Genomic DNA, 143,524 nt, shown 5'->3' with positions numbered 1-143,524 from the left:
CCCTAGGTTGAGAGAGTTCCATGATTTGTCTCGGTCCCCATGGACTGTCCATGAGGTAGATGCTATCATTACCCCCACTGTATAGATGAGGAAACAGGCTCACAAAGGTTCAAATTCACACACCTAGTAAGGGTTGGAGGAGTCAAACCTGAACAGTCTCTGGAGTGCTCATCCTTAACCATTGCCTCTAGTGCCTAGCCAGTGTCTTCACAAAATTGTTACTCAATAAATGTTAATAAAATTAAACTGAAGATTGCGAGTTTGGGAGCCAGGAGAGAAAAAAGCAGTGTCAGGCTGGTTGTGTACATAGCTGGTGTTGGCAGGCAGTGTTTGTCTTTGGGACAACAGCCTGTGATACTGGAATGAAATGATCTGAGCAAGACAGAGTACACTCCACAGCCCTCAGAAAATTTCATTTGGCTCAAGAGTTGCTGACCCAAATAAAAGGGCATTAAATTGAGTTTTGTAGAGGAAAATGGGGGTGCAGGGAGAGGCCAAAACTCAGCTACATAGTTAGATCATATGACAACGAAGGGAGTGACAGGAAAACAATGCAACCACCACACCACACACAATAAATGCTAGAAAACACAGCCAAGAAGCTAGTAAGATACAGTACTTGGAGTTTGGATCATTAGCTCATTCATTCCTTCAGTAAACACGTATTGAGCACGTGATCTGTTCTCTGCCTGGCTGCGCCCTCTCCTGTTTCAGGCCATGCAGCCAGCTCTTCCTCTTGCTCACTTGCTTGTTTCAGCACGATGGCTGCTTTCTGCTCCTCATTCTTGCAGTTTTTCAGAAGCTCTTGCTTCCGCCTGCCATGCTACCTCCAGATATCCCCTTTGCCAGCTCCTTCCCTCCATTCCAGGCTCAGCTCAGAGCTCACCTCTCAGAAGCACCTTCCCTACCTGAAGTAGTCTCTTCCTCAGACATCACCCTTCACATTTTCTTTATAGCACTTGCCATGGTTGAAAAGTACCCTGTTCATTTATTTACTTGTTTATTATTTTCCCACTAGAACTTAAGTTCCATGAGAGCAAGGATCTTGTTTGTCTTATTTATCACTGTATCCTCCACTCTGAAAACAGCCCTTGCCTTATAGCAGATAGTCAGTAAATTTTAGTTGAATCATGCCACAACTAGATGGACCCACAACTAAAATATACAGCTATGTACTGGGGGGATTTGGAGAGAAAAAGCAGAAAAACAAAAACGATTGCAACAGTTGTTAGATCAGGTGCCAATCTTTAAAAAAAAAAGAAATTTTAGTTGAATCAATGAATGGACTACCATAAAAGTTTATAGAGGGGCTGGCCCGTGGTTGAGTGGTTAAGTTTGCACGCTCCGCTTTGGCAGCCCAGGGTTTCACTGTTTTGGATCCTGGGTGCGGACATGGCACCGCTCATCAGGTCATGCTGAGGCGCCATCCCACATAGCATGACCAGAGACACTCACAACTAGAATATACAACTATGTACTGGGGGGCTTTGGGGAGAAGAAGAAGAAAAAAAAGCGATGGGCAACAGATGTTAGCTCAGGTGCCAATCTTTAAAGAAAAAAAAAGTTTACAGGATATAAGAAATGAGTGAACTCAATATGTTAATGTAAGTTGATAAATACCCATGAAAATTAGTGGGATGGAATTCATGCCAGTAATGGAACGGTATGCTTTGCTCAGGAGAAACAAAAAAGATGGACAAGGAGAAAAAGCAATATTTACAAATATCCAGAGAAGCTCAGAAAGGAAGCTCAGAGCAAAATTGCTTGGGTTAAAAAAGGAGAGAAAGATGCGATTTCATTATGGAAGGGGTTTTATAGGCTGCCAAGCTCTATTATTCTCTATCCTAGCACTTTGCCACAATCTGTAATTAAATATTTTGCTTGCTTACTTGTTTATCATCTGTCTTCCCCACCTTAATATAGGCTCCTTAAGAGCAGGGCCCATGAGTGGTGTATCCTTAGCACCTGGCACAGAGTAGACCCTCAATAATACAATGGGTTATGCACAGAATGCATAAATAAAAACTGTGTACCCAGTGTTGCCCCAGAGGAGTGTACAGTGTAGAGGGGAGAGGATTCATATGCAAAGAGACTAAAGGTTAACCCATTCAACAGTCTTGGAGTGAGGGCCCACTGGGGGCCAGACACTCTGCTCGGTGCTAGACAGAGATGAATGACCCAGTCCCTGCCAGAATGAGCTCACTGTCTCCTGGGGGTGATGGACAAGCAAGCACGGGACAAAAAAGTGAGCATGGACAAGAGCTGTATGGGACGAGAAGTGCCTTGTTAGAGAGAAGCATGTGGTACTGTGTGAACCCAGACTGGGGGATCAGGAAAGGCTTCTGAGGAGTCAGCCAGATGGAGGGCACTGGGAGGGGCCTTTCTGACAAAGGAACCAGAGCTGGGACCTGGTAAGGGCAATGAAGGTTGCAGGATGAAGGGAAGACTCGGGGGAGAATATGGAAGGCCGATGCCAGAGAGGGCCAGCCTGGCCGAGAGCAGGATTTGGCTAAGGGGATGGGGGAGGGAGAGGGCTAACACTTTTAGAGCGATGGACATGTTCATCATCTTGATGGGGGGAAGCTTTCACAGGTGCATACCTATGTCAAAACTCATCACTTTAAATGTGTGCAGTTTACTGTTTGTCAATTATACCTCCATAAAGTTGTAAAAACAGAAACACTAAAAAAATAATAAAACTGTATGAGTGAGCTTGGCAACAGGTTGCAGATGGCTTTGATTGCCTAGCTATGGAGGGTGTGGTTAGAAAGGTGTCAGGCTTTTTCAAAGCACCTCTAACACCTCCCTTGGAGCAGGGAGGAAAGCAGTAACCTCAGACACCCTTCCTTGAGGGCTGGACGCGAACTTCATCTGGCTGCCTCTTGCCTCACAGAAGGTCTGTATTTCTGGGAAAAGGCAGAAACTCTGAAGACAACCAGTCTTCCCACCTTTAATGGTCAAAGATGATATTTTGGTGTTCCAGAGCAGAGCACCTTCGAGGGGTAGACAGAGAAATCAAGAGGGAAATCAAGACTGGGAAGGGCGTGAAGGACTGCAATTTCTGAGTATAATGAGAAGCGTCCTGTACCCTGGCAGCCACCCCAGGGCTGCGGAGTAATGTACCAGGAGTGGCTAGACTCTGGGCTCAGGGGCCCCCAGCCAAGGCCCAGGCAAAGATCCCAGTGCTCTGCCTGCTACAGTGGCTGCAAATCCTGCAGACTACACATGTATGTCTACTTGGCTTCCCGTCACCTCCCAGAGCACAGTCCCTCCTGAGCCACCGGCAGACCACCAGAACCTGCAGCTCTCTCAAATGGCGACTGGTCTGACTCTGGCCCAATAGAGTCTCTTGGTCAATAACCTGGAATTGGGACACACAGTAATGTTAGTCATTCTTTTCTGCGTACTTGAATTGCCCAGGTTTCAGAGGCCATGTTTGGGATGTGTACAAGCAGGGCAGAGAAAGCCATTCTGCAGAGACACACAGAGGAAGGAATGAAAGTCCCCAAGGCTCCAGAATATGAGGCAGGCAGAGCCAGCCAGTGGCAGATTCAGTTCTGTCTTCGTGAAACCCTGCCATCTTGTTTTTGGAGGAGAGCTGATAACACAGATTTTGATGCCAGATAAAGTTGACTTTGAATCTGGCCTTTTCTCCTCACGACCTGGGATCCTGCACAAATTACCTCTCAGATCTTTGTTCCTCATCTGTAAAAATGGGAATAATAATGTCTAACTCAGGGAGAGAGAGATTGTGAGAATTAATGAAAGTTAATAGGGTGCCCATAGCACAACCTAGTACATAATAACAGATGCTCGATAAATGTAGGTTCCTCCCCTCCCTCACTCCTAGATGGGACGTGAACAAGTGACTTAGAACTAAGAAGTACTCCTGTCTGTTCCTTCTGCCATCTCCTGTCCATTCAACAGGCATTGACTGAGCTGCTCTGGGGTCAAGACCTAGGGGTCTAGTCTAGGGACTGAGTCTATGAGAGTAAAAAAGACACCATCTCTACTCTCCAACAGTCCACAGTGTGATAAAGGCCACAATGGATAGAAGCATGGTGGAATTACAGGAAAAAGAAAGGAGGGCTGCCTGGAGGAGGTGATGCTACCTTGCCATGGGGAACTCAGTTACACCCCTTAATCAAAAATCAGATTTGTACAGAAAATCTAAAGAAATCTATTTTTATCACCACTCATACAATTTTAGATACTTGCAGCATACCCATTTACTCCCTAACATAACCTAACACCAGGCATTTCCTAAGTGTACAAGGTATATTTTCCTAAGTGGATAAGAGTGCCCTTCTCTCTCTTTTATTGGTTTACTCTCCTCTTTTAACGGTATTATCCCGGGGCCTCTCTATCAATTGAAGCAGTGGTTTACAACTTGAGATCGCAGACCCCAGGTCCTCAGTAGCGACAGGGGTCTTTCAGCTGTTGTCATTATTGCCAGAGGCCCCACATGAATCACATTTCACCCCTCCTAAGCCTGCCCAAGGTCGGCAGCAGCTACTTCTTTGCTTTCTGCTAGAATCCTAACACGCAGCGAGGCAATGCTGGTAGGCTCAGGCTGGGAGAAGCTTGGATTGGCTGTTAGATAGGACTTAGATTCAATTTTATTTTTAAGGAAAATGAAGAAATTTTTAGTTAACAAATACAGCTTTATTGTGTACATCAATCCTCCACAACTCTGTGGAAAAATAACTGACAGCGTTCTTAGTAGTAAAAAGGCTGGAAACCCGAGCTCAGGAATCCTGAGTTCAAAGGGCAGAGAACTCTCTTTTACCCATAAACTGCCCTTCCCTGACTTCCAACCCATTTCAGCAGAATATCCAACCAGCTCAGTTAGTTGTTGGGCCAGGAGGAGGCTAGACCTGGGAGGCCTCAGAACAGGAGAGGATGGAAGTTCTAAAACCAAACAGCCTTCAAAAAGAAAAACCTGAAAACACTCTCCCTGCCTGCCTTTGCTTTGCTCTTACTTTGGCCCTGGCATGGGAATTTTGAATGAACATGCATTACTCACTTGCCGTCCGGCAGACACTTTACACACATTATTTTACTCAGTGCCCACTTCACAAATCAGGTCACGTGGCTAGTGAATACCTGAACCAGGATCATGAACCCAGACAAATCCGGTGCTTGATGCCCTTTGACACTGCTGTATTGACTTTTCTGTTAGGACAGGGCATTTTAGGATTAGGGCAAATCTCTCTACCTTCTTTAGACTCTATTCCTTCTGGGTGATGATATTATGGATATATATATATATTTTTAATTTTTCTATAATTTCTAAATTTTTCCTGATAAGGACATTTACATCTCTGATGGGAGAACAAGCTTTTTTTTTTTTTTAATGGTCCTTCCCTGGATGAACTCATCAGTAGCTAGTGCCTGGAGGCTGTCCTGGTGGAGCCTTCCACTCAGGCCTGTTGGATCTATGGGCTGGTTCTGGACTGGGGGAGTCATCAGCAGAGAGCCGGATTGCGACACCTTGGGAAGTGGATTACGTTTCATAGGGTGAGTTTGTGGAACAGAAAACTGGGTTGAGGAAAGAACCTTGGAAGACAAATGGTGGATGAAGAACTGGTGCGTCAGGAGAAATAAGAGGAAAACCAGGGAAACCCTCCACGTGGATCACCTGCTGTGTAGCAGGGCACAGTAATATTGTGCTGTGCAATATTGGCCGGTATTTTGTCAACAATTTCTACTATTCAGTCTCAAAGAATATTTTGAAAGTATAAGAATTCTAGTATGCTAGCCTTAGAATCCTGGGATTTGGGGTTTTTCTCCAGGTAGAATGAATGGTCCTTGATGGGGCCCTGCAGTGAATCTCAGGTCCTCTGCTTTCTAACCGCGTCAATTACTCTCACCTTTCTTATAGGTGGTGGTGTCTCTTCTCTGAAGAAACGGGAAATACGGACTCATTTCTTTATTTCCCAGCTCTTAGCCACGTAATAATCGATCCTGAGCGAGCTACTTAACCTCCCTAAGCGCCAGTATCTTCATGTGCAAAATAGTAATCACTGTGCCTTTCATAACTTGTTAGGAGAGGATATATAATGCAAAAAAAGTGCTTAATACAGTGCCAGGAATATCGTCAGTGGCGAAAAAATGGTACCTACCAGTTTTAAACAGCTACCCTGGGGTCAGCGATTTTGATGCGTGCACGTAAGAATCGCTCTGTCCATCTCCTCAAACAGAGAAGTCAAACACGGGTTCACAAGTTTGTGAGTCAGATAAAAATCGCAGCTCAATAACGGCTGCACGCCTGCAGCCCCGGTTAGGCCCCTCCAAAAACTACAAGTCCCAGCATGCCGCGCTCTGGGCCCTGGCGGACCCGCCTCTTCCGTGTCGGCCCGCACGTGGGCGCCGCTCTGGGCACCGCCTCTTCTCGATGCTCCGGCCGTGGGCGCGATGGAGAGCGGGTGCTGGTGGCCCGGCGGCGAGTTCGAGGACTCGGTGTTCGAAGAGAGGCGGGAGCGGCGGCTCGGACCGCCCGCGCCCTACCGCGCCAAGTGCTGCGAGCCGCAGGTGAGAGGGCCGGGCTCGCCCCATGGCTCCCGGCCGGGCGCTTGGGACGCCCCACGCACATGTCGCCTCCCGCTGAACCCAGACCCTCCCGCCCCCCGCCTCCCCGGGCTGACCCTCTGCGCCCCCAGCCTCCCCGTCGTCCCTTCGCCCACGCGGAACGGGCGTCTCCCGAGCCCCACCGGGTGATGAGCGCGCACCTGGCGTCTGGCCGGTCTCCTCACGGCAGCTGGTCTCACACCCTGCTCTGAGATGCTCGAAGATCCGCAGTAACTCCCCTCTGCCTTCTCCGACTCTGCAGCCCGGACCCCCAGAAATCCGGCCACCGCCCACTTGTCAAACCTTGGAGTTGTCTGCTCCCCAAACGGTGACGTCCCACCCACGGGCCTGCCCTTGTCCTGTGAATTCCGCCTGCCCGCCTTAATCCTCCTCTGACGGTCAAAATCGTTCAATTGTATCCATTTCTCAGGGCGCATCGTAAATGTTGCCTCCTCCAAGAAGCCTTCTCTGGTTCCCTCTTCCAATCAAATGTTTTTGTCTTTGACTCCTTTCTCCCCTTTGAGCTTCTATTAAAGTACTTGTCTGTATCTGAGTGCTAAATGATCCTATGGGAACGGGTGCTTAACTTTATGTTCTTGGCAGTGCCTAGCAGTTTTTGTTCATAATAGGAACTCCGTGAGTATTTTTAATTAGTAGAGTGTTACTTTGTATTATTCTATGTGTGTAAATTTTATCTCGCCAATAATAGCTACTATTTATCAAAAAGTTACCTGTTCCAGGCGTTGTACTGGGTTCCTTTATGTTTATTGTTTGGTGTTTTTTTACAACCATTGTACTTAACAGATGTCAGGTGCTCAATAATTTCTGCATTGTATTTTTACTTTATTTCACTTACATTTCCTCCTTACCACATGCAGTCTTCCAAAGTTATGTTTAGTACTTGATCATATAGACAAAAAACAGGGAATGGGGGGGGGGAAGTTATGTGGTACAGCTACGGTTATCAGGCAGGACCCTTGAATTTCACCACTGGCTTTACCTCTTGCCTTTCAAGGTGTCAGTTCCTTATTTGTCATTTGGGAAAAAGAATATTTGCTGGCTCACAGGGTTATTGTAACAATGAAATGAGATACTTTGTCAGGTGTGATGTGCTGTATACTTGAAAAGTAAAATCCAAGAATCATTTGTCTTTAGAATTTTTTTGGTATTTGATACTGTTGATAAACTCAAAGAGGCGTCATTCAAGTAATGTTGGTTTCCCTAAGTGTCAAACCAGGAGTCTGGGTTAGAAGATTTCTGTTGTCCCTTCCTGCCCGGATTCTGTGTGGGACCAGATGTTGGCCTTATCCAGCACTTCACCCCTTAGTCCCATCCCCGATCACAGCTGCTCCCTCCTTCCTCTTATCAGAAAGGGGTCTTTGAAGCCATCCCCTGTCTGAACTCTTGTGCGCCTGCAGGTTATATGGGATAAGAAAAAGAATCTTTTGAAAGCCAGTCTTGCTTGATCATTTCCCAGTAGGATAAGGAAAAGTGGACGGAGGTTTGCGATTATGCAGTTATGGTTCAAGAAGTTGGGACTGGCTAATAATCCCATAGAGTGTGTGACTAGAGCGCAGCAGAGTGCAAAGGAAAGTTATGGGTTCCGCATGTAGACTGCTGTTGAGTTACACGGTGCTTGAGGGAGAACAGAAAAACAACAGTGACTAGCTCTCTCCACTGTGATGGGTTAGGCTCAGGAGAGAAACTGTTGTACTAAGGTGACGGGGGCAGTGGCACCCAGGCGACTCTTAGAAACAGAACCAAGCAATTTCAGCGTGATGCTGGAACCATCATAAATGCATTTACGTTTGAGTTGATAGCATTTAACTGAGGATAGATTTCCTTCAGCCTCAGTGTGTTTTACTCTAATGAGATCCTTCTTTGGAGCTGGGAAACCTGGGACACAGAGTGCTTTTGGTCGCACCTGTTTTCTCATCTTATTCTTTACTCAATAGCCAAGAAAGCTCAGTCTCGGTTTCCTTTCTATCCATAGGGTTTAAGTCAGTAGAAAAGCGCATAAAATATTCCAGATGGGCACATCTTCAGCCTTTTCTCCTGCAGGTCTTTGGCATTAGGCTGCGGAGCCTCCCCATCAGCCTTAATTTCTGTCTCATCTTTGCTTAGATTCCAGTTTTGGCTTATACAACATTTTCATAATAGCACCGTAATGGTAATTCTTTCCTGTGTCCTTTTTGTAAAGACTTGTCAACCCCTGTTCCATCCACTCTGAACATCTCCACAAGAACACCTATCTCAGTCTAAAATACCAGTGTGAACTGTGCTAGTTAAATGCAGGTTCCCGGGCACCACCACCCCATATTGAAAACACTATAGATGAAACCATGGACTTTTCTGCTTCTTTATTTGAGAGGTTTCATACTACTGTGTGTTTATTACTTGTGATAATTTTAGTCAAAACTGGGCTATCAAAATTGTCATTCTTCTTTGTCAGATGTTTTCCTCTGAGTCTCATCCTGAAGAAGTATGGTTTGTTTTTATTGAGCTTGAATCACTTATATATGAGAAGTTGCTTGTGAGGGTGAGGTGGGAAAGCCTAGCTTCATTCTCTGTAATATGCTGTTTTCACAATTTCTAGTGGTTTTACGAAGAAACGGGGAGCAGTGATGATGTTGAAGCTCTAACTGTCCAGAAGTTCAGAGGGGACCTGGCCTACAGACGGCAAGAGTACCAGGTAGAATTCAGCGTTTCCCAGGCTGCGCTACTCGCTATGGGCGCCTGTTCTGTCAGTTACAGCACGTTTAAATAACAGTATGCTAGGCGAGGAGGGTGTTGTCTTGGAAGATAAGTTTAATCTTTTGTGGTAAGTGTTTGTAATCTTAGAATCCCTAGCTTCTGTCCCTTTCTATGTGGCTCGATAGAATGTTTTGTTTCCTGTAACTCCAAATGGGGATCTTTTTGGGATCCGCGTAGGTCTGTTTCCCCACGTTCTGCATCTCCTCATTATGTGGGAGCCTCTAGCACAGCTATCTCCTGGTGTCACAGGAGCAAAGCACCCCAAAATGTAAGAAAAGGGAAAAACTAATAGCTGGGTGCCAGCTTGCTTTCCATCTAGATCTCATTTCATCTTCACGAGAGTCCTCTTGTTATTTTGCTGATGAAAAGGTTACACAGCAAGTTAGTAGCAAAACCAGGATTCAAGCAAGCCCTGGTCTGTTTGGCTCCAGAATGCTCTTTCTCCTAGAGTGTGATGTTTCCCATGATAGTCGTGGTTATATTCTCCAGCCATTTCATCTCTCCCTTTTAGAGAAATAGTGCTGACTGAGATACTCGTCTTCCTTAAGTTCATCGTAGGGTCTATTATAACATTACCGTCGGCCTGGGGAAAAAAATCATCCCTGTAACTGAATCCTTTTCTCTTCTGTGTGACCCACCTTTCTTTACTTCCCTTCTCTTTATTTCCTTTATTTAACAAATAATTGCCAGAAGGCACTGCAGGAGTATTCCAGTATCTCTGAAAAGTTGCCATCCACGAATTTTGCCGTGAAAAGGGATGTCCAGGAAGGCCAGGCTCGGTGTCTGGTTCACCTGGGAAGGCACGTGGAAGCGCTGGAGATCGCTGCGGACTTGGTGAGTGGCTTCCTTACCTATTTTCATTTGCTTTCCTAGGATGGTCGAATAGTTCATTTTCTAAAAAACAAAACGAAAAACAACTTCCTGCAGGCAGCACACTCGGTGGGTTTGGGTGAGCAGAAGAGGATTGTCAGCGGTGTGAGAACTTCATTAGGATGCAGTTTGGGGCTCGAGACGTGGTCATTTTCTTGTAATATTTTTTCCTGTGTGATGCTCAGAATTCTTCACTGCCTGAAAATCTCATTTGCAAAGGTTTTTCTCTTGTTAGGTGTAAATACTCAGAGTGGAAAGATTATCAGTGATCTGTTTTCTTTACATTTTTTTATTTTCCAAAATTTCTACAATGAACAAATATTACTTTTGTAAACAGGAAAAAAAGTTACCAAAAAATGACTAAATATCATTCTAACCCAAGCTTCATAGTCCTTTTTATTTTTAAATAGCATTTAAAGATTTCTTTTTAAAGGATAAAGAAAAGCAGTTCTTTGCAATTCTGGATTCTACTGGTCTTTGTTTTCAGGTTAAGGCATTGATGGTTTTCTTCTGTGGTTGTCTGTGTAAATTTTATATGAGGATTGGTCAAAGTTGACCAGTTCTCATTTATAGATGTCCAGTTTTCTCCCTCAGAAGGAATTAATGAGGCGCCAAGGCCTGACCTCGAACCCCGTGGGTCTGGTCAACCAGAGGTCAGCCTAAAGGATGCTTGCGGTTGAGGCTCCTCCCCCCCGGCGCCTGATCTAAGAGAAATCCCGAAATTTGCTTGCCCAGGGGTTCATTGCGTAGGACCTCATGCTCTTGCAGTGAGAGGAAACCTTGGCGGTAATTGTCTTCAGAACACGGAAAACAGCTGTGTCTTGTTCTTTCTTCTCCCCTCTACCAACTGTGGGTTAATTCTTAAACTGGAAGATACAATTACCTTGTTAAGGGAGCACATGGCGTGAACAGTGAACTCGGTGCAATTTAACAGTGTTCCTTCTCAGTCTCCCTGGTCTGCAAACAGCAACTTGGGCCCTTTTGGCACCTTTTTCTAGACATCCGTTCCGTCCTTCGTTACTGTTCTGCTCTCTCTGTGGTTCCTTCTCGCTTGCTAAGTGTCTCTTTCAGTGGCTCAGAGAAAGAGTTGTTGCCGGTCGGCAGACGCCAGGTCTCCAGAGCCGGGGATGGGCTCCAGGTGGGGGGAGGGACCAGTCAGAAGACCTTCCACTCGCTTGTCGGGACTTTGAGAACTGTGCGTTGGGCTTCTGGGCACCCCGTCGGGGAGACAGGAAGGAAACGAACAGTGTGGGTCAGTGGGCCTCACCCCTTTCTGTGGGTCTCTGCACGTGGTCTCAGTGGACCCTGCCTGTTTGCGTGGTTTTCTCATTTCCTCGTACCTGGGTTTTGGGTTCCAGGTAACATTTTTGTTTTGTTTTTTAAATTTCTCCCCTACTTGCAGACCCTCCTCTCCTGTTATTAGCTCTGGCTCATTTCTGTTTTTTGTCCCAGTGGTTATTGTCCCCTCACGTTCTGTAGGGTGACAGGTCAGTATACAGCATTGAACGAAACAGCTGGTTCTGGAGTGGCCGTCAGGATACGAACATGTTATGCTCACAACTTCTGTTGAAATTTATTCACCCCTCTTCTTAGTGAATTTTGGGTAAAATTTGTAATAGAACTTATTTCTTAAATAATTTAAACATCTTATAGCGACTCCTATGCTCATGTGATAAACTGTGATAAGGAAACTGCTTTCTGAGAGTAAAGGACTCGTTTTCATTCACGCACTCGACAGACATTTATTTCAGTCCTGCCGTGTGCCTGGTTCTGGATTCAGTGCTGAGGAGACGGCTAAGCCATATCCATCCCCTGCACATGCATTGCTCGTCTCGTGTCTAGTGGGAGAATCCTAAGGCAGCCACCGTGCGTCAGCGCATCTGAAGTACGCCTTATTCTGTGACTTCTGGTGTGACTGACTGTAGCTGTGCTGCTTGCTAGCTGTGTGACGTCAGGCCAGTTAGATAACTTCTCTGTTGTGTCTCAGTTACCCCATCTATAAAATGGGGATAATAATAGAATCTATTTTTAAGATTCGTCATGAGGGTTAAATGAGTAAAGCACTTAGAATAGTACTTGGCACATGGTAAGCACTCAGTAAATGTTAATTGTTGTCACCATCATCACAACACAGAAGGAGGTGCGATATTCTGGAAAAAATCACGCAAACTCATTTAAACAGAATTTAATTTCCGGAGAGTTATTTACTGTTTATGCCATTGAAACCCTCGCCTCCAAATCATGGTTTGGATGTGACGACCTCAGCCTCAGCACACGCTTGCTTTCTCACCGTGGACGTGGTTTTCAGCAGTCTGAAGCACTGCAGACTCGTGTCGAAGAAAGGGAGCATTTGTGACAGGTCGTCTGTACCTGTTGCTCTCCTTATTGTAAATAAAGGCGCGAAGACGTGTCACTCAGCAGTTGTTAAAAAAAAAAAGTCTGTTGTGTCCGAGGTGCTGTGCTCTGTAAAGGGAATCAGCGTTCAGCAGAAGCTGTTGGAGCTTAAGGCTCTGTTGGGGAGGACAGAAAACTAAACACTAGTAATAATAAGACCGGATAAGCTCTGTCGCTGGGAAGGGACAGGATGACCAAGTAATTACGTGGGGCTTTATTCTCTCAATATATGAATATTTAGGATCCTCCCCAAACTTCCACTCGCCGGTCTGCCAGTTTCTTCGGGCTGCATCCTGGGTGGTTTTGCTTGTGTTTCTTGCTCCGTCTCGTTCTGTGTGGGAGCTTGGTCTGGAAACTGGTAGGCCAGGTTTTCCTTAGACTTCAAATCAACTGAAAGGTAATTTTAGTCTGCCATCTGCTCTCCGCAGACTTTAACTTAGCAAAAGAGGGCTTGTTTTCCCCAGCCCACAGGGCTGTCGCCATACGGCAAGTTAGGCAAGAGGCGGTGGCTTTGGTTAAAGGGACTTGAAAAGGATTTTCTCATCAGAAGGAAACCAAGTGGCCCCCTCTGGTCAAAAGTAATTGGCCTGATAGTTACCAGGGAAGGCATTTGGATTCAATTATGATGCATCGTGAAACACGGAGAGCTTCAGGGCTATCCTGTGTAAGATGTCTAAGCCAAGTACAATTTGGAAATAGAGTCTTTTGAATCCTCAAGGAAATTACCAATTGGAATTTTAGAAAGCCTGGAATATTAAAATGGAACCATTAGACCAGGGTATAAAAAAGTTGGCCATGGGTCTTTTAGATATCTGACTCAAGACAATAAAGATTGTAATAAAAATGGAAAATCACTGACATAGTATTTTTGTAAGGCCACTGTCACATGAATTATGTTATTGTTATGACGCTGGGATGTTTGGGGATGACTGGTGATTATTTTGCTAAGTTGTATATATTTCTCTAGGTTTCTGGCTGCAAACTGAGATCTGTTGAAAAATATTTAGTTCACTCCTGTAGCTACTGAAAGATACTTTTAATTTATAACATATACAACTTGGGTTTTTAGGCATCTCTATTTTTGTGTGGAAAACATTCTGCAGTTTAAAGTTTTCATTGTTCTTTTTTTCTCCTCAGGAAAATAAAGCAACTAACACAGACCATTTAACCACCGTGCTCTACCTCCAGTTTGCTATTTGTTCAAGTTTGCAGAACTTGGAGAAAACAATTTTCTGCCTACAGAAACTGATTTCTTTGCATCCTTTTAATCCTTGGAACTGGGGCAAATTGGCAGAGGCTTACCTGAATCTGGGGCCAGCTCTTTCAGCTTCGTGTGCGTCATCTCAGAAGCAGAACAGTTTTACCTCAAGTGATAAAACTATCAAATCCTCCTTTCCACACTGGGGAAAACACCGTCTTTTGTGTTTCCCTGACACGTTGCCTGAGAACTCTTTGTTTCCCATGGAAGCAAGCAGCTGTGATAACCAGAAGAAGGAGAAAGCTCTTAAAAATGTTCAAATCTGTACGGCAGAAAAGAGAGAAGCAGTGTTGCTAGAGAATCAGATGAAAGCATGTGCTTCTTTTATACGAACCAGGTAAATGAAGAAGGGATCAAAAAACATGTGGTCCTAAGCTTGGAGTAAAGGTTTTATTGTTCTAATTTTAAGCTTTAAAAAGTTCTAGGCTAAGGGCCACCCTGGTGGTATAGTGGCTAAGTTCATGCACTCCACTTCAGCAACTTGGGGTTGGCGGGTTCGGATCCTGGGCTCGGACCTATGCACCACTCATCAGCCATGCTGTGGTGGCGACCCACATACTAAATAGAGGAAGATTGGCACAGATGTTAGGTCAGGGCCAATCTTCCTCACAAAACAAAACAAAAACAGTTCTAGGCTGGATACGTGGTTTACGTTTTTCAGAGTTTTCCTATGCTCTAGAGCAAATCCTTTGAATGTGTCCTTTTCGTATGTAAGATTTAGAAACAAAACTATATTTGCTCAAGAATGCAACTTGTATCATGACTCAAGATAAAATGTTAAAATGGGAAAACATTAAAATTAGGAAAAGAAAATTAAATGTATAGAATGCTGACAAAAGAGGAAGAGGTATTTTAAACAAGGAATTTTTCGCTTGTGTGTTCCGCAGAAATCTACTGAATAAGAAACTGCTCTTGTGTTTGAATCACTATTAATAATGTGAACAATCGATGTTTAATGCATTCTACAGAGAATTCCCATGGTTTAGGGACTCCACATACTTTGAATCCGTAGAGTATGAGAGTTGAAAGGAAAGGGGAGAGTACACTGGACCAATTCTGTAATTTGTGAGAGGAACAGACTCCGTTAGGTCTCTAACAATACCAAAAAACATAGAGTTGAGGGGTTTTTTTTTTTGACTCTGGAGAATTCAAGAAATATTGATTAACAGTAAGGCTTACTGAGAAGTGGTATCTAACAGTAAGGCTTACTGAGAAGTAGTATCTATTTGGCGGATTTTAAACTTGATTCCGCAGATGTTTATTTAGTGTTGACAATGTCAATTTAATTCAGAAGTACATTGAATGGCAACAGTGTGTCAGGTGCCTGCTGGGTGCTGGGATCATAAAGATCCTTAAAGAAAGAGTCTCTTTCCTTATACTACACACTGTATTGAGGAAAATACGCGTATATTCAGTGACTGGCCGCACGGGTGCTAAACAGCATCAGTAGCGTGTGCGGAACTCTGTGGGGACCAGCACGTGGGAGCTGTTCAGTGTGGCAGGAAGAAGGAAGCCGTTAGAGACGGGGTGGTGCTTCTGCTGGATGTTCTGGAACCTTCGTCACTGTGTGGATAAATGTGTGCTCGAGGCTTGGTGTACGCTGTTTCCTTTCAATCCTCACCGCCCTCGGGGGTAGATGTTGGGATCCCACTGTATAGACCGGGAAACTGATTTACAGCCGTGCCCAAAGCGATGCAGCTACGCAGTGCTGCCAGGAGCTGGACACGAGTCTTTGCCTCCGGAGCCTGTGTTCTTTCCAGGATACCGTGCTGACTGCATGCAATGGAGCTCCTGAGCTGAGGGGAGGCATGGCAGGTAAAGAAAAGCACAGCGCAAAGGGTGGAAGGGCCGGTGTAGCACAGTGTTGTCACGTAGTCTGGTGTGATGAGAGCAGCATTGGTGCGGGGAGCTCGAGAGGGAGGCGGTGGACGACCAGGAGGCTGGGCCCGCACAGTTAGCGGGAGGCAGGACTTTGGAGTCAGATCCCGTTTTAAGGAACCTAGTAAATTGTTGTTATTGAGTGAATGAGTCTGAACTCCTCCCCTTGCCAGCTGTCTGACCTGTGCCCATTACCACTTAAATTCTCTGATCTCCAGTTTCCTCATCTTGACAAGCTGGAGAAATGGGGAGAATGTCTGCTTCGTGGGGTCGTGAGAATTAAAGTGTCTGACGCACTTACCGTAGTGTGCAGTCTACAGTAAGCATTTGGTGAACGTCGTACTTCCATGGGTTTTGTTTTTATTGGTACAAGACGTTAAGTGGAAGGCCTGAAGAGTGTTGGTAGGTTGTAAATGTTGAAATGATGTGACGAGACCCGTGATTCCAGAGGGCGATCTGGTGGCTGGGAGGAGGTGGCAGAAGGAGAGTGGAGGCAGGGCCACCAGTGAAGGGGCTGTGGAGTATTGGGGGATGGTGCTGAGGACCTGACCCAGGACAGTGCAGTGGTAATAAAAGAGGAAGGGATGTCACTGAGGATGGAATAGACAGGACTTGGTGAACCAGCTGAGTGTGTGGGAAGGACGGGGTGGGAGGGGAGGACAGACGAGTCAGGGACTCTGGAAGAGTCTACCGTGGGTGTGGAGGTGGGTGGTGGTGGCTTTCCCTGAGACAGGACAAGATTTAGGTGGAAGTAATGACTTTAGGTTTTTAGGTGTGCTGAGATTCAGGCACCTGGAAATCCAGGACGTCCAGCTGGAGCTTTTCACTGGGAAATGGGAGTTGAGCTCAGTAGAAGGGGGCTAGAGAGGAAGGAGATTCAGGAAAGAGCTCAGCAGTCAGGTGGTGGTGAGAAGTCAGGATCGACCCTGAGAAGAGGATTTGAGAGCTGGGAGGTCATTTGTGACCTGTGAGAGGCAGTTTCAGTAGTGACAGGGTGACAGGCAGATGGCAGAGCGTTGAGGAGTGAATGAACATGAAGTGCCAGGAGCTGGTATAAGCTGTATTCTCAAGTAATTTCAGGAGCAGGAGGGGGCAAGCAGGTACCTAGAAGGAGTCATGTGTGTGCACCTGGCTTCCTGAGGCCGGGTGGGCCATGGAGACAGAGCCCGTGTCAATCAGGTCGTATCTCCAGCACCCTCTCCAGTGGCTTCCCACTGCACTGACGTAACCTGCCCGTTTCTTTCCGTGGCCTGCAGGGCTGATGTGAGTTGGCCCTGCCTCTCTCTCTCTCCTCATTCACTCCAATTTTTCCTCCCTGGCCAAGTTCCAGCCACAGTGACCTTTTTGTGATTTTCAGACACTTCAAGCTAGTTCTTGTGTCGGGGCCCCCTTCCCCCCTGGGGAACCCTCTCCCCCACATATTCCTGTGGCTGGCTCCTCCTCAGTTAGGTCTTGGCTTGAGTGGTCTCAGAAAAGCCTGCCTTCCTTGCCCCATCTGAGGTAGACACTTCATCTGCCTTGTCTTGGGTTTTTTTCCTAGCATTCATCACCACCTGAAATTACTTATTTGCCACCTCTCTCCTTGGATTCCTTGAAGCAGGGACCTGTCAGTTTTGCTCACCAATATCTCCAAGGTCTAGAGTAGTGTGTGGGACATTCCCCAAGACACGAGGTGAGTGAGCAGGAGAGCTGAGTGCTTCTGGGCACAGCAATAGGGACCAGCGAGGCCTGAGGGAAATTGGAAAAATCTACATGTTCAATATTTTAAAAAGCAAGAGAAGGAGCCATGTGAGGAGGACAGAAGGGAGGAGGAAAGAGGAGACCAGGTTATGATCAGGATGGTGGGAAAGTTAGCAGTAAGGCGATTGCCAAGTGGTCATCGGAGGGTCGGCAAAGATCTGGGCCTGTTTGGGTGGCTGTGGTGTGCCAGAGAGTCTGATTGGTCCTTGAGCTCAGTTTGCTGTGGGTTCAGGGAGATGGAAGGTTCGTAGAACACTGGCTTCAAAGGAGCACTTCCGGGGTCGGAGCCTTCGATGGGGAGGCTGGTTCTTTTCACTCCATATTACTTGCCCTTTCGATCACTTGACCATGCAGGAAGCCCTTCTGAGGTTTGGCTCTAAAGGTTTCTTTGAGAAGCTTTGGTCTGTGCATTTTAGGAAAGATGACTCTCCAACGTAGAGTTGCGCAGCTTGTTCATGAGAAGCTTTAGGATCCAAACGAGGGTGAGCCCCTCCTCTTAGCCTCGAGGGCCCCCGTCCAGCTGGATGCCTGCGCTGCATGGGGGGGCGTGTCCCCACCGCTGCCCCGGATGGGCACCTGCACACAGGGACTTCCTGTCTTCCAGGCTCCTGCTGCAGCTCGCCCAGGCTCAGCAAGCCTCGTTTGCTTTGGAGAGGAACTTGAGGACTCAGCAGGAAATTGAAGATAAAGTGAAAGGGTTCAGCTTCAAAGAAGACGCTTTGCTGCTGATAGCTGAGGTGAGTTGACGTGAAACGGGGCATCAAGAGATATTTTTCCTGGCTCCGATACCACGTTTTATAAAACAGGGCCAAATCTCATCTAGTAAGTTAGGACGTCTGTCTCCCTCCTTCACGTGCCTTTTGACCACTTAATCCCCGAAAGCAGCCTCTTCAGCATCTTTCTCGGGCTGCACGCTGGAAGGCGGGGCTGTGCTTCACTTACTTGTGGATGCTGGTTGGTCCCCGCCGGCTTGCGTAGCGTAATGCCCAGTAATTGTCTTTTGAGTGTCAAATAGAGGAATGAATGAATGTTGGCGTTTGGGCAGCACTGCTGTCTGTCTTGTCCTCCGTGCATCCTCCTAGCGGCCCGTGGGATGGGTAGAGCTGGGAGGGAGGCTCTGACAGGTCGTGACTTGCCTGAGGTCAGATTTTGAGTGGCAGAGCTAGACTGGACCCTATCCAGCTACAGTCCATTGACTTTCTGCTCCACCCTGTTACTACTTCGATGATTGCAGGGAAATGCAAATGTCAATTTCTTTTTTTAACCTTTATTACCTTTATGAAAAATAGGCTGTCAAAATTCTTAAGATGGCATTTGGAGATTAGGTGTTGAAATTATTCACGCCAGTTCCTTTTAGTAACTACAGGTGAAACTTGACAGTTCAGGTACTTTTCCCATGAGAACAACTCTCTATCCATGAACATCCTACCGTCATTCTTCCAAGAAATACCTACTGCGTGTCTCTGATTGCCAGTCTCCTTTATTCCTTCCCCAAGCCAAGCCCTCATTTGGACTCTTCCCTGTGCCGGGACCACGCTGTCCTCTCTTATCCTCTGAGCCTTTTTCGGCCTTTCCCCTTCTGGGGGCTCTTTCCTGAGCCCAGGTACCCTGTCTGTCTCTCCTGACTTCCCGGAGCCTCCTTAGTCATTGATTACCCTCCAGTCTGTGTCTCTAGTCCCGCCTCTGGCACACTGGTGTCACATCTCAGATTAATTACCTACTGAGTGATTAATTTGAGATGATTGTTGATTATTCTGCTGTCACTGCAAGTACAAAATGTCTAAAATGGAACTACTCAAAACACTTCTCGTCAGTCAGTCTTTCGTCAGTGCCTCACGTAGTGTGGAACCTTTCGTGGCCGGCAGTGAGGACGTGTTGAGAGGAGGAAGAGAGGAGCTGGAGAGAACCATCTCTTTGTTGCTTCCATTGGCCCTCTCTGTCATTCTTCTTTTATCCACACCCAGAACCTCTCTGGCTGTGGGCTTCTCCCTCTCCGGTCTCACCTCCAGCCAGGCACCAAGCCCACCCTTCCTTCAGGTCCACCCTTCATTTCTCTCCCACTGCCAGCACCCGACTCCTTCACCCTGTGTTTGACTCTCGCAGGGACCTCCTGGCTTGTCTCTCCTTGCTTCCTCCCCTCAGATCTACCTTGAACATTGCTACTCGGTTCATCTTAAAACATTGCTTTGACCATCTTACCCACTTGCTTAAAGACTAAAATGTGTCCCCATTACCTCTGAGGTCAGGTCTAGTATACGTGCCTCGATAGGATGTGTAAGGCCTTCCAGATGGTGACTCCAAACTTATGACCTGGTAATTCCTTACACAAATCTTTTGCTTCCGCTAGACAAATCTGCCTGTGTCTAACAAACTTGTCATGGGTTTTCCCATCTCCACCTACTGACTATTTCCATCCTCAGAGACCCAGCTGAAGTCCCACACCCTCTGGGGAGCTTTCCTGAATGTCCTGGTCTGCAGCAATTTTTCTCTCCTCTGAGCTCAGATAGAGTGATTGCTCGACTAGATAACTCTTGGGGCCCTAAAAAAAAAAATACAGGAATATGTCATATCTTTTCAACCAGATTTAGGTTCCTTATAAGTGAGAGTATCCTTATGAGTAAGACGTCCTTAAAGGTGTCTTAAACATCTTCATACCCTTCAAGATGCTCAGTACCTCTGGACTGACTGGAGTGATACTTCTCCACCTGGACAATGCATGTGAAATACCTGTGAGCTTTTTGAAGAAGGCAAACATCTGGGCCCTCATTAGGATTCTAATGTACGTTTCATTTTGTGCTCTGTTAATTTTACTTAACGTTGTGACGTGAGCATGACCCTATATCCTTCAACATTCTTTGATTGCAGACTTTTTTTTTCTTTTCATAGTTATTTGAATTAGGATCCATGTAAGGTCCACATACTGTTTGGTTCGTTTATCTCTCACATCTCTTTTATTCTCTAACAGTTCCCCTTCCCCTGCTTTCTTTTGTGATAAAAAATATATAAAACATAAAATTTGCCATCTTAATCAGTTTATTGTGCAGTTCAGTGACTTTAATTATATTCACTATGTTGTGCAACCGTCACCACTGTCTATTCCAAAATTTTTTCATCACCCCAAACAGAAACTCTGTAACCTATTAAGCAATAATTTCCATTCCCGCCTCCTCCCAACCCCTGGTAACCTCTAATGTACTTTCTGTGTCTATGAATTTGCCTATTTTAGATGTTTCAAGTAGTGGAATCATACAATATTTGTCCTTTTATGTCTGGCTTATTTCACTTAGCGTGTTTTCAAGGTCCATCCATATTGTAGCATGTATCAGAACTTCATTCCTTTGTGTGGCTGAATAATATGCCATTGTATATACATATATATACACCACGTTTTGTTTATCCATCCATCTGTTGACGGACACTTGCGTTGTTTCCACCTTTTAGCTGTTGTGCATAATGCCGCTGCAGACACTGGCACAGAAGTGTCTGTCTGAGCTCCTGATTTCAGTTCTCTTGGGTATATTCCTAGGAAGGGAATTGCTGGATTATGTGGTAATTCTGTGTTTAACCTTCTGAGGAACTGCCAAACCGTACATTCCGTTTTCTACTTTTTATTTTTACCTAATGTGGTGACATGATTGTGACCCTATATTCTTAAATATTATTTGAGTACCTAATTTTTAATGTCTGGATAGTAGTCCAATTATAGCTTTGGATGAGTTACTGTTTATTTACTTAAGTCCTTTGTATTAAACATTTAACAAACATTCAGTACTATTTTAATAGATCTGCCAAAAAAAAACAATCAATGTGTGTATTTGTCCCTTTTAGAATAGATTACTAGAAATAGAATCACTGGGTTAAAGTATATGAACATTTTAAAGACGTGGAGCACATTTCCAAATTGTCATTCAGAAAGGTTGGTTCAATTTCCATATCCTCCAGCAGTGCATGAGAATGCTGACTTTTTGAAACCCAGTCCTAGGTGTTAGGTTGAACCATGTGAAATTGTCAATATTCAGTCATTTTGACCTATAAAAACAATTTTATATTGATCTAGTTAATTTTATTACTTTTTGAAACCTGCAATTTGATTAGTAAAAATAGCACTTTTTAGTATTAATATTTATTTGATTACTATTAAGATGAACATTTTTTTCATACATTTATTGGCCATTTATATATTGTAAAATACCTAGTCATGCTTTTTCTTCTTTATTCTATTTGTATGTTTCTGTTTTTCTTATTAATTTTTTTTTTTAAAGATTTTCCTTTTTCCTTTTTCTCCCCAAAGCCCCCTGGTACATAGTTGTATATTCTTTGTTGTGGGTCCTTCTAGTTGTGGCATGTGGGATGCCGCCTCAGCGTGGTTTGAGTGCCGTGTCCGCGCCCAGGATTCGAACCAACGAAACACTGGGCCGCCTGCAGTGGAGCACGCAACTTAACCACTCGGCCACGGGGCCAGCCCCTTTCTTATTAATTTTTACGAGTGCTCTCTCTTTATATGAGGCTTCCTAACCTTTTTATATGTTGCAGTATTTTTTGAAGTTCATATTTTTTGGTATATAGAAGTTTACAATTTTTATATGGCCAAATATTTTTGCAGATTTTTTGACACCTGTGAATGATGTACTTGCTGATCCCTCTTTTTGGAATATTGCATTGTTTGGATATTACTATTATTCAGTTCTCTCTTTTTTTAATTAAAAAAAAACCACTTTTAGTGTTATATCCCAGATTTTAAAATACTACATTTTATTGAGTCCAAGAAGTCATCCCTGGTAAGACACATCATTGTTTGATATACCACTAAGAGAAAAATAAGATGCCATTTATACTATGACATGCCAGTGGTTATAAGATACATCTTGGTTTCAGAAATGTTAAAATACGAAAACAAAAATTGTCTTAGAATTGATGAAAATACCCTGCTTTAATAAATGCTGACGGTTGCCTGGTTAAGCTATGACGTCGTCCGCTCTCACCTCAAACAATACATAGTCTTTGAAGACGTGAAGCCGGTGGGGACTGTTCTTTGGGAGTGCAGCTCACCCGTGATAACTGGAGTGCTTGGGAACACAGTGGCTCTCAGGTTTGCAGGAAACTTAGAGATCATTTTGTCCAAATCTAAGTGACTTATATTCCCTGTACAACGTCTCTGCCAGATGGCTCCCTAGCCTTCCGTGCCACACAGTAGGCAGTGTTTGGGGACTTAATTTTAGGTCACTGTCCTTAGCCAAGGTGGGCTGATGACTTAGCCTGCTCAGGTGCAAACTTTCTGCGACTTACCTGTGTGTGTGTCTCATCAAAGAGAGACTGACACAGAGTCTGGGCTGCTTCTGGCCAGTAGGGAGCAGTATTGTGCCTTCGGAGGGCAAGCTGCCCGTAAGGCCCTGAGCGTGCTGTGGTGACGTTTCTAGAGGGATTGTCTCTCTGGGTCCGGAGGGGGGCCCCCTGCTACTTGCTCCTGGACCGTTCGCTGCCTTTGACAGTTCTCCAGAAGCCTTTGGAGAACTTTTAAGGGAGAGGATCTGCGCCCCTCCCCCAGCAGCAGTTGTCCTCTGTGCAAGCTCTGCTTTGCAGTCATCTTACAAGGGGGCGGAATCACTTGCAGTTGCGCTCGGCCAACGGAGGATCTCTTTGACCTCGGGAGGCGGACTCGGCCCTCCCTGGAGGCAGAGGGTCCTGCTGCCCCCTGAGAACTGCAGTGACTGCTCCCTCAGGGAGAGATGCGAGCAGAAATGCAGGACGTTTTCCCTATGTGGTCCCTGGATCGCTTCCTCGGAACAGACATCTTTTCAATACGTTGGCATTGTCGGAGTTGTCCCCTGGCTGCTGAAGCATTTCTGCTTTTGTGTGAAATCCTTTATTTCCACTTGATGCATAGCATAGCCTTCTGTTCCACGTCTGCTGCCCCTTTTATTGGGACCGGTGTTTTTTTTCCTCCTACTGCAGGTTATGGGAGAAGATATTATCCCAGAAAAACTAAAAGACGAGGTTTGCACCGAGGTGAAGTGCGTTGGCCCAGCAGCCCTGAGTGGCTTGGTGATCGCATCTTCGGAAGAATTTGAAGACAAGTGGTTCAGGAAGATAAGAGAGCACTTGCATGCCTTTGAAAATCAGTTCCATACAGAGATACACATCTTGGCTTAGTGGGCTCTTTAAAAACAACACAAGACATCTTGCACTCTATTAATTGTCCTTGTTTACTTCAGACAGAATCCACTGCTAATCATGGAACATAGTGAATTAAAAGTGACTATTTATGTTTTATAAAAATGGCTTCTCTCCCAGATTATTTCTACTGTGTTCAGTTTCTTGATTTTTTTGTTTTCTCTTAAGATTTTTGTCATTCGTTTATCTTGTGCCTACTACCCCTTTAGAAGATATGTTGGGAAAGTGTATAAAAGAGGCTTTTAGATTCTGTAGTCTTTTAAAAACAGTTACTGTATTGTAGGCAGCAATGTAAGTATCCGCGTTGTTTAGGTAGATTCATCAGGAATGAGCAAGAATGTCAAAATGTAACAGTAAAGCATTTCTAGGAAGGGTGTGTCAAGGTCTGAGAAGGCGCTGAGGTTTTACCCTGTCAGCACGGTAGCCTGCCCGTCCGTGGATACTGCAGGGGCCTTCAGTACTCATGGCCCAGCAAGCCCGTTTCTCATCCCACCAGCTACACCATGAGCCTGTTTGTATCACTTCTTCCTTCCAGGTCCCAAGCGGGTAACGCACACGGGCTCAAACCGCTGAGTCACACATGCTGGTTGCCTCGTAGGAGAGGAAGCCTGAGCTCAGGGAACTCAGTCTTCTGTAGTGGGCGCTAAGTGTGTTCACCCTCAGCTCCAGAGGAGGACGCTGTCTCTTTTTGAAGGCTGTTTGCTATGCAAACATCATCGGAAAGATCGTCTGGAGTGAAGGGCAGCTAGCGCGTTGCTCACAAGATGTACAAAAACACAAGAGACCTGTGGAGCACTGTCTCCCAGGGTGACTTTCCCATCCTTTCAGCCACACAAGTTATAATCACAGTCTGTAACCGCATCTTCAAAGACGAAGGGCCATCACCTTACTTGAATTATCTGGGATGGGAGAGCTCCCTTTGAGAGACGGAAGTCAATAATAAACCAAAAACTTCATCCAGTGTTGCCCCACGCAGCTTTCTATTTTTCTCAGCGCAAGGAGAATTCCAGCCCCGGGCAAGAAGGCTCAGTCACCAGGATTTCCCTTCTGCTCCGCCTGCTCGCTGCAGCCTTCCCAGGCCATCCCCACGCAGACAAAGGTCTGATTTTGTTTGTATTTTGACTCCTCTTTTAGTATGAGTGAGTGCATGACGAGCAATCACAAGTTTAGTCATTTATCTCTAATGGGAACCAGAAGACTTGGTATGATTAATAGTTCAATTTTTAGGAACCATTGAAAAGCATGGAAACGCCACAACAGCTTCCCATTGCCCTCCTTCAGTTCACTGAGTCGTGAACCATCGCTTAGGGAGCTCCTGTTCTGTGATGAGTGCTGTGCGGTTGCCGTGGAGACACGGGTTATCATGGAGTTTATGGTCTGGTGTGGATGGCCCTCAGCGTAGAGCCCAAACTGGAACGGGGTTTGCCAAGCCCTTCACGGTGGAGCCATTGGCTCCGCATGACTTCGTCTTTCCCTGCTCCCTGCCTTTAAATGTGCTGGAACTCACCATCAGGCTTCCGCACAGGCAGCTGAGTCTGGAACCTCCCCCGACCCCATCGCACAGCTAATTCACTTTCAGCTTTCAGGTCTGGACTTTGTGTTCGCTTCCCAGGAGTCTCCATTCCCCACGTGGTGGAAAGTTTCCCTCTTGGGCCCCTTCACCTCTCTCACTCCCATATTGGCCCTTAATGCTCAGTATCGTAATCGCCTGTTTGTTTTCCATGATAGACTTTAAACGTTGTAAAATCGGGGACTAGGACTGTCTGGTTAATGTTTGTATCCCCAGGGCAGAATACCTGGCATCTCACTAAATATTTGTTGAAAAGAATTGCTGAATTAGGCCCAGCCAGGTGTGTAGTGGTTAAGTTCATGCACTCTGCTTCCTTGGCCTGGGGTTTGTGGGTCTGGATCCCCGGCCAGGACCTAGCACTGCTCATCAAGCCATGCTGTGGCGGCACCCCACATAGAAGAAGTAGAAGGACGTACAGCTAGGATATACAACTATGTACTGGAGCTTTGGGGAGGGAAAAAAAAAAGGAAGATTGGCAACAGATGTTAGCTCAGGGGCATCTTCCTCACCAAAAAGAAAGAATTGCTGAATTAATTGGCTAGCATCTTATTTCGTTTTCGCAAAAGGTGAATACCCTGAAGTTCTGACCGAGCACGCTGCCTGTTTTTCTTTCTGTACCTAAAACCCCCTCCTTCCGTTGGTCTAGCCTCCCTGAAATGCCCTTTTCTCCTCTAGCTTCTCTTGGCTTCCCGTCTCCATCCTAGCCCCCTGTAACTTCGCCCATGCTTTGACCTTTTAGCCCTCTGGCTTTCCTCCCAGACTCACCGTCTACACAATCCTGAACTGGCTGAGTGTTCTTCTGGAACCTGCTCTCCCATCACTCGGCCCAGCCTCGCCTTCCTGGCAGCGGCGTGTCTGTACCTGTGAGGACCCCGCCTCCAGCACTCTGATGCCTCGGCTGTAATGCAGGGCGGGAGAGGGCGCCCGGGAAGACTGGGCCCCTCTGGGTTGCATCACACAAAAGTCATCTCCATCATCCAGCACAGATGGCGAAGCTTATTAACTGAGCGGTGATTATGCTGAGGAAAAATCTCAGGCCTGCCTCCTTAGCCACCCCACCCTCCTGTCAGTGAATGAATCATGCAGGAGGTGAGCTGATGTGACCCGCAGAGGTGACTGTCCACACTGTAGGAGTGTGAGATGGGACCCAAGGGCAGTTCCGGCCTCTTGTGACTCAAAAGGCCTGTCCTCAACGTTTTCTGCCGAGGCGGAATCCACGTCCGCTATTTGAGCTGGTGGGGACCCTTTGTCCTTCTCACGCCTACATCCCCACAATCTTCGGACTATAGCCAAAGAGATCTTATAAAAATAAAGATAGTTCTCAGATCCCTTCAGAGGTTTCCCAAATCCACGAGGCCTCTGAGGCCCTGTGTGGTCTGGCTGGGCCCCCTCTACCCCAGCTCACTCTGGTTTTTTCTCAAGTCCTTTGGCCATTCCAGCATCTTCCTGCCCAAGCCTGTTGCCCATCGGGTTACCTCTACTTGGAACATTCTCCCCTGCATTCTCCCAACCCTGCCACAAACGTCCCCTTCCTGCAGCTCTAAGCTCAAACGTCACTCTCAGACCAGATGTTCCTGATCCCACGCTTGCTCAGGTCCCCCTTTAAATGTTTTCATAGTGCCTGTACTTTTTTTTCAAAGTGCTTAACGTAGGGCCCGGCCTGGTGGTGCAGTGGTTAAGTTTGAACGTTCCACTTCAGCGGCCTGGAGTTCGCCGGTTCAGATCCTGGGTGCAGACCTATGCACCGCTTGGCAAGCCATGCTGTGGCAGGCGTCCCACATATAAAGTAGAGGAACATGGGTACCAATCTTAGCTCAGGGCCAGTCTTCCTCAGCAAAAAGAGGAGGATTGGCGGCAGATGTTAGCTCAGGGTTACTCTCCCTCAAAAAAAAAAAAAAAAAGAAACAAAGTGCTTAATGGAAATATAACTGAATATTCATAGTATGAATCCTCCTTGCTCCATGGTAAGTTCTAGGACTCTGTCTGTGCTTTGCCCCTTGATGGCAGAGCTCGGCTTCCTGGACTTGCCATGACCTCTGCTCCTTGCTGGCTTCCTGGGGCCCCCAGGCCCTTGCAGAGGCAGCCCTGGAGTCTGGTGAGCTAGCAGCCTGTGGGCCCGTCCCTACAGAGCTCCATGCCAGCGCCAAAGTGCCCCTGCTCACCTGTGCAGACTGCATTTCCACAAAGATGTGCTTCCTTTTAGCAAAACCTTAGGTAGACATCTCTATGGAACAAGTCCAAGTCCACTGTTTACAAAAAAGATTGTTTTAAATAGTCGCTTTCTAGTGCTTTTGAAATTTCATCTATGAAGGTAGTTAATACACTACTTTCCAAGATCTTAATCATAAAAGCAAAAAGCACAGAAAAACCAGAGCAGCTTACACAAAAGAATCCAAAGCTTTCGAAACTTCGGTCCTTGTGAGGGGCAGCGCAGGCCTGGCTCCCGTCCTGTCTGCCACTCGGAGTGTGTCCCCTGGGAGCCTTCACTGCAGAGGTCAGGAGAAAGAGGGCACAGGCGTTTGTCTACCTGGGGCTGCCCCTTCCTGGTTCTTTTCTCCCTCCCCAGCACAGAGTGGCTTTGTCACCTAAAGCTTCCGTGTTGTTGTTGTGTCTGCTCAGCCCTTGAACTAATGACCACCCCACCCCGCCCCCATCTCTGGGAACTGCCCTGTCACCCACAGGGGTGGGACCTGGCAGCCATATTTGTTCTCAGTGATCCAAATTGATTGGAAGGAGAGTTTACTTGACCTAAGCTGAACCACTCAGAATCTCCCCTGGAGATTTAGAAATGAAAGATTCTTCTCAGGCGTCTGAAACTAACACGGTGAAAACATGCGGTGCGCTGTGTTCTGCCAAGTGGACTGAGGAGCAGAGAGCAGAGGTCTGCAGAGAGAGAGAGCAAAGGAAAGAGATGCCCAGAAAGGCACAGAGGGACAGGTCTCTGCTACCTCCTGACTCCAGGCTCTTCTTGTCATCTGGGCCCAGCTACATTGTTGGCTGAAACCTCCACCAAACTCCTGGAAGGAGGGAGGCAGAAGAATGGCCGTCAGGTGTCCCCGTCCTAGCCCCCAGAACCTGTGAATGTGTTAGGTTACACAGCCAAGGGGAATGCAGTCTGCTAATCAGCTGGGCTTAAACTAGGGGAGTAGCCCTGCTTATCCAGGTGGGCCCAGTGTACGCCCTGGGCTCTTCGCAAAGCCAAGATGGAGTGTATTAGTCAGGGCTCCCCAGAGGGCCATCTGCAACCAGGACAAGGGCCGGTGTCAGAACCTGACGACACTGACACCCTGACCTTGGACTTCCAGCCTCCAGAACTGTGAGAAATAAAATCCTGTCGTTTATAAGCCACCCAGGCTGTGGCATTTCGTGACAGCAGCCCGAACGAACAAGGACACCTTTCTCCTTCCTCTGCTTCTCTCCGTTCCTGAAGTCAGGGGAGAGGCCTGGCTTGTGTTCTTCTGGGGAGATGGGGAACAGGGGGCGCAGAGCCTGGGGAACTTCACTAGCAACCATTTCAGTGGGAGGGTCTAGAAATCTGTTCTCAAAGACCAGCCACCAGGCATCTCTGTGTGAATTTGCCTGACGTGGTGAGCGGCAGCGGCCTTGGCGAGCTCAGCTACAGGCTGGATTCCAGCCTGCCCTTGCCCTTGGCCTTGTGCACCCTTTGAGCCTCTCTGTCGGCTCGGCGTGGCATCATGCAGACACCCTCACCCACCGCACCCTCCAGAGGAATGAAGCATGGAGCGCCTTGGGAGGCAGTGTGTCTGTCTCAACCAAAATACAGTGAACGAGAAAAAGGAGGTCGTGTTGGTGCTTCCTACGTGCGTGTCTGCAATATTTACATTCTCTGATAACAGTTTTTCTGACACACATCCACTCTTCAGGAGGAAGCTGAGAATGTGAGTGACAGTTTCTCTGTGTCTAACAGCTTCTTGGACCAAGTTCAGGAAATGAAGCATTTGAAGATAGGGCTCTGGCGCTTCCATGATGGGCGGGCGGGTGGAGGCGGGGAGCCCAGGTCAAGGTGGGGGCAGGACAGAGGGGGAGGAAAGGTCATCCTGGGGCATCTGAATGTTTGTGCCTCTTGCAAGAGCAAAGCTCCTTGACCAATCGGTTGTCAGTCTGCCCTGGGGACGTCCAAGCCACTGTGGTTAGGGTTCCTCAGGGCCTACAAAGATATCCGTGGCCTCTGGCCTCTTACAATGCAGACAGGGGGATAACAGTTGGTATCTGGTGAGGACCCAGTGAAAGCTACAGATAGAGAGAGTTTGGGGGGCAGGGTTGGTCATTAGCAATCAGTTCTCTGGTCAGTCCTGGCTGCAATCCTGCAGGTGGATAATGTGATCCCCAGTCCCTGACTGGGGTACGCATTTGGCCTTAAGTGAAGCACCCCTTCACCATGTCCCCTGGACAAGACTATCATCGTGTTTCTTTCATTCTCTCGTATTCTTCATGGGGGTTGTTCCGGCGGGTGTGGCCCCCGCTGACTTTGGAGTTCTCCAGGACAGAAGCGAGTCTGGGTCTCTGCCTGTCGCTGAACCCGTGCCAGGCACATGTGGGCGCCCCTTCGCTGTTGTTGAATTTCACCCTGTAGGAGAGACTGCAGATGTTCAGGACCGCCCCGTGCAAGTAGGCCGGCCAAGGCAGGCGCAGGTGTGCCTCCAGCCCGGAGCAGAAATAAAGATGGGCGTGCTAGGTTTGGGAGGATTGCAAACTTGGATAAGGACTTGCTTCGCAGGTATGTAAAACTCTCCTAGACGCCTGGTGGATATGGTGTCTTGCAACAAGAGCCCAAGGCTGAGGGCCCTTGGGAATCCAGTCCCACAAAGGGATGGCCCAGCCTGGCATCTGTGGGTCCCAAGGTTGTATCAGTCAGACCGGGCTGGATCACAGTGCAGTAAGAAACAACTCCAAATCTCGGCGGCTTAAACAACCAAGGTTTATCTCTTGCCCTTATTACTTATCCACTGCTGGTCGGTCGGGTAGGAGGGGAGGGCCTGCTCAGCACAGTCTCTGAGGAGCCCGTGCTGGCAGAGGGGCTCCATCCTGAGGCATGCTCCTATGTGGCCGGCTGCTCCCAGGCTCTTCAAGCTTCCGCCTGGAAGTGGTCCTCACATTCCACGGGCCAAAGCAGACCCCTCCTAATGCCCCAGCAGGCAGGGATCACACACGACAAGGTGCCTGGAAGAGGAAACGCAGTACTTGTGAACGCCTAAGACGACCACAAAGGGGAAGCTGGCTGGCAGCGAGTGAGTGGGAGCAGCGGGGTTCCTTCTGGCGGCTAGGTCTCCTCTCCCCTGACACCGAGGCCGGGCCGGACGTGGGCGGGGGCCAGAGCAGCCCCTTGAGCTCCTGGCCCTTCGGAAGCTTTACCTTCCTGAAGCTCTCTCGGTAGACCGTGAAATCCAATTTAGAGCACCCCGTGGCACCCAGTCATTGAACCTCCTCATGGCCGCTAGGAGGAAGACAGCAGCATCAGGACCAGGGTTTGAAAAACCCTTAGGAAACAAAGGGTTCTGAGCTGGAAATGGCAACAGGGAAGACATCTGCTGAGATGAGTTGCAGGTGGCGGGGGCGTAAGGGGGACACAGAGAAAGGCAGATGGATGCGGGTTTTGCACCTGTTTCTCTCGGGCTGGAGCAGCCGGGATCACACCCACCCCCAGCTATGACACCCTTGTTCTTTAGGTCTCCGTGAACTGTCACTTCTCTGGGAAGTGTTCCCCAGCCTCCCCGAGCTGGGCTGGCCGACCTCCTCTGTGCTCCCTACGCACCCTGTATTTCTTCCTTATCCCCTGGCTAGGCGGTGCCCTTAGGATCTAGTACCAGCCCGGGAACAAAGTGCACACTGTGAATCTGAGAAGCAGCGAATGATGGGGCTCGTGAGGGCTCCACATTCGCGCTTCAGGTTGTCAACAAGCCACAGAGGCACCTGGATCTGGAGACAGCTGGCTGTGCCTGGGCTGCAAGGTCAACGCAGGAGCCTCCCTGGTTGCTCAAGGCTGCCCTGGGCACTGCTGCAGGGCCACCCCCAGATCCTGACAACTCAAGGCCCTGGGACTCAGTCCAGACTCAGGGACCTCCAGGCCGACCCAAGGCTCTTGGAAGTGAGAACCTGAGCTGATAAACTGCCCTGTCCAGCTCCATCACCTAGACGCCTCAGCCTGCCTCATCCCCAGTGGCTACACTTTCACTGGGGCCTCATCCCTAATTCATCAGGCCCAGGGATGAATTACACCTTTCCAGGGACGAGTTTTCCCACCTCTCCCAGAAACATCCAGAATGTTCCCATCCTTTCTCCTGAATCTCTGGGGAGTGGACTGTTCCTGGGCACTGGGAAACAAGAGTACCTTAATCACACCCACCCTCTGCCTCTCAGTGCCTCAGTTTACCCATATGTAAGGCTTGGGCTGCATCTGCCCCTTCTCACAGAGATTCCAGGAACATTTATATTAAGGCGCTGGCTGCTCTTTGGGAGAAAGGGGCTCTATTTCCATGATTTTGTCCTCTGGCTCCCCATCCCCCACCTCCCTGGAACCTTCCGGGATGTGCTGCGTAGGCCATGCTGGAGGGAAACCCAGGGAGTTGGGGGGTCAGCAAGTGCATGGTCTCAGGCCTGGGAACATTCAAACACAGGCAACGATTTCGTCTAAGTGCCTTTAGTTCAAAGGGAAGCAGGTTAAAGCTGCTAGTCGTCGAGGCGGGGTCCTTGGGCCAGAAAATCCAGGAATGCCCAGCCCTGGGCCAGGGAGGGCGGCTGGGGGCAGGGACCCTTCAGAAATGAGGTGAGGCCTGTAGAAAGGGCCTCCAGGTGTGGGCCACCCTGGGCACCAGGCCGAACTGCTCGAGCTGCAGCCGCGTGGGCCTGTAGGCGTTGAGGTTGCTGTAGAGAGCAGGCGGGCCATCCAGGGGCCTTGGGGACAAGTGGGCCTGTGGGATCAGGGCCCCCCAGGGACCGTGGTGGGACTGAAACCTGGGGGGCGGAGGTGGGTTTGGGGCCAGGGGACTGCCGGGCCCCGAGGACAAGGACAGGCTCTGGTTCTGGGGGTTGCTGCCCGTCGACGGGCTGCTGAAGGGGTTGGAGGATGTGCGGTCACTGGCAGAGCAGCTGCTGCCACTGAGGCGGGCGGGCGGTGGGCTGGGGCCTGCCCTGGGCTGGAGGGGTGAGGCCAGCCTGGGGGACTTCAGGCCCATCACGGGCTTGGAGGAGGCGTAGAGGTGGCGGAACTCCTCGTCGAACAGCTCCACTGCCTGGCCTGTGAACTTGGAGAGGATGTTCCGGTGGACGTGTCCGCAGAGCCAGGTGAAGCTGGAGGGGAAGAGGAGAGAGAGTGAGGGGTGGAACTGGGGAGGCGGCGCAGGGGGTCTCCGTGACACTGCCCTGGGAGCAGTGGGGGCTGATGGCAGGGCTGGTAGGAAGGGATTAACATACGCCCACCACTCCTGGAAGGAGGACCCCTGGAGGGGGAGGCCCTGGAGGGAGACATGGGTGTGCTCCTGTCACAAATGACAAAACTGAGGCTCAGACGCCAGCGACTGTCTGCAGGTGAAAAATTAAGAAGCCAGAGTGAAGCCCTGGCCTCAGGTCCGGGTGCCATCCTGGTGCTCAGATTACGGCCCCTTCAAAGATCCCTGGGGAGGCACAGAGGGGCTGCGTGCCAGCTGAGTCCCGGTGTCCTGACTCTGTGCTCCTCGGAGTCACCTAGCCACTGCGGCTCCACCTGTGAATGTGAGGCCACCTGCTCCTTCTAACCCAACAGGGGGCCGGTCAAGGCTGCTCCCTAGAAGGCAGGGGCTGTGTTGTCACGAAAATCTAAAGGCGATGGCTCCATTTTGGGCACATAAACCTGTAGGGGGTGGGAGGGCGAGGGAGAATCCCATGCTCTCTGGGGGCGGAAGAGAGAGCACAGGGGCGAGCCCACAGGAACCGGAAGGATGAACAGAAGTGCAGTTTGCCCGGCCACCCACCAGAGCTCCCCGTCAAGCAGAGGCCTGGGCCCTCCATTTACAGGTTTTAAATGAAAACAAAATGCTCAAGGCATTTATGCATTATTTTTATGATTCCCTGATTTAACCAAATTCCTTTCTATCTTTGATGGAAAACTCTCCTCATCACACCCCCCACCCCCCCAAACCCTTGAAATGCCTGATGACAGCACAGAAGACCCGCCAAGAGCATCAGGTTAGAGATTCCTGGGTCCCTAGTTATGTGAACCCAGGCGTGGGGAGCAATGGGGCAGGATGGTCACAGGGGGACAAGGTTACCATGGGCTACAGAAACGACCCCCACCAAGGGTCTCAGCCCCCAGCCCCCAGCCAGCCTGCCTTGCCACCGAAAGGCTGGGCCCAGCCTGTGGGATCCCTGCTCTGTGAGCCTGGGGCAACCCTGGAAAGAACAATGAGGCTTTGTTTAAACCCCACCTGCTGCCCAGGAGCCACCCACACAGCCCCAGAGAGGCGAGCAGCTGAGGCTGAGCCTAGAGCCAGCCAGGTGACAGGGAAGGTGACAAACACAGGGACAGGGGGACGCTCGGCTACACTAAGAACTCAATCGCCCTGCGTTGTTAGGAATCAGGCTAAAGTAGGCCAAGCAACTGCATGCTTTGCTCAGAAACAGGTTCGAAGATGCCCTGGCAACTTTCAGGCCCCTATGCACCCAGCATGTGCCTGTGCCCCCACCCCCCGGCGGCCCCAGCACACCCCTGGGTCCCTTGTGCTTCCCTGCAGCACCTGCGTGCCCCCACCCCCACAGGGGTTCCCCTTCTTTACATGGCACATGCCCATTCATCCTGTGCTCTATCTTCCACATTTTCTTTTATCACCACCCATAGTAAGAAATACATTTTATTTTTATTGTTTTTTGGCCCCTTAGTACATAGAATTGCCTTAATCATAAGCTTTGGCTCAAGACCCACTCTCATCATTAGTCTATTCATGACCCATTTTAATTTATGTAGCTATTTAATTTTTTTTTTTTTTTTGCTGTAGAAGATTCACCCTGAGCTAACATCTGTTGCCAATTCTCCTCTTCTTTTGCTTGAGGAAGATTAGCCCTGAGCTAACATCTGTGCCAATCCTCCTCCACTTTATATGTGGGTCATCCCCACAGCATGGCTGGTGAGTGGAGTAGGTCCACACCTGAGATCTGAACCTGCAAACCGAGGCTGCCAAAGTGGAGTGTGCAGAACTTTAACCACTCAGCCATGGGGCTGGGCCCCTTAGTTATTTCCAATAATTTAATAAGCACCTATGGACCCACCACCTGAAATAAAAAGCTAGCATCTTGACATTAACCAGCATCTAACCATATGGTGCTTCTCAGAAATCCATTTTCTAGGTTCCCCCAAATAGAGGAAATCATCACCCCGAATCCTATGTCATAGTTCCCACACTTTCCTTTTTCTATAATTAAAAAAAAAGTTTTATGTACTTTGGAAAGTAAATATTTTTATTTTAGTTGTTTTTGATCAATATATGTGATCTTTGGGGATTTTGTTCCACTTAATATTAGACTGCTAAGATTCATCCATGTTGTCTCTTGTTACTATACTTCATTTGTTTTGACTGTTGTCTAATATTCGCCTGGTGGCCATAGCGTGATTTGGTCACCCATTCTCCCACTGACAGGCATTTGGGTCGTTCCCACGGTTTTTCTGTTGTGACCAGCGCTGCTATGACCATTTTTATACGTGTTTTCCACTGTACCGTGGACTCGCTTCTCCTAGAAATACGCCTAGGACTGGAAGTGCTGGGTTATAAACTAGGTGAATATTCAGCTTCAGGAGAAAATGCTGACCTCTTTCCAGAGTCACTGTCCCGATTTGCAGTCCCATCAGCAACGCAGAAAAGATCCTGTGAATCCAACATGCGGTATCGTCAGTCTTTGTATTTTTTTTTTTGCCGGTTGAAAGGTGTAAAATGCTCACTCCTTCTACCCTTGCTTTGCGTTTTCCCGATCATGACGATGCCGAGCGCGTCTCCATGCATTCCCACACGTATCCTCCTCGGGACGTGCCGGCTCGCGTCCCTCGCCCACGCGTCCGTTGTGCTGCTTTGCTCTGTGATTCCCGGGAGTTCTTGGTGATTCTTCACATGGATCCCGTCAGCGCATCTGGAAAACCTGCTCCCGGTCTGTCATCTGACTTTTCACTTTCTTTAAGACGTCTTTCGACGAGCCGGAGTTCTCACCGTAAGACAGTCAGATTCAGCGATCTTTTGTAGTCAACGCTTTTTCGTGTTCTTTTTGACACAGAGGGCTGTCTGCGTGAAGACACCTCGTCCTACCCTGAGGTCTCAAAGATATTCATCTGTATTTTCTACTAAGAGTTTTAAAGTTTGTTTTGGACATTTAAGTCTTTCTAATCTATTAGGAGGGTTTGTTTTTTTTTAATGTGTGGAGTGGAATCCAATGTTCCACATGGAGAATTATTTTTTCCCAGTTTCTCCTTTCCCCGCTGCTCTGACAGGCCCCATCATGTGTGGGCCTGTTCTGGGCTGTCTGTTCCGTTTGTCAGTTTGTCTGTCCCTCCTCCAACACTACATTGCCTTGACTACTGCGCTCCATGACGGGTCCCCATCTCTGATAGGGCAAGCCCCCGCTGCCTGTTCAGACTTATCCTGGCTATTCTTGGAGAGATACATTTTACATCATGGCCTACTCATATATACAAGGACACACATAACCACACAGTTTCCAGAACATGCCTTACATCAGTGTGCTCTGATTATTTTTACTCTATCCTATTTCATTAAAGAAAAAAAAAAAACTGGGCATCATCCGTTAGGTTGATTTCACACTCTGCTAATACATGGTGATTCACCATTGGAAAAACTTTGCTCCTTCAGCCACGCTGAATGGCCAGGACCTAACATGGACTTTCATTCACTTATTCATTCACTCATTCAACAAATAGTTATGGTCACATAGTGTTCAGACTGTATTAACTGTCCTTCGTGCCAGGAATGCATTAGAGAAGAAAACAGACCCAGTCCAGGCCCTGACATTATGTTGTTTACAATCTTGGCTAAATAAGTCCACAGAGAAGTTCTCTAGGAAATGATCTGGAAGCTACCACCTGCAAGATAAGTTAACAGGATAAAGGTAACAGGAATGAACTCTCCAGCAGAGGGAATAAACAGCAAGTGCAAAGGCCCTGAGGTATGAAACAGCATGAAAGACCTGGGAGGAGGCTAGTGTGGCTACAGCACAGTGGAGTGGGAAGAATAATCTTGCTGAGACAGAGGCCATGGTAAGAATGTGGATGTTCTTTTCCTAGGACCAGTAACAAACGTGGAAGGAGTTTACAGATTTAAATGATTTGATCTCGTTTGCGTTTAAAAATCTTTCTGTTTCTGGTAGAGAAAGCCCAGAGAAGAGACTGCGGGTCAGGGCAAGAGTGAAATCAGGGGCCAGTTAGAAGGCTGTGCTGGTATCATGCTGTTCCTCATGCTGTTCCAGCTACCTGATTTTGTACCCCCTCCCTGCCCCAGTCTTTCTCATCCTCCAAGGCCCAATCGAACCTCCTGGACCTGCCAGCTGGAGTGGGAGCTCCCTCCTGGCTGACCCCAGGGCACTTTCTTAGTCCATGCAGATGTTTGGGCACACACCACACCGCTCTGGGGCCATTTATCCATGTGTTTTGATGACAGAGAAGAGTTCTGTGTCCCCAGCACCTGGCACAGCGCCTGTGCTGGGTAAGATCCTCTACAAGGGCTTAAATGTTGAAATGCACACCCCCACCTGCACCCACACCCAAAGTTGAAGATGCAGACAGAACTCTTCCGGTTGGGAGAGCTGCATACGACCAGAGGGAAGAGCCAAAATATCTGAGGCCCAGACATGGCTGCACTGAAGGAATGGGATGGAGACTCTGTTTCGTTTCACTGGAGAGAACTCTGAGGGTCCCAGGGCAAAGGATCCTCAGAAAGGCTGGCAGACTGGTCGCCTTTGACCGTCAAGTGCAAAAACATTCCAGCTGTGCTGTGCTCGCCCCAGGAGCTGGCCTCTCCACGGTTCTCAGAAAAGGCACTGCATGGCTCCAAGCCCACTGCCACCCTCCTTGTGGTGCCTCCCACGTCAGGATGACAAACCCAGACCCCACTCAGTAGACACCAGAGAGCTGGAGACCTAGTTAAGGAAGCTGGTGACCCTGGGCCAGTCACCCACCCTCTCTGTGCCTCAGTGCCCCCATCAGACAATTGGAAGAATAAGGCCTCCCTCAAAGGCTGTCATGTGGAATAGATCCTTCCTAAAGGTCTGATCGCACCCGGCTCAGGGCCTGGCCCAGAGCTCAGCGCGGTTAGTTCCGCTTCCTCCTGCCCGTAGCGAGGGCAAGGGCCTCTGTGAGGAGCTCCAGGAGGCGAATGCGAGGCTCGAGTCTCCCTACTGAAAATAAGGGGAGACTCTCCGCCCTCTTCATTGCTCTTTCAGAATGTCTTTCTCTGTCCCTATCAAACGTTTGGAAATCTTTGGGACGGCTCACTAAGCCTCTTGCTAGGCTCACAGCTGGTTGCTAGGGGTGGGGAGACAGGAATGGGGAGCGACTGCTCAATGGCAAAGGGCATCAGGACCTGCCGTCCCAAATCTATATGCCGCTCTCAGATGAGAAATGGTTTAATCTGCAGGAAGCTGAGAAACAGCCGGTGCGGGACCGAGTCTCCGAGCTCCCCTTCTCCCTGAAGCAGGTCACTAGACCCTCATGGGAGAGGTGCCCTCCCGATACCAGGAGGAAGGGCGCATCCTTATCCCCAAGGACGGAGGGACTCCGAGAGGAATCCGAGAGGTCAGGCCTTGCTATGTCCCCAAGTGACTACACTCAGCTCCCACCCTTCCGTCCTATCACGCTTTTCCAGGACCTTCTACTCTTCACCAAACCTCGTATGAACACGCTCAGGCTTAACTGTTTCTCAGAGACCTCATTTCCTTATGAATGCTCCCGTGTCATGTGAAACTTATATTAAGTAAATCTGTATGCTTTTCTCTCATTAACCCATCTTTTGTCAGTCCAGTTGACAGGGCCCCAGATGGAGAACGTAGGAGGGTGGTAGGAAAAAGGAGTTTCCCTGCCCGTGTAATGGGTCGTCTGACTTCTAGGCCAGGCTGCTGCCACTTCAAGTCCCTAGCACCAGCCTTAGGTCCCGTGGGGCGTGGAGACGCTCTGACAGGGGAGTGGAGAAGGGGCCGGGAAGTGTGTGGTTGGGGCCACAGAGGGTGACGCTTGCCATCTTATCTAGGACACTGCGACAGTTCAACAAGCCCTGCAGTGCTGAAGCGATCGGACGGCTGTCTTGGTGGCCTCCAGTCTTGTCCGGCCCACAGTCCGTCTCCCGAGGCCTGCCTGCTTGGCAGCACCCCCACCATCTTCTCAGCCTTCACTCTTTCAAATCTTGCCTATCCCGTCTTCCCTTGCCCTGGGACCTTGCCAGGGTACCGGCTGGCTAGTAGCAACCATTTCTTGAGCACCTACTATGTGCTAGGAACAATGCCACATGTTTTGCAAACTTTATCTCACTGAGCCTTACAATAATCTGGTGCAGAATGTATTGTTACCCTCATTTTACAGATGAGCACAGTGAGGCCAAAAAGAATTGAATTGCACACTTTGAATGGGTAAAATATCTGGTATGAATTATATCTCAATAGATTAGTTATGTTAAAATAATAAAACGTTTTGAAAAGAAAATGGGGCGCATACACACAACAAAACAAAAATTGCTTGGCTTTATAATCACACTTGAGTGGTCTCAGGAGGGAGAAAGGATTCCATGTCGGATGGCAATGTCAAGGGAAACTGAGGCACTCGGAGGGGCCTCTCTCCCCTGGAGTCCACCAGGAAGGGCCCAGGTTTCCCCCTGTGCCCAGGCTGGTCCTGCCTCCAGCCTCATGTGTGGGATGAAGGCCCAGCTCTGGGCGGAGGAGAAGCGCCCTGGGAGCTGCTCCTGGGCGTGTGTGCCTGTGTGGCCGGCTGGTCCGCACCACACTCAGCCTTGGCCTCTGCGAAGCCTCAGCTTCTAGAAGGGGCAACTGAGCGCTCACCTGTATGATCCAGACAGGACGTATCTCCAGTCGGAGATGATGAACTTCTCCTGGATTTGGCCGGCGAACTTCCTGCCTGATTTGGCACAGTACACCTCTCCTTCCACGCTCCGGATGGAGATGTTCTGGCGGAAGGAAGGCAAGGCTCTCTCACTAATTATGCGTTTATAGAAATACGTTTGCCTCGGAAAGAGTCGGGGAGGATGGTCACCAAGATGTAACACAGAAGTTATCTCTAGTTGGTGGGATTATGGGCAATTTTTATTTTTTCCTTGGCTGAATTTTCTAAATTTTCTTTGTTGGCCTGATATTATTTGAGTAATGGAAAAAAAAAAGAAAAGAGGAAAGGGGAGATGGTGGAATTTAAACAAAACAGAAAATAGAAGAAAGACGAGGGTCTGATGCCCATGGCGTCCTCCGTCTAGGCTCCCATGGACCACAGACGTCTGGCAAGCCCAGCCCTGCTTTGCAAGTGGCGTTAGTGACATGAGTCCCTCAGCCCACGCTCGTCAGAGGGAAGGCCCAGTGCAGTGAGAGGGGCAGCTCTGTGGAGACCCCAATAGACACTAGACTGTCCTAAGAAAAAGTGTGTCTACAACCCAAACCATGGCCCTGTGTGTCCCTCTCCTCGCCAGCAGCAGCTGCTGCCCCGGCCCTCCTGCTGGAACACTTGGAAGCCTGCAGACGTGAAAGGGCGGGTTGAGCATGGGGGTCTCAAAGGAAGGTGGGATACTTTTGGGATCCTGTGAATGCCCACCGGTGGCTGGGCGGGCTCTGGGAAGGAGATACCCAATGCCTCCAACAGCCCCCCCGGCCCACCATAAGCTCTGTGAGATGGTGAGGGGGGCCACATCTCGCTGTCCCTTGGTGGGCAGAGCACTGTCAGGTGTGGCCGGTGCGGGCCGTGAAGGCAGGCCTGTGCTGACTCTCTGGGCCTGGTTCGATGGCCTCAAGAGCAGGAGGAGCGATGCAGATAACATCAAGCAAGCCCAGCCATCAGAGGACCTGGGGCCTGTGGCAGCAGAGGTGCCTCCTGGTCAGGGTGGAGGGGAAGGAAGGAGGAAGGGAGGAGGGTGGGGTCTCCTGGAGGCTGGCCTGCCTGAGAGAGAGGCCATCGCCAGGGGACCGCCCACCAGGCATTCAGCGGGGCCTCCTCATGAAAGCTGTGGGTGGTTTTACATCGGCCCTCGGATTACCCTCCCCAGATTTGACATGACTAAATGAACCCTTATTTCTGGGTTTCTTTTCTCCCTGGTAGGAGAAGGAAGTGGGAAGTTCAGTTAAATCCAAGAAGATCCTGTTGGGGCTGTGGAGTCCTAAATATGTATCAAACAGGTCCCGGGTGTCGCCCTGCCCCATGGGGCACACCCACTGGGTTTCCTCGGCTGAGAGGAAAATAGCCATATGCCACAGATGTCGCTGCTCACCACCTATCTATCCATGGGCGCCTTTACACTTCCCAGCCCCCAAGCATCTAGGTGGGGTCAAAGGGCTATGAGTGGAAGTGACAAGAATCTCTTCCAGGTCAGATCCTAAAAAGACGCTATAGAACCCTCCAGCCCTCTCTCTCCGTCTCACTACCATCTTGGAGGCCACGTATTCCTTCCGGTGTCGCTACAAGTTGAGGGAGGGCCCTCTGACCTACTCTGGACTTCGAGCGAGAAAGAAACCGGTATGATGTTAAGCCGTTGAGAAGGGGGCATCTGTTACCATGGCACCGCCCACCCTATCTTGACTAATATAAAGTGCCTTTCGGGGCCCCTACCTTGAGGTGACTGTCGGAGATCTGGACTTTGTCACACATCTCCTGGAAGAGCTTCACACCTCCCTGGTCCAGGAGCACACAGACGAACACCCCACGCTTGTTGGCTGCCTCTAGAATGTCACAGAAGATCTCCACATCCGTGAACACGTCCATCAGGATGGCCAGGACCTGGGCCAGGCAGAGGGGTCGAATTCCAGAGGAGTCAGGGCGGGATGCTAACCAGTTTCAGCCAAATGTCCTAAGTCCCACTGGGCCTGGGAGAGCCATTCCCATTGCTACAGGGGACAGGATGGGGCCGGGGAGGGTCTGACAGGGCAGGACTCAAGGAAGGGGAAAGAGCTGGAGTGGAGGCTGCTGCTCTGTCCTGACCCCACCTCTCCAGCCCCGCCACAGATCCTCTGGCCTCTGTGCCCACTGTGGGAGCGGAGAGCACGGAGGAGGAAGGAGAGAAAAGCACAGAGAGAAGGAGAGCAGACAGGGGCAGAAAACAAGGGGATGTGGCCGGGCAGCTTCAGAGGACAGGGACAGACTTAAGGTCATGGATTCTCAGCCGTTTGGAGCTCTAACGCACTCTATGGCCACTGGATTTCAAATGTTTTTAAGCCATAGAATCTTCACCTCTAATAAAATCCAGTGTGGAGACCCCGTATGTAAACTAGACCAGACTGAGCTGCCCAGTGGGATGGAGAAGGGAGTCCTGCCCAGCCAGCAGTCACTCATCCTCTGTCACAGCAGCAACCTGGGGAGAGGGAGCCCTAGGCATCCAGCAGAGGGGAGCGACGGATGTGTTCCTGCCTGCCAAGCATCCATTCCTCCTTCTTCTGCCAACAGCACCCCAATCTCACTTTAAGGAATCACCTCTCCCCCACAATCAATGTGGTTTGGGTGGGACGACTGCCATGCCCTGGATTGGGCACGGGGAGGGCCCATCACCAAGGCCAGACCAGTGAGAGCCCTGTGTCCCCCACTGACCACAGAGATGGGTTGCGTGATCCAAGTTATTCTCCTGAGAGTCAGCCCAGGACTCCTGCTGGGTCTCTTGGGGAAGGCAGGCTTTCTTTCTAGTGGGTTGTTTAGCTGGTAATTTATAAGCTCCAGCTGCTGACAGCCATGTTGCCACCACGTGGGGACAGCCTGCCTGAAAATGAAGCCAGCCCCGGAGAAAGTAGGGCCAAGAGGTGGAGACAGACGGCCAGGAGCATCATTTGAACGTCTCGTTTCACTCGTGCCTGAAGCCAGTCCCACCCTCGACTTCTCCACGGTGGATGCTGAAGCACGTTCCTCTCCTTCAGCTTGTTTGGGGCTCCTTTCTGTCACCCATTCGGGAGTCCTTCCTAACACCCAAAGTGTGGTATATTGACAAGTGGATTATTATGTAGCCATTAAAATTGATCATTACAATGGTTGCATAGAAACTATAAGACATCATGAAATGTTAAAGTAAAATTTGCTGTGTGGTAAGTGCTCAACAAATGTGTGTTAAAAGTAAATGAATCGAGTGAAAAAAGAAAACAGAACACAGTAGTTTGTCCACTATAACTGCCAGGGAGGGAAAGCGGCGTGCAGAGAGATAAGGACAGAGCCAAAACCAGCAGTCATGTTCACATGGGGGACAACAGTGATTTTCTTTCTTCAACATTACCTATAATAATGTGCTAACTTTTAAATAATTTTTCTAATAATTACAATAATTTGTGTGTGCTGAGGAAGATTAGCCCTGAGCCAACATCTGTTGCCAATCTCCCTCATTTTTTGCTTGAGGAAGATCAGCCCCTGAGCTAACATCTGTGCCAATCTTCCTCCACTTCGTATGTGGGTTGCTGCCACAGCACGGCTGATGAGTGGTGTAGGTCTGCACCTGGGATCCAAACCCGTGAACCCGGGCCTCCAAATTGGAGCGCACCAAACTTAACGACTACGCCACAGAGCTGGCCCCACAATAAATTTTTTTGACCATCAGCATCTGGGAAGTAGCAAAGAAAAGAAGAGTGTCATGGAGACAAGTGAGGGACGTGGGTGGGATTCACTCGGAGCTGACTTTCTGCTCAGTTGACGTGGGCGTCTGAACAGGGTCAGGACCTGCTGAGAACTGCTCACCCTGGGCTAGAAGTCAGAAAGGCTGTCCTGATAGTGAGCCCTGTGACCCACTAGGACCACGGCCCTGTTAGCACAAGATTAAGTGTCTGTACACATTTGAGCTTATGGCGCCCATAACACCTAACACCAACACCCTCTCTCTCTCTGCTGAAGCATAAATGCTTCCTTGTCCAAGGTATTGACCAAAGAGACAATTCTCTCCTCTCCAGAGGTCAGTAAATCCTCCAACTTGTGTTCCAGTGAGTCCTTGTCTCCCTGGGACAGGGCTGCTGAGCGGGCGACCAACTGAACAGAGAAGGGGGCAGGTTGGCAAATAACCCAGCATCCTGGTTTAAGGGATGCTCACAGACACAGGCTCACGATGATGAGGTTCATCTTGTTTGCCTCCTGTTGGGACTGTCTCCCAGCTGGGTTGATTCAAGGCCAGTGACTTCCCCAGTCCCTGGCGTGGGCGTGTGCCTGACAGGGTGTAGGGGGTTGACTGACGACCTCCCAAAAGACACATCCACATCCTAACCCCCAGAGCCTGTGGTTGTGACCTGATCTGGACAAAGGGCTTTTGCAGATCTCAAGATGAGACCATCCTGAATTATCCAGTGGGCCCTAAACCCAATGACAAGTGTCCTTATAAAAGACACCCAGAGGAGAGACAGGGAGAAGAGAAGGCCATGTGAAGACGGAGGCAGAGACGGAGGCAGCCATAAGCCAAGAAATTGGGGCTGGCCCCATGGCCTAGTGGCTAAGTTTGGCATGCCCTGCTTTAGCAGCCCAGGTTCATGGGTTCGGATCCCAGGTGCAGACTTACACCGCTTGTCAGTCATGTTGTGGAGGTGACCCATGTGCAAAATAGAGGAAGACTGGCACAAATATTAGTTCATGGCCAATCTTCCTTACAAAAAAAAAAAAGGAGCAAACACAGTCCCTTTGTGATGGAGCTCACCTACTCAGACAAGCTCCCAAGGCCTTCCCAAAGCACCACGTGGTGCCACCTTCCAGGGGTGGACACTGGGGCTGAGTGGACCCTGTGGTTCCCAAGGAACTTTGCCTCCAAAAAAACACAAATGCCTGAAGCCACTAGAAGCTGGGAGAGGAAGGGAGGTTCCTTTCCTAGAAACTTCAGAGAGAATATGACCCAGTTAATATCTTAATTTTGGACTCTGGCCTCCAGAACTATGAAAGAATAAATTTCTGTTGTTTTAAGACACCAAATGTGTGGTAATTTGTCATGGCAGCCCTGGGAAACTAATCCAGAGGAAGAGTGGTCTGCTGGGAGACAGGGAACTTCGGCTCCAGCCCCAGGGCAACTGGAGACTAGCTGAGTGCCTTTGGACAAGTCACTCACCCTCTCTGGGCCTCAGTTTCTTTTTTCTTTTTTAATTTTTTGCTGAGGAAGACTCGCCCTGACCTAATATCTGTGCCAATCATCCTCTATTTTGTATGTGGGTCACCACCACAACATGGCCACTGTTGAGTGGGGTAGGTCCGCACCCAGGATCTGAACCTGGGCCACCGAAGTGGAGCACGCCGAACTTAACCACCAGGCCATGGGGCCGGCCCCGAGCCTCAGTTTCTTTACCTGTAAAACATTGCCCAATAATAGAGCATTAGTCATCATGCAAGGTGGGTCTAACTGTGAGCCCAGATAATATAAGTTAAAGCATGTGCAAAAGTCAAGGTTGTTATTCTAGTGTGTAGTTAAAATGTATTATTTTTATATGCATAATTCATGAGCAAGTCTGGATAATGGTAGACTAACATCATGGATTGTTCTTTTAATCCAGGTTATTGAAGAGGATTAAAATCAGTGTCCACACCTCTAGGAGCGTAAAAACAGAGACAGGAGAGGGAGAGCTGTGTTCTTGTCAGGGCCAATGGGATGGACCAGCACAGTGGGCTGGGGTTGGCTGAGAAGAAGGAAGCCGCTTCTGTGACACTTCGCTGAAGATGGAAGTCAGCCTGGAAGCAGAGCCCAGCAGGCGGCTCTGGGAATAGAGGGCAGGCGGCAGCCAGGGGGATGCTGGTCTGCTGGGGCGATACCCAAAGGCAGGGATCATCCTGCAGTGACCTCAGATCTAAATCCTGCCTGGGGATCCCTCACTCCCTGCCAGGCGGACACGAGTTTCTCATGGGCTGGAAATCCTGCCGCTTTGGGAAGGGCAAGCGTAGGAGGGAAAATGGGATTTGCGTCCTGGTGGGGCCATCAGTCATACTGGGGCCAGTTGTTGGGGGCACTTAGCAACCCATCCCCCTTTCTGTGCTTGTTTCTACTCTCTCCTCTTTCTCTTCTATGAGCCACGCTCATTTTTCTGAGCTTGCTTTTGACAAATGAGTAATAACAGGAGCAATGATTTGTCAAGCACCTCCTCTTGGCCATCTGTCATCTTCTGTAACCGTCACAACACTGTCATCCCCGCTTCCCAGGTGAGGAGCCAAGGTGCACAGAGGTGAAGCAACTTTCCAAAACCCACATGGCTAAAAGGCAGGGGAGATGCCCCGGACCCCAACCCAGAGCCAGGCCCGTAGTCATTCTGCTTCAGGCCTAAGAGGAGGACTCTGATGTCTGTCCGTCTGTGTGTCTGTTTACATGATCAGATACAGCCTGAGGGGCAAAGAGCCTCCTCCGCTTGTGGGTTAGGGCTGGGCCAGGGAAGGAGAGTCAAGCCCTGGGAGGGTGGGGGGACCCCAGAGCAGAGCTCAGTGGACAGAGAAAGGTAAGGGGCCCAGGTGGACCCTCCACCAGTACCCCTCTGCTGACCCAAGAACGATGTGGCCACAGCCCCTGAAAAGGCAGCTGTGAGATGAGCCCACTAGGGAAAACACCTCTCCAACCACATGCTCCCACACCGGTTTGTGTCGCCTCTGGCTGTGCCTGGTGTTCCCCTGGTATTCCCCTCCCCCACGGCCCAATCTGGAGCCATGACAATATGCCGGCACTTTGCCACATCCTGGGCACCCAGAGAGCAGAGTGACTTCCTTCAGGAAGTCCCATGGGGTGTGGAGACATGCCTATCACAGATCCCAGGAGGGTGGAGCTCCTCTGCTGGTCCTTGGGGGCCACCCCACCCCAGCAGGACCTGGGCTGGGTGGAGGCACCCTCCTGCCCGGGCCGGCACCCCCTGCACACCTCGGGGGCTGGACCCCTTTCTCAGTGGCTCCTTATCAGAGAAACAACCAGCGATCTCGCCCTGGGGCCCTGGTGGCCCTGGTATCCCCGTCACAGGTGTGGGGTAAGGGACCCCCTCATCAGCTCCCTCCAGGGGGTTATGCAGTTTCTGCTCAGGTTGCCCGCTCAGTCCCCCTTCCTGACCCTGGACCCTCATCCCTGTCCCCTGACCACTTCCCTCAGCTGGGCTCATCGTGACCCAATGACTGTGTTGGGGGAACAGCCGCTCCCAGGCAGAGGCTCAGCCTGTAAAGATGGTCCTTGACACTGGGGTTGGGGGTTGGGAGTGTCTCCGGAACCTTCTCGATATTTTCCCCTTCTCCTCCTCTGCAGGCCCTCACCCTCCCCTCCGCCTCCCAGAGGGCTGCCTGGATCTCTCCTTTCTGCAGTGAATCTGTGCTACTTGTCCAGGGAAAGGAGAGGGAGAGGCGTCGAGTGGGAAGAGAGGGCTTGCCTGAGAAAGGTCTCTGACTTTTTGATCTCAGACTCCTTGCTAGTCTTCAAAATTATCGAGGATTCCAAAGAGCTTTGGTTTATGTGGATTATAGCTATTGAGGTTTGTCATGTTAGAAACAAAAATTGAGACAATTTTAAAATGTCTGTTTGAAAATAGCTAATATTAGTTACTCATAATACTATGAAGCCCATTACATGTTACCATAAATAACAGTTTTAATGAAAAATAACTGTATTTTCCAAAACAACAACAACAACAAAATGGAGCGAGCAGGGTGACATTGTTGCACCGTTTTGCCAACCTCTGTGGCATCTGGTGTAACAGAGGACAGCCGGCCTCTGCTGTCTGCTCCTGCTGCAATCTGGGGCGACATGTTGTTAGGTGGGAGGGTGTGAAGCTGGTCCAGCCTCACACAGGTAAGTGGTTAGCAAGGGCAGGACCTCACAGACCCCCTGCAAGGGTCTCAGAACCTCAGGGATCCTTGGTCACACACACACTCGCGGCTTTTGTTGTTGGTATTCTATGATGCTTTAGCATCCCAGGGCTAGCTGATTCCTGGAGAGAGCAAACAGCTTGCCCATGAGCAGGCCTGTGATGTGCGCACCAAGAAACACAGAGCCCACATCCCAACCATCTCCTTTATCCCTGACTCACCCCAGGGCCAGGCACTGGACAACCAGGGACCACAAATAGCTCAGAGCCTGCTGGAAGGATTCAAATGAGCCAGTCCTCAGCAGTTTACCCCACCTGCCTGTCTTTCCCGCAAAACCACCATCAAGGCCTGGGCCCACGAATGCCCCTCGCTCCCTCTGCTTCCTGACCCACCCTGGTGCTTCCTGTGTGGCCCTGCCTGGGGTGCCGTGCCTTCTGCTTCGAGGGAACTGAGAGCAAAACCTCTTCCTTCATGACATCCAGCCCTCTCGCACCTCCTGACCTTTGCAGTAGACACTCCCAAGGCCTGGAATTTCTTTTCCCTTCCCTCTCTGCCTGGCACACTCTTACTCAGCCTTTGAGACTCAACTCAGAGGCCACCGCTTCTGCGAAGCCTGCCTTAGTCACCCACCTCTTCACTCCCAGGCACAGAGGTTGCTCAGGCCGGGGCTGCCACTCACCCGTGTTCTCTCTGACTCTCCCCGCCTCTCCCCTGCGGGCAGGCAGCTGGCAGGAAGCTCCCCAGAGGGAGGGAGGCCTCTTATTCTGCGCTGCCCTCCTGGGTGCAGGGCCTGGCCTGTAAGCTAGACTTTGTGGCATGAAGGAATGAGAGCATGAAGGGAAAGAGGGAGAATTCTTGATGCTTAGGGAATGGAATCACTTCAGAAAACACCTAGCAGGTTGGCTCTATTCCCCTCTCCTCTCAGGGGGCTGAAGCCAGAGGAGAGAGGGAATGCAAACCCATTCTCTCCACCCTCTTCTCTCCACCTCTGTGTGGGGATAGGGGGGCATGGCCTACTCCTATGGACAGCCTGTGGCTGGGTTCCAGCCCCACCCCTGGCACCTCTGTGGGAGCAGGCCACCCCTGAGGCCTCGTGTGTGTGTGCATGGGTGTGTACATGTGTGTTGTGTGTGTATGGGAGGGATATCACAAACTCTGCCTGCAGGGGCCTGACAGGCAACACAATGGGTGAGGCTCATGGGGCCTGGGACAACAGAGAGTGGTGGGGACTGCAGCAAAGGAGACCTACCCAAACAGGTGGCCACAACTCAGAGCCCACTCTTCCTTCCTGCTAAGAGGAGCTAGAGAGTCTTGCTCTTAGGTGAAATCTGATTTTTAAGTATTGTCCTAAATTCATAACATGCTGCCTTGCTGGAACAAAGGACGTCAGTGAGCCTCAGGGCCACAGAGGCAAAGAGAGGGAAGCCTTGCTGGGTGGGGACGCAGGGGAAGAAGAGGGGCTCAGCCAGGGGGTTATGTTTCACACGCCCCAGCCTGGCTTCTCTCTGGGGAGTCTCACCTGCTGGGTCACAGCTGCTGTTGAGAATATCCCCAACACCACTGGTCCCTACCCCTCAGGACAGCACTGAACTAACACACAGACAGACCAGAGCTACACCCTTAGGAACAGGCCCTTGGAGCTGGAAGGGGCCTTAGTCCAGCGTGGAATCTGAGGCCTGGGGAGGTCAAGGGACTTGACCTAGGTCATGCAGCTGGCCCCAGGCGGTGGCGACACTCCTGGCTGCCTGCCTGGGCCCATCTGTCAATTCCTAATGCTGCCCTGCCAGGGAAACATGAAATACCGCTCTGAAGCAGCCCAGTGGCATGAAAAGCCCACGCTCCACCCGTTGTCACCTTCTATTTATTTTCCAGAACTCGGCTCCCTCCCTCCCCATCCAGGCACAGCCTCCTCACCCCTGGTGGCTTTTTCTGGAGTCTTTAGATTTCACACAGTATTGGACTTGGGAGGGGACTCAGTCTTGAGACTGGGATCCCAGCAGAAAAGGAGCTTACGTATCAGCTTGTTCTTTGAGTTCTTTAAATGCAGCAAAATAAATCATGTTAGTGATGAGAGAGATTGAGGATCTTTAGAGATGGCAAATTTCTTTCCTTGGCGTCCGTTCTCACCCTGCCCCTCTGCAGCTTCGGGAAGCAGGAGCAGGCGTCCACAACCCTCAGCTGAATGGTCATTTTGTGCACCTGGGGTGGAATGAGCTGGACGGCCTCCACCCATTCCCCAGCTGAATTCCCAATTCCCCAGCAATTCCAGGAGCTTTGGGAGAACTCCTGAGCCAATGCCAGTCACGCGGCCTGCAATTCTGCCAGCCAAGCTCTGGTCTTAAAGGATTTTTCTTCTTCTAGACTCACTTATTAAAATATAAATACTCTGGGGAGGGAGCATCTTCTCTGCTGCCTGCTCCCTCTTCTGCCTGACCCCCGGCTGGATGCAGGTGCCGCACAGTCGTTTGTGGGCAGACTAAGCTGAGTCTGAGAGGACAAGGGACAAGTGTGAGCCCCAGGGGAGTGGCCCCTTCATTCAGAAGCACATAGGGGAGGCCCCTTGGCCAGCCTGGGGAATTCAGGAAAGACTTCCTGAGAAAGGGGCTCCAGGGCTGGAGCTTGAGAAGGAGAAGGCGTTAGTCAGGTGAAGAGCAGGGAAGGTGAGGGGGGGTCCCAGGCAGAGGGAACAGTACATGCAAAGGCCTGAAGACAAAAACAAGGCGGGTTTGAGAGTCGGCAGGTCACTCAGCACAGAGCGGCAGGAGGTGGCAGAGGAGCTGGAGAGGTTGTGAGCCATCCTAAGGGGTTTGCTCTTCCCACTGTGGGCACTTGGGAGCCATGGAAGGCTCTAAGCAGGGAAGGGACCATGTTAGACTTGAAGTATGAAAAAAGTGTCTACAGCAGCATGGAGACTGGGGGGTTGGGAATCAAGATGGAAGATGAGGGCCAGGCAGGAAGCCATTGCAGGAGTTCCAGTGATGGGTGGTAGTGGCCTGGACCCGGATTGTGAAGAGCGGGATCAGAAAGTCAGTGATCCAGGGCAGGGGCAGAGAGAAACACCCCAGACTCCATGCTAAGCCCCAACCATCTGGACTCCATCCCTTTGAGCAGGACGCACCCCTCTTCCTCCTCCACCAGCCCCCCGTTCCTCCCACCCGTGGCTGAGGAGACAGGCTCCGCCACGGCTACCTGCCCCGTCCGGTGGATGCAGCGGCGGATGAGGTCTCGGATGTTGTTGTGCTTGTCCGTCTGGAAGTACACGGTGGCACTGGACTTCTCCTTCAGGTAGGGCTTCTCAGCCGAGGCCCAGGTGTGCAGCAGGGTCGGCTCGCTGCCCTCCGAGGCCATGGGGTAGTAGGTCCCTGACTGCTGGGAGCAGGAGTCGAGTCCCTTAGGGCCTGCCTCGACCCCTCCCGGAGACTCCAGGGCACAGGGGGGCCCCTTGGACTGAGCCTGGATGTACTGGGCCTCTGCCGAGGACAAGAAGTCCACCTCGCCTTCCTGGCTGAGCACCTGCCAGTAGGCCTCAGGCCCCCCATCCAGGAGGGCATCTGTGGCCAGCCGAGCGCTCTCATTGTCGCTGAAGTCTGCCCTGGCCGGCCGGACCCAGTGGCTCTTGACATCTTCCAGGCGTTTCCAGATCTTGCCCACGTGCCTTGGCCGGCTCATGCTGCCCTGTCCCAGAGTGGTGGGGGAGAGACCCACTTGAGCTCTTCCTGATGACAGGGGCAGGCAGGCCACGCCACAAAGGAGGACCGAGGCTCTCGGCACCCCGGGGAAGCTCCCCGCGTCCAGCCCAACCTGCCACCCGTCGCGCCTGCTCCGAGGGACTGATTTCCCGCTGTCCTGGGCAGTGCTTCACAGTGATCATCCTCTGCACCAGGGGTTGGCTTATCTGTGAGTGACACCCGCCCTGCCCGTGGGCCTGGAGGGCTGGCTCCATCACGCCTTGGCACACTCAGCCCTGGGAGATTTCCTCTCCTCCCAGCAGCAGCGGGAGGCCAAGGTGAGCCAGCTTCCCGCCTGCTGGTTGCACAACTCTCCCGGAGACCGTCAGGCCTCTGTCATAAAACAAGGAGCCTCTTGCAGCACCCTCCCCCTGAGCTCACCCTGGGTCCCTTGTGCTCCTCCGTTCAAACACCGAGTGGTTCAAAGACAAGAGTTTCCCCATGGGGGAAAGGTGCTGCCCTGAGATGTGCCATCCCTGTGAGGAGGGAAGCTGGAGGCAGGCCAGGCAGAATGTTCGCCAGGCGCCCCTCCTTTCTCTTGGGAACACCCCACGCTCCTGGCCCTCCTGGTCCTCTGAAAAAGCTCTTCCCTCCCGTCTCTCCTGGACTGTGTCTGTCGTGGTCATGTGTGAACGGAGCCCCCAGAGAGGTTCCGGTTCTGGGGCCAGCGCTGGTCCCGGGGAAGCAGCTGCTTGCAGTAGTGTCTGGGGAAGAATGTGGCGGCATCTGGGCCCATGGACCTGTGGGATCGGTCTCTGTCTGTGCTGGAGGGGCTGCTGGTCGCAGGCGTGTTGGAAGAATGTGAACAGCAAGGGAGAAGCCGCGTTTTCTTTCCAGATCAAGTCAGCATCAATTCCACGTCAATGGAATGCAGTATCTAGAGTCCTGACTCTGTAATTGGGTTCTGCTAGAAACAGACTCTGGGACTAGGATTCCAGTACCAGTAGCTAATTGGATGGTGGGGGTTGGCAGGAGTGAGACGGGAAGGGAAGGGAGCTACTGTGGGTATGTTACTGAGCAGCTCACCACTGTGGACATCTGGGGTCTAGGAACACTTGGGAACATCTGGGTCCGGTCCTGCCGGGGACCTCTGAGAGATAGTGTAGATGCATCACAGAGTTTTCCTACCCAAAGGGTGAGAAAGCTATAGAATGTGTCTACCGACCTCCATTTACTATTGGGCGAGGGCTGCTCCAGGGGCTGCCTTAATGCCCCCCTGAACTGCTCACCAAGCACAGCCCTGAAGCTGGAGAAGCCTCGAGGCAGAGAGCTCAGCGGCAGGTCAGAGACTGTCGTGGGAGTGAGGAGTGCTGAAGCCATAAGGCCGGGCCCTGACGATATCTGCTAAGAGAACATGCCAGAAAACCAGGCCCGCTCGGCCTTCAAATAACTGGTATCTAGTAAGAGCCAGTTGTCTCCCTGTGGCACGTCTACTCTTGGGAGGAAAATGCCCACAAGTGTCTGCAGCCCCGCCGGTGCGGTGGCCCAAGTGGCTCAGTCCAGGAGTGGAGTAGAACCCTTGAAGCACAGTGCAAAGAGGAGAAAAGGAATTTAAAAGGAATTTCTTCTCCTCTTTTGACAGACATTGAGGGAATCTGATTCATGACCTCGGGCAGCCCTCCCTTTATTCCGTTTTAGCTCCTCCCCCAGTCCCTGGAACCTTCAGGAAGCTCTCTCCCTATCGCCCCCTTCGCTCCGGGCCCGCTTCCTTCTCCCTTCTGCCAACTCTTGCTTGTGTGGTTGACTTAACCTCTTTCCCACATTCTCCTCCGATCTTCCCTCCTCTCTGGTCTCGTCCTTGTCCTCCTCAGCTCATTCTCTGCTTCTGCGTCACTTGGGTCCAGACCCCAGGCCGAGGAGGAGTTCCTGAGCTTAGCATCTGAGAGCCTGCATGTTTGCGAGCTGTGTGAACATTCCAGCCTGCCCTTTCCTACACTTGGCCATCCATGAGTGCTCACTGCATGCTGGCCCTCTGTAGTGACGGAGACACGGATTGTTAGGCCTTATTTCGACCAAGGCTCAGAGAGGTTGAGTAAGTTGCCCAAGATCACACAGCTGGTAAGTGACAGAGCCTGGGCACTGTCCCTCCAAAGCCCATGTACTTTCCACTGTGCCAAACTTCACTCTTTCCCTTCCTCCCCCCTTTGTCTTTCTACCCTCAGCACAATCCAAATCCTCTTATCAGTTCCAGATTGTGTGTAGGGGAGAAGGAAAGAAGTGGTGGATGTCCTGGAGTTCTCCTCTCGCCTGGGCCTAATTCTCTTTGTTGGATGAACAAATGATTGAGGGTCCCCTGAGACAGAGGCAGGGCTCCATGGCCTGTAGGGACCATTTTCTCCTGTCCACTTGCAGAGCAGCTCTTATTTTAAAATAGAATCTTGGCGGGGGGGGGCTTTCCCCTCTAGAGATGCTGGAGGAAGAAGAGCCCTGCTCTCCTGTCCCCAGCTCCTTGCCCTCACACAGACCCCAGAGATTCTAGATGAATCCTTTAGAATAGACAGCAAATATATTCCATGCATGTCGTCACACCTGATCCCCCCATTCCTGTGCTTCTAACAGACATTACTAGTTGATCACAGAACTCATTCCCTGTGAGCTGGAAGCCGTCCCCTCACTGCTCTTTACAGGGCTCAAAGAGAAGCGCTCGCCTGGCAGAAATCTCAGATGTCCCGCAACTGCTCCGGTTTACTGATGAGAAAACTGTACCCAGAAAGGGGAAGTGACTGTTCTCAAAGTCACATAGCTGGCCGGGTGCTGTCATCAGCATTGCCCTCATCTCCTCTCCTCTGCAGCCCCGGCCTTGTGAAATGTCATCATTCTTGCTGGTCTGCTGGCTGAAACAACAAATTGCTCATCTGGGATGGCGCTTCTGGACCAGGAAGGCTGGCTGGCTGTTGAGCCACAGCTTCACATGCTGAGAAATCCTGAGCGCTCGGTTCCAGGCACTGTGGATGACGGAGGACTGACTTACCCTCTCCCTTCCTGCGGCCTGCAGCGTAGTCCCTCCTGCTCATGAAGACACTCCACAACGAGGCAAAGAATGAGAATCCACGCTCCTGTTAGCAAAGGAGTGGTTTGGGGGCTTCCTGAGAATTCCATTTACCTGGGGCAATGGTTCTCAACTGCGGGTGATTTTGGCCTCCACCCAGGGGGCCTCTGGCAGTGTCTGGAGACACTTTTGGTTGTCACAACTCGGGGAGTGATGCTCCTGGCATCAAGTGGCTATAAGCCAGAGCTGCTGCCACATTCTACGATGCCCAGACAGCCCCACAGTAAAGAACTACATGGCCCCAAATGTCAATAGTGCTGAGACTGAGGAATCCCCGTCTAGGACCCCGGCCCTAGCGGATGACAGACCTTGTCCATGTGGCAGGTCCAGTCTCCTGCCTTTGTTCAGCCTGTGCCCTCAGCTGGAAGTCCTTGCCTCCACCATCACAACCTATTCGCATCTTTCTCAGTGTTCAAGGTCGATCTCCATTCCCACCTAGGCGAGGGAGCCTTCCTGACCATTCCCAGGCAGCTGTCATTGCTCCTCCTCTGAGCCTTCACGGTGCTCGCAGGTCTTGTCTCGGCCAGTCTTGCAGTAGTTATGGGCACGCTGCCTCATCTCCCCCCCTGCACTTCATTCCTCGAGTGGTGCAATGGTAAGAAGCTAGCGTGCCTTCGGAATCAGGCATCAGTGGGTTCAGAGTGTGCCTGTGAGAACCTGTGACCTTGGGTGGGGAACTCACGGAACTTCACTTTTCTGTCCATATACTGGCAGCTAACATGGTGGACCCTGTGCTGTGTGCCAGGTGCTGATCTCAGTGCTTTTCGTGTGTTAAGGCGTGCCGTCCTCAGAGGCCTGCGAGGGAGTGCTGTGGCCATTTCTGTTTCGTGGATGAAGCGAACTGAAGCACAGAGCTTACCTAACTACCTTGCCTGAGGTCACCTGGCCAGGAAGTGGCAGTGCCAGGAGCTACACACGGGTGGTCTGGCCCCAGAGTCCCCCAGGTAACCGCAATGCCATCTGCCTCTTTCACAGGACGAACCTCAAAGGGCGTGAGACCCAAGGGAGCAGGCCTGGGTAGCCAGTGAGCAAACCTCGTCCCGCTTCTGCGCCACTCTTCAGCCTAAGACAGCGCCAGTATTTTTTTCTGAGCTTTTTACATAGTTGATATTATACCACATGTGCAATTTTATATCTTGCCTTCTTTTATAGCTTAACAATACTCAGAAGCGTATTTTTCATATCATTAAAAAAGGGCCAGGCTTCTCCCTCCCTGTCCCTTCCCTTCTGCCTTTTCTTCCTGAACAGTTCAGTCCTAGAGTCCTTGGGTGGGTTGGAGCAAGGGAGGGCGCCTGGTGGGGAGGGGCCTGGTGGGGAGAGGACTGGTGGGGAGAGGACTGGTGGCCCATAGCAGGTGTCAGAGGCCGAGTAGGATGAGGAGGTGCAGAGTGAGGGGCGTCTGCACGGGGTAGGGGGCAGCCTGGAATGGGTATCAGAGGTTGAGCCGGGAGAAGTGGCCAGGGAGATGCTAGACTGGTTACAGACAGGGGCATTGAGCAAATAAGGAAATATATTAAGGACGATGGAAACTACATGTCCTACTCTCAGACTAGGGAGTGACAAATACAGAAGGGGAAACCAGAATGAACTCTTTAGGGCTGACTATGAACTGGAGACACTGATCTGAACTCACAGCTTCCAATATAGATAAATTTAAACACTTTAGAAATTATATGAATTCTAATATATAATATAAAAATTATAAATAAATATATAAAATGAGTGATGTAAAACACAGACATGTTATATAAAGATATATATTTATGCCCTAGTTCCCTAGATCTGTCCACTGACAGTGACACGCCTACAGCAATGTCCACACCCAGTGCCCAGGGCTCCTGGGAGAAACGGCTGTTTTCACACCCGGGACAGGGAACATACAAGATGATCCTGGAATATCCTGTGCCGCAAAGAATGATGAAGTCATGTCAAAAAGACGCAAGCCAGCTTGAAGGGGCTCCTGCTCGCTAAACCTAGGACAACTTAAGCATCAAAATAATGGTAATAAAGGATTATAAACATGAAATAAAGTAGGAAACCATGAGTCCAGACTGATATAAATAAATATGTTGAAAGTTTGAGGAACAACAGGTATTTAAGTAGTTTTCAATACATTCCCCATAAAATACTTAATAATTACAAAGAAGGAAGAAGAAACTACATGGAGAAGCCTGTTGGACACCACCCTAATCAAGTGATCAGAGTGATCCTCATCAATAGTGGGACGAATGGAAATCTTGAGCCACCTAGTGGGATGCAATGAGAAGAGCCCAGCATCACTTCCGTGATATTCCTGCCAAAGATGTATAACCTGAATTTTGACTTTTTGTGTGTGTGTGTGTGTGGCGAGGAAGATTGGCCCTGGGCTAACATCTGTTGCCCATCCTCCCCTTTTTGCTTGTGGAAGATTGTCCTTGAGCTAACATCTGTGCCAATCTTCCTCTATTTTTGTATGTGGGATGCTGCCACAGCATGGCATGAGGAACAGTGCCTAGGTCCGTGCCCAGGGTCCAAACACACAAACCCTGGGCCACCGAAGCAGAGCATGTGAATGTAACCACTACGCCACCACACCGGCCCCTGAATTTTGACCTAAAAAAGTATTTATTTTTTAGGTGATCCCACAAGGAGGAAACAATCAGACAAATCCAGGCTATGAGACATTCTATAAGACAAGCAGATGGGAGAGCTGGGCAGAGGCGGGGAGAGGATGTCATCAGGCACCTGGGAGGGAGTGGGCAGTCCCGTTACATACACACTGCACCCTATTACAGCCCTGCAGACTTTTTGTAGCTGAGGAAACTGAGGCACAGGGAGGTGAAGTCAATTCTTCAAGGACCCAGCCGCAGAGCCTGGATTGGGCTTGTCTTCAAAGCCCTCACTCCCATCTGCAGGCCGATTCTGGAATTGATGGTTGGAGCAATTTGGGGTGGCGGATGGGGCACAGGCAAGGCATGACTGAACTTTTTGGCCGGGGCTGGCACAGGGCAGGCATTCACTTGACATTTGTTGGCGGATACAGGGCTCCGTGCTCCCGGGCCAGCGGCCGGCTTACACAGGTAGAACATGCACAAAGAGGATTCCAGACGCATCCCTGCTGGGGGGCAGCCAGGCTGAGAGCCCGGGCTGTGGGCCCAAGGGCCTGGAGGAACAGGGTGCCTTCTGTTTGACCTCAAGGAGCAGCTGCCACCTTCTCCCTCCCACCTCTCTATCAAGGCCTGTAGCAGCAAGAAAATTGTAGTCTCATTACCTAGTGACCCGAGAAGCACAATTAAGCTGAAAATTAGTTGGCATAATTAATTAGATGGGTAAATAGCTCCCTGTCAACACCAATCAATCCATTCTGCATATAATCAGCTCAGCACCGGCAGGAAGGAGCTCCTGCAGCTGCTGCTTCTGCTGGCGGGCCAGGGCCTGGCGGGGAGCGGAAATGGGCACCAGGGGACAGGATGTGCAGCCAGGTACGCTACACCCCACCCACCCACCCCCAGGACCTTCTACAGTTGCTTTTCATGGGAGCAGTTGCTCCCGGCTATCCTCAGCGAGTCCCTCATTGGTCCCCAGCAAAACCACGGCTTAATTCCCAGGGGCCTGCAGCTGGAAAGTCCCTTTGCTTTCTCAAGTTTTTTATTTTCGAGTTCCTGGTTCATTGCTCAAGATTTCCGACATCATTAAAAACCATGGGAGCTCCCATTTTTTTTAGCTAGTAAATTTGCAGAAGCTTTTCTTAAATTAAGGTATAACTTAGATGGGGTAAAATTTACCCGTGTTACTATATGAGCTCCATGAGTTTTGAGAAATGCATACAGTTGTGTAACTACTACCACGATCAAATATAGAATATTTCCATCACTGTAAAAAAATCCCCACTCTCTTCTGTAGTCAACTGCTTCCCCCACCCTCAGCCCCTGGCAACCACTGAGCAGTGTTTGCTTATTCCAGAATGTTCTATAAGTGGAATCCTATAGTGTGAGCCTTTTGTGCCTGGCTTCTTCCGCTTAGCATAACGCACTTGGGATTCATCCATATTGTGGCATGTGTCAGTGGTTGGCTACTCATTATTGCTAAGCAGTATTTTATTGCATGGATGTACCACAGTTTATCTGTTTCCCAGCTGAAGGACGCTGGGCTGTTTCTAGTTTTGTGCATTTATGAATAAAGCCACTATAAATACTCATATGTAGGTTTTTGTATTAACATAAGTTTCCATTTCACTTAGATAAATACCCAGGGGTGAGGCTGCTGGGTCTGCAGTAGGTGTGTAGATCACTTTATAAGGAACTGCCAAACTGCTTCCTGAAGTCCTGTACCCTTTTCATGCTCACCAGCAATGCATGAGACTTCCAGTAGCTCTGTACCTTTGTTAGCGCACAGACTTTAAAGATCAATAGGGCTGACCCAGTCGTGCAGTGGTTAAGTTCATACTTTCCACTTCGGTGGCCCGGGGTTCGCTGGTTTGGATCCTGGGTGCAGACCTACGAACCTCTTGTCAAGACATCCTGTGGCAGGCATCCCACATATAAAGTAGAGGAAGATGGGCACAGATGTTAGCTCAGGGCCAGCCTTCCTCAGCAAAAAGAGGAGGATTGGCAGCAGATGTTAGCTCAGGGCTAATCTCCCTCAAAAAAATAAAAAAAGAATTAAAAAAATAATAATAATAAAAAAAGATAATATCCATTCCTGGTGACAGCAGGGCCGACTCCACAATTTGCAGGGCCCAGTGCAAAATGAAAACGTGGGGCCCTTGTTCAAAACAAAAGGAAGAAAGTGCCATAGATGGTGTTGAAATAGAAAGCTTTTTCCCTTCTTCTGTAGTCTTTCTCTCAGCTTCTCATAGTGTTTTTTAATTTGCTCTTTAATGTTGTTAAGTAAAGAAAAATTAAACATTAGAATTATTAGCATGAATTTTATCTTTCATTTTTATATTGTGCAATGTCATTTTAAACGCAAATATGAGAGCTTTTAACTTGTATGTAGAATGGGTGAAATTACACAGTCTGTGTTTTGTTTGTACACGCATCTGTATTTCGTTCTTACTAGAAAGTGGAAATACTCCACTGTGTTTATTTCACTTCCTAACGTGCGCTCATTCTACCTTATTCTCTACCTTTGGCTCACTGATGAGTAAGGAAGGACAGAAAAGAGAAGGCACTATCTTCTCTTTCCTTCTATGTCGTCGTTTTCAGCATGAAGTGGTTGGCTAATACAGGGAAGTCACACGAGTAAGAAAGCATGTGGCAGAATTCCTTGGTCGTTTATGTCCTTCGAACACCATTGCCTTTTTCTGCATTTGAAGCAAATTCTGGTCCCAACAGAAAGTCGGACGTCTTGGGTCTGTCATCAGCCCCACCTAGTCAGAGATGTAAGACACTTACTTTGTCTTCACTGCGTCTTGCTGACCTCCCACGCGGCGTGGGTCCCCCCAGTTCAGCGCTCACAGGGCACGGTGAACACCATATGTGAGTGGTCGGCAAGGAACTGTGGACTGGCATAGTGCGTGCATCTCTTCTGCTCCCTCCACCGATGGAGTTCACTTACAAAACCCAAGTTCAACGATCAAATCGTTGAGAATTTCAAGATGGTGACGGCAGAGCATTAAACCAAGTGTGGGACCCTTCTGAGCACGTGTGACCACATAGGTTGCACATCCATGAAGCCGCCCTGGGTGAACGTATGGAGAAATGTTTTTTCATATAAGCATTATTTGTGAAACCAAAATAAGATGTATTTTGTAATACAAAAAGAATTCAATCCCTGAAATCCTATCTAATTACATTATTTGGGCCAGTATTCTTCAGATGTTTATTTTGCTTGTGCTTTGTCTTTCTGATGAAATTGTCCTTTCTCTAGAATGAAGATGATAATGTCTGCTCTTTCATTACAGCACAGCCCCTGGCCCAGGCCAGGGCTGCCATGGGAACTCACGAAGTTCTGGCTCGTTTTCAGGGAAGTCCACTGCACTGGAATAAGCTGCCTGTGCCAGCCCAGCTTTGTGTGGGAGCAGGAGTGGGAGCAAGAGGACTGGGGTTCCCCCATTTCTACCACCTCCCCCGACCCTTCCCTACATATTTGAGAGTGAGTGGGGAAGGAAGGTTGAAGATATCAGCTGTTAAAGGAAGGAATTTATAAGTAGCTCATCTTTCTTTAACAACTTAGAAATAGTTCTCATGAATTTCACATAACCCTGGGTGCAGGTCACCCAGTGGTCAGAACCCGCCCACGGTGGCCATCAGGCTGGACGGGATCATCAGAAGGCCCCTCCCTCCAAGCTGGGCTGGGAAAATTTTCTCCTCTACAGGAATCCACTCAGTCTCCTTTCTTCTGAAAATAACTCTATTGGCTTTAGCCCTTTGTTTTGTGAATATGACATGTTCATTATAAAAATTTGGCAAAAACAAATAAAATAAAACGCATTCATATGATAGGAAAAAAATCAAGCATCTTCCATAGTCATAGCACTAGAGATGGTAATTTTTAACATTTTCTGGGGTGCTGTGTAGATTAGATCCTGGGACCCTCCACAGCTTAACTCTGGGGAAGGAAGAAGGACTGATGTGATGATATGATAAGAAGGACATATCATCTCCTTTGTAGCACTTACGCAGTGTTTGTTTACCTACTTAACAACTCTTAATGAGGGAGGAACCAATTCTGTCTCCAAAGTTCACCACTTTGACCCCAGCGGCTATCCCGCTGTTGGGTGGGAGGGGCACCTTCCAGCAGCCCCTATCCCAAGGGAAAGCAGAAATACCAGCTTCAGCCACTTCTGTAGACCTAATGGGCTGTATTCCTTCTACATCTACCCCCCCCCCCCACACACACACACACTAGCTAATTGCCTCTTTCTGCAGAGAAAAGCAATGTTCTAGAAGATTCCCACCTGCACCCCTCTTTGGCTCTAGTGACTTAAAGATTGTAAGGCTGAATCAGCTCACTGGGGCCAACGCCCTGCTTCCCTTCAGTGAGCAAAGACCTGCTCTGTGGTGAGTGTGTGTGATAACTGGGGATAGATTTCTTTTCTTTTTTTTTTGTGAGGGAGATTGTTGCTGAGCTGACATCTGCACCAATCTTCCTCTATTTTATGTGGGATGCCTCCACAGTGTGGCTTAACGAGTAGTGCTAGGTCCATGCCCAGGAGCCAAACCTGTGAACCCCGGGCTGCTGAAGTGGAGCCCCTGAACTTAACCATTGAGCCACCCGGCTGGTCTGGGGACAGATTTCTGAATAGAAAAAGACCCTGAGACTCAGGATAGAAACGTCATATCATTCATAGATTCCACAAACACTCACTGAGTGCCTCTTATGCACATGTGCGTGAGGTGCTGGAGGGGACCCAGACCTCCCAGCAAATGCCACTTGGTAATCAGACTTTCTCCTTTTGGCCACCAGACTGTCACCTACATTAGTTGAAGCCTCTAAGCCTTAAATTATGAGCCAGATGATGTGACTTTGCCACAATGTAGTTGTGGCAATTTCAGGCACAAATGTTATCTTTGAAATACAGGTGTGGGAGTAGATTTTAATGATATGATTTGAAAGGATTGATGTTCAAGCAGCCCAGCCCCTGGCTGCCTCAGGGAGGAACCACGACACCCATGAGACCTGTGAAGAAGGGGGCCTCATGGCTCTGTGTCTCAACACAGCCGGGGGAGCCAGGACACTCACTGTGACCCCCTGACATTGCCATTACACCTGTTGGAACTGTGGACAAAACCATGGCCCTGTTCCAGATCTAAACCTGGAAGGAGAGGCCCGGCTCCTTGGGGCCCCAGGGCTGCTGGGACCACACCCACTACCCTCATCTGTCTCACCTGTCGCAGGGGGTGGAGTGGGAGGGCCCTGAGAGGTGAGTGCTGTAACCCTTTCCTTCCCTCAGGGTAGGAGACCTTGCTGTGCTCCCCACACCGCATGTGGAGCGTGGGCGATGGACCTTGGAGCCCGTTCCTGGCCAGGTCACGGAAAGGCCTACCTGGTCACTGAAATCAGAGCCCACACACCTTTGGAACGAGGAGCCAGGTCTTTGATCAGAGTAAAAGCTGAGGATATAGAAATGAACCAACTGCAGGCCTGCCCTCAAAGAAAGACGTGCAGTTACAGTGGAATGTGAGGAGCGCTTCCTGTCATCATCAAATGCCGGTGGGCCCGCCGTGGGCTCTGCACAGCCTACAGCTTGGCCCCCGCTGTGGAGGGGCCTACACTCCAGTGGGAAAGACAGCAAAGGAGGAGTCACGACCTCCAACCTCCAGCTGGGATGAGTGTTAAGGTCAGGGGAGCAAGAGCTGTGAGAATACAGAGCCGGGTGTCCTGGCCCAGCCCAGGGCTGGAGGCGTGGTGAGGACCGCGAAGAGACAAGTTCCAGAGGGCAGGCCTCGGCGCTGGGGCACAGGGTGACTTCCTCCTGAAGCTGTTAAGCAGGACACAGACAAGCCCAGATTAATGCCTGTGACAGAGGCCTCTGGCCACAGTGTGGAGAAGAGCAAGAGGCCCTCAGGGAACATCCGGGCTGGCAGGGGTCAGGCCTTCCTTCTTCTCTGTGCTTCGTCAGCACAGTCAGAGCAATGACTCTCAGACGCTTCCAACAACAGGCTGACTCACACGGTGCGGTCCGCTCGTCCAGTCACAAATGGAGCTGGGAGGACGTGGCCTTTCGCTGCCCTGGATAGATGACAAAAGAACTGTTGGCTGTTCCTCCCGCCCTGCACTCGGCCTCCCTGAACTTGCCCAGCTGGCTGCACCCTCGCTTCTGGCTTGTCACAGCCAGAATACTGAGAGGAGACACGTGGGCCACAGCAGGGTCCTACACCACCCCCAGTCCTGGTTGGGAAGGGGCCAGGCCTGGGAACCCTTTGCTGCCTCTCAAGGTACCACAGGAGAACTTTCTCCTGAAATGGGGCCTTTCTGCCCAGCCTCCTTCTTTCCCCGATAACCTCTCCCCTCACCTGCCCTCTGGACTCCCTCTATAGTTTTTATTTTTTTTAAGCAGAGAGGACTGCAAAGCTAATGAGAGTCACAGTGAGCATGGATTCTGGAAGCCACTCACCCTGACTTCCCTCCCACTGGAGCAGCGACTGCAGAGGACTGTGAGAGGAAAGACAGGCTGTGGGCCGCGGCCAGCTCAGATGCGGCCCACTATCGGATTGTGACCCCCGCCGAGCCGATGGAGACAGTGACCCGTGGGTGGGAGGGAAGCTCAGGGAGAGGTCAGGGGTGAAAACAAAAGTCCCAGCTCTTAACACCCGTGAACACCCCCAACACAGACAAATCTTGGAGCTTCTGGGGGTGAAACAGAAAACCTGCCCAAATTCAGGACGGAACATAGTTTCTGGCTATCCACAAGCTCCTCAGACTTCCACTGTCAACATGCACAGGAATGTTCGCTACCGTATTTGCTCCTAACTGGGAAGAATTCGATGTTCTAGAATTAGAAGGCCTCGAGGAGCTCGGGCTCCATCACTAAGGACCACAGACTGTGGGGCTTGAACAAGAGAAATTTGTTCTCTCACAGTTCTGGGCACTGGGAGGCCCAGATCAGGGTGTTAAAAGGGTTGGTTTCTTCTGAGTCCTCTCTCGCAGCTTGCAGGTGGCCGTCTTCCTCCCGCATCTTCACATGGTCTTTTTTCTTCGCGTCTGTGTCCTGATCTCGTCTTCTCAGAGACAGTCTGTTATGGTTAGAAAGAACAGGAAGATCTACGTGTATTGGCAGGGAAAGAGTTTCCAGCTATTGTTGAGTGGGGAAAGTCAGTCACAGGACAATATGTTGAGGGGCGAGGGTGGGAAGAGTGCTCAGTTCTTCACTCTCTCCCTCGCCCTGGCTTTACAGCCTCTCCCACCGTGGGCCGAGTACATTTCCCAGGCCCAGGGATGTTGAACTTGGCCAGGTGACTTGGTTTGGCCAATGGAACTCAACGGAGGTACCCAGAGCAGACCCCTTCAATGTGCTTACTCAGCAGAGCTTGGTCTCTTGGGATGCTGTGACCCCCAGTGAGAAGAATACACCCCAGGGAATGGCTGGTCCAAGGAGAATGTGGAGATGTGACAAGCAGAACTGAGCCCAACCTCAGCCTGGAGCTAGCCCAGCAACTCACATACCCAGGAGCAAGAAAAATACACACTTACCTGGAAAGCATTATGCTGAGTGAAGTAAGCCAGACACAAAGGACCAATATTGTCTGATTCCATTTGTGTGAAATATTTAGAATAGGCAAATCCATAGAAAGTAGACCAGAGGCTACCAGGGGCTGGGGGGAGAGGCGAATGGGGAGTTAATTACTTAATGGGTACAGAGTTTCGGCTTCGGGGGATGAAAAGGTTTTCGAAATAGTTATGAGACTTGCACAACATTGAGAATGTACTTAATGCCACTGAACTGGGCACTTAAAAATGGTTAAAATGGTAGATTTCGTGTTATATATATTTTACCACAATTTCAAAAAACGATGTAATACATACAGTCATGAACCACAACGATTGACCAAATATACGACAGCGGTCCCATAAGATTAGTACCATGTAGCCTAGGTGTGTAGGAGGCTCTGCCTTCTAGGTGTGTGTACGTACACTCTCTGATGTTCACACAACAACAAAATTGCCTAATGACGATGCATTTCTCAGAACACATCCCTGTTGTTAAATGGCTGTACACAGAAGCCATTGAACTGTACGCTTTAAATGGGTGAATTGTATAGGATGTGAATCATATTTCAATAAAGCTATTTTTTAAAAGCACACTTGTTCTTTAAACCGTTACGTTTGGGGTGACTTGTTAAGCAGCACTAGCGCAGTGTGGGAATAGCTGACTGATACAGTTTGTATGTGTGTAAGTATTTTATAATGAGCACACTTATTTGCGTAATACAAAATGTACAAAAACGGAGTTTACTGGGTTCCCCCAAACAGGCCCCCTCTTTGCTGTCTTCCTGCCTGGTGGTGGCACCGGATGTTTCTGGACCTTGCTCATCCTAATTTGGAGTGACTTTGCTTCCCTCTTTGTGCTTGGCAGTTAAGCAGACCCAAGGCCTGGCTGCTCCTGTAGACTCTGTCTCCACGTGGCTCCCTCCTCTTGGTCTCTGCAACCATCTCCCAGGACCTACTTTCATCACCCTCGGCTGGGACTGTTTCATGGGTTTCCCAGGTGGTCTCGCTGCCGGGGTCCATCCAGTGCCACGGGAGACGGCTAACTCACAAGTTTCCATTAAGTTACTCTGCTCAGGCAGCCCTGAGCCCTCCACACACACACACACACACACTCTCACGCTCATACACTTACCTTCTGTAAAATGGGCTTACAACAACCCCTACTGCCTGTCAGATCAAATCTAAGCCCCATCAAACGTCACTTGGACATGTACCCCAGAGGTCCATAAAAATGTCCTAATATTGATCAAGTGGAACACGAGCTGCTGTCGGGGGGGGGTCAGGCCATGGCTCATTTCTGATCTCCCCTTTCCCATGTGCTCTTCTGCCACCTTCAGGATCTCACTACTTGGGTGCGAAAACCTCCAGCACTGCAAATAAAGGGAATGTTCGACTGAAAACACTGGTTTACAAGTTGAGACAGTGAAAGTCTCTAATGACCAATGACTGTGGCTTCCAATTCAAAACCGGAAGAGGACCTAACCAGCTGATAGAGGGATGAGAAGTGACTTTTTAGGATATAACCTGAAATTGTTGTTGTTTTGTTTTTGAGGAAGATTAGCCCTGAGCTAACATCTGCCTCCAATCCTCCTCTTATCGCTGAGGAAGACTGGCCCTGAGCTCACATCCGTGCCCATCTTCCTCTACTTTATATGTGGGACGCCTACCACAGCATGGCTTGCCAAGTGGTGCCATGTCCACCCCTGGGATCCGAACCGGTGAACTCCCGGCCGCCAAAGCGGAATGTGCGCACTTAACCACTGCGCCACCGGCCCAGCCCCCTGAAACTATTTAAGGAATTAAGTTTTAGTACTGAAACAAAACTCTTTCCATTCTTTTTTATTTCATGTGAACAAAGTTTCTCAACATTTTTACATCTGTAAATACAAAAAATATGAACAGAATTCATGCTGAACCCCATCTCATTCTAGCAAAAAGTAATAGCTGGTGACCCACACACGAACTAAGTGGGATTAGAAAGTTGCATCTATCTCACAGGTATTTGTTTTTGATAAAATTTTACGTTTTTCTATTTAATAATTGTTCTTCAAATCTATAAATAAATTTATAATTTTTGATTAATTGTGTACTAATAAAAATAATGATATGTCAATTTAGAAGAAAATTTTGACACTTAGATCCTTATTGCCACAGGAAACAAAAAAAATTTCAATTTATGTGTATATTTGTATTGCTGAGATGCATGTTAGGGTGATCAATAACAGACATGCCGTCATAAAATATGTATTGTATGAGGATAAAATTCTGTAGGGGGAAATAGAATGGAAATATGAGTTCAGGGGGGAAAATAAATGTAAACTTGTGTTAAAGAGGAGCTTATTATGTATATTTAAATTAGATTATGGTCAGTATGGAATCCGTAGGCTATCCCGAGTTCATTGGATGCGTGTTAAAAAATCATATATGTGTTTTTTTTGACAAGATCCTACAGCCATTTATGATAAAAACTCTTAACAAAAGGGGGCTAGAAGGAAATTACCTCAGCATAATAAAGGCCATATAAGACAAACCCACAGCCAACATCATACTCAATGGGGAAAAACTGAACGCCATCCCTCTGAGAACAGGAACAAGACAAGGATGCCCACTATCACCACCCTTACTCAACATGGTACTGGAGGATTTGGCCAGAGAAATTAGGCAAGAAAAAGGAATAAAAGGAATCCAAGTAGGGAATGAAGAAGTAAAACTCTTGCTGTTTGCAGATGACACGATCTTCTATGTAGAAAACCCTAAAGAATCCATCAGAAAATTATTAGAAATAATTAACAACTACAGTAAAGTTTTGGGGTACAAAATCAACTTACAAAAATCAGTTGCATTTCTGTACTCTAATAACGAACTTACAGAAAGAGAACTCCAGAATACAATCCCATTTACAATCACAACAAAAAGAACAAAGTACCTAGGAACAAATTTAACTAAGGAGGTGAAGGACTTACACAATGAAAACTATAGGACATTATTGAAGGAAATAGATGATGACATAAACATATGGAAAGAGATTCCATGCACATGGATCAGAAGAATAAACACAGTTAAAATGTCCATGCTACCCAAAGCAATCTAGAGATTCAATGCAATCCCAATCAGAATCCCAAAGACATTCTTCACGGAAATAGAACAAAGAATCCTAAAATTCATATGGGGCAACCAAAGATCCTGAATTGCTAAAGCAATCCTGAGAAAAAAGAACAAAGCTGGAGGCATCACCATCCCTGACTTCAAAATATACTACAAAGCCATAGTGATCAAAACGGCATTGTACTGGTACAGAAACAGACACACAGATCAATGGAACAGAACTGAAAGCCAAGAAATAAAACCGCACATATATGGACAGCTAAAATCTTTGACAAAGGTGCCAAGACCATACAATGGAGAAAAGACAGTCTCTTCAATAAACGGTGTTGGGAAAACTGGACAGCCACATGCAAAAGAATGAAAGTAGACCACTATCTCACGCCATACACAAAAGTAAACTCAAAATGGGTCAAAGACTTGAAGGTAAGTCCTGAAACCATAAAACTCCTGGAAGATAATATAGGTAGTACACTCTTTGACATCGAACTTAAAAGGATCTTTTCAAATATCACGTCTTCTCAGACAAGAGAAAGAAAAGGAAAAGTAGACAAGTGGGACTTCATCAGACTAAAGAGCTTCTGCAAAGCAAAAGAAACTAGGATCAAAACAAAAAGACAACCCACCAATTGGGAGAAAATATTTGCAAAACATATATCCGATAAGGGGTTAATCTCCATAATATATAAGGAGCTCACACAACTGAATAATAAAACAACAGTCTGTTCAAAAAATGGGCAGAGGATATGAACAGCTATTTTTCCAAAGAAGGTATACAGATGGCCAATAAACACATGAAAAAATGTTCAACATCACTAACCATCAGGGAAATGCAAAGCAAAACTACACTAAGATACCGTCTTACACCTGTTAAATTGGCTATCATCACTAAGACTAAAAATAACAAATGTTGGAGACGGTGTGGAGAAAAGGGAACCCTCACACACTGCTGGTGGGAATGCAAACTGGTGCAGCCAACTATGGAAAACAGTATGGAGATTCCTCAAAAAACTGAAAATAGAACTACCGTATGACCCAGCTATCCCTCTACTGGGTATCTACCCAAACAACTTGAAATCAACAATCCAAAGTAACATATGCACCCCTATGTTTATCGCAGCACTATTCACAACAGCCAAGACATGGAAACTATCCAACTGCCCATCAACTGATGATTGGATAAAGAAGATGTGGTCTGTATATATACAATGGAATACTACTCAGCCATAAAAAGGACAAATGCATCCCATTTGCAACAACATGGATGGACCCGGAGGGAACAATGCCAAGCGAAATAAGCCAGTCTGAGAAGGACAAAGACCAGATGATTTCACTCACATGTGGAATATAAGCAAACACGTGGACAAAGAAAACAGTTCAATGGTTACCAGGGCAAGGGGGGTGGGGGGGTGGGCACAACGGATGAAAGGGTGCACTTAGGTGGTGACAGAGAAGAAATAATGTACAAGTGAAATTTCACAATGCTGTAAACTATTATAAACTAAAAAAAAAAAAAATTTAAAGGGCCAGCCCCAGTGGCCTAGTGGTTAAGTTCAGCGTACCTCACTTCCAGGGCCTGGGTTCGGCTCCTGGTGTGAACCTACACCTCTAGGGGCAGCCATGCTGTGCTCGCGGCCCACATGAAAAAAAAAATCATATGTGCAGTTTTGTTGTTAAAATATCAGCATATACAATCTGCTGGAAATGACATAGTGTGTAACTGTTTGAACTTAGAATGATAAAGTTTAGATATCAATTTAACATTATGCCAGGAGGTGTACAGACTTTTTCCAAAATTATTTCAGGGGGTGCCCATGACGAAACACTTTTGGAAACTGCTGCTGGGGGCGGGGGAATCGATGGTTGAGAGGCCTGCGTTGCCATCTGACTCAGGATGGAATCCTGCCTCCGCTGCCAACAGCCGTTCGACCTCGGCTGGTCGCCTAATCTCTTTGGAGTTTGCGCATCGGTAAATGTAGGGCAATAGTTACACGGACCCCTTTAGGTTGTTGTTGGAGTCAAGGAGCCGCCACAGGGAAAGCGTATAGCCAGGATGAGGTGGGGTGGGCGGGGGCTGGAGGAGAAGCCGATGAAGAAGGAAATGGAGATCAGGTTTTCGCAGAGCAGGTGACCTTGACCTGGCTGAAGAAGGGCGAGGAAGAGATCTCCGTCACAGAAGAGGGGCCTGATGTCAAGGGGCATGTCAAGCCGAGAGAACAGCTCGGGCAAAGACCAGGAGGTGGGAAGGGCTTATTCCGGGAGCCCAGCGCAGGCACAACCTGAGGCCCTGTCACCCCGCCCCGCCCCGCCAGTCCACGGCCATCGGTCATTCACCACTAGCCAGGCCTGGGGATCACCGCCTGCAGGAGACTCTGCGCCTGCGACCTCGGTGGGCATGTAACACTGACCACCCTTTACTCTGGACTCCATCAGGGCGCAACCAGCCGGCGGTTCCCTGCACAGCACCTACGAGGTGCCAAGTGGGGACCGGGCACCTGCCAGATCCTGCAGGAGCACAAGCTCTCTCGAGGCAGTAAGGAAGCACGTGTGTGTGTTTCATTGTACCGACACGCTCAGAAAAGTGTGTTGAAAATCGGTGGCACACGCATTTAAGAAATGGAGACATTTTATTTAGCGGAATACCCCCCCCCCCCCCCCGCCACCCCCAGCTCTGGTTGTCTACCCTCCATATACCGGCTGGATGACGATGGTGGTCACCCCTGCGTGTGCCCAGCCTGGTACCCCGCACGCGGTCGGGGCGCAGTCAGTGTGTCCGAGCCTGGCCGAGTGGCGGCCCCCCAGCCCCAAGCCGCGTACCCTCTTCCCCTCCTGCCCCTCCCCCCACGCCCCACCCCCTCCCCCATCTCAGGGCTTCAGGCCCATAGCAACTCTAGAACCAAACGGACGCCCCCGCCTCCCTTCTCCTGCCTTCCGGCGCCGGGAGCCCGCTGGGTGATGGCGGGGACCCTCGGCAAGGCGCCCCCTCGCGGCCGCCCGGCAACAGGCCTGGGAGCCGGGAAATCGTGGGAGCCCCGGGCAGGACATGTGACACGGGAGCCTCTCCCTCCTTCTCGCCCTCCTCCTCTCCCCGCTCCTCCTCCTCCTCTTCACCTTCCCCTCCTCCCTCTCCTCCTCTTTTCCTTCCTCCTGTCCCTTCCCCTCCTCCCCTCCCCCATTTCTTCTTCTTAGTTTCTGCAGTTTGTCTTCTAAATTAATATATTTAAATTTTAAATAGGTACTAGATTAACACAGCTTAGGGTTTTTTTTCAAGTATTCAAAGGTCTTCATCCTAGAAAAACATCAGACAAATACCGAGACTGAGGGACATTCTACAAAACGGCTGACCAGTCTTCCTGAAAAACGGTCAAGGCCATCAAAGATCAAGGAAAGCCTGAGGAAGTGTCCCAGCCAAGAAGGGCTTAAGGACACGTGATCGTGAAAAGTAATGTGGGATCCTGAAGGGAACCTTGAACAGAAAAAGGGGGAAACTAAGGGAATCTGAATCAAGATGGAGTTCAGTCAATATCCTGTCAACACTGTTTCCTTCATGTAACAAAGGTACCATACTAACCTAGGATGTTAATAACAGGAAACTGGGGGCGGGCATTCTGGGAACTCTACCATCTTTGCAAATTCTCTGTAAATCTAAGACTGTTAAAATAATAAAGTTTATTTTTTAAAAAGTCTTCATCCCACCCCTGCCCACAATCATACAGTTTTCACTCCTCTGCACGTATTAATCATGGGTCTTAGTTTTTTGTGTACGCATACTTTCTAAGGTTTAGTGAGCAACTACTAACAAATATGAATATACCTGCCCTGCCCCCCTTTAACAGAAATGGTAGCACACCCCACACGCGGTCCTGCTCTTGCTTTCTTCCCTTGTTTGCATCAGACACAGAGCCTTCTGTGTTCTTGTTTACAGCCCGGACAGACTGTCATTCCTGTGGCCACTGCCCTGTTCATAGACACTGGGCTGTTTCCAATTTTTTGCAATTTTTTCCCTAATCTTATTGTATTTTTTTATTGAGATGTAATTGACATATAACTTTCTATGAGTTTCAGGTGTGCAATTTTTTTTGCAATTCTAACAAGACTTCAGGGACAACCATGGCCTTGGGTGAGTCTGTCTGTTGGACATCTTCCCAGTCATAGGACTGCTGGACCCCTGAGCGGGTTAGTTTGTAATTGGCGTAGGCAGGGCTGTTGGGGTGTAATCCACACGTTAATCAGTGCTCCTTCGGCCTGGAGATCTGGGCGAAACTGCTGTGACACCCCAAGTCTGCAGTCCTTAGGGGTCCCTGCATTCCCATCCCAAATGTTGAGGGGCTTCCCTCTGTGTTCCTCTGCCCCTGCCTCTGCCCTCCCGCACTTGGGGGGCGGTCCTGGGGCCCCAGCGACCTTACCCTCAGAACACTGCCCCTGAGTGGGGTTCCTGCCAGCGAAAGTGGGTGGGAGAGCTTCCCCCAGGACTGAGAGGTTGTGGGGTTCCCACTGGGGACCGTGGGGGTGGGAAATCTCCCCCAGGATAGAGTGGAAATAATTCTCCTACGGATTAATTCCCCTTTGGGCGGAAATGTCTCCTCCCACGGAGCCACGAGGATGCCCTAAGGAGCCCACCTCATCTCAGCTACCTGCGGGGTCTCACCCGCCCTGGAGCTCACAGTACTTCCCCATCTGGGGCCCCGCCGACCTCCCACTCCAGGGGGCTCTCTCCAAATGCAGCAAGATCCACCCCCTCCAGTGTTCTCTCCCCACCCCAGGAATTCTGGTGCCTGCTCCTAAGATAATATTATTTTCTCCACCTCCTTACACTCATACTGCCATTTGCCCCCTTAACATCCGACCGCATGTCCCCAATTCTGGATGATTTAAAAAAATTCCTGCCCCAGCACTTCATAATTAAAAATTTCAGATAAACAGTAACGAGGAAAGAATCGTACAGTGAAAATATCCGTGTACCCACATTAACATCTTACTCTCACAGGCCCCCGAATCTCTCGGCCTCTCTGTCCTTGAGTCCGTCGGTCCATCATATCGTCTCATCTTCTGAGCGCTTCAGACTTGCAGCCCTTCCGCGTGCCTCTCATTGGCTGGCCTCAGCCCGCGGCGCCGGGAGGACCCCGGTTCTGCGGTGGGGCCGGAAGATGTGCATGTGCGTTTTCACATCGTGATCTGCGCGCCCACTCCAACCCTTTGAGGCCGGGAGTGTCCCTGTGGAAGCAGCATCCAGCACAGGGCGGCGAACACAGTAGGTGCCCAGTAAGTGTTGCACGAGATCACAAAGGTGCAAACGCTGTAAGCGCTATACAGAAATAAGAGTTTACAACCACAGGAAGAATCCCAATACCCCGTGTCCTACTACCCAGCACAGCGCTGTCAAGCAAGCGGCAGTGTGTGTTGATTGACACACAGGCAAGCGAAGGAGGAACGGAGAGCAAGTGGCCGTTTCGGAGAGGGCGCCCTCGGGTGCGGGCGCGGAGGCCTGGAACTCCGAGTGTCCCGGGTTGGGGACCAGGGAAAAGAAAATTAAAACAGCCACCGTTTTCTGAGCATGCGCACAGGCCGCTGCGCTAGCCTCATCACCCTACGGCCGGAAGCAGCTCCTAGGTGCCTCGTTAGCGCAGTAGGCAGCGCGTCAGTCTCATAATCTGAAGGTCGTGAGTTCGATCCTCACACGGGGCACAATACTTTTGTTCGCTCTGAGCCTTAGCTCGCAAGAAGGACGGGTTTTACTTGCTCGTCTGTGGACCGGGCGACCCCGAGTGTCCGCGCTCTCCGGGGCTGGGGTCACCGGTGTGTCGGCCTCTGTCCCGGCAGGGCCAGGACCCGGGCACTGACCTACCTCTGCCGACTCTACCCCGCCGCCGGGCCTGCTCTCGGGGGCTGGGCTGAGGTCGGAGGACTTGACTGCAGGCGGTGCACGACGACAAGGGGGACACGTGCGGGAGACGCCTCCAAGGAGGAAGCGCGCCCTGGGCGCCGCGGCGGGGGTGCCCAGGAAGAGCACGCCTGCGGCCCCGTCCCTCCACCACGGGTGCCGCCCTTGCCGTCGAGCGCCGGCCGTCGCGGGGGGCACGCACGGCCCGCAGTGGGGCCCGAGCCCCGGCGCTCACCGTCCGGGGGAGCGCTGCAGGATCGAGGGGAGTAACGGGAACGCGGGGCCTCGGGGAGGGGCTGGGTCTCGCCGCCTGACCCCGCGGGAGGGTGGGGCTGGGGGCCGTCGGGGGCGGGCTGCACGGGGTGGGAGGCCGGCCAGCGCGGGGGCGGTGGACGCCGTGGGGAGGAGGGTGGGCTGTGGAGCCGGAAGCGGCGGGACTCGATGGGGTCTGGGCAGGGGGTCTTAGGGAGGTCCCGCGGGCAGCTGTGGGGCACGACCCGGCGGGGCCTGCGCTCATCCTGCTTCTGAGACGGTTGCCGCGGTCGAGTCATCGTCGATTGTTCCTGACAATTCAGGCATTGCGCACAGGGCGGATGGCAAACTAGATCGGGCTGTGATAGCTGTAGCCGCCCCTTCATCCTCCCGGTTTTGACGGCGGCACTGATCTCCGCAGTTCCCCATCAGGGAGCCGGTAATCCTTGGGCTTACTCTCCTGGTAAGGGGGACCTTCCAGAGCTTTCACTTGGCTTTTTCTACCCGAAAGGCTGTTACTCGATGGGTCATAGTGCCAGTGTGGAGCTTCTGCCATTTGTCAGTATGTTTATTAGACACTCAGGTACTCGGAAACTAGCCACAGTTGCTTCATGGTCCAACTTCGTCCGCCGTAACTCAGACTTGGCCCAAGACTCCTGCATCACCTGACCACCATTCGCCCTGACTTTGGTGTCAGATTTGGAGCCAATGTCTAGTAATCCCTGAAAGGTCTGGGTGTGTTCTTTTCCCTCTTACACAGTCATTCGAGTCAATGGCCACAGGTGCCTTTGGAGAAGGCTGGGAGATTATTTATGGTATATACACGTGGCCCTCACTGCTGCAGGATCCTTGCTCCAGCGGACCTGGCCTCCCCTTCAGGGAAGAGGCTTTGGATCTGGAAACTAGTTGAGATCTGGAAAATGAGTGACAGGCATGACTTTCCATCGTGGTGGCTCAAATCAGGTTTTTGGCCCCCAGATCTGAACTTTTTCTGCTTACCTCTATCAAGCAGCATTTTAGGAGGCTACCTATCTACTTTATTCTCAGGGACATAATTAACTACCAGTAGCCCCAGATCCCTTACTAATACTGCTCTGCTGCCCTTTACTGTGAGTGGTTGTCTTTGGTAGTTAATGTTGTCACTTGGCCTCTGCTGCTATGGAATCCCATCATGCCCAGTGAAGTCAGGAGCATATCCAGGGTGGCCTCACACCTTCACACATCACCAACAGAGGCGAGCCACCACGGAGCTGTTCAAGTCTGCAGACACTCCTTTCACTCAGTGCCTTAACAAACGGAGCGCCTTTCAGGCTGAGCATGTGGTTGGGAGGTGAGCGAGAAGTTCATATGTCATAAATCCACTCCCACATTCCTACCTTCCTAAGCCTTCGGATACTTTCATCTACCTCATGCCGGGGAAATTCTAGCATCTTCATCTCATTAAACAGAGGGCCAACAATGAGTGTGCATTTCTGTCAACCAACCAAGTAAACCTAGAGCCACTTCCAAGTGCACGAGTGTGCCAGTTATCAACTTCCTGCCTCTCGGCTCCAAACGCCCTCTTAGCGCCCGCTCTGCGGTAAGGGACTGGACTCGGGCGTTTCTCCTTACAGTGTGCACGAGCTGGAGCTGTCAGTAGAGGGCGCTGGAGGACGCGGCAGCAGGAATGGGCTGCTCTTCCTAGCTGCAATGTGCTGTGGCGCTTATCCTTGCTCGTGCTTCACGGTCCGTCAGCAGTGTGTGTGTGTGAGGACCTTCAGTGGTGCTCTGCCCCGGCCACGTGCCCAGAGTGCACAATCTCTTAGTGACTCCACAGCCCCAGCCCGATGACCACTTTGCTGCAGTCCTCCCAACGGGGACAGCGCCAGCAGCGGCGCCCTGACTCGCTCTGAGCACCTGCCTCCAGCCTTGGTTTGCTTGTGCTGCAGAGAGGGGTTTCCCATGGCCCTCTCGACATGGACCGTGCTGGACAGTGCACAGACCAGGCCACACGCCACGCTGACATCACTCGAGGTCCTGATGCAGAGTCTCTGTATGCTGTCACCCAGGAGCCTCGAATTGCCTGCACCCCAGTCTTCCTTCCTGCTGCCTGGGCACCCAGCAACCTCTCCCTTATGCAGCACTCTGCAACCGCACCTCCCCCTACGAGGGCTGCACCTGAGCCTGGGGAGGGAGGGGCCTCCCTTCCCGCTCTGTCCCTCCTGGGTGCTCTCCCTCAGTCCTAGGCACCCTTGAATTCTCTCTACATCTTTATAGTTACTCCCCAATCATAGTTGAGTAACTCTTTATATTAAACTTTTCCCGTTGAAATATCATGTGGTTTGTCCCTCCATAGGACCCAGACTGGTAAGAGATTAAACAGTATGTCCAGAATCTGTGCTTAATGCTCCCATGCTATTAAGCCTTTGGCAGTCCTCGTAGTCACGACTCTGTAACGGTCAACATGGAACCATGGTCAACATGTGGACGGGCCTTCAGCAAATGCTCAAATCCGGCTCAACATCAGAGAGTGCATACCAGAGGAAAACCCGAATGAATACAATAACTGTGCACAGGCCTTTAACCAAGTTAACAGCTTATTCACTCAACACCACTCAATAAATACTGGGAGGAACTCTCTAAGTGTGTCGTTGTGGAGAGGGATTTAGCTGAAGCCCCACGTTCACCCAGCATTGTACGGGAGAGAAACCGCAAGGATGTAACAAATAGGAAAAGGCCTTTAGGAATGGCTCTGCTTTAACAAACTCAAAGGAGCCTGGAGAGAAGCTTTTCGAATGTAGCCAGTGTGGGGAGAGTTTTAGCCAAGCTCAAACTTTATTCAATTCCTAGAGAACTTACATCATAAAGAAATTGGGGTAAGGTTGAGGATATAATGCCACGAAGCAGGAAGAGATAATCAGAAATGTATTTCATATATTTCATTAAATGTGATAACCTTTGAAATGCTAGCCAAGTACATATGACTGAAGAGATTCAGCCAAGTATGTGAAATGTGCCAAGGCAGTGACTTTATCAAGATCATTATTGGGAGACTGGCAGGCTCAGAGAAAATTGAAAAAATGTGATAAAAAGAACTTCCACATTTGGTTGAGAGGATGCATAACTCGCTTTCACTGGATGAATAGAAACTTTTTTTTTTTTGAGGAAGATTAGCCCTGAGCTAACTACTGCCAATCCTCCTCTTTTTTTCTGAGGAAGACTGGCCCTGAGCTCACATCCGTGCCCATCTTCCTCTACTTTCTATATGGAACACCTACCACAGCATGGCGTGCCAAGTGGTGCCATGTCCGCACCTGGGATCTGAACTGGTGAACCCCGGGCTGCCGAGAAGCAGAATGTGCGAACTTAACCACTGCGCCACCAGGCCGGCCGCGAATAGAAACTTTTTACAAATGAAATACTGTAATACTATAAAAGCAGGGTGTGTGTGTGTGTGTGAAGCTGCAAAACCACTCTGAGCAGGTATAAATTCTAGTGAAAGAAGACCTGAAGCAGAGGTCAAAAACTGGCAATGTACAGCTGATTCCGGCGGGCAGAATCACAATATTTTAGAACTTGAATGCTTTTGGGTGCACAAGCAATTTCTCGGTCACCCAAGTTCCCATCATACCCTACGTATTGTATATATCCAGTGACTTCCTGTTGCCAAACGCACCCACCTGGCCCACGAAGCCTGCTGTAACTGCCTGCAAACAAACAGAAAAGCAGGCTGAGGGGAGCGTTCTCGGGCAACGGCGCCTCGCACAGTGCCGGGACCTTATTTTAGGACTTGGCCTCTTGCACAACAGAAAGCGCTCTGCTGACTGAAATTGTCTGGCCTACCGTACAATTATGCTCTGTGACCCCAGAAAACAGAATTACAACCATGGACTGCACACTTACCAGCCGGCATGGTACCCGGGGCTTTACGTACATTATCTTCTTCAACCCTCACATCAAGTCCACGAGCTATTTCTACCCTCCTTCTAAAAATGCGCTGAGAAGTGATTTGCCCAAGATGAGGAAGTCATGAACAGCCCTGTCGTGGAGCTAAGAGGGGACAGTGGTCAGTGCTGTCGGGAGCAGCAGGCAGAGGGTACGAGAGGCTGGAGACGCGGAGGCAGAGATGCCAATGGGATCACTGGCAAAGAGGAGATCCCCCTGCTGGGCGCGCAGGGCTGGGACTCCAGCCGCTCCCCGCTGGGGCGCCCTGGAGCTGCTGCGGTCCTCTCAGTGCTGGGCGGCCACTGTGGAGACGGCTCCCTGCTCTTATCTTGCTGCTTCTCTCTAAAAGGGAACCCCCATCAACTAAAGTCACTGAGGTTCACGCTGCTCCGTGCAACCTGAGAAAACCGAACCCATGTGCCAGTGGCTTCAAACATTTTTTTATTGTGGAAAGTACAAGAAGCCATTTACAAGCCAAAAAGCATCAGAATTAAATAGAACACATAATTTTTATATGCACATTTTTCTATACAAAAGGCCGATCTCTATAGGAATTTACAATAAATAATCTAAAAATCAGTGTCACTGATTGCAAAATAGGTCTCTCTCTCTTTGACTATCTCAGGGTGACAAGCCTCCTACGCAGCCAAAAGGTGAGGCGTCTGATACCCGTGGCGTGCCCGGGCCGTGAGTCTCTGGCGAAGATTTCTCACTCTCTCCATCAGGTCCCGTTCCACGCCATCCCACTGTACTCTTCTTTGACTTAAAGAAACTTGGAAACAAAACTTAAAATTACTAATAGTTTGATTTTCTGATGGTAGCAATGATACAGCATTTAAAGGTAAAAAAAATCAATAATTAAATGAATATTCTAAAAACCAAATTTCTTAAACAAAAAAAGTCTAACATATTACTGGCCCTATGTGGTTCCATTTACAGGCCAAACATTTGTTAAATTGCATGAATGCTATCAGGGAACTTACCTACTTTTGGTTATTTAGCACTTTTTTTCTTTGGGGGATACAGACAGTCTTTTAAATTAGGAACAAAGCTTGTTTAAGAGAGAATTTAAATTCTTTGCAACAGTAAGTTTCCTTACTATGATGCTTAATGGAAGTGAGAAAAGGCATTCCAAGTCGCCCAAATTAACACTGCAGAATGTATACCATGACCACTTCCCAATGATTAAAAATAAGTAAATCAAATGCTTTTCTTAGTAGTAACACAAGAAGAATCCAGAATCAAAGTGAAAATATTACAGTGTGTCCAAGCATAACTGCCATCCCGTACTGATTTAGAGGGGCTGGTAAATACTGGAATTCGGGAAAAAAAAAACCAACTCAAAAATACACTTCTCTGAAACTTAGTTCTACAAATTCAAACAGTTTTGACTTCTGAAAACTATTTCCCCCCCAAAGGACTACAACTTTTATGCTTTTTTGTTTTGTTGTCCAATAACCAAACTTACCAAATGTCCTCAGCTTGATTTTCAAATTTGGAATTATCTAGTTAAAAAGTGAGGCTCTGCCATGTCAGAGTAGAGGACAGTTGAGAAGCTCCTGTACTCTCATTTGACTTACAGACGATTTTGTTTAATTCATATTCTGACACAGAATTTATAGATGCATATAAAAGTATGAATTAGCAACAATATTTTACACAATGCTGGAACCTCAGTGGACTTGCTATTAAGTGTATTTCTTATAAAACTAGTCTTAGGGGACATCGTATAAACTTTGTCTTTCTAAAAGAACTCAAAGACCTCGTTAAATTCTGATTGATTTATACAACAGTTTTATTGAAAAAGTTGTTGGAAATAAAGTTTAACAGAGCTTCTTTCCTTCCCCACCTTTTAAAAACAAATCCAAGACTTTCGTGGGAAATCGTTAGCTACTGTAAGGGCTAAAGCTGTGACTACATTTCCGTAAGACGTTTCCACTTCGTCCCTTCCAGAAATAAACAAAACCTCCGGGAAACCAAGTCAAAGGACCAAAAGTCCAGGCGTCAGCAGGAAGCCACCTGCCCTCAGCGGTTCTGCCTCGGCTGGCCCAGTGCTCGGTCCATCCGTGCCCATAGCAGGCACCAGTTTTCAACGGAGCCCAGCCCAGAACAGAGTCAGGAAAATTCAAGTATTAGTAGTAGCTTTGAAAAATAATGCTGAGGTTTTCTTTTCACAAGAATGTAAAAAGTAGTTATGAGCATCATTAATTTACTTAGTTACAGGCTTCTGCTGGAGCCTCCAACGTTTTCGGGCCGCAGGGCTGGTGCTGAAGCAACAGAGGAGCACTGGCGACGTCGGGCAAACTTTCTCTACTTGGGGTTCCATCTGACCTAGTTTTTCCCCAGCTGGAAATTTGAGAATCTTGCTGCCTCCATATTAGGATTTTCATTATCAATGCCTTGGGAAAATGGCCTCAGTGTGACATAAATACAATTTAAGCCACAGTCTTGCTTAAATATTGCTAACTTTTAAAAGATAGAAGGAATCTTTCTTGCTTATCAACTTACTCCGTGTTGAGGAATCCATCTCAGAAATGTCACTTGATTGGGAGGTTGCAGGAAAACAGCTTGAGGCGACCTGCTCATTTTGGCATCTGGGCACTACTGTTATAAAAGTGAGGAACAAACAGGATGTCTGAGAGTGGGTAGAAAGCCTTTATTAATTCCAAGTGCTCCCTAGTCATTAAAATGGCCAAGGATCAAAAGCCTCTTACTTTTCTGTTCTGAGAAGAAACTGTCACCACTCAAAAGGAAGGCAAATGCAGTCAGTGAGAATTAAGAGCTGAGCTGAAGTTTTGGTAAAATACTTTCAAAACATCCTTAATTAAAACAAAAAGCCAACAAATAAACAATCCAAAAAAACATACATTAGGACAGAGATCCCAAATATCTGCTGGAAGATTGTGAGCTGACCAGCAAGCCCCTGACGAGAAGCGCCGCTTTAAAGCAGGCAGGGCCCCGCGCAGAGCCAGCCACAGGCAAGGCGAACTGAAACCGAGAGCGAGAAGCACGGCCGTGTGCCAGCACCTCACTGGGCCAACTAACCACGCGCCTCATCTCAAAATTTCTACTCCCCCTTCAGCTGTGTTTCCACGGTTCCCAACTCCTACAGCTTTGCATCCAATAAGACACAAGGTCTTCTTGATTTTTCATCCCAGCGTCGTCCCTTCCTTTCTACTCCCATCCCTTGGGCCCAAGCCACCAGGAGCCTGGCCCAGACTGCTGGGGTTGCATGGGTTATTAAAATGCTTTTACCTGGTCTCAAGAGCTTCAGCTAAAGGTTTTAACTCATAGTTTTAGCTCAAAGTCATTAAGACAATGTGCCTAGTTACCAAATGACTAATTTGAACTGGTGTAGGAGAATGAAATATGACTCATTTTCAAGGGCCAGCCCCAGTGGCCTAGTGGTTAAATTTGGCACACTTGGCTTCATGGCCGGGGTTCAGTTCCTGGGCGTGGACCTATACCACTTGTCTGTTAGTGGCCATGCTGTGGTGGCAACTCACTACAAAAAGAGGAAGACTCGTGGAAGATGTTAGCTCAGGGCCAATCTTCCTCAGCAAAAAGAAAAAAAAGGGGTCATCTTCAAATATTTGAGGGGCTGCCATGTATGTGGCAGAGATAGTAAATGTAATCTGCATTGCTCCAGAGAACAGTGTCTAGTGAGAGAATTTACAAAAAACCAGTAAAACAAAACAAAAACAAAACCAGATTCAACTTTACATGAGGAAGGAGTAACCTTTAAATGAAATACTGGCAGAGTAGGGAATAAGGAATGAGCCCTGCAGTTCAGTAAGTATTCTGGCACAGGCCGGAGGACCACTATCCCAGTGGTGCAGAGATGATTCACAGACCAGATACTGGATCCTTCCAAACCTAAGCCCTCAGAGGTCCTTGCCTCTCACTGGTCCTCCCAAATCCATTCTGCCACGGCTGGTTAGCTCATCTTCCCAAAGGGCCATGTTGTGAATGTCCTCTGTTCAAACAGCTAACAGTTCCTTTTGCCTACAGCAACATTTCACACACTGTGAGCAGATCCCCCTGTGAAACCTTAAAACAAAAATCCAGCTTCCTAGCTTTCACCCTAGATCTGCCGAATTAAATCACCGTTGGTGAGGTCCTGAATACACGTAGGTTTAAAAAAAATCTGTAATTTACAAAAAACCCCAAAGCTAATTGTAACAGATTTGAACACATAAGTAAAGTAAAAAGTGAGTTCTTCTCCTATACTTTTTGAACTGCAACTTGTTTTTCTTAATGTACGTATTTTAAAGCCCCAAAGGTGAGTCTTATTTTAAATTAGTCTTTATTTACTCAATTGGCATTACATGAACCATAAAATTCAAAAGGAACAAAAGGGCACATTTCCTTCTTTTTCCTTACCCAGGCGGCGAGCCCTATGCCAGGGTTCTTCACAGTTCCTTCTGCTCTGCAGCCAGGCTGGCACACGGGATGGGGCCCAGTTCCTGGGCCTGGCACTTCCGGTCCCTGTACTTACCTTCTCCAATGGCACCTATATCCATCCTTGTATGGTCACTCTGCTCCAGTTGCCCTAACCTCTATCACCACGACAGGCAGCTGCCTGCTGTTGATCAATTACCTTCAAGTTCTATCACACACAAGCAAAGTTCGTGGAGGCTCTTGGTTGGTGAATCCACAGAAATTATACGGGAAAATTTTTCTGTATATGTTTATGTGCATGTTTCTGGGGGAGATTCTCAGAGAGGCCCACAAGCCACAAATTGTTAGAAAGTGTAATATAATGTTAGAACTGTAACAAAATTAAAGATCACCTAGTCTATAATCTTCTCATTTTACAAATGAGAAAACTGAAGACCAGTACGTATTTCTGAATAAATTCAAATGAATGAAGGCAAGTAGTTAAATAAACTAACCAGAGAGCACAGCTTAGTGACTCGCTAAGTTGATTTAAGCTCTTGTGTTCATCTGCCATAAAGGTGGGACTTGGGCCCAGGACTCCTGTCATCCACTTTCGGCTGCTGCACCTACCGTGAAATTCTCCCTCTGACACGTCCTCCCCACTGCTCTAAGCCCTCCCCTTTTTTCAAGGCCCAGTAGTTTAAAAACCTGGGGCAATGGTGCCACAACATTTACTAATGTATTTTTTTTTAAAATAACATTTTCATTGAGATACAAGTCACATTCCATAAAATTCACTCTTTTGAAGTGTACGAGTCAGTGTTTGTGGTATATTCAGAGTTGTGCCACATCACCACTAATTCTAGAACATTTTCAAAAAACATTTTCAAAAAGAAACGCCATACTCATTAGCAGTCACCCACCAAACCCCCAGCAACCACTAATCTACTTTCTGACTCTACAGATTTGCCTATTCTGGACATTTCATATGAAAGGAATCGTATGACGCGTTGCCTTTTCTGTCTAGCTTCTTTATCTTAGCAAAAGGTTTTTAAGGTTCATGCATTTTGTAGTATGAATCGGTACTTAATTCCTTTTTGTTACTAAATAAGATTCCACTGTACAGATCGGCCATATTTCGCTGATCCACTCATTTGATAGATACTTGGCTTGTTTCTACTTTTTGGCTATTACGAATAATGGTACTATGAACGTCATCACAAGTTTTTGTGAGGACATATTTTTGAATCTCCTGTGTATATACCTTGGAGGGGAACTGCTGGGTCATGTAGTCACTCTATGTTTAACCCTTGGAGGAACTGCCAAACTGTTTCCCAAAGTGGCTGCACCATTTTACACTCCCACTGGCACGGATCCAGTTTCTCTGATCCTCACCAACACTTGCTCCTGTTTGATTATAGTCCACTAGCGGGTATGAAGTGGTATCTCACTGTGTTTTAAAAAAATTTTTTAATTGTTTTGTTATTTGGTTTTGATTTGTATTTCCTTAATGACTAATGAAGTTGAACATCTTTTTATGTGTGTATTGGCCATGTGTATATCTTCTCTGCAGAACTGTCTATTCAAATCCTTTGCTCAGTTAAAAATCTGGACTAATATTACTTTATAAGACATAGCTATTCAGCTACAATTTAAGTTTTTTGGACCTCGGATTTTAGGAGCAGCAAGGGCCATTCACAATGTCCAGAAGGTTCTGTTTTCTGGAAGAGAATAAGAATTTCTTCTCCATTGCTAGTAAAGATTTGACACTGGGCGAGTTTTACGTAAGTGCCCTGCTGTTGGCACATGCCTGTCTGCTTCCTAGCTCCTGGTGCCTCCCTTCCAGGCTCTGAGTGACAAACCAGCACCGAGCACCTCCAGCCAAAAGGTCATCCTCCTAGTTAGAGCTGATTATCTCCTGGTTCCAGGACTAAATGACTCTGGTTTAATTTATACACACTAATTAAGAAAATGACAAATCCTTACATTTTGCCTTTTGAAAAATGGATGATTATTAACCAATTTTAGGTGAAATTTAGGAAAGTTAAAAACTTTAGGTAGCACGGTGGGAAGACATCACGGAGGCAGAGGGGCCGACAAGTAGGAAGACTGACGAGGGAATTTTTTTGCAGTTTCTTCCTCTTTTCAATTTCTAAATCCACAGGTTCTCTAAAAGCCTCCAGGTTTGTTTCTTTCCAAAGCAGGGGTAAGTGTGAGAGGGCTGGGGAGAAGGGGCAGCTCCAGCAGTATCTTTCATAAGCCAGTTTTAAATAGCTAATTTGTGCAAAGAGTGACATTCCACTCCCTAGTCCCCTCAAGTGCTCTGGGTGCTATTTTGGACCTAAATCTAACGTATGAGAAATAATGAGGGGTTTCAAAAGTAGACAATTATATGATGACAGCTTCAAATATATATTTTTACTTTTCAAATTTGTGAATTATAAGAGTCATGCACATAGCAGCATCATTCACAAAAGCCACAAAGTGGACTCAACCCAAATGTCCATCAACTGATGAATGGATATATAAAATGTGGACCGTCCACACAGTGGAATATTATTCAGCAATAAGGAGGAACGAAAGCATTGATATACGCTACAACATGGGTGAACCTCCAAACATGCTAGGTGAAATAAGTCAGACACTAAAGGCCAGAGACTGTATGATTCCATTTATACGAAATTTCCTGAGGAGGCAAATCTATAGAGACAGGAAGGAGATTAGTGGTGGCCAGGGGCTGGGGGCAGGTGATGGGAAATGGGGAATGATTGCAAAGAGGTATGGCATTTATTCTGGGGTGCTGAAAATGTTCTAAAATGGATTGTGGTGATGGCTGCACAACTCAATCTATTTTTTAATATATGGTAACACAATACCATTGAACTGTACACTTTAAACAGGTGAATGGTATGCCATGTGAATTATCTATCAACAAGGCTGTTACTAAAAAAAGCAACAGATATACATTACAAAGACCAAAACAATACAAACTACAGTAAAATAAAAGTTCCCTGTATCTGTACTCTATTTTAGAATTTTAAATTGTAATTCTGATTTTTCAGCTGATGCCACTGTAAGCCCTGAACCAAAACCTAACGTTTGGTTCGATCTTACAAGAAGTTTCCTTGTGCTACTTTAATACTCTATTGTTCTGAGGACCAGCTATTGGCAAAGCACAAATTTTTACTAAAATGAACTAGAAATAGCACTTTCGGAACAAAACATATTCTAACACATTAAGGGAATGCCAAGGAACCATGGAATAAAAGACAGTCCTACAGGATGGTTGAGAACTTTTTCTTGACTGGAGCTGTTTTTTTAACAGCCCCATTTCCTCAGCTTTTTCTCACTCTTTTTGACCAAAAAAATGGTGACTAGTGATTACCTTTTGGCTGAGCAATAATTTGAATACCAGTGCCACAATATACCTCAAGGACTTATCCACGATAGCAGGTCACATGAGATGAGCCTGTGACAGCATGAAGAGGGAGAGAGGCACTTCAGACACTCACCTTTACCATGCGGATGCTCAGCATGTTCCACAGCGTCACTTATCTCCTTCTCTAGAAACCACTTTCTAGATGCGTCTGAAAGGGCAGAAACCTTCCTTTCCGATTTCAAATGGAAGTCTTTTTCTTTGGCTTCCTCCCACTAAATACAAATAAGTGAAAAAAAAAAAATCACATAAAAACTGTGCTAATACAAGCTCCTGCAGAGGAATGAGCCTGTTTCCTCCCCTCCGCCTCCTCGTGGATGCCCCAGGCACGCAGCAGCCATGTGGAATTAGGGCGACCTGGGTGCCTGGGCCCAGGGCTGCCGCAGGGCCTCGAATGTAGAGGCACTCCTGACGGACCCTCAGTACCTCAGGCGCCACGTGCAAACAAGTGTCATCGAAATAATCCATTCCAACCCATTTCAAATCTCAACTCTTATGGGATTAAGCTAGTTTTTAAATTAATGGCAATTGTTTTATTTAATTTGAACGCTATGCCTTTAAAGTCTACAAAATTCAGAGACTGAATTCTTGCGACGATGACTACAGGGAAGCCGTGTGATCTCCATTAGCCCCCACCTTCTTCTTTCTGAAGTGAGAAAACGATTATCTTAAATTAGCTCAAAGAGTACTAAAATTATAAATTTAAAATACTATATAACACCTTAAGTTTACCAATGTTCTAGAGATGCTACAGCTTTTATATGCAAACACACATATAATTTTTATGTTATAGAAATGCTAATGTATTAAATATGCATTAAATTACAAAAATACCTAAAGGAACCATTAAGGCCGGGAAGGACCATCAAGGTCCATCCCTTTCAGGTTCCTGACGAGGAGACTGAGTTTGAGTGATGTTCCAAGGCCACAGAGTCGCCAGCCAGCTCTAGAAGCCAGGACACCAGACACAGAGAAGCACCTGTCCCTGCAGAGCCTGGGCGGTGCCTGTGACTCTCAGGCTGCTCACATGGACCACTTCACCGAGGAGAGCAGCACCTGCTCTGTTTTTTTTAAGATTTTATTTTTCCTTTTTCTCCCAAAGCCCCCCAGTACATAGTTGTATATTTTAGTTGTGGGTCCTTCTAGTTGTGGCATGTGGGACGCTGCCTCAGCATGGCTTGATGAGCTGTGCCACGTCTGTGCCCAGGATTTGAACTGGCGAAACCCTGGGCCACCGAAGCAAAGCACTCGAACTTAACTACTCAGCCACGGGGCTGACCCAACACCTGCTCTTACCCACTCGTGCCCTCGAGTCAGCAAGCCTTGCCTTGAAGTTAAGTGGGCTCCACCACAGCTTCCCGAGGAGGAGAGCCTCAGTGACCCGGGCATCCCTCCCGCCCCTCCCTGTCCTTGGTGGAAGGGCCGTCAGCTAGGGGCCCACGCCCCTGCGGTGAGGTCGGAGGAAAGTGAATCTGGAATAGCAACTTGAAGAACATACACGATGGAAAGCTTTCAGAATAGACGTTATGATGGAGCAGCAGAAACAGGAAGGGACTGAAGCCAGCTGCCTCGTTCCTGATCTCTCCCCAGCCCGTCAGCGTCCTCAGGGAAGGGCACTGTGTCTGCAATGTCTACAGAGCAGGGAGCCCGGAGCTGAGGGGAGGATCAACCCAAAGGTAACACGTGTGTGACGAATATTCAAGCTGCCTCCTCAAATCCATTCTTTGATTCTTCTTTAGAATGGAATTCTAATTTTATTTGACATGATAATGTTCCCTGCTAAAGATACTATATTTCCCAATATCCTTTGCAATCAAATGCGGCTAGAAATGTGGGATTTCCAGAAAAGAGTAAAAAAGGAATTGTCTTGGCTGGGAGGTGAGACCTTTTGCACTTCTGTCCTATATTCCTCCTGCTGAATGGAACGTAGATGTGATAGCTGGAACTCCAGTCATCTTGGATGGTAAGGCAGCCTTGAGAATGGAAGACATACACCAGGAAGCCGGTGGAAAGGCTGGAGAAGGCAGCTTCCCTGACGACCTGGGAGCCAGGATACCAAGGACTGCCCACCTCCAGACTTCTTTCATACGAAAAAGAAAAACACTTCTGTCTGTCTCATAGTCACTGTTATTTTGGTTTTGTTACCAGCAGCTACATATAAAACATTGGATGTCGTCTTTGCGCAACATCTATTAAAATGAGATCATCTTTAAGATCTTTTCCAACAAAAATTATTTGGTGTGGTGCTTTTGTCATTTGATATGTAATATTCCAAAATTTAAATGGTTAATAAGTTTACCACACCATTCTTACCTTTTTAGCTTCCTCCTCGCTCAATGCATTTAATACTTCTATTTCTTTCCTTCTGTTTTTCTGAAGGAGTTTGGCCATTTCCTGGTAACACTCATTTCGCTGTAGATCACCACTTCTTTGCTTACGTAAAGCTTGAATTCGCCAGTCAGTATTCAGACATGCTTGTTCAGCTTTTGCCAAATTTTCTTCAATTAACTAAGAAAAATTTCAGAAACAAGGTCAGACTATAGAAAATTATGGTTTATCCATTCAACGTATTCAAGAGTCTAGGGCAGCTGTTCAGCCTTGGTTGTATATTAGAATCAACTCAGTGTTTAAAACAAACTGATGTCCAGGCCCCAGCACAAAGCAGTTAAATCAATCTCTGGGGTGGCTGGATGCAGGTACTTGTAGAAGGCTCTTGAGGTGATTCTAAGGCAGAGCCGAGGCTGAGGTCTTCCAGGCTAGGCTAACGGACGGGTGGGATTAAATACCTCCATGTTTCAGCCCTTTGAAAAGGAATCAGAAGAGTCCACTCTTACAGACTGGACAAAAGCCTATGAGGAAAAAAAAATGGTGCGATATTCCAGAGGGCGCAGCCAAGGGATTTTGCAGAACAGAAGGTACGAAACCTTACACTATCCCTGGGTTTTGGACCAGGGCCAGGCCCTGCCACAGACCCATGTAACATTTCGTTAAAAGGATAATAGAGAAAGTTCTTTCTTGATGATCTCAAATTCTATTTCAGTCCATTTAAGCCAGCAGTCCTGAAAGGGTACTCCACAAGAAATTCTATAACATAAGTTTAGGAAATTTTCTTAAAGATTCATAATGTACTATATCTTCAAACTTGGCATGAAAAAACCTAACTTTAAGACAGTATTTCTAATACTTATTTGCCATCCCCTATTTTATTGAATAATAAATAGTTACTAATGACAAATAAATGGCAAACAATAGGATACACTGGAGTATATGAGGAAGCCATTTGGTATAAACCTAATTCGGCCTGACCTTGTTTTTCCAAAAGGGCCTGACATGGCCGTTGAGCATGCGTTGTGTATCTGCTTTAAGCATTTGCTATGTCCCAAAGACAAGATCAAATGGCCTTAAGATAAAGATGCAACTTCCCACACTGGCATTTCTTTAAGGATAAGCATCTCTCCTCATGCTTGGAACTGATTGCTGCGCTCCCCTGTGATCACCCAGCTCGAGACAACAGACCTACCACCCTGCTGTGTCCACTGAGACCTGCTGTGTCCATCAGTTGCTGTGCCGACAGAGCAGCCTCGTGACTGCTGTAACAGAGGCATTCCAACCCTGTGAAACATGCTCTTTGAGGGTATATAACCACTCTGTACACCTTCCTTGCAGAAGGCAGGCCCCGGGCTCTATGGTCCTCACATTTGGCTCAGAATAAACTCACCCCAATTTTCATTTATAGATTGGTTATGGACTATTTTCGCCGACACTAATACTCTAGACAATCCCCTTTGGAAATGCTGGCTCGTATGCCAGGCCGAGACCTGAGGTTTTGCAGCTGATCTCCTCAGGGACAGTTTCTGAGACGTGACATGGTGGGACACTACAATTTATAAAGTTACCTTTTCCTTTGTATTTTCTTGTCTTAAAAGTCTCAGAGTATAAAAGACAAGTGTATATGGCTGTCAATGAAGTAAGTAACCTATAAATAAAAGAACGTGAGATTCTAGGAACTCTAATAACTGAAGCAAAGAAATGAATAACTTCAACTTGACAGAGTTCAATTTTGAATTCCTTCTTTTAAAAGGATGACAAATGGGAAGGTCTCCCTCCATACATATATGCTAAATTTACCATATTTTTACCTTCTGGGTGTTTTGGATCTGAGTTTGATGTGTTTCCATCAGTTTATGAAACATGTGTTCTTCAAGATCCACTTTTCGTCTATAGGCATCTGCATCTTCTCTCATTTCTTTTGCAATAGCTTCTTGACTTGTACTAAGATTCTGTTAAAAAAAATCGTTTGTAAAAAAAAAAAAAATCACCGATCTATATATAATGTTAGAACACAAAAACGACCGTTTTTCAGAATACTAATATGCTCACAAATAGAAAACGTAATCATCTTCCAAAGTAAGAAGCAAACAGCAGTGACATCAGTGAAAATAAGAGTAAGGAACTGTACACGCTCCTCCTAACAGCACGAGAACACTGGGTAAACAAGCTTTCTCCTGGCTCTGGAAATCAGCTGAAGGCTCACAGCAATCTGGGGAGCAGTTATTTATAAAAACGGCTAAAACCTGCTAAGAATGGCAAGCTGGACAGCATTTTTTATTTTTTTTTGAGGAAGATTAGCCCTGAGCTAAGTACTGCCAATCCTCTTTTTGCTGAGGAAGACTGGCCCTGAGCTAACATCCATGCCCATCTTCCTCTACTTTATACGTGGGACGCCTGTCACAGCATGGCTTTTGCCAAGCGGTGCCATGTCTGCACCCGGGATCTGAACCGGCGAACCCCAGGCCGCTGAGAAGCGGAACGTGTGAACTTAACTGCTGCGCCACCCTGGACGGGCATTTTTAACTTGCACGACTCCTATTCCTCCCCATCTCTCAGCTCTGCATTAGCCTTGAAAACCAGCAGCCTGATGGCCAATGGAGGGGGCAAAATGGAGCTGGAGCTCCTTCAAACTCCCTTTCCCTGAGAACTGTCACCAGCTGACCTGGCGGGTGGTTCTGGAAGAGCCCACTACCAAGGCTGTCTTTATTTGACCTGACTGAGAACTAGTCTACTTTTAACAGCTTATTCCCTGGAGACAATCAGAGGAAGCAGTTGAATATCCTGGCTGCCTGAGGCAGTGGGTCACAGAGCAAACAACAGGCTCCTCAAAAAGCCTTATAGGAAAAGCTGGGGAATTAGACATCTACAGCGGGTTTTGAAAGCTCTGACAGATTCCTGGGACTCTAGAAGGCTGCGTGCATGTTTAGGGCTGCGCGCATGCCAAGTGCTGTGTGAATGCTCAGACCTGAGAAGGTCCCAAGCTCTCAACTCTGGTGAATTGAGGTTTTGCATCATCAGGAAGTAAAATCTAAGACAGAGTTGTAAACTATCTAGCTGAGTGCTGAGGGTTAGCCCCAATGTGATGCACACAGAGCCCCCAGCAAAGACTAGGGCCTTACTGGTTCAAGGCATCTAAGAAAACCTCTGTCCAGAGACTTCAGTGGCTACAAATAACAAAGAACAGAGAATTTACAGAATTAATTCAGAAAAGTCACTAAGCAAAGAAACAACAAGAAACCCTGCAGGGTGGGGGGAAGAGGAGAATCTGATTCCAGAATTGCCATATTTTATTACTTAAAATGTCTAGTTTTCAACAAAAAATTCTATGACATATTAAAAGTCAAGAGAGTATGGTCCTCCATACTTTGAATAGACATGAACCACATGATCTCCAAAGAAGACAGGAAAATGGTCAATAAACACATGAAAAGATGCTTGACATCACTAGTAATTAGGGAAATGCAAATTGAAACCACAGGATACCACTTCACACCCACTAGTATGGCTATAATCATAAAAACACCAACAATAACAATTGTTCATGAGTACAGAGAAATTGGAACCCTATACTACTAGGTAAATATTTAAGAGAACTGAAAACACATGTCCAAATAAAAAGTTGTACATATATGTTCACAGCAGCACTACTCATCACGGCCAAAAAGTGGAAACAACCCAAATATTCACCCACTGAAGAAGAGATAAACAAAATACAGTCTATCCACACAATGGACTATTATTCAGCCATAGAAAGGAATGAAGTACTGGCTTATGCTGCAACATGGATAAACCTTGAAAACATTACGCTATGTGAAAGAAGCCAGTCACAAAAGACCATATACTGTATGATTTATTTATATGAAATGTCTAGAATAGGCAAATCCAGAGAGACAGAAAGTGAATGAGTGGTTGGCAGGGGCAGGAGAATGGGGAGAGAGGGCTAATGGGTACAGTGGACGGGGGAGGTAGCAAACAGTATTCATGAAGATTTCAGTTAAAAAGAGCAAAATATCAATTTTATGTTCCAAATAATCTCACTTATTCTTCCTGATGATATCAGTAGGTATTTTCCGATTGATGGATTCTTTTCCTACTTTTCTAATTATCTATTGGCAGCATAACTACCTTCATAATTAGTTAAAAATGTGTTTCACCTATATGTAGAGAAGACGAATGTGTGAAGAAATTTACTGCCAAAAATTATAACCCACTTAACCATCTAACACCAGAAGCCAAGTTTACATAAGTTAGGGCTCATCAACAGCCACTACGAATGACGACTATGAAGGCTTATGACCATTCAGAAAAAGGATTTTATTAAGTCAAAGAGAAAAGCAAACTACAGAACTTTAGCTACTCCATAGAGAGGTAAAATGGTGTATGTATGGAGATTAAGGATTAGGAGGAAGACAATGGAAATCTAAAAATAATGAAGAGCATAAGATAGGGTGATGGTTTGAAGCAGCAGACGGCGGGAGGAAGCTGTCAGCTCATTTTGTAAAATGATGGAGCGTTTTAGGCCAAGGGGGAAGAAGGGGAACTAACAGCTACCCAGCTGGTGCCACACATCAGACACTGTGCAGTAAAGCGTTCACTCAGTAGTCTGATTTATTCAAATCCTGAACATTCCACAAAAACGATTAGCCCTTGACCAGCTCCAAGCCCTTGGAATATCCTTCCTGATAGGAGTGTCTCTGTACACCTGGGGCCTTGGGCCGTGCCAGATAGTTTATACTAGCAATGTTATTCACAGTGAGCACTTTGGGCCACACATAATCAGCCTGCCCACTGCTGAAGAAGTAAGGCCAGCCACATGCATGCTCCACGCTTACATGACCAGCCCCCAGGCAAATCCCAGACACCAAATTCAGGTGAGCTTGCTTGGTTGGTAATACTCTATCAGGGTTGTCACACAACTTTGTTGACAAAATTAAGTGCTATCTATATGGTACACTGGGAGAGGACAACTGGAAGCTTGTGCCTGGTCTCTCCTGGACTCCACCTACGTGCCTTTTTTTTTGTGCTGAGGAAGATTCGCCCTCAGCTTACATCTGTTGCCAATCTCCCTTTTTTTTGATATGTGAGCCACTGCCACAGTGTGGCTACTGATAGATGAGTGGTGTAGGTCTGCACCTGGGAACGCCGAAGTAGAGTGTACTGAACTTAACCACGAGGCCACCAGGGCTGGCCCCCTTATGTGCCTTTTACCTTTGCTGAGTGTAATCTGTCTCCTTCCAGTGTAATAAACTGTAACTATGAGTATAACAGTTTTTCTGAATTCTCTCAATCCTTCTAGCAAATCACTGAACCTGAGGGTAGTCTTGGGAACAACTGACACAGACATAAACATACTAACTTATTTCACCCTCACAGCAATCTTGGCAAGGCTAGTCTTATGCCAAGGAGAAGGTACACGCACGAGGACACGCGCAAGACAGAGACAGAAAACGGACTTGATGAAACAAGGTCCTAGAAAATGAAGAAGGGGATAGCATCTGGATCAAAGGCCAGTATTTGCTTCTTTGTTTGTGCTTAGTTTTATTCTTTTGTTAAAAAAATTTTACTCAAATTAGATATATATGGAATGCTGAGCTCATATTTCCAATAGAGGTAATCACAATATCATCTGTTTTCCTAGGATATACTTTGTTTAGAAATAGACACATTTAACCAACCTAACGTAAGAGGTAAGTTTGGCAGATAAAGAGTTAATCACTAAAGTTAACTTGAAAAAGGCAGTTGCAGCACCTTTGTATCGAATGACCTCATAAAATCCATGATTTTATAAGTTAGTTTTACTGAGTAGATTGTCTTCTCTAACTGTATTTATTTGCTTAAATATATCTTTCAAAAGATAGCAAAAATGATATGATACACAGAAAGAAACAGTATCATTTCTGTGGCATGCCAGCAAGTGTGTGGAAGTTGACTCTTATCATGAGGGAACAGAGAAACACGAACTGAGGGACATTCTACAAAATATCTGGCCTGTATGTTTCAAAAATATCAATATCATAAAATATAAAGACAGATTCGGGAATGGTTCCAATTTAAAGGAGACTAAGGAGACATAAGTGACAAATGGATTATCTTAGATTTTCTTTTTCTCTAAAGGATGTTTTAGGACAATAAGTTTACTCTGATAAAATCTAAATAAGGTGTTTGCAACAGATACTAATAATATGTTAATTTCCAGATTTTGATAACTGTATTGTGGTTATGTAATAAGGAATCTTTGGTTTCAGGAAATATACACTGAAGCAATTAGGGTTAAAGAGGAACATGTCTGCAACAGCATCTGTGTGTGTAAATGTGTACAGATAGAGAAGGATGATGCAAATTTAGCAAAATGTTAATATTTGAGAATCTGAGAGGAAACTATTTGGAAATTCTTAGTGTTTTTCTTGCAAATTTTCTGTTAACTTGAAATCATGCCCCCTGGTGCCACCGTCTCACCTCCCCCAAAGAAGAGATAGTAGAAAGTAAACTTAAGCTTGGTCCAGATGAATTAACCTAATTCAAAATCATGAGAGACCTCGCTGAAGGGTGAGTCACTGGTTTAGCTCTTCAAGTTCAGCATGGAAACTTAAACAGTGGTGTAAGCATGAATGGATGCTATATGTTTTAAATCTTATTTAATGTGAATAACAATCAAATGTACGTTCCCTGGTGTATATCTGCAGTTATCACTAATTTGAAACTCACAGGTGGACTTTAAGAGGGCTGAAGGAAGTTTCAACATTAAATAGATGAGTAGCAAAATGCTCTTCCTCTATAATAAATATTTATATTAACAAAGTTCCCTTTCCCAGTGTCTTGGAAACTGAATTATGTGTGTAAGTAGACGCTTGCTGATTTGATCCCAGAAGATTCCATTTTAAGTACTTCACAGCTCTCGCCTGATTGACCTTAGAAGGTCCCTGTGAAGCAGTGGGACAATTTTGCAGTCACTATCACAGATACAGGAAAACGCAGTCAGCTGGTAGAAGATCCTGAGGCAAAATCTGGGGCTTACATCTGGTGCTTCAGACACTAGACTAAGTTGCTAAGAGAAACAGGAATTAAAGAATTACAACAAGCTCTGTATATTCAGACATTCTGGCTACCTTACAATCCTGGATGGCACTATATTCTGCTTAGAAAAACAAATAAAATGAACATTAAAAAACCATGAACATACACTCTAAAAAGAGCTCATATAGGGGCCAGCCCGGTGGTGCAGTGGTTATGTTCACGTGCTCTGCTTCGGCAGCCTGGGGTTCATGGGTTCGGATCCTGGGCACGTATGGACCTACACACCACTCATCAAGCTATCCTGTGGTAGCATCCCAAATACACAATAGAGGACTGGCACAGATGTTAGCTCAGTGACAATCTTCCTCAAGCAAAAAGAGGAGGACTGACAACAGACGTTAGCTCAGGGCCAATTTTCCTCACCAAAAAAATTAAAAAACAAAAAAATCCTTAGTACTAAACCCAAAAAAAGAAAAGTGTTTGCACAAACCCTGCTTTTCTTATATTGCAAATAGCTGATTTATACCTTCTCATAAAGTCTTTTTTGTGATTCGAGTTCCAGACGTCTCATTTCTAGGTCCTTGGCTGTGGTAGCAATTTCTCGATCTCTCATGTGTACCTACGGCCACAAAGCAAACTGTGAATATCAAAAAGAAACTTACAAAATAACTTTCACTTAATAGATTTAGTAATCTTATGACCTAAACAACCCACTAAAAGTATGTAAAACAATAGGCATCATTAGGTTTTTGAAACCAGAGTACCTGACAATATATTAACATTCACTGTGGAATCTAGGAATAACGTCCGACTTAATGTTAAGCTTAATTTTCCAAAAAAGAAAGCACAATTACCATATGCTCATCTACCCAGACTGGGAGACCAGATGGCAGTTCTCACCATATTACATTAGCCAATATTATGAGTTAGAAAAACTTGAGCAATTTAAATTTGGGGTGGATAAGAATATGGAATGTTCAATCTTATTAAATATAACATTTATCTGATGTTCTTTTTGATTAAACCTCTATACTTCTATAAATTCGGTTTGGCAACCAGTTTAAATTTACTGTGGACTATTCAGCCTGTATGTGCCCTCCTTGGACTCAGGGAATTGGAAGCTCACCTTTCTCCCAAATTTGATTACTTGCAAGCTTTACACTCCTATACACTAGGGGGTTTGCATAAGGCACTCTTTAGACTAGAGAATCTTAGCAAGTGTCTTAAATACTGGGCTGGCTAAAGTCCCAATTTTGGGGGATGAGAATAAAATACATGACATGTGTTTCAGAAAAAAACAAAACTACAACCCATCAGCTATCTGAGCCCATTCATTTATTCAGTAAACATTTAATGATTGCATTACTACCTGCAATCATAAGGCAAAAGGTTAGATATTGTAAAGATAAAAGACACTATCAAATACCTGTAATAGGAGAAATAAACAGTAGAACTGAGAATGTAACGTGATGCGTAAGGACATACATCCAAGGAGTAAACCACCATGGACTGGCAGCCAGCTCCACTTCAGGAGGTTACTGAGCAGTCAGCTCAAAGGTGGGGATACCTGAGTTTCTGAAGCAAGAGCAGTGACAACGCCAAGAGGTGGAGGAGAGGTTTGGCAGAGCAAAGAATGCCTTTCAGGAATTTCAACTACAGAAGCTCTTTTGCTTATGAGTCTTCAGAGATACAAACAGCTATGTGCCAGAGCAAAAACAGATCAGCACTGCTTGCTGCTAACGGATGTCCATGGTCACTCTGGACTCAAGCAGCCTGTCCTGATGGATGGAGCCTGAACTGTGCCCAGAGAAGCTTCTGCAGTTAGCAGGGTCAGAACTATCAGATTAGGAGGCTGGAAGGGTAGGCAGAGGCCAGAACACGCCATTGGAAGGACTTGAGAGCATTCTCTGACCAGAAAATTGCTTTCCACTATCCCAAAGGGGTCTGGAATAAAGAGGTCAAATGCTAAACCCGTATTACTTTTGGAGAAGAACATATACTTTTCTACATCGAGTTTTCAACCTCATTCACTAGATGAGAAAATTAAAAGGAATCAGAGATTTTAAAAACCAATTTAGGGGCCGGCCCGGTGATGCAGTGGTTAAGTTCGCATGTTTCACTTCTCAGCGGCCTGGGGTTTGTCAGTTCGGATCCTGGGTGGGAACATGGCACCGCTTGGGAAAAGCCATGCTGTGGTAGGCGTCCCATGTATAAAGTAGAGGAAGATGGGCACAGATGTTAGCTCAGGACCAGTCTTCCTCAGCAAAAAGAGGAGGACTGGCAATAGTTAGCTCAGGGCTAATCTTCCTCAAAATAAATAAATAAGTAAATAAAAAAGCATTAAAAAGAAAACAATTTAAAAGTAATCAGCTTTAAATAAAACAAAAGAGTATTACCTCATGCTATAAAGAGATAACAGATTTCTAATACAGATGAATTAAAAATACTTTAAAAGATTTAAAAAATATTTAGTATTTTATTAAAACTAGGTTTGAAACTCCCTAAATTAAATTCAATGCAATCTGAATAGAAATTCCAATAGGATGGGGGAGGTGGGGATTCAGAGAGAGAGAGGGTGACAAAATTTTCAAAGTCTATTTGAAATGATAAACATTTGAGAATAATGAAGAAAACTCTGAAAAGGCAGATTAATAGTGGGAATTAGTTCTACCACTTAGTAAAACAGTGCAAAGCTGTTTTCTAAACAGTGTGTACTGGCTTAGGAACAGACAGACCAATGGGAGAGATCAAGTATATAAGGGACTATAACATTTAACAACCGTCAGTTGGCAAACGACTTTGGTAATACTCAACAAATGGTGTTGGGACAATGGACTTGCCTTGGGAAAGAAGCGAGCTTGATACCTAACTCATTCCTTACATTCAATTTTCAGATGCATCAGGGGTTGGCAAACTTTTTCTGTAAAGGTTCACAGAGTAAATATTTTAGGCTTCGCGTGTCACAGTTTCTGTCACAACTGTTCACCTCTGCTGCTGTAGTGCAAAAACAGCCAAACACAATGCGTACACAAACAGATGTGACTGTGTTCCAATAAGACTTTACTGATGAACACTGAACTTTGAATTTCATGTTTTAAAAAATTTAATAGGGCCTGGCCCTGTGGCCAAGTGCTTAAAGTTCCACATGTTCCACTTTGGCGGCCCAGGTTTGAGGGTTCAGATGCTGGGGTGCGGGCCCACTCCACTCATCAGCCATGCTGTGGGGGTGTCCCACATACAAAATAGAGGAAAATTGGCAGAGACATTAGCTCAGGGCAAATCTTTCACAGCACAAAAAAAAAAAAAAAAAATGTATGTCATGAAATTATTATTCTTTGATTTTTTTAACCATTTAAAATGTTAAAAGCATTCTAACATAAGACTAGAAGAAAATATGCATAAGTGGTAATATAACCTTGGAATGGGAAGGTCTCTATAAATATGACATGAAACCAAGAAGTCACAAAAATTTAATAAAGTTGGTTATCCAAAAATTAAAATATTTCACATAAAAAAAAAGAGGGTCAGCCCTGTTTGCCTAGTGGTTAAGTCTGGAGTGCTCTGCTTTGGCGGCCCGGGTTTGGTTACTGGGTGCAGACCTACACCACTCATCTGTCAGTGGCCATGCTGTGGTGGCAGCTCACATACAAAAATAGGAAGATGGGCAATCTGAATTGTTTAGTTCATGGCAAATCTTCCTCAGCAAAAAAAAAAAAAAAAAAAAGAAAGAAAGAAAGAAAGAAAAAAGAACACTAAACATGCTTAAGAGACAAGCAACACAGACCAGAGGAAAACATTTACAACAGACAAAAGGGTTAATGCCCCAGCCTTAGGCTGTGTGGCAGCCACAAGTGGCTGCTGAGAACTTAAAATGTGACTAGTCCAAATGGAGGTGCGCTGTAAGTATAAAAACTCACTACTGGATTTCAAAGATTTAGTAGAAACAAAAGGTAAAACGTTGTTAATAATGTCTTTATACTAATTACATACTGAAATGATAACCTATAGATACATTGAGGTAAATAAAATGTTATTAAAATTAATTTCACCTGTTTCTTCTTACTTTTTTAATGTGCCTAGTAGAAAACTTAAAATTACCTATGTGGCTCACACTATTTCTTTTGGACACTGCTGCCCCAAATGATACAAAGAGTCCATGTAAATTGATAAGAAAAAGATGAACTTGATAGAAAAATGGACAAATGATAAGGATGTGTAATTTACAATTCTTCTCCAAATGGAAGATAAATAACTGTAGAGATATTTAACCTCATTAGCAAAAAAAAAAAAAAAAAAGGTTAATTAAAATGTATAATTTTCTCCCTATCAGATTGGCAAATATCAAGACTGACGTACTCCAAGCTGCCCAGGGTATGGGTGCTCTTATACACTTAAAATGGCTTAAGTGGGTTCACTTCTGGAGGACAATTTGGCATAACCGGGAATTTACTCAACAAGCGTGTGTGCACGCACTCAAGGACTTGAACAGACAAGGTGCAACGCGGCACTGCTTCGTGCGGCAAAACACTGCAAACCACCCAAATTCCCAACGGTCAAGGACTAAACTATGACATATTCATACAAGGGAATACTATGGAACCATGAAAACGAGAAAGAGAGACACAACACAATGTGTGTGACAAGAAATTCAAAATGTATCATTTTAAGAAGCAGGTCACAAAAACAATGTCTAGGAGAATAATCCCATTTTTATACAAATATAAGAAAATATGAACGCAACTATTGCTTTACCTATAGCAAAACATCTGAAAGACCATGTAATTAACCATTTTTTAACAGTTTATCTCTGGGGATGAAATGAGAAAAGAGTGGAAAAGGTCTATTTTTAATTCCATATATTTTATAATGAAAATGTTTTTATATTGGCCGTAAGTTTTTATATTTAAAAAAAATATTTCCCCTATTAAAATTAACTTAATGGTTAATCGATACTTCTATTTTTAGAGAAACTGTCACCAAAGGCACCAGTCAACTTGACTAATTTTCCTGGCATTTCTAAACTATTTAACAATTAATGAAATAAAAAGAGAATAAAAGCTGAGGGAAGAATAAATAAAACGAAAGGGGCTATTTAGGATTCATGTGAACTCTAGGAATACTATTTAATTTGAAGGTGCTCATTACATTTAAAGGAGAGTAAACAGAGATAATGTATGAGTGCTAAAATGAACCTTTCTCTCAATTTCATCATCCAGTCTTCTTAATTCCATTTCACGTTGATCTTGCTGAAGCTTCAGAAAACGCCTTCTTGCAGCATCTTGTAAGTGCATTTCCTTTACTTTCAGTTCTCTTTTCACAGCAGCTAGTCTTAAACACAAAAAACATCAAGAGGAACATGTAATAATATTTCCCAATATAGATTTAAATGGAAAAATATTGTTTCCCAACAATGAAAGGCTGACACCTAGTTTGGTCCACTTTCCCAATTTAACTGGTGCCATTGTAGCACAGCCATCTTTATAATACAAAAGTGAAAGATGCCCAATTACAAGTCTGCATTCATGAAAATGATTAGTGGTCCACATGCAAGTGGATGGCCTTTCCATATTCAAAAGTTCTCAAGTGTCTGCTACTCAGATGATCTCAATACAAGTGATACCCTTTATCTGAAGGGAGGGCGAAAAAATGCTCCCACGTTACCAAAGATCACATATGCTTATTCTTTTAGAATTTCAGTAGCAGGTTAACGGCTCAGTTCAGTAACTCTTTTTAACCCACACCAGAAATCTGTTTCATAAAGTCCCACCCAAGAATAAGAATTGATGAACACGTAGAGAAGTGAGTTTCCCAACAATTAGGCTTAGTCTCCATGCTTGTCCCATATTTTAATTAAACATTTTATCTATTAGCAAACTTCTGAATAAGCGTTAATACTTCTTGCCCTGTCCTCCAAAGTATGAAATGAGTAGTGACATAGTCATTTTATGTTTCAATTTTCAGTTCACACAGATACGTTTAAAACATAATTTAAGAAATTATGCTCCCTAAGGGTGATTTACCCAGCACTCTATTACAAGGCATTTCTGCCCACTATAGAATCTTTCTAATAACATCTTCCAAGGTACATTAGATCTTGTAGTACTTCTGAATAATCAGTACAAAGTTATATCATATTCAGTACAGCTTTAGAATTATTTTACTATATGCCAATTTTTGAAAAGTGGTATACACAGATTTCTTTTTATTAACTGAAATATTTGCTTAAAGAAACAGCACGGCTGGGTAATCCTATATATAGTATTGTTCCTATAATGAAAATGAAAGAAAATCAAAGTTATTCAACGAACTCATATGCCCAGATTTTTCCAAAGTGATAAAACCTACTTCTGTCTTTGTTGTATCATTTTCTCCTCCTCTTGTAAGAGCATTTCTCTCCTTGTTTCTTCAGCTTTACGAAGTCGTTCTTGTTTTTGGTACCAAGCTTCATCTTCATCTCTTTGCTGGTCTACTTCAGCTTGCATATCTTCAACCGTCTGCCTTAAGTAGACAATATTTAATATTATATCAAAACGCCAACAAGAAAACTGAGTAATTTTAGTTCAAGAACAACTAAAACACAAAATGTAATCCGACTGATATGCAACTGTTTTCCTTCTATATGCAAGAAGTAAGTATCTTTAAAAATATTTCCAGTCTTCAAATTTTGCTTTCACAGAAATATTTAATAATTTACATGTATTTTTCATAAAAAATTTTCTTAGTTATAACAGATTTTGTTTCTATTACACAAAGAACAACTATTCCATGATTACCTCTCTCTGAGGTAATCCAATTCATCGTTCCTTATTCTTTCTCGTTCCTGTGTCTGATAGTCCACAACGAACTTTGGATATTTATTAAACACTGGATACTGCCCTTTTGTCAGCGACACAAAAGCATCAAGCATGCTGTTTGGATGAATATCGGCAGGCGTGGTGTCCATGAGATGATAAACTTCTCGAATTACGACGCTGATGTCCACATTATTCCGATGGTGAAAAAAATACTGTAAGAAAACTTTGTGTTTAATTTGAGATTTACCTAACAAAGCAACTATGAGGTAGAATTAAAACAAGAGTTTCAAAAGGAAAACATGAATTTGTCTTTAAGAGGATTTTTTTTTTTGCAAATTCACTGAAGCTTTTCCTAACCCAAGTTTTAAAATGAAGATCCAATTTAATATTTTCAAAATGCAATAAAATTCTCAAAACCACATTATGACCTTTTGAAATAACACTTTTTAAATTTTAACACAAACTGAAGGCTTCCTTTATAATAGAAGAAGAATGCTTCAACAATGGAACAAACTCTTCTGCTTGAATTTTTTTTCCTTCAAAATCCAAAATAAATTTGCGTATAAATGAGCTTCTTTAAAAATATCTGAAACGTTTCCATATTATCTTGTTCTACTGGCAGATCCAAATTCCAAAATATATATATGTCTGTTATCTTGTGAACATGAAATAAAAATAAAGTTTAATTTGACAAGAACCACAAAACAAGTAACAAAAAAACGATTCAACCTGTCTCCAAAAGAATCTGTCCTTTTAAAACCACCTCCAATGCTTTCTTTCAGTCACTTCCCCATCAAGCCTCAAAATTCTCAGTTACCATTTTGCACGTGTGATAAGCATCCAGACTATCACAGGCCAGATGGTCACTGATAAGATCATGCACAGAACAAACAACTACCCAACTGTTAAACTCCTTTATACAGGTAAAAAGCATAAAACTCCAATGTTATGTTTCTTTTCTGAAGCTAAGATTTTAAGACTAACAGTCTGCTCTAATTGCTTGTTGAACTGTCTACAAACTATGTAAGGGCAAGGATACGGTATAACTTGTTCTCCACCATATTCCTATCACCCAGCACCAGCATCTGACATACAGTCGGTACTCAATAAGAGGATGGAGTTTTCAACTGAAATAAATGAAATCTGAGAATGGGTACTTAAGAACAAGGATACTGACCTCGAAATCATCTTTAAGATTACAGTTGAGCAAAGGAGCCCTCGAACATATGTTGTAGGCTACGACAGTCATCAGGAGGAACGAGGGATGGTTGGAAAAGACATTATCAAATAATTTAAGCCACTCCTCTCTTGTTAGTACTTCTGAGAACACAGTTTCAAGAAGAGGCCACGCATATAACTAAAATAAACAAGAAAAAATTTATTGGTTTTCTAGGGAAAAGTTACAATAGAGGTATTGCTAATATTCTCTTACATTTGATTTAACTGTTAAAATTATTATATTAAAAATATAATTATGACAAGAACTACCTTAATTTGGACCCTTCTTTATAGACTTTCAGGAAAGCAGTTTAATGAAGAAAAAGAATGAAATACTGTTAAAAATACAAAATGTAGTAGGTTTTTATTATACTCTTTCAAGAAAATACTGTTTTGCTTATACCAGAACCAATATTTGCTTCCAAAATAAGTTCTGTCTTTCTAGAAAGCTCATACTTCTCACCTGGGAAGTTACGTCATGCTCCATGAAGTGCTGTAGCAGCGTCCTGTCATGAAACGCCAGAACATTTTCTACCACACTCAGAACGTTGATAGGAGGGTTAGGGAAATATTCAAACCAGTGCTGACACCAATTGACTACGGAGGAAAAAATGGAAAATTTACCTTTACTTTTCTGCATTATCAAAGGACTTTGCAATTCCTAAAAGAATCCACTGTTTATGTCCTCAACATGCCCATTAATAGAGAAGAGAAAACATAACTCCTTAAATTCCAGAACAAGAGATTTAAAAATTCCATCATGTTAACAAAGTACTTTAGGCTTATAGAAATTGGCCAGTTTCTTCAGAGCAGTCAATGAGAAAGTGTCAATAAAACAAACAAAACTTCCCAAAGCATTCCTGATCCTGGCTATAGGGCACTCTGGTTTCTGCTGCCTCGCGTTACATACTTTTGGATTTCTCTTGGTTAACAAAATGATCCTTCTAAAAAAGGCTCCTAGGTAAGTCTTCACTAAATGTGATCAATGTTAAATATCCATCTCCTAAAATCTACTAAAATCCATACCTAAAGTTAGAAAAGTTTAGGAAAAATATTCAAAATTACATTTTACATATAGATAGCAATATATGAGAACAAATGGGTATATAGCATATCCCTATCCATTAAATGTTATAATGAGGATAAAAACAGCCCCCGTTACTAGGAAAAGATTAATTATTCTATAGCCACGGTAACAAGTAACCATCAGAATTGGTTTTAAATCTAATTGATCAATGATGACTTGTTCGGTAAACTTGATATTGAAAACCAACCAATCAGTGACAGCAGCATCCTCTGAAAGTCAGCCAGTGGAAAGCAGAATCCGTGCCAGTGAAGAGGCTTCGAAGGCTGACTTTAACTCAGTAACCAGCACGACCCCCCAGGTCTTCTCAAAAACCCTAGTAAGATCATCAGTTTGTTTTGCACAATGAGCCTATGTCTAACCACCACAGCTCTCCTCAGTTATCAAATTTAGATATTTTATTTTAAATATTGAGTTGTGGTTTCATCTTCTGACAACCAGATCGCCTTTCTCAAACTAAGAAAAGAAGGCTTTGATCAGCAGAGTACTGGATTACATATGGCTTGTAATTATAGGGCTTTCTAATTCTAGAAGTCCATTATCTCATTTATTAGTATTTAAATTTGAGTTAATAATTAAGTCACAAACTCTTGCAAAGACTAAGCTTTAAAAGAAATATTTCAACTTCTTTAACTGCTGCTCTTAAATAAATTAACTTTAAAAGGAAAATCCAGTTCAGCAACATGTACTAAGCAAGTAGCTACTGTGTCTCAGACACTCCTGGTTCTGGGAATTTTACACCACACATACAAAAAGCTCCGATTCTTATACTTAATCTTCATCAACAGAATATCATTGTCAATTAGGAAGGAGGGAAACCCTGCTTTCTACAGTGACCATTTGCCATCTCTTCCTTTACTCTGCTTGGTGCCACCACAACAGAAGTGAACAGAGGCCCTAGCAACAAAGCTGAGTGAGAGCAGAACGAAGAGCAAGGATAATTGTGTGGAAATCCTTTACTGAACATGAAGAATTTCCTCTTGGTCATAAAAGAGACTAAAGAGCACTTAAAAATGACTTTTATAAACATGTTCCAAATTATACATACAAGTGACTGTATTTCTTCAAACTATCTTCTAGGTCCCAGCTAGACTGTAAACCTGAAAGCCAGGACAATGGCTTATCCCCGGCAGTGCTAACATTTAGTTGAAGTTCCGTGAAGGTTTATTGAATAAAACTACAGTAGCCCCCCCTTATGCGTGGGGGATACGTTCAGAGACCCCCAGTGGATTCTTGAAACTGAGGATAGTACCAAACACCATACACATGAAGGTACTGTTTCTTCCTAGACATACCTACCTATGATAAAGTTTAACTTATAAATTAGGCACAGTAAGAGATTAACAACAACAATAATAAAAGAGAACAATTATAAGTGTACCATAATAAAAGTTTCATGAATGTGGTCTCTATCAAAATATCTTATTGCACTGTTCTCACCCTTCTTCTTGAGATGTGAGAAGTTACAAAGCCTACGTGATGAGATGAATTGAGGTGAATGACACGGACATTGTGACGTAGTGTGAGGCTACTACTGACCTTCTGACAATAAGTCAGAAAGAGGATCATGGAGCCATGACAATGCTGATGGCTGGATGTCAAAAGCTGATGAAGTAGATGGTTAAGGATTCAAAAAAGGGATGATTCATGTCCCGGGTGGGACAGAGCCGGATGGCGTGAGATTTCATCATACTACTCAAAATGGCGTGCAATTTACAACTTATGAATTATTTATTTCTGGAAATTTCCATTTAATATTTTTGGACTGCAGTTGACTGATGGTGATGATGCAGAAAGCAAAATTGTGCATAAGGATGGACTACTGTAGTTTGAAACTCTTGAAGAAAATCCATAGCTACACATTATGGATCTTCTGGTTTTAGATTTCAGGATTAGAAGAGAAAAATCAATTTCCTTAGCATATAATCGTACTTTAGCTATGTAACAAGATTTTACTCGAAATAAAAAAAAATAGTTTTGCATGTCTACCTAAATCAGATGTTTCTTTTCTTTCTTACGGTAAAATGTGCCATGTTAACCATTTTTAAGTGTCCAATTCAGCAGCATTAATTATATTCACAATGTTGTGCAACCATCACTATTTCCAAAATCCTTTCCCAAACAGAAACTCTGTACCTATTTAGCACTAACTTCCCATTCCCACTGCATCCAGCCCCTGGTAACTTCTAATCTACTTTCTGTGTGTATGAATTTGCCTATTTGAGATATTTCATATAATTTGCCCTTTTGTGTCTAGCTTATTTTACTAAGCATAACGTCTTCAAGGTTCATTCATGTTGTAGCATGCATCAGAATTGCATTCCTTTTTATGGCTGAATAATATTCCATTGCATGTACAGTTCATCCATTCATCTGTTAATGGACATGGGTTGTTTCCACCTTTGGGCTATTAGGAGTAATGCTGCTCTGAACACTCACATACAAGTATCTGTTTGAGTCTCTGTTTCCACGACTGCAATGACTGGAATATACGATAATTCTATGTTTAACGTTTTGAGGAACTCCAAACTGTTTTCCACAGTGACCGCACCATTTTATATTTCCACCAGCAATGTACGAAGGTTCCAATTCTTCCACACCCTTGCCAACACTTATTTTGTTTTTTTTTTAAATTATAGCCATCCTAGTAGTATGTATAAAGTGGTATCTCAGTGTGGTTTTGATTTGCATCTCCCTAATGACTAATGATCCTGAGTACTTTTCATGTGCACTTTAACCATTTGTTTATTTTCTATGGAGAAATGTCTATTCAAGTCCTTTGCCCATTTTAAAATTGGACTGTTTATCTTTTTGTTACTGAGTTGTTTCTTTTCCTTTTAAAACTCTCAGTGTTACTTGCAGGGTAAAGTAGTACAACCCTTTTGGGGAATCAATTAAAATATTCATATTTTATGACCTAATAATACTAATCCTACAAATCCATCCAAAAGAAATTATAAATATTTGTATGTAAAGATAGTTGTAACACTGTTTCTTTTAATAGGGAAAAATTAGAAACAATCTAAATGTCCAACAATAGCATATTAAACTAGTACATGCACATTATGGACTATTACAGTCAATAAAATGTTTATCAAAGTTTATTAAAATAAGATAATGTATATAACAGTCAATAAAAGTAGTATGATTATAGAAATAAAAAGCTACTTAAAAAGTGTGGAAAAATTAGGAAAAACCCACTAAAAGTCTAGGAGTTGATGAATAGATAAATGATACCTGTGAGATGAAATAGTATATTATGCAGGCAATAAATTATGTTTTTTAGGAATATTTAATGATTTGGGAGAAATGCTCTTGTAAGAAATTCATCAATATATTATCAAAAATTATCTCTAGGGAAGAGGAACATTGGTGAATTTTCTTTTCTTCAGTGTATTTTCCTACATTTTCTCCAATGAACAGGAAAAATTTATCAAAGCAAATACAAAGCAACAAAATGAACAAAAAATGTAAAGAGAAATATACTGAAACATTCTCAATATGTATGCTGGGACCTTTTATTTCTACTTTTCAGAATTTTACTATAATTAAGTGCTTATGTTCTCTGTACAAGAAAACACTTTAATTTAAAATACATATAAAATTGGTTATTTTTGTTAAACCAATCTATAATTTGGATCCAGTTTATTAACTGTTTAACAGACCTGACTTTATGAATATGAAAAAATGACTCACTTTTCAGTGCAGATGATGAAGATGACCAGCAGTAAACACAGTGGTTGGGAGTACAGGCTATAGAGTCTGACTGTCTGGGTTCAAATCCTTGTTCTGCCACTAACCTAACCTTGGAAACTTAAGCTCTTTGTGCCTCAGTTTCTTCATCTATAAAAAGGAGATAATCATGACACCTATCTCATAGGACTGTTGTAAGGATTAAATGAGTTAATAAAGGCAAAACAACGAGAATGGTAGCTAGTACACAGAAAGTTCTCAATAAATGTTAGCTACGGATGATGAGAATGAGAGCAGGCAGCACTTGCCACTGCAGGCACTGTGTGTGAAATGCTTTACATACATACTACGATCCTATGGATAAGAACTCACTTTTGGTAAGTGAAGCATCTGCTTCCTTCTTACTAACTAAATCTAGCCTATAATAGTATCTGCTGGAATGCAACTATCCAAATTTTCTCATAAATAAAAAGGTTTATGTATAAATGTCGGAATTGTCTACTTTAGGCTCTATATCCGATTGTTTCACACTAGCATTACTAAACATTGCAAAGGTGCAAGTATATTAGGAAAACGTATAAGAATCCACGCGATTTCATTATTTAATACTTATTTACTTACTTATGAGAGTAGCAATAACTTCAAAACAGAGGAGTTGGTTGTTCTGGAATAATTTTACAAATGGAAATGCCAAGAGTGGAAGATATGGTGTGTCGCTAAAGATGGCAGACCAGTGAGCTAATGCAGATAGGGTTCTGTGAATAAAATGACAAAATAAAGACCAGAAAATGGTTTATGATTAAAATTTATTTGAATAAATAATACATTCATATGATAAAAATTTGATACAGAAGGTGTAACGGGTGACCATTCTCTCTCCCATCCCCATCATCTAGCTCCCCTCCCAGAACCAGTGTTAAAAGTTGCTTATAAAAGACCCAAAGCTATGTTTAACGTCACTGTAGGTATATCATTCTTCACGTGGGAATACAGAGTTAGATGAATTCCTAGAAGTGGAATTGCCGACTCAACGGATACGCGCAGTAGTAATTCCAAGAGCCAGTGTCAAATTATTCTCTGCAAAAATACCATCTATTTACGTTCCCATTAGCAATGTGAAGGGATGTCCATTTTCTCACTCTTGCCAACATATTATCAACCTTCTTTCTAAACCTTTAATCTAGGTAAGAAATGGTATTTCAACACAGTTTCAAAAAAATATATATTTTTCGATGTAGTTTTAGTTGGCATTTCTTTTATTATAAGGGAGATTAAGTATCTTTTCATGTTTAAGAAGCACTTCCACTGCCATGAACTATATATTCAATCCTTTTCCCATTTTTCTTATTGGTTGGTCTTTTTCATGCTTACACACACAAGCACTTCATATACTAAAGAAATCAGCCTTTTATCTGTCAAATGTTTTGCATGCATTTTCTTGGTTTTACGTATGTCTTTGCTTTGGGAAACTTTCTACATGTCAAGACCTTTATTCACAGCAATCTCTTCTGGATATGTCATGCTTAGAAAAGCCTGCCTTACTTTGGGATTACAATTCTCTCACATTTATTTGTAATACTTTTAAGATTTTTTCTTTCTTTTTAACTTTTTGTTTTGAAATAATTTTAGGCTTACAAAACGTTGTAAAAATAGTAGAGTTCCTATATACCGTACACTCAGATTACTCTAATGTTAACATCTTGCATAAATACAGCACAATCATCAATACTAAGAAACTAACATTGGTACAATGCTAGTAACTAAATTACACACTTCATTCAGATTTTACCATTTTTCCCACTAGTGTCATTTTCCTGTGTGTCATTTTTTCATTTCACTAATCTAGGACGCAACACTGCATTTGTGGCATCACCATAGTTTCCTCCAGTGTGAGAGTTCCCTAGTCTCCTATCTTTTATGACGTTGACATTTTTGAGGAACACCAGTTATTTTATAGATTGTTCTTTAATTTGAGTTTGTCTATTTTCTCATGATTAGAGTGAAGTTATAAATTTTTGGCAAGAATACTGCAAAAGTCATGTGCAGGATCCTGAAACGTTTTATTACTGGTGATTTTAAATGCGATGACTTAGTTAAGTTGGTGTCTGCTGAGTTACTCTACTAGAGAATTACTATTTTCCCATTTGTAATTAATAAATATTTTACGGGAGGTACACATTGCTGCAATATACTGAACGTACCTCTGTAATACTCTGAGTAGTTTCCTACTTTTGATGGGGTAGTTCTTCTGGAGGTTGAGAAAGGCCGCATGAATACCCTTATCTATTAGGTTACTAAATGCAGTATGATTTTCAGGCAGTTGTAGCAGATAGCGCCAAATGAACATTCTGAAATTAAAAAACATTTTTAACCAAGAAAAGTTTTGGGGGGTAAGACTGATTTAACATGAGAGAATTTAAGTTTTACCTATATTTTGTTGGATATTCACCATAGCCTTTTAATAAGATTTGTAAACGCTTTTTGCTTAATCCCTCTGACAACTCATTCTATAAAGAAAAAAACAGTATCAATAAGTGACATAATTTTAAAACTGAAAAGGTACCCTAGTTGACAGTGGCTTTCCTATTTTAGAACACAACACACAGTAAAAAATATTTTTACATCATGGGACTCTCTCTACATACACACACACACACACAATCTCTCTCCTGAGTGTGCATATTACACAGCTGATAAAGTTGATGACATATTATTTTCCCTAGAACAGGGTTTGACAAACGTTTTCTGTAAAGGGTCAGATAGTACATATTTTGGGCTTTGTGGGTTAAGAGGCAAAATCAAGGATATTATGTAGATACTTATATTACCACTTAAAATGTAACCATTTAAAAAAAAAAAAGTAGGGGAACAGCACTTTTTCCCCCGTTTTGCTTTTTTTTTGGTCTACGTTCATTTTAGTGGAAAAACATTTTATAGATTTTAGGATTACAAAGCCATTTTCATAGATTATCTCAGTTGATCCTAACAACTATATGAAAAAGATGGAATGTTGTCTTCCTTTCTTTGAGAAAATGGGAAGGAAGGTCAGAGAAATTCAGTGACTTGCTCAAAGTCACAAACCTGCTAAGTCTTGGCTCAAGACTCAAAGCTAGATTTTCTGACTTAGTTCAATGCTCTTTTTACCATAAGAAACAGGTAATCCAATGAAAGAGAGGGGTGAAGGAATAGCCCAAGATGATGGTGAAAGATCCATGGTTGAGAGCCATGTGCCAGATATCGAGGGCAACCCGTCCACACTGAAGCACTATGATCCACGAAAGAGACAGGCTCATCACTACCATCACCTCCCAGACATCTGCTGCCAGTGACACCTTTTTTTTTTTTAAAAGATTGGCACCTGAGCTAACAACTGTTGCCAATCTATTTTTTTTCCTTTCTGTTTTTTCTCCCTAAATCCCTGCAGTACATAGTTGTATATTTTAGTTGTGGGTCCTTCTAGTTGTGGCATGTGGGACGCTGCCTCAACGTGGCCTGATGAGTGGTGCCATGTCTGTGCCCAGGATCCGAACCAGTGAAACACTGGGCCGCTACAGGGGAGCGTGCAAACTTAACTACTTGGCCACGGGGCCGGCCCCCCTCCCTTTTTTTTTTTGAGAAAGATTAGCCCTGAACTAACATCTGCTGCCAATCCTCCTCTTTTTTGCTGAGGAAGACTGGCCCTGAGCTAAGACCCGTGCCCATCTTCCTCTATTTTATATGTGGGACGCCTGTCACAGTATGGCTTGCCAAGCAGTGTCATGTCTGTACCCAAGATCCGAACCGGTGAAGCCTGGGCCGCCGAAGCAGAACGTGCGAACTTAACTGCTGTGCCACCAGGCTGGGCCCTGAAGCCTCTTTTTAAATAAAGATAGAATGCCCAGGTTGAGTTCGGCCCCAGTTTTATCTGTGTTTGTCTTGACCATAAGCTGATGAAACTCCTACTTCCCTTTCTATCTTGATGCCAAGATTAGTTGTGGACACGCATTTCGCCCCATAGAAGGGTTCTACTTTGACCTACTCTGCAGAGCTGGTTACAGGATTCTTAGCAGCAGCCCATGCCTGATATATTTCTGTAGGACAGTCTGATTTGATCCACACTAGGGCACTGCCAAATGCCTGTCATGGGAATCCTCTTATTTCCCAGAAGGCAATGACCATGCTCACTATTTTCCAAGAAAAGGTTCCTATAAACTCTCAGGAAAGCTGAAGCCAGACCATGTTTCAGAGACCCCATTCAGCTGATCTTCTCATTAAAGCATTCAGCTAATACGGGCAATACTGCCCAATCTTTACACAGCTAGGTTTGTGCCTGAAATTTAGTTTTTAAAAGCTGAACAATATTTAGGGTTACATGTAGAGGTGATAAAACTATAAAGAAAATCAAGGATGTAATTAATACAGTGAAGATAACGGTTACATCTACGGGATGGGGAGAGAAGTGAGACTGGGGACAAGCACATAGTGTGTGACCTGGAGCGTCGAAGCCCCTATTTCTTAATGTGACGATGGGTATGCCCAGAAACGAGTTGCAGACAGGTTGGAGACTGCCCCCCTCAGAAAGGCTTGCTTGCGAGGTTGGGCCTTGTCTGCTGTCTGGAAACCCTGATTTCAGGAGGGTCCTCACCATGCCAGGACAACGCATGGCTTGCTGTGCCTATACGGTTTGTACACTGGGGTTTGCGTTGAATCCCTGCTTTCCTCGTGGAGTCCGCAATTTTGAAATGCACTAAACAGAGGGGTCCTATATAACCAGCCTCAAACCCTGGGCACCGAGTCTCTAACAAATTTCCCTGGTACACAACACTTTACACATTGTGTTTTTTTCTGCAAGTTTCACAATTTTAAATGCTTAAAGAAAAACTATTAAAAGTTATTAAAATTAATGTGAAAAATACCAAGTGCTGGTGAGAATATGGAGCAACTGGAATTCTCAAACACCCCTTCGTGGGAATATAAATTGCTTCAATCGACCACTTGGGAAAACTGTTTAACAGTATCTATTCAAGCTGAACACGTGCACAGCCTATGAAGCCAGAAATTCCTCCACGGTTTATACCTAACAGAAATGTATCCTAATGTTCACCAACAGAGATGCACTAGAACGTTCCCAGCAGCACTATTTCTAACAGCAAAAATATTAGAAAACTACCCAAATGCCTACCAACTGCAGAATGGATAATGCTGGCTTATGCACACGATGGAATTCTATACTGCAGCTATGAGTGCATGATTTACAACTCCACGCCATCTCTCAAAAATATATTGAACGAAAGAAGCCAGACACAAAAGACTACAAACTGAATGATCCAATTTATGTGCCAGACACAAAAGACTACAAACTGAATGATCCAATTTATGTAAGTACAAAAAAGGCAGAACTCCTCTACAGTGTTACAAGTCAGGACAGCAGTTTTCCTTGGGTGAGGGGGAGAGCGTCTGGAAGGGGGCACGAGGGGAGCTCCCAGGGGGCTGCTAACAGGTGTGTGAAAATTCACTGAGCCGTCCATTTATGTGTACTCTTCTGTGTGTGAGACTGACTGACTGAATGTCAGTAAGAAGTTTAAGAAGTCCCTGAAAATGTTAGCGACCTCTCTGTTAATATTCATATTTTCTTTCAATTCTAAAGTAATATACGCTCTTTACATAAAATTATGAAAAAGCAAAAAATATATATAAAGAAGAAAATAAAACTGACTGAAATCCTTTCCCTCAAAGATAATTCTACTAGTATCTTGGTCTTTCTTATGGAGTTTTAAAAACAATATATGGTACTCATCTCCTTTTTATTTTTATTTCTTTTAAAGATTTTATTTTTCCTTTTTCTCCCCAAAGCCCCCTGGTACATAGTTGTATATTCATCGTTGTGGGTCCTTCTAGTTGTGGCATGTGGGACGCCGCCTCAGCGTGGCTTGATGAGCAGTCCCATGTTGGTGCCCAGGATTCGAACTGGCGAAACCCTGGGCCGCTGAAGCAGAGCGCATGAACTTAACCACTCGGCTATGGGGCCAGCCTCCTCCTTTTTAAATCAAATTGAGATCCAAGAATATAGTTCTTGTAGCTTGCTTTTTGTATTTAACATACTATAATTATTCCCCTTTCTTCTCAAATATTCTTAGATTTCTAGTGTAGAGCTCTACGATAATTTATGATTAGTGACCTACTATTAGACATTTTGGTTGTTTCTAAGCTTTTCTTGAATAAATCACACACACGCACACACACACACACGTTACCAGATCATCTCAAACAAGGCCAAAAGGCAAATTGGTACATTCTTTTTGAGAACAGCTTGGCTGCTACTATCAAAATTTTTATGCACACACTCTGACTTAAAAATTCTACTTCTACAGATACATTTGCACAAATGTTCAGAGATCATTGCACAAGGATATCCACTGCATCACAGATGTATTAACAGAAGACTGACAATACAATGTAAATGCCAGTCAGCAGAGTACCAGTTAGATAAACTAAGGTATATCCAGAAATACAATACTTTGCAAATATTTTTAAAAATGTTGTAGCACTATACGCACTAACATAAAAAGAAGCAAGTTAGAGAACAGTGCTATAGAATGATTCCATCTATGTAAAAGAAATAAAAGTAAAAAGGTAACATATGCAGACATGTTTGTTTACATATGCACAGAAAACTTCTGAAAGGATATCTGTAACTCCTGGCAATGGCTACCTCTGGAGAGCGCGATGAAGAGTGGGCTGGAGAACAGGGAGGAAGCAAAGTATGCTTTCATCTTTTCCCCTTATAACCAGCATCATCTAACAGATAACACAAGCCACAAACGTAATTTTAAATTTTCCAGGAACCACATTAAACAAGTAAGAAGCAGCAGGTAAAATTAAGTTTAATAACGTATTTTATTTAACTCAATATAATAAAAATGTTAGCATTTCAACACATAATCAACATAAAATTGCTAAATAAGAAGATAGTTAACATCCTTCTGTTCATAGTAAGTTTTCAATGACTGATGTGTTCAACATGTACAGCACATCTCAGTGCAGACTGGCCACGTGGCGAGCGGGCAGCGTCCTGGACAATGCAATTCTATACTGTCTGATTTTTTAAAAAACCATTAAGTATGTATTAATTTTATATTAAAAAGTTTAAAAAGCATATTAAAATTTCAGTTACAACTTTCTTCTCTTCACAGAACTTTCCTTTAATTCCTAAGAGAGGGAAGAGTTATGACAGCCTAGAAATCACGAGACTGGCCTATAGCAGAGTCACGACAAAAAAAGTTGAATTATAAAAAAAAAAAAAAGAAAAAAAAAGTTGAATTATAACACATTCTTACCTCTTTATTTTCACAATGACCAGCCAGGTCTTGTTTTAATATTCTCGTCTGTATTTTGTTTTCCCTTGATTTTGATGGCCGCTGGACCCTTCTCGATGTTACTTTTACCTTAAGATCACCAGCATTCAGTTTACTCTTAGGCAAATCTTCAATCACTTTCACTAAAGGAGGAGGCGGCTAAAAGGAAAAAAAAAATCCAGTGGCTATCTTTGGAAAATAGACCTGCCACATATGATTCACAATATTTGTTTTAATCAATTCAACAATGTGCCTTAATATATAGGTAATTATTCTTCAGGCAAGAAGTGTAAATAAAATATCCAAGAGTGCTGTTGACTAACAAAGTGAATTTCTACCAAATTCCTTTGAAGAACATAATAAAGACAGATGACTAACAACAACAAATAGAATTTAATTATTCTTTGAAAGCTGCCCTTAAATCTTAGAGTACCGGTCCATTTTTTGTACTTGCAAGATACAGTGAGCAGTATGGTGACAACCCGAAGCAGAGAAGGCGCAGGGAGACGTGCAGCCCTCTGGAACGCTGGCTGAAGCACCTTGATATTCTTCAGGCTCAAGCGAAATTGCTGAGGGAAACTGCCAAACGCCTTTCCTCCGGAAGCACGGACACTGCCTCTCTATCCTTGGTTACGTTTTTTCATCTGCATAGAGATAGCTGCTGGTCCCTTCCTGCTTCAAAGGCAGTTCAGACAGCACGACTTAGATCCCAAACCCTCATTTTTAGGGGGTGTTCCAAGCAGGAAAATAAACCCCGACAACTTCAATTTAGTTAAGGTAAAGTGGTTCACTGAAACATTTTATCCACAAATAATACTCCGAAATCAAAAGATCTTCCTGGTTCAAAGGAAATGAGCAGATAAGGCATTTCAGGCCTTCTGAGTTCTGACTATGATTCAACTACAATGACTTTCACGGGGGATTTAAATGTTTGAGACCATTATTGCTGAATGTTCCCTTAGTAATTAGCCCAGACCCAAATCAAAGACAAGGTGGATTTGCGATTTAACAAAAAATGTTTTTGAAGCCAAAGTGCCAATTCCTTTCAGATGAGGACAAGAATATACGGAACACTCTATATGTCCAAACGAACACTGTAGATTTCAGAAAAACATGTTACACACATTACCTTGAAGTCAACTGTCATGAAATCCAGAACAGTATTCTTCCAAGACGACGTATAATGAAAATGAATCACCACTCTTGGGCAGAGCTCTTTGAAGCAGAAACCAAACTTTTTTGACCTCCTCCCCTCTTACCCCCAAAAGAAAGAAAGAAAACAAAGCAAACATCTTGACTTTTTTTAATAACACAGACTACTAAAAGACTGCTTTGAGGTTTCAAAGATTTTTCTCATGCTGTCTTCAGAGGTTCAAGACTTCTGCTTTTGAAACCTGCAGCCAACTATAAGACCAAAAAAGGTATTCCCTAATGTCAACTGCAGTATATACAAATCCATAACACTGTAAAATGTGCAGAGTAGGTAACATGATATTTTTGATTTAAAATTATTATGAAAAATATTTAGTTTTAACTTTATAAGGTTTTCCAAAGAGTGTTTTTCTAGGATACATTATTTATTCTCATCTAGAAAGATTACAAGGATAATGTAAGATAGAATAACAATAGCTCTGACCATAAAAAAAGTACGATGACTACTCATTCTACGATTTTTCAATTCTTTATCTATGAAATGTAATTAATAGTGTAATTAATAACTGACTTCTGAACACTGCCCATCTTTAATGTCCTCGAACTACCTTCTAACCTCAATCCATTCTAAATCTTTATTAAAATGTCTATTCTAGTGCCACATTTTTTCCTGCATGAACCCCAGACTCTTCCATGAAATACAATCTCCCAAAAGTTAGAGCCTGAGATATGACCTAAATTGCCATACCTTAGTAGTGCTAAAACTTCAACACCTTTAGCACAATACCAGAAATTCTCCAACAGCAAGAAAACAGGACTGAAGGAATGGGATGTAGGTAAGTTCAGTTTTGTAGTGACTATGGACCTGGGCATTTGTGTAGGCCCAGAATAGCCACAGAGACATTGGCGGTGCTAGTAATGAGTCCAAAAAAACCAGATTATCCTCTTTCTGTTATAAGGTAGCTTTTCTGGTCAATACGATCTCAATTTGCCTAACAAACAGCAGAGAGGAGGTCAATGACTCTCTCTTACCTTCATTTTTCTCAGATCTCTCCCTGTTTCTACTAATAACACTCACCTAGCTCTTGTAAAATTCAGCTAGGCCAAACACTCCCCCAGTAAGAGCAAATAATAATATATTATTAAAATTTCTAAGGTTTACAAATAGAGTATAATTCCATATATTTAAAGAAAATGCGTGCACACACACACACACACGCACACAGAGTAGATTCTCATTATTCGCGGTAGTTATGTTCTATTCAGTCCCTGCAAATACTGAGTTAGTGAATACTGAATCATCGCTCAGAGGGGAAACAGAGTTAAGTCCTTGTGAGCCTGCCTAGTCACAACACGTTTGTCAACCAATCAATACATAACCTTGTTTTGTGTATGCGTTTATTTAAAGACACTTATTTAATACATATTGTTGACTCATTACCATTGAACTCAGGCCAACAGCACTGTAACTCATGCTAGAATGAAGTTTATCTATCACAGGGGTCTTGTGCTTAGGGACACCAGAGAGCACTTCAGCACTACGCTTGAGGGCAATTTTAAAGAGCAAAATCACCTACAAAAAGCACAAAAATGTGAAAAACACAGCACTAAACAGACCACAAAAAGGATGCTGTTTACAGTCTGAGATGAAATCAGAAGGTGGAGTGTTGCCTTGTTTGACCTCAGCTGGGAACCTGCATGTTGGGCAATTCAAAATGTGTTGCTGCTCTGCACAGGCCAGTGTCTGTGAACACGTGGTGAACACTGATTTTACAGGCACAGATACATTTCACGAGCAGGTGAGTCGACACACACAAATCCGTGAATGATGAGGACTCACTGTATACGTTTACACACAGAAAGATGGGGCACGTAGGCATTTCAAGGTCACTGGAGGACGCTGAGACTGTGATTCTTATTTATCTACTCGCTTATTGGTACCTTTTGATTTTTCTCTGCAATAGGACATTTACTACTTGTCTAATTAAAAAAAAGACAAAAAGGAGCAGGTAGAATGGCAAAAAAGCTTGTCATACTAAGAACAGACCATCTGGGCCCGCTAATGACTGGCTGCGTGATTAGGGTGGGCGTGAGCTTCTTCCTCTGCAGAGTGAAGTCCCCGACTTAGTGCTACCTTGATACAGTTCCAGACCTGGAGAGGCCGCCCACAGACAATGAGACGTGGAAAGAAGCTGGGGAAATTTTATAGAACCATAAAAGAAGAGAAGGAAGTATATTTAGATGAAATGAATAATGCAGATAACAGATGCAGAAATGACAAGGGCATTACAGGGAACAATGGAGGAAGCTACCAGTATGGAGAACTAAGTTAGACAGGTAGAGCAGACAAGATAGAGAGGACCTTGAGAGCCGGGCAGAAGAGGCCGGACTTAATGAAACAGGCAAAAGGAAGCCACTAAAGTAGCACTATTTCAGAAATGATGAAGCAAGTGTTATTTTAGAGAAATGCTACATGAAAGATGGTTGATGGGCAGGGGCAAGCACTGAGGGCTCTGAGTGTTGGTATACTTGTTGAAATTACCGTTACTCAAGAGCAGTTAATGAGGACCAATACAAGATGGCTAATACGGAGATGGAGAACAGGCAGCACATACGTAGATATTCCAAATTGAGGCAATTACATAACCTAGTATTGACTAGATTTAGGAAATAAAGGAGTAGGAATAGTCATAGTACTCCAAGGTTTCTAGCCTATAAGACGGGAAGAAAGAGAGACAGATATGAAGAGGCTGGAACTGAACGCCCTTTTTGGGAAGCATGAGGGCACCCTGAATGGGACAGGGCCACCAAATAGACGCTTTAGGGAGGCAGCAATTTAGGAACGGACGATAGGTGAGAAATCAAGTCTAGATGTGTGGCTTTGGGAACAGGAGCAAAAAAAAAAATTCCAGAAAAATGGATAGGGTCCAAGGAAGTCAGAAAAACACAGCATAAAGATTTTATTTTCGATGATATACTTAAATCTTAAAAAAACAAAAAATTGACGTTTTTGACTTGGTCACATACCTTATTTATCTCTTGTGTTAAAGCCTGAACTGAATATATGTTCAGACTTCCATTCTCCATGATGGACGCAATGTACCGTCCGTGGGGGCTGATCACCGCCGAGCTAATTCCCTCATCAAGGCTGCCGATTTCAAAGAGAAGCTTGCAAGTCTGTATATTGATGAATCTCATGATACCATCTTGACTTAGCACTCCAAGAACCTAAGAACAGAGAGAAACAACATATGAGTTCCTAAAAACACATTTAAAAGTCAAATGTCTGACAGTGTGTATTTATATGTTTATCAATTTTTCTTTTTTGAGGGGAGGACAGAGGAGATGACATTCGCAGAGAGTCATTACATATTTTCAAATCCCTAATGATGGCTCATGTAGTTTGCCCTGCTCAGGTCCAGGTAAGCTTGGCTCTACCCAGACCCAGCAAGGAGCCCATCCTGGTGGACTATGGAAAGGTCACCTGACAATCTTTCCTTCCCATGGGGAGGCCACGTCTCCACTAGTCCCTACGGAGGGAATACAGATGATAAGACAGGGCTTAACTCTGACCTCCACACTGCTACCAGAAGCGAGGAGTGTGGAGGGTCCGTGTTCCGTACCGTCCCCACAGCTCAGTCAGAGCTAGCAGCCACCCTGCTGCCCCATACAAACCTGTGACTCTCAGTGAGGCTCCCCACCGTCTACCTGCTTCCAGCTGTGTAACTAACATTTGGGGAGTGGAGAGAAAGGTCTGTGAGTTGCAAGGATAGTGAAGGGGTAAGAGGCAAGCTATTCTTTTAAGGGGGAAATAAAAAGCATGTTCTTCTGTTGGTCAGGCTGTAGGACATCCCATCATTCACATTTGACGCAGCCTCTCTGGAGGGCTACTTGGCACTAACTATCAAAACTGCAGATGCACATGACCCTGGTACCACTATTGCAACTGTGGAGTTTTATCCTGCAGACAGGATGCGTGAAATGAAGTGAGCAAAAAGTTTTTCAGTGCAGCATTATTTGTAATAGGAAAGGACTAAAAACAAGTTAAGTGCCCAATAATAAAGGATTGATTTAAAAACTATGGAATACTATGCAGCTGTAGAAAAAGAATGAAGTGCTGTACCGATACAGAACAATCTTCAAGGTAAATTAAGTGAAGAAAAGCAAGGTGAAAAGAGGGAAAAACATTAAGACTAACAACAGTGGCTATGGAGAGCGCATAACTGGGCTAACGGGAGAGAGGAGTAAGACATTCGCTGTACGCCTTCATGTGGTTTATGTTTTCAGCCATGTGAATGAATTACCTACTCAAAAAACTTAAGTCAAAAGAGATATGGTAAATATACACAATTATATATAAACACATATACATAAAACATATATATTACATGTATATAAAATTTATTGAAGTGTAAGATCCAAGATAGCTAATTGAAAATAAAAAAGTTAAGGTTTGACTGTACTCAACTATTAAAAAGAAAGAAGATGTGTGTATAGGGGAAGCAACTTGCAAACTAAGGCAGGACAGAAAGAAAACATGTTTCATGGGACTGCGGCACCAGTTACGGTACATAAAACACAGCACAACAAAATGGAAAAATTTTAGTTGCAGCCCCACCTTCAATCTTTAAAGTTCACAAAGAGTGTTGACAAGTCACTTAAGGTTTCTAAGCTTCAGTATCACGATCTGTATAACAGTGAGAATACCTTCCCTGCCTATGTTCAAAGAATTCTTTAAGGATCACATAAAAAGTAACATGCTAATGTGCCCTGTAAACCATAAAGTATGACATAATTAAATTAAACCATAAACTTAAATCAAGTATATTGATTTTAGAAAAAGGGTACATTGTCAGTAACATACAGAACCTAAGATTTAAAATTTTTTTTCAGGGGCCTGGCCTGGTAGTATAGTGGTTAAGTTTGCAATGTCTGCTTTGGTGTACTGGGGTTCACAGGTTTGGATCCTGGGCTGTGACCTACACAGTGGTCAGCAAGCCATGCTGTGGCAGAATCCCACAGACAAAAAATAGAGGAAGACTGGCACAGATGTTAGCTCAGGGCCAATTTTCCTCACCAAAAAAATTTTTTTTTTCAATTTTAGACTCTTCACAAAAACAACACATTAGTAATTTTAAATCCTTGTAACAATCAGGGTACAAGTTAAGTACGAGCTAATATAGTTTAAAAATTGTTCAGATTTTTCTCAAACAGTACAATGTCACTAACACTTATGTTACTAACCTGATTAGAACCAGCATCGAAACTATCAGGAAGAAACTCTAGATGGCGAATGGCTCGAACTTTAGTAGGCATCTGGATAATTCTAAATAGCTGCTTAGCTTCTAAGCACCATAAATGAAGATGATTTGATTTGCCTCCAGCAGCCAGGATTCGACCATCTCTGTACAACAAAAAGGTAAGAAAGTAAGACTAGATGAATTGTTTACAGCAGCACTGTCGAATATGATCTGATATGATGATGGAAATGCTCTGTATCTATGCATCCAATATGGTGACTACTAGCCTAGCCACATGTGATTATTGAGAACTTGAAATGCGGCTAGTGTTTCTGAGGTCATTCTTAATTTTTCTTTGTTTTTGGTGAGAAAGATTAGCCCTGAGCTAACATCTGTGCCAATCTTCCTCTATCATGTATATGTGGGATGCTGCCTCAGCATAGCTTGATGAGCAGTGTGTAGGTGTGTCACTGGGATCTGAACTGGTGAACCCCACGCCACCGAAGTGGAGCATGTGAACTTAACAACACCGCCAGGCTGGCCCCGGAAATTCTTAATTTCATTTCATTTTTACTAATTTAAATAGTCCCATATGCCCAGTGGCCACCATATAGAAAAACTCAGGTTTACTGCATGTATTTTTTTTAACCTCTGGTGCTAAAACCCCAACTTAACAAACATTTGTTTGCTGACTGGATTGTGGGTTTCTAAGTAATGCTTATATTTTATAGCATGATCTCACAAAGTCACTTATCACTACCCAACTTTCCACATTTCACATATGACTATACTGAATTGGTACAGCACTGCTATATGAAAAACCAGAGAGCCCAAACACTCTTTCTGCTCAAAGAAAGCTACTTTATGTTTATAAAGAACAAACAGAACAAGCTGGATTGATTTGCAAGGTTGTTGCTCATTCATTCACCAAGAACTTGTCAGGTGTCTACTACAAACCAGGTACCAGTTCAGGCGCCAGGAACACAGTGGTGAAGAAGACAAGTAAGGTTCCTGCTCTTATGGGACTTTCAGTCTAGAAGAAGGCAAACCAACCAAAAAATGAACTTGATTTATAAGGGGATGATAAATTCTGTAAAGAACTATAAAATGAGGCGATGTTACAGAGCTGGGAAAGGAGGAAGACCAGCTCCCTGAATGCAAACGGGCCAGTCACGGGATGATTTGGAGGGAGAATGCCATGCTGGGCAGCGTTCCAGACTGGAACAGCTTAGTATGAAGGAAGAGTGAGAGGCCACACTCAAGTGTGGCTGGAACAGCGATGGGGGAAGGAAATCAGATGAGGAAAGAGAGGGAGGCCCAGGCCAGATGACAAGAGGCCTCAGGGGATGCGGTGCGGAGTTCGCATTTTGTTCTAAGTACGGTGGAAAGCCTTCCAAGGGGGTTCAACAGGGCAGTGACATGATCTGACTTAGTGACTTAAAAAGACCACTCTACCTGCTATGTAGAGACTGACTTTAGGAGATGAGACTGAAAACAAGGAGACCAAAGAGGGAGGCTATCATAACAGTGTGAAAGAGAGTAGGGTAACAGCTGAGGGAACGGACAGAAAGGTAGGCCCATTCAAAGCACAGTCTGGGAGAGCTGATGGGATTCACTAATGACTTAGAAGAAGAGGGTGGGAGAAAGGGAGGAAATAACACCTATTTCCTAGCTCCTTCCACTGAAAAGGCCTGGAAATAATGACCAACCCAGTCACAATGAGAACCCCTAGCATCCAGATTCACTTCCCACTAAAATGAACCCAGGCTCTTTAGAGAAATGGCTGATTCCAGGTTTGGGACGGGAAACACACAAATAAGCCTGGAACATCCTGTCAGACCAGAAAGAACAAAAACTATCACAGACCAATGGGGTTGTATCAGAAGGGCTCAATGCCAACTGAAGAGGATCCCACTGCTCAAAGACGAAAGAACTGGAGCATCGCTAACAGTGACCACTTTAATCGACCAAAGCATGTCCACTAGATTAAACCCAGGAATTTACCAGGATTAAAGACAAAAGACTTCACTGGCCACCTTCGGAAGATGCCAATAAACCAACTGATTATTTTGAAAATTTTTCTTTTAAAAAAAGGGGGAAATCAAGCATTTAGCCTGTCTTTCCTTTACAAACTAAACATCAAAGTAATGAAAGAAATGCAAGGATGTTTGGAAGGAACATCCTTTGATGAAAGGAAGTTTTTTTCTATAGGAGTTTCTACTCGGTAAGGAAAGAAGGAATGAGAGAATTAGAGTAGCACCATTTTACTAACCTCTAATTCAAAACCAAATCTAGGTAATCATCATCAATGGCCGCTAATATCACATGAGAAAGAGCACTATCTTTCTCCTGATCAAAGTACACAAACCACCCATGTTTTCTTGCCCCAAAATCAAACCTGAATCAGATCAAGCTTCCAATTCATAGGAAATATATGCAGAACTAGTTTACAATATGAAATGCAGATGACAGAAGATCATATTAAACAACATCTCAGGGATGCAAAGAGCAAAATCCAGAATATGGAAAACTCTAGGACAAATGACCAGCTGTTTAACAAATAAACTGCAAGGAAAAAATTAAAAGAGGGCTATATCAACCAAGAGAATGTGTGAATCTTATTTTATTCCTGATTTAAACAAACTAACCATAAAAAACAATTAGATAAATCAGGGAAATTTGAATAATGATTAGCTATATGACAATATTAAGAAATTACTAATTTTTAAAAAGTGTGATAATAGCACTATGGTTGTGTTTCAAAAAGGGCCCTTATCCTTTAGAAATGCACATCGAGATATTTACAGATGAAACGATATGCTTTGTCTTTGCTTTAAGACAATGCAGTAGAGAAGTAGTACACAGAGTTATAGATAAAAAGGAGTGGCTGCTAGTTGATGATTATTATAGCTAATGAGAATACTATACTCAGGGGTTCATGAACTTTTATATTTTTATGTTTATTTTAAATTTCCCATGATAAAATTAAAAAAAAAGTTCTATAGACCATATCTAAATTTGAAGGAAACTTTTCCTCAGATGACAATGAGATGTAGAATGAAAATTTGTAAAATTTCACTGGAAGTTATATTTCTTAAAAATTCTCAGTATCTTAAAACGCACATCACCTGGTCACAGCAAACACTTTGTATAATATACTGGAGCTTTCTGGTGGAGCTGGCAATTGATATTTGCAAAAAAGAGTATCACATTCCCAGGCGAAGATGGAATTATCTTTAAAACAGCTGAGGATGGTATTACTCAATGGTAGAAAGAAAACCTAAAGAGGGAGAAAAAAAGTTATTGGATCATTTAGCCCTCGTTAAATTTAAAATTACACAAGTAGTCAATTTTTCTTTTTTAAAATTATTTTTTCTTAAACTGGAGAAAAATATATTTACACTATAAGACAGAGGGTAATACTGATATTTCACGTATTACTATAAACTAAAAGAAAAGGTATTCACCTTTAAATAAAAAGTAGGTGACTATAATGACTAAAATTCATGAAATACTAAGTAACAATTTATAAATATTTAACCTTATAAAAGGTTCAAATGAAAGTAATGAGATACCCTTTTATGTGTATCAAATTTATTTTTGTTTTTTTTTAAAGATTGGCCTTGAGCTAACATCTGCTGCCAGTCTTTTTTTTCTTCTTCTCCCCAAAGCCCCCCAGTACACAGCTGTACATTCTAGTCGTAGGTCCTTCTAGTTCTGCTATGTGGGCCGGGTGCTAGGTCCATGAGCAGGATCTGAACCGGCGAAACACTGAGCTGCTGAAGTGGAGCATGCAAACTTAACCACTTGGCCGTGGGGCTGGCCCCCAAATTTATTTTGTTTTTAAATGCACACACATGCATAAACTATACATAAAGTAACATGTGAATTATATTTATAAACTATATACTAATATAAACACTGCATTCAATACTAACTACTGATAAATGTTAAAAATACAAAATGCTTGGGCCAGCCTTGTGGGTAGTGGTTAAGTTTGCATGCTCTGCTTTGGTGGCCTGGGGTTTGTGGATTCAGATCCAGGGTGCAGACCTACACATAGCTCAGGAAGCCATGCCGTGGTGGTCTCCTACATACAAAATAGAGGAAGACTGGTACAGATGTTAGCTCCTCACCAAAAAAATAAAAATAAATAAAACCACACAAAAAAAATTACAAAATGCTGGTGAAAGTACAGGAAAAGGCATTTTTATACATTGCTGCTGATAGCAAAAACTGGTTAAAGATGTTGTACAACATATCGCAACTGCCTTAAAAATATATATCTCTTCTGAATTAGTCAATCTACTTATAAGACTTAATCCTTTGGAAACAATCCAGCAAAGTGCTTTAAGATAAATGTATACAAATGCTTGTTAAGCATTATTTATAAAAGTAAAAAGTTGAAAACAAATACATGGTCATATTTTCTTAGAGGTTCAATTATTTAATGGACGAATAAGATAATTGATAGCAAGTTCAAAATATAATTCTTCTAATTTCTATTTTTCTATTACATAAGCACTAAACAATGCTTGGTTTTGATAATATAAAATTTTAATTAAAACTGACCAATATTTTCTCGTATTAAGAGTTCAAATGGCCTCAAATATATATTTTGTGTGTCACCTGTGTAAAACACACAAAGGGAGGAAGGGAAAAAAGGAAAAGAAAGAAGGAAAGAAAATGGAAGAAAGCAATGCCCTGAGGACAAAATACTCCTGCCCATCTTCTCAAAACAAATCCCCTCAAATAGCTTGAGACGTTTCACATGATTCGATTGTTAGTTACATCTTTAGCTATTTATTCTTTGATTCCCATCTAGAATGACCTTCTTACTTGCATTATATCTTATTATAACACCTTATATTTGAACATATTTCATCATTGTTTCTACTGGTGTGTCTTTGCAAGCCTTATTATTATTTTTTAAAATATACGATTGCTTCTATGCTGAAAAGAGAGGAGCAGACTCACTGAGGAGGCAGAGACCTTTAAGAATTTCTGGCCTCTCCTTCTGACCCCTGATGTCACACAGCTTCACAACTTTACTAGTGTCAGGAAGAGGCCTGTCTTCTCTTGGAATGCTACATTCTTTGGGGATGAGTGGTCAGCGCCGTTGTTTTTAGCACTGTATTGGAATATCTCCTGAGTATTAGCATCTGGATAAAACCGTCATCACAGTACTGAAAAAGAGCAGGCCAGAACTCACTCTGTTCAGGGGAAAATCAGGAGCAACACCCATCTACCACGGTTTTGCTCACTGTTGCAAAAATAATGGGTCAACAAGGCACCTATATGAATGCTGCTGCAGCCTTGCATCTAATTTGTGTTACTGTCACCCAGCCTATTATATACATACAGTTAGGAAATGATTCTAAAAGTTATTATTACTATAAAAGTTTCAGGGGGCTGTAAGCCATAATTTTCATAACAATAGTTGCAGGCTATTATCATAAACTGTTTTTCTCATACACATATAATAGTATCTCTTTTTTCAATAACAAATAGTGCTAAAAAAAACCCCATACATACACATATACATAATGCACAATGGAACATATTGGTTAATGAAAACAATCTACTCAGGGTTAAGACTCAATAAAAATGCTCACTCAACTACGTAAGGTGTTGCTGTCCTTGCCTGACCCAGTTCCTCACTTTTGTCCCTGGCTCACTTTGTCAAAGACAATCTCGGTACATCTTTTGCCAACAGATTCATTACGTAGGAAGACTTCTAACATACAGGTCTCATAGAAAGAATGTGCAACGAATAACCTACAATCTATAAAGAAAACATTAAAACATGGTTTCAAAACCAATGTCAAAAAAAAGTGACAAAGTTTTCATTATAGTCTGCAATATTTTTCTAGAAAAGTAATAAAGTTTGTTCCTACTGAGAGAAGCAAAAGCTTAAAAGTTAATGAGCATCAAGTGCTATTTTAGGGGCAAGGCTGTGATAGATTATGGCTTACATGATTATTCATTACCAGATCTGTGATTTTAATTGCCAGATTTTAATGATTATAAAATTGTTCCTAATGAATCATGTCATTATTTAGATAGTGTCATCTCTTGACAAACATAAAAAGCTTCGAGAAAACTTCAAAAGTACTAACAAAATGGACTTTTTGGAGGGCTGGGTACAAGGATGGGGCTGCAGATCTCCTTATAAAATATGCAAATCCTAGCTTTCCAATTCATTTTAGACAAGGACATGAGCTGTTTTCACAGAAAGAGTTCAGGACAGTAGTTAAGAGCAAGTTAAGGTCAAATGTACAACTGAGCACAAATCTAGTGCGTGCCCAGTGTATAGAGAGACGGAACTAAGTTCAGTAACACACTCCATTAAATGTTTTCTGATATCCATCACAAAACCTTTTCCAATACACACTAAGCCACAGTAATGAGAAATCCCAGGATTTACTCCAAAATTCCTAAAGAAAAAGCTAAATATTCTACCTCCAAGCATCAACAAAAAATTTAAAATTTATGACTTCGAAGACGCGTGACTTGTTTACCTGAGAGGCAGTGTGGTGCAATGGGATGACTTTGGAGCAAGACTGGCTTGGATTCAAATTACAACTCTCTTTAAATTTTTTAAATTTTCTTAAAGATTGGCACCTGAGCTAACGTCTGTTGCCAATCTTCTCTTATTTCTTCTTCTTCTCTCCAAAGCCCCCCAGTACATAGTTGTATATTCTAGTTGTCAGTGGCTTGGGCTGTGCTGTGTGGGATGCCATCTCAGCATGGCCTGATGAGTGGTGCCATGTCCGCGCCAGGATTGGAACCGGTGAAACCCTGGGCCACTGTACTGGCGCACGCAAGCTTAACCACTCGACCACAGGCCAGCCCCAAATGGCAACTCTTTTATAAGCTATGTGACACCGGGCAGGTTACTTAATGTTTCTGAACTTCGGTTTCCCCGTTTGTAAAACGAGGATTATTAGTATCTACGTTTTAGGATTATTTAAGCTTAAAAATAGCTACAGAATGTTAGGTACATAGTAAGCATTCAAAAATTGGTATCTATTACTATTAGTGTTAAATTACTGCTATTGCTAGGTACAAAAAACAGTGGCAAGAGGTTGGAGTGGTAGGTTCTTTAAAAACATTTCGAAATCAAAGGTCCATAGTTCTTTATCTGAAATTCTTCGGATCAGATGTGCTCCAGAATTCAGCAATATTTCTGATTTGAGAAAGGTAATACATGCATACTCTGTAATATTATGTGGAACTCTCAGGTGACCTGCAGCGTCCATACTCAAACATATTAATATTTCAGCTTCATGAAACGCACTTCAGGTCTTACTGCCAAATGAATTCAGGTCAGATCAGATTTTACCACCAAGTCAGTTAAAAATTTATGGATGTTTGAATTGCTAATAAGAGATTATGCATCTATTTAATGTAGTCAAAAGAAAAACAATACAGTTGCCTTACAGCTTTTTAAGAAGATCTGTAATTGCGCTGAGATAATCCCATAACAGAGCTAGATCATAAATAACAATAATTGTAGATAATAGTAACAATAACAACAGTAACAGAAACAGCAGCAGCTGCAGCTTTCATGAAGCACTTACTACACGAAAAGCATTGTGCTAAGTGCCTGCACACGACGTGTCACACTCAATCCTGAAACCAACCCTGAAGTGCCATTACTATTTTCATCTTACACATAAATCGCGTATCAAAAATATTTAACACGAATCTGCTCAAGCCTTTAGAATTAAGTTCTAGTTTATAAGAAGCACAGGTGAGAGGACAAGTTAAATGATGTAATGACGGAACAGTAAGACAAATCCAGCGTGTGGGGCATTTTTCAAGACAATTGGTCTGGTCTGTCTCTCAAAAAAAACTAATGTCATGGAAAAAAAATGGTGGGAGGCTGTTTTAGATTAAAAGAGCCACCATAAAATGAGACCCATAGCATCATGTGTTACCATATGTCATAAAGAAAAAAAGATCACAAAAGTTCTACTTAAAATAGAGAAACTGCAATAAAAATATAGGTTTAGTAAAAACTTGATAAGAATAAAAATTTTACTTTTAAGATAAGTTTACAATTATTTCCTATTTTCAACAGAATAAGCCAGAAGTGGCAACCACCTGAGCCATCTCCACGTCTTATACAGCCAAGGACCTAAGAATGGTGTTTACATTTTTAAATTATTTCATTTTAGATGGCTGCATAAGTACACACATAATATCCTCAATCTTGCTCTTGGCCTGCAAAACCAAACCTATTTACTATCTGATCTTTTGAGAAAAAGTTTGCTAGTAACTTACAGACTACAATGTTCTGTTATTTTAGAACAATATATACGTGTACTGCATATTATATGCGTACTTATATGCATACTGCATATTATACATCCATTTTCTACATTTAATTTTATTCTTCTATCACTAACATTTGGAGTCTTATTTTTTAAACTAAAATGTCTAAATGACGAAGCAAGGTTAGAATTGGCAACCATCCAGTGTATACTAATTTTAATTTCATGGTAAAAGAACAGATGGTTTTTGTGTCATTTCATAACTCTGTTTCCATTGTGGGTTCAACTCCCAGTGCTCTCTTCTTTGGAATTTAAAATTGAATTTAAGTACTAAAGCAATTAAAGAAGAAAAGACCTACTAAGTCATTTGGCTTAAGTCCCTGATGAATAAGCTAGCTACAACTTTTACCTTTTTTTAATTATTAAAGGCAAACTAAAGAACTCTGGGATTTCCATGGAGACTACAAAACAAATTTGTGGTTGGCATGCACTGCTAGATGTTCATGTTTAATAATCAAGAAATTAAAAGCAACACTGCATGTATAATATAACCCGAGGCAAAATAATTAATCACACGGGAGGCTCAGACGATCCTGAAAACAGTATGTGGTTAATCAAATAGAAAAAAATTAAAGCTTAAGAACAAAAAGATTTTTTTAAAAAAAGTGACATACGTAGTCAATGAAATATTGATCAGTAATAAAAAGGAACAAACTACTGATACACACAACAACATGGATGAATCTCAAAAACATTATGCTAAATGAAAAAAGCTTTACACATACCACTACTGACTGGCTCTATTTACGTGAAATTTTAGAACAGACAAAACTAATCTATGGTGGAAAAACATCAGTGTTTACCTGCGAGGGGACAGGATGGAACTTTCTGGGATGATGGTAATGACAGGTCTGCACAGGTTATAAAGGTGTATGTATTTGTCAAAACTTAACAGATGAATACTTAAGATTTGTGCATTTCATTATACATAAATTTTACATCAACAAATACTGAACCCTAGTCAATTAAATGCAGGTTTAAGTATTTATGGGCAAATATACAGATGTCTTCACTTTACTTCAAAACGCAAACAAGAAAAAAAGTGAATTACTGAACAGAGGGAGAGAAAGATAGATAGGTCCATAATATAGTTTAGTAACATATAAATACAGTAAAGCAAAGTATAGTATAGGAACTTGTTAATGGTAGACTATAGATGATGAGTGTCATGAGTCCACTGCGAAATCCTCACAAAACTGCTGTATGTCTGAAACTTTTCATAACAAAATTTTGGGGCGAGGGTTTAAAAACTAAAACAAACCCAATCAGCTAAATAAAAACTATCATCTCGCTAAAGCTGAAGTTACAGACTACAATAATAACTGGAAAAAAAAAAAAAAAGAAGAAAAGCTCAGTAAGTTATAAACTGCAGCCACAGGCAACATTTTCAGTTCTGCAGGCCACTTCGCCTTGAGTGTGGCAGAGTTATGAGAACATAGATACGTGGGACAAAGTGAATCATCACTCTTATATCATCTATAAATCCTGCTCACGAAGAACGAGCCCGAGAAGCCCTCACTGACCTTTTGTATACCCACAGACTGGAGAATATTCAGCTTCCGCTTCCTCTGAAAGGTGTCCAAGTCCCAGAGCTGTGCCGTATCTGAGGAAGTGGTGATGGCGTACCTCCCCGATGCATGCACGGAGATCGAAAACACTGACGACTCATGGCCTCTCATCCAGCTAACCAGCTCCTTGGTGACTGAGGGGAAAAGTACAACAGACAGACAGGTGCAACACTATGTATCACCCAAGAACTGATTCAACTGATGGCCAGGTACTACACGAGGCACCTCCACTGACACCCACAGAAATGGAAGGCTGTGGCTAGGTGATAAGCTGCACTGTGGGACACATTAGTAACGTGTGTATCATGGAGGTATAAGGAGATGAGGCTGACAAAGGGTTTAAGAACAGCCTTAAATGCGACACTAGGGAGTTCGGGCTTTCTCATGTGAGTAATGGTTTCATGTTGAGGAGCACCAGTTCTGGTCTGTGTTTTAGAAAGAGCACTCTGAAGACATATGGTAGATATACTGGAAAGGGGGAAGAGATTAGTCAAGACAACTCATTTATTTGCTGCTGTAGTAATCCAGGCAGGAGATAAGCAGGGTCTAAACTAAGAATGTGGCAATGGAGAAAGGAAGAAATTAGAGCTAGGAAGGAGAAAAATCAAAGGGGTTAGTGATCAAATGGATGGGTTAAGATACAAGAGGAGTTAAGACTCCAGCGGTTCCAGTTTAGCTCTGGAAACAGATGGTGATACTATACTATTAAACGAGGTAAGAAACACATAAGGAGGAACAGATTTAGCAGTGTGGGAAGAAGAGACGAATTTGATTTCTAACATTGATTCTGAGGTGCATGTGTGTGTGTACATGTGCATGTCACAAACAAGCAGACGAAACAGGCTGGTAGGGAAAATGTCAAAAACTATTCATGATAATTATCAATGAGTAGTAAAATTACAAGTGATTTTTAGTTTCTCTTTACATTTTTCTGTGTTTCCAAAGTTTTCGACAGTGGACATGTTTTGCTTTTACGATCAGAATTTTTTCCTCCAGAAAGATGGAATTGAGGAGAATAGTCAGAAAGCAAGATGTAAATCTGGGAAACATTAAGATACAAAGTAGGTCAAAACTGAAGATGGAGGAACAGATAAACCCTTAGGGAGAGGGTAGTGGTTCCAAACATCAGTGTAAAGTCTGGCATTAATTAATGCCCAAGTTCTCATTGGCCCTGAGTAAAATGAGAAAAATTAGGATCATGTAATAAGCTTTTCATAAAGCTAAATTTTAAAGTACTAGCTTTTAATTTTGTATTATATCCGTATAAGGTTATGTTTAAGAAATCCCTTGGTTTATAGAATGAAGTTCTATTGTTTTTTCCAATGTCAATTAGCAAAATCAAAAGCTAACAACCTGTGTGGGTTCCTCTACTTTTTCTTTTTAATTGGGTCAAAAATCCAGAAGTCTAGAAACTACTAGAAAAATCCAGGAGAGAGACAACTAAGCAGCAGCCGGAAAGGCAGGAGGAGAACCCAGAGAGAGAGGAGTATGAAGACTAAGACTCCTAAAGTAACCCAAAGTGGTAAACGCTACTGAGAAGCAGGGTGAAACGCACAAAGAGGATCTAAACAATCAGCGGCTACTAATGACCTGGGAGCTGGAAGCCTCAGCAGCACGGAGTGGGGGGAGCAGGAGTCAGAATCCACTGATGGATGCTGTGAAGCAGCAGGATGTGGCAGTGACGAAAGAGGGAGGTGGAGACAACATCTAAGGAAGGGGCTTCAATGCGGGGGAGGGGGGGTCAATAAGACTGAAGAGACTACCAACAGAGGAACTAAGAAGAGAGGAAAAGAGAATGGGTGAAATCCAAGGAAAGCAATCCCAGATGAGGATAAAGACTTAGTTTTTCAGAAATTCTGTGACAGTAGTGTTTGTAATACCAAAAACTGGAAACAGTTTAAAGGCCCAAAGTAGGTTACAGGTTAAATAATTATAGTACTGTAAACATCTGTAGAATATTAGGTACTGATTTTAAATATACTATATTAATTTTCTATGAGGCTTAGAAAATGATTCCACAAAACAATATAGATAGGATGATCATATATTTGTTAGAAAAGGTCTATGCATAGAAAACAGACTGGAAACAGAGGTCCCTGTTATAAAAACACTGACTGCATCTCTGGACATCCTGAAGCATGACTGCTTTTCCTTCCTGCGTGTACAGTGAGAGAGGAGCAGTGATTAAGAGCAGGGACCCCGAAGCTAGACTACGGATGAGGAATCCTGGTTCTACCGCTCACAAGCTATGAGACCTAGGTCAAGTTACTTCTGCGCCTCGGTTTCCACATCTGCAAAATGGGGATAACAGTATCCATTTCCAAGGGTTATTATGATGACTAAAATTAATTAATATGTATAGTCATAGAGCAATACTTGGTGAAGAGTAAATACTATATAAGTGTCTGCTATCACTATTATTACTATTGTTATTATTATCATTTATATATCTTTCTAAATATAACAATTACTTTAATAACAAGAAAAAACAATACAATTGAGATTTATTTGTTTTTTTGAGGAAGACTGTCGCTGAGCTAATACCTGTTCCCATCTTCCTCTATTTTATGTGGGATGCCACCACAGTGTGGCTTGACAAGTGGTGCTAGGTCCGCACCCAGGATCCGAACCTGCAAACCCTGGGCCACCGAAGCAGAGCATGTGAACTTAACCACTATGCCACTGGGCTGGCCCTGAGATATTTTTTTTTGCTAATAAGAGCTTCATTTTAGAGAACTCTAAGTTCCCTATTAAAAAACACAATGTCGCATAAAATACACAGGTTATATTAAAAAATATTATTCTTGTATCTGTGTAGTAAGGAGTTTGGCCCTCAAAGAGAGGTCTTTGGCCCCTCTGGCCTTTGTCCAGCCTCCTGGGAGGCAACCTCTAAAACCCTGGGGTTTCCTCAGTGATAGGAGTGTCTGTCATTCCTGGTAGGTCCTCAGACCTCACAGCAGATGGCATGTGCTAAGGAGTGAACCTCAGAGTCGGGGCTGGCCACACCAGAGAGACCAACCATGTGAGTGATTAGAAGGTTGGGGCTGGGGCCACGTGATATCAGCCAGACCTCCAGAGAGAAGGAGGGCTGGAAATTGAGTTCCACCAAGTAGGCAACAATCCAATCAATCACTCGTATGATTAGGAGCCTCAGTAAGAACTCTGGATATCACAGCTTGGGTGAATGTCTTGGTTTGGCAATACTCAGTGCAGAGGGCTACACACCAATGCCGAGGGTAATGTGTCCCTGAAGACAACAGAGGCTTCTCCTTTGGGAGCCTCCCAGATTCCACCCTATGCTTCTCTTTCTTTGGCTGGTTCTAATTTGTATCCTTTAGCTACATTAAAACTACTATAATCATAAGCATAGTGCTTTTCTGAGTTCTGTGAGTCATTCTAGTGAACTATCAAACCTGAGGGTAGTTGTCGGGAACCTTGAATTTGCAGCCAGCTGATCTGACATCAGGGTGGCCCTGGGACCCCCAAACTTGTGGTTAGTGTCTGAAGTGAGGTCCGTCTTGTGGGGACTCTCCCAAACTGTACAGATTGGCAAACTCCTTGCGGTACTTCAGTCTACATTTTACTCTGCTTCAAAAGGTAAACAGGAGGACTTCTTACCTGTATCGAAACATTTAACAGAATAATCAGCTAATGCCACAAGGAATTCAGACTTCCTATGGAGATTAAAGGCCAGAGCTGTGCAAGCTTGTGCTGTTCGCTGAACAAGATTAAACCTAGTAAGAGATGACTGCATTAGTATCAGAAAGTCTTCCAATAATCATAAATTTTACATTGAGGAATCCTTAGAGATGAAGAAAATAAAACCCAGAAAAATGAGCTCCCACTTTGGTAGGCCAAAACCAGATGATGAAGAACGCCAGGCGCCATGTAAAGGCTCTTGGATTTTACTCACGCGAATGGGAGCCGTCAAAAGTTTGCAGCACAGCAGAATTATGAGCAGGCATGTCTTTTAGGAAGATGATTCTGGCAGGAATGGCAAACGGATAGCGCAACAAAGAAGAAGAGATTACTAAGACAGCAAGCTGCTACAGAGCATCTCAACCAGAGTTAGGGGCATAAAATAGAAAGGGCTAATAAGAGAGGCGTCGAAGTCAAGCGGAAAGAGACTTGGTGATGTGTCAGATATGGCATGAAGAGGGAAGAATCAAGAATTCCTCGGGTGTAAAATGAAGAATACCTATCTCATAAGTTTGCTGTGACGATAAAATGAAATGATATACAAGTGCTTAGCAGAGTTCGTGGCAAAAACTGGAATTTAATTTACAAAAAAAATTAAGTTTTCAAGCTTGGGCAAAGGGGAACAAGTTTGAGAGTAGGAAATAATAAGCCTGGTTATAAACATGTTGAGTTTAAGGCCTTTGCAGAACATTTAGAGCTGTGCTGTCCAAAAGAAATATAATGAGGGCCACATGTGTAACTTAAAATTTTCTAGGAGCCACATTAAAAAAGTAAAAAGAAACAAGTATAATTAATCCTAGTAACATATTTTATTTAACTCGGTATATATCTAAAATATTATCATTTCAACATTTAATCAATCAAGAAATTATTAAGGCGATAGTTTACATTCTTTTTTTTTATACTAAATCTTCAAAACCCAAAATTTATTTACACTAACACCACATCTCAGTTTGGACCAGCCGTCTTTCAAGGTCTCAAGAGTGACATGCAGCTGGTGGCTACCACACTGGACGGTCCAATCTAGAAGGTATCCAGTAGGAACAGAAGTGATCTGAGTTAATAGCATTTAGAGGGTAGCTGAAGCCTGAGGCTGGGTGGTGGTGAGAATATCAAAGGGAAGCCATGGAGTATGGAAGGAAGCAGGCCCAGGGCAGACGCCTATGGAGCACAAACGATAAAGGGGTAGGCACCGGGGCAAGAGTCAGCAAAACAAGGGAAAAATGGCAAGAGAGGTAGAAAAATCAGGAAAGAGTTGTACCTTGAAGCCAAAGAAAAAACTATCGGGGGGGAGGGGAAGACAAGAGTGTTTAATACTTTAGTAAGATGAGAAGGCAGAGACCATTGAATTAGGCATTAGGAAGAGTTTGAGGGAGCCCACTGTAGTGGGCTTTAGAATCAGACAGGCCTGGTTTCAAGTATCAGCTCTGCCATTTACTCCTCTGCTCAGCCATGAATAGTCATACAGAGAAAAGGGACAGGGGACAAAATAAAAGGAACACTCATGGTGCGAAGTCCCAGAGGAGGCTGTAGAAGATAGAGATTAGCACTGGAAGACATTAGGATCACCTATTTTTATGAATAAGGTAGCAGAGAAGCAGGGATGGTGAAACTCACAGATGTACCTGAGACCGTGGCTGGGGAGGAGGAAAGGAGGAAGCTTGCAGGCATCTATGTTCTCAGGAATTAGGAGGCTAGGCAGTCAGAATAAAAGTAGAGTGAAACACAAGGAAATTGGTAGCGGTTTGGAATACTCAGAGGAGAATGGGAAAAGCAAGTAATGACAGACAAGCAAACGAAGTGCTAAGCATTGCTGATGCTGAAGTTCATTATTCTATAGAGTCAATCAACAATTGTCTGATTTTGTTTAGCAGTGGCAGCAAAGAAAAGACAGCTGTATTGATTAAAGATTGGGAATTGGCAGGGTAGGCTGGGCAAGAGTAAAGCATGGGAGAATTTTTGGTAAAGAAGAGAATTTTTTTGGTAAACAGCAGAAACAAAGATTAACAGATTTCTACCTTGTAAGTCAGAGATAAATAAATCATATATGACCTCTTCTTTTCCTGAACTATTTGAGAATAAGTTCCCAAGATTAGGTTTCCCACAAACAAGGAAAGTCTCCCATATAATCAACCTATAACAATCAAAATCAGGAAATTTACATATTACCACCATCAAATCCTTAACTCCCCATTCGATTTTGCCCGTTGTCCCAACAATGTCTTTTAGAGTAAAAGGATCAGTCCAGATTCATGCCTTTGTCATGGCTCTAATCTCCCTCAATCTGGACTAGTTCTCCAGTCTTTCGACAGCTTTCATGACCTTGACCCTTGTGAAGATTACAGGCCGGTCTTGTTAAACAATGCCCCGCCCTTAATTTAGCTTTGTCTGGTGATCCCACCGATTAGATTCAGTGTGCATGTCTTTGGCAGAATATCACAGAAGTGACCTGTGTTCTTTTTGCTGCATCCGATCAGGTGGCATGCACATTTTGATTTCTCTCACCACTGTTTATATAACTTTAATCATTTCATTAAGGTGGTGTTTGCCAGGCTTCTTCACTCTTACTTCCTCTGTAATTAATAAGTATTTTGTGGGGAGGTACTTTGCTAATATGCAAATATCTGTTCCCACTAAACTATTTGTTTGTTTGTTGATCGCAGCATGAAGTCATGGATTTCTACTTTATCGAATGGGTTTTGACCCATTAGTATCATTATTTATTCTGATGCTCAAATTGTCTCCAGTATGGCCAGAGGGAGCTCCATCAAGCTGACACTTGTGTACTTTTGACACATCCCCCTCATTCTTTAAACAATCCCTTCTTTCTGGCTATAAAATGTAGGGGTATCTTGTACTTTCCCTGCCTCCATCCTGAAACTGGCCACTCCTGCAAGGATTCCTGACTCGTTTCAGCAGAGTTTAGTGGTATTTAGAAAAGGAGAACTGGGCACTGAGTATATTCACTGCTACTGGGGTGCTGTTGCTTCTGGGCCTCTGAGTGGACAAAGCTAGGGAAATATACATACATATAATTCATTCATTCTCTCACACACCCCCCTCCATTTTTATGTCTTGCTATATATATTCAAAACCAAGAGTTCACAGTGATACATCCAACTCCAATCCAGTCCCACGTTCATTCTAGTTTTCTTTTCTCTCTTTCCATATTTGTAACTCCTCTTTCCAACAGTGAGAAATCTGCCCCCATTATCCTCAACATATTTACTCATTTGATCAAAGCCCGCTGTCTTTCCCATGACTGCCTCATCCCTGCACAGACACCTTCTGACCCCATGGCCAGGCCAATGCAGCTCTCTCTCCCGCCTACCCTGGCTGCACGGATGCCTAGGCTGGTCAATCCCACCTAATTGCTTTTGGACTAAATTGTTAGCAAAGAAAGAGCAGAGAAAGAGGAGTGAGGAACGGTTTTTCAAAGTTCCTGGATCTGGTATACTGTGACAAGAACATACAAAAGGAAACTGTGTTCTTTCTAAATTGCCTAATGAAGTAGCAGATATTAACAGATAAGTTAGGAACAACGAATTTTCAAATTTAAGGAAAAACAAGCTACTAGAGATACTGTTAAACCAGTACTTTAATTCTCTAAAAAAATCTAATCATATTATCTTTCTCTCCTTTCCTACTTTCTTCCATCAGCACTTATGACAGTTTTTCACAAGGTACTTGAAATATAGCAAGAACCTCATAAATATTTCTGAACAAATAATAAATAGCAGGTACTAAAATAGTCAGTGAATTAATAACTTGTTAAATAAGATAAAAATCAAAACTATCTGCGTACCTGTTTCCATACAAGTCAAACACGTAGATATTTCCTTGATGGTCGCCAGCAAGTAAGCAATCACCTGAGCTATCAAAAGCCACATTCAAAAATCGCAGAACTTTGGGAAGGTAATCAGAAGTGTTGTGAATGATGTTCACTATAATTCTGTCAAAAAAACCAAAACACATTAAATTCTATGTCAACCATTACTTAATATTATGAAAAATATGGCTTCTGTTGCATACTTCACTAATTTTGAAGTTTTCTGGCCTATCCATTCCTCCCTCTCCGGCTGCCGCTCCTTTTCCTGTCCTAGAAGCAACCCTACGATGATTTCTGAAAATCGTTCAGAAAGTTATTCATGATCAAAGTAGCTACTGTTCATTTATTCAGTAAATATCTGAAAACTCACTATGTGTCAGACACTGAATAAGCCGGGAGCCAAGAGTAATTGATAGACGTGGGCCCTGCCTCACAGAGCTTTCAGTGTAATGGTAAAGACAGACATTAAAAAAATAACACACATACATGAACAGATTTATAAAATGGGATTTAAGTGACAGACAACAATAGGCTTTGATAAGAGAATGTATTCTAGATCGAGCAGTTGTTACATTAAGCAACGGACACATTAATCTTGCTAAAAATTATGTAATTAGTGAAAAGTAGTGAGTTATATATAAATCACAAGCTACCAGATGTAACAAAAATTTCAATTCAATATCCTAATTTAAGACATCCTAGTGAGATTTTATTTTTGTGATACGGAGGGCTTCAGCGTGAATTAAGTGTACATGAGTTTTAGTTTTATTTCTAATCTATTTACCATAATACCCTCGAAGGTGAGCTTGCTGAGCATAGGGACCCTGTTTGCCCATCACTGGATCCCACACCTTGGCCTGCACTTGGCACACAACACACAAGCACTCACAACATGCCTGCTGAACGGATGAGCGCTTTAAGAAGTCACTCTTTTAAAATCCATATTTATCACACTTCTATTCAAAAGATTAAGAAAGTTTACCAAAAACAGAAAAGGAAAACTTACACACAGGAATAAAAAATGAACACACACTAAAATATTAACAGCAGTCGTCTGTGAGTAATAGAAATACGGCCAATTTTTCCCCCTTCTACTTTTCTGTATTTTACACATATTCTTTAACGATCACATTCTGCTTATTTTGTTTATAACAGAAAACACAAACTTTATTAAGAACACGCAGCTATATTTGTCTAAGGTTACTATTTTTTGAGAGGAAGATCACGTACCATGAATGTGCTGAAAAGAAAACTTCATAAAACTTGCAGCACAGAATAACTAACTCCTTAAAACAATACATGTGTATATATTTGGTGCACAAAGATCAGCATAATCCCATTCTATATTGCAACAATAGTTTTTAAATCATAAAAAATGATCTTAATTGACTTTTTGTGAATTTCTGAATTTTAATATTAGAAACGTCTATTTCCTCATTATCCCTTCATTGAGGCATGCTAAATTGAATTAAGTGTATTAAACATTTTCTTCAGTTTATCTAAGCATAAGGCTTTTCAGACTCATTTTGGGGAAACCGCAAACTTCTTACAATGCTATTTTTATCTGGTCCCTGACAAACATCCTTGGCTTGAGCAAACGTGAGTCAGGTGCCTGAACCCTCTTCTAGGCCCATCGGCACACTTCCTTATGAAACCTAGTTTCAGCAAGAACCCTGCTCAGTGAGTTTAACCAGAACCCCCTACCCCTGCTACTTGATCACCCTTGACATCCCATCAGGTTCCTCACCCTTCACCACCTTCCAGGGGATGTCTGCTCCCCCTGGACCGTCTTCAGCAAGAATCCAGCTCGTCAGTTTAGCCAGGACTTCCTTACCCCAGAAGTTTCCTTTTAGAAAGTTTCCATCCACTGACCTTCACTCTGCTCCTTGGCTCTACGTTCCCGCTGGCCCATGCTGTATTCGGATTGTACCCGGCTCTATACTGAGGTCTCTTTTCCCCCGTTGAAATAGTCCTGAATAAAATGTGTTTTCTACCACTTAAACTACTGTCCAGCTCTGTTTTCTCTTTGAGATCCCCAAGAGGGGGTAAAATAAACGTCCTGAACTGGCAAGTAATAAAATCAGAATGTTCCCTGGTAACTAAACTCAGAGCAAGTGACTAGCCCTCCAGTCTTTTTTCTGTAACATTTACTATGTTTGAATTACAAAATTACATGATCATTGTTAAAATGTGGAAAATACAGGAAACACCAAAAAATAAATAAAATTGATTATAATCCTACCATCTAGGTACAATTACAATTAATAGCAACATTCTGTCCTTCTGATTGTTCATATAAATCACACACACAAGTATTTATTTTGCAGCAACGTCTTTCCATTGCTCACAGGTGGCCTGACAGAGTTCTTCAGTCGTTAAACATAATAAAAACATCAACTATTGACTGAACACCCAGATGCATGGGACTATTTTAAAGTCTTCATAATGCCCTAAGATAACCCTGGCTCGTAGGTGTGATGACCTTCACTTCCAGTCTTAGCGATTAACTTGCCTAAGGTCGCAGAGCTAGTAAACAGACTTTGACTTCAACTAAAGTCCATCTGACGCCACGGTCAGGGCTCCTTGCCTCTCTCAACTCCATAACAAGGGGTTTCAATGAACAAAAAGAAAGCTATGCTTTAGTGGAAGAAGCAAATAAGGATATTTGCATAATGAACTTTTCTTTCATTTTCTGAATCTTGCATGTTTTATATTTTATAACAAGAGAAAGAATTACTGTAGGTTGGCAATGACTTTTAGAACATTTTGAGAACATTAGAACTAGGGTTGTTATTTACATAAACTCCAAATTTGGAAATGAAAAGCCCTACTCTACAGAAAAATTTGTATTCAATGGAAGTGAGGGACACCAGCATTGTTAGGGGGCTGACAGCAGCCAGAAACCAAACAAGCTGCTAGTACAAGGCTGGGCCCTGAGCTTTGGGCACACATAGCTGGCACCTAAAGTCTGTTGATTTGTTGAGGAGCAACCAAAGGATCAACAGGAAAATCACTAGAACTCTGAAACAGGAACTGAAGTGATGCAGCAAAGTTGTGATTGGCACCACTTTGGGGCACAGGCTTCCATTAAAGTCACACAAGAGAGGCTGAGCCTCAAACAGGACAGATAACTGGGAACAGAATGAAAAGAAGGGCTGAGGGAGGAGCGATGAATAGGCAGAACACAGAGGATTTTTAGGGCAGTGAAACTACTCTACAGGATACTAGAATGGAGGACAAGTCATTACACATTTGTCCAAACTCATAGAATGTACAACCACCAAGAGCCAGCCCTAATGTAAACCATAGACTTCAGGTGATAATGATCTGTCAAAGTAGGTTCATCAGCTGCAACAGATGTACCACTTTGGTGGGAGATGTTGATAATGGGGGAGGCTATGCATGTGTTGGGGGGGGGTGTACACGGGAAATCTCTATACCTTTGCTCAGTTTTGCTGTGAACCTAAACTGTACTAACAAATAGTCTATTTAAAGAAAAAAAAGCAGCGGCGCTGGCTATACCTGAAGGCCCTCCTGCATTGTAGAAAGTACACCTCTGCCTCCGACACAAACAGGCTAAAATACAAACTCCAGAGAACTAGAACTTTGTTTTGTTACGCTGCAGTCCCCCAGCACTTAGAAACTTGGCACATAGTAGGCGCTCAGCAAATAGCTGATGGATGCATGCTTGTCTGAACACACAATGATTTAAGGATGGATAAACTGCGGCATTTGGAAGAAAGAGAGAAGCGCACTAGTCTCCTCCCCCCGCATCCGTTCCTCCTCTTGCGCTCCTTTCCAGCTGCAACAGATATTTACTGAGCATCTACTACGTGCCAGCATCTACTACATAGGGGTACTATGATCAGGGCAGGCAGAGTCCTGGCATCACCGGAAGCGCAAGTTCTCTCACGTGATCTGAGGACCACCCGCCTCCTGCTTCACGCTGAACCCGACCAGACCCCTGCCCCCAGGGCTGGGAAGGGGGTCCCTGCGGATCGTGGCATCCACAGCACACGAGACTCAGGTTACCTGCGTGTCCCGAGGTCACTCAACCCAGGGATCCGGGGCAGCGTCGGAGCCAGAACCTGAACCTCCAAACCCCCTAGACCCTCCCCAACTGCACCTCAAATGCCTCTCCGTCGACGCGGGTCCGCCCTCCCCGGCCCCCATGCCCCTCCATAGCCCGCGCCCTCACGCCACGGCCTTTACCCGTCCCGAGTGGCCGGGGACGGCTTGCGGTGCCATATCTTGCCGCTCTCCTTGTTGCCCAGGTCCGTGCTCTGCATGTCGAAGGCCCGCCGCGCCTCCGCGGGCACAGCGCACAACTGTCCCGGCTCCTTCCCGGCAGGCCCCGCGCTCCCGGCCCGGGAAACTTAAGAGCCGACAGCGGCGGCCCAGGTCCCCGTGGACCGTACCAACCGCGCGCAGGACGCCGGCCTTTCTGTTTACAGCCAATCGGAAGGCGGTTTCCTCCCAAACTGCCCAGGCGACCCCTCCCGCTCTGGACAATGGAATCGGCCAACGACCTTCTCTTAGACTCCGCCCCTTTTTGCGGTCCGTCCCCGGGGACCCAAAGCCTTCTGGGAGTCGTAGTTTTCTGCAGATGGAACGTGGGCGTGAAGAATCGCCTTGGGAATTTTGCATTCTGGGCGCCTCGCAGGGTTTTAGGGTACCAGCGGAGGCAACAAAAGTGATTTTCTCGTCTGGTCCCTGCATTCCGTTCTAAATTGCGTTTGGGGATTAAGGAATTGTAGAGACAGGCAGTAGAGAAGCAAGGACCTAAATGTGTTGAGAATTGAGAAATTCTTTTTACAGAACATTCAGACTCCCAAGAACCTTATAGATTAGTCCACTCTTCTTGACCTTCTCACCATCGTCCTGATTATTTTTTCAATTCTGTAATCTAACAAGAGCTCCAGTATTATGGTGTCCAGTCCACCGATCACGGTCCAGAAAAGTAACAACGTCATCAACAACCAGTTGCGTTGACGTTATAGAGTTCTTTTTTGTAAAAATTCACTTAGTACTTCAATGGTGCTTACTAGGTATAGAGCACTCTTCTAAGTGCTTTTCAAAGATCGACTCATTTAATTAACGTAATCCTCATAGTGAACCTACAACATTGGTGGTACTGTTACTCGCATTTTTAGTGCTCTGTGAGGTTGTGTGTTGGTTTCCGGAGACAG

The 143,524-nt window shown here is 44.9% G+C and overlaps 3 protein-coding genes, 1 long non-coding RNA gene and 1 other non-coding gene across 10 annotated transcripts; 2 read left to right on the top strand and 3 right to left on the bottom strand.

Annotated features, from left to right (window-relative positions):
* Positions 1-6,332: 6,332 nt before the first annotated feature.
* Positions 6,333-23,740, top strand: C12H8orf76 (chromosome 12 C8orf76 homolog). 2 transcript variants are annotated; one of them, XM_014838045.3, is made up of 6 exons: positions 6,333-6,534; positions 9,167-9,262; positions 10,015-10,158; positions 13,726-14,183; positions 18,069-18,201; positions 23,417-23,740. In XM_014838045.3, the coding sequence occupies exons 1-6, from the start codon at positions 6,418-6,420 to the stop codon at positions 23,612-23,614; spliced, it is 1,146 nt and encodes a 381-aa protein (XP_014693531.1). In that variant the 5' UTR covers positions 6,333-6,417; the 3' UTR covers positions 23,615-23,740. The 2 variants fall into 2 exon arrangements, with proteins under 2 accessions (XP_014693531.1, XP_070337649.1); XM_070481548.1 differs by having other exon boundaries at positions 6,357-6,534; positions 10,018-10,158.
* Positions 23,741-31,847: 8,107 nt separating this feature from the next.
* Positions 31,848-51,075, bottom strand: FAM83A (family with sequence similarity 83 member A). The gene is made up of 4 exons (XM_014838044.3): positions 50,344-51,075; positions 41,005-41,172; positions 39,240-39,364; positions 31,848-32,513 (listed from the first exon to the last, which is right to left on the bottom strand). Exons 1-4 carry the CDS (start codon positions 50,821-50,823, stop codon positions 31,979-31,981), a joined length of 1,308 nt encoding a protein of 435 aa, XP_014693530.3. The 5' UTR covers positions 50,824-51,075; the 3' UTR covers positions 31,848-31,978.
* A 9,276-nt stretch (positions 51,076-60,351) lies between these two features.
* LOC139039927 (uncharacterized) lies at positions 60,352-72,670 on the bottom strand. The gene is made up of 4 exons (XR_011493328.1): positions 72,134-72,670; positions 64,048-64,169; positions 62,972-63,590; positions 60,352-62,586 (listed from the first exon to the last, which is right to left on the bottom strand). It is a non-coding gene; the product is annotated as an uncharacterized lncRNA (long non-coding RNA).
* A 109-nt stretch (positions 72,671-72,779) lies between these two features.
* TRNAM-CAU (transfer RNA methionine (anticodon CAU)) lies at positions 72,780-72,852 on the top strand. The gene has a single exon. It is a non-coding gene; the product is annotated as a tRNA-Met (tRNA).
* A 4,796-nt stretch (positions 72,853-77,648) lies between these two features.
* Positions 77,649-142,861, bottom strand: TBC1D31 (TBC1 domain family member 31). 5 transcript variants are annotated; one of them, XM_070481546.1, is made up of 22 exons: positions 142,548-142,861; positions 138,312-138,458; positions 134,426-134,541; positions 130,763-130,941; positions 124,029-124,180; positions 120,905-121,064; positions 118,688-118,888; positions 114,491-114,667; positions 109,602-109,681; positions 109,376-109,522; positions 107,796-107,929; positions 102,861-102,994; positions 102,357-102,536; positions 101,159-101,391; positions 100,731-100,883; positions 99,578-99,713; positions 94,912-95,004; positions 89,180-89,320; positions 87,354-87,548; positions 85,117-85,255; positions 79,733-79,825; positions 77,649-77,996 (listed from the first exon to the last, which is right to left on the bottom strand). In XM_070481546.1, exons 1-22 carry the CDS (start codon positions 142,622-142,624, stop codon positions 77,863-77,865), a joined length of 3,201 nt encoding a protein of 1,066 aa, XP_070337647.1. In that variant the 5' UTR covers positions 142,625-142,861; the 3' UTR covers positions 77,649-77,862. The 5 variants fall into 5 exon arrangements, with proteins under 5 accessions (XP_070337647.1, XP_014693532.3, XP_044599712.2 ...); XM_014838046.3 differs by having other exon boundaries at positions 79,733-79,828; positions 142,548-142,841; XM_044743777.2 differs by having other exon boundaries at positions 79,733-79,828; positions 142,534-142,721.
* Between the last annotated feature and the right edge of the window lie 663 nt (positions 142,862-143,524).

The sequence above is a fragment of the Equus asinus genome, chromosome 12, assembly GCF_041296235.1.
Source record: "Equus asinus isolate D_3611 breed Donkey chromosome 12, EquAss-T2T_v2, whole genome shotgun sequence".
Lineage (NCBI taxonomy): Eukaryota > Metazoa > Chordata > Mammalia > Perissodactyla > Equidae > Equus > Equus asinus.
Note: the sequence above shows the minus strand (reverse complement) of the source record. Positions and strands in the feature narration are given on the sequence as shown.

Coding starts and splice junctions, on each gene's coding strand:
- C12H8orf76 (XM_014838045.3), top strand. CDS start 6,418: ATGGAGAGCGGGTGCTGGTGGCCCGGCGGCGAGTTCGAGGACTCGGTG. Junction 14,184..18,068: donor GCTTCTTTTATACGAACCAG/GTAAATGAAGAA, acceptor CCTGTCTTCCAG/GCTCCTGCTGCAGCTCGCCC. Junction 18,202..23,416: donor CTTTGCTGCTGATAGCTGAG/GTGAGTTGACGT, acceptor CTCCTACTGCAG/GTTATGGGAGAAGATATTAT.
- FAM83A (XM_014838044.3), bottom strand. CDS start 50,823: ATGAGCCGGCCAAGGCACGTGGGCAAGATCTGGAAACGCCTGGAAGAT. Junction 39,365..41,004: donor TCTCCGACAGTCACCTCAAG/GTAGGGGCCCCG, acceptor TCCTTCCGCCAG/AACATCTCCATCCGGAGCGT. Junction 32,514..39,239: donor GTCCTGTCTGGATCATACAG/GTGAGCGCTCAG, acceptor CTTCCCCTCCAG/CTTCACCTGGCTCTGCGGAC.
- TBC1D31 (XM_014838046.3), bottom strand. CDS start 142,624: ATGCAGAGCACGGACCTGGGCAACAAGGAGAGCGGCAAGATATGGCAC. Junction 100,884..101,158: donor TTGGATTACCTCAGAGAGAG/GTAATCATGGAA, acceptor TGTCTACTTAAG/GCAGACGGTTGAAGATATGC. Junction 95,005..99,577: donor ATGATGAAATTGAGAGAAAG/GTTCATTTTAGC, acceptor TTGTGGCCGTAG/GTACACATGAGAGATCGAGA.